The sequence below is a fragment of the Carassius carassius genome, chromosome 45, assembly GCF_963082965.1.
Source record: "Carassius carassius chromosome 45, fCarCar2.1, whole genome shotgun sequence".
Classification (NCBI taxonomy): domain Eukaryota; kingdom Metazoa; phylum Chordata; class Actinopteri; order Cypriniformes; family Cyprinidae; genus Carassius; species Carassius carassius.
Window position 1 is genome coordinate 4,588,010 of NC_081799.1, and position 144,179 is coordinate 4,732,188.

Below are 144,179 nucleotides of genomic sequence, written 5' to 3' on the forward strand. Positions count from 1 at the left end.
ACCAACCACTGTAACCAGGCTCCAAATGTTCATCGTTTGTCTCTGCAGCCCAGAACCTAGAGCACCTGTCAAAGTGTCTAAAGGTTTTGCGGTGTACTATGGGGACAGGGATGTTTCTGTGTGAGATGTACAGTACTCACACACACTAACAGACGGGCTTACACACTGGTCCCCTCCCCCTCCCTTTGGACTAAGAAGATTTGTGGTTCAGACAGCTGGGTCTGGCAGTTCATGGCCCAAACCAACCCTCCTCAGCATTCACCAGCAACCGCAGACGCGTCTCTGAGTAATTATCAGTTGATAGATTGGAGTAATATGCAAATATCTGCTCACATCCATGATGAATGAACTTTATATCTACATTTTGAAAATCTAATATGTATAATGCTGCAACAATTCTTGCACACTGCACACAGAATTTCAGTGTCTTTGCAACAAAATGCATATGTGTGTCATATATGATTATTCACAGCCACCGGTTCAAGGTAACACACTGAGTGCTGTCTACATCTATTATTAATTTCCAGCCTACACGTTATGATGGTTTTAATTAAAGACTAAATGTCTTTGTGGCTTTCTTTCAGAATAATAAAGCTCTGAATGACCCTGATGTCAAATGTGTGCCTGGCAGTTTTGGGGATTGTCACGTTGTCAAAATTCCACCGAGCCACACTAAATGTTATGCACATTCACGCTAGCAAAAATAAAATCAATGATTTTCAATGTCAACTCTTGAGAAGGTTGAAAATTCTGAATGCTTTGTACCAAAATATGGATATGAATACCTAAACAAAATCTAGTAATATAAGTAATTGCTCATTATTCGTTTAGTTTGCATTACTACAATAACTTTATAACTCCAACAACATCTATAACAGCATTACAACATCTATAAAATATTTGATTTTGAGAATAAAAGTAAGCATGAAAGTCCATATCTAAACCTAACTTTTAGTAGGGGTGAACATATCATACAAAAATGTACAAATGAGATCCTTTAAATTCCATTGTACTTATTCACCACCATTTCACAAAATGTAATATTGTTATGAATTGCCATGAGAGAGTGTTATTAGTAACGTAATATTTCATGTAAAAATATGGCAATAGAAGAGATCACGACAGACTTTGCAAATAAAACAAAGATTACTGAACTTCAAGAAAATACTATTTTATTTTGTAATCCATTGTCTTACAATTCAATTTAAATTTCAAGTTTATTTATCATATGTACAATGTCAGTGACACTTTGCACATTGAAATGCCTAGGTTGAGTTTCAAGCATTCTACATTAGTGCAATATAATAATAAAAAAAAACATTTATATTATATATATATATATATATATATATATATAAATTATAAATTCATACTCCAAGTAAACAGAAATCGAATTAAGGCATGTGGAGTATTCCTATTTTAGTCGCATTAAGCAGTATGATATGTACACACCTTAATCACACTGTCATCGTAATGTAGGACTTTTTGCTGCAAAGAAACGAGCATGGTTTCAACTACGCCGTCATCTGTTTATACATGTAGTATGACAAATAACTGCACCTGAAGCTTTCATAAAATAAAAAATGAAACACCCAGAACTGTATATGACATCACAACAAAGACAAACTATATGTTTATACATACAATTCTGGAATGGACGATCCAGTTTTTCATGCAACTGAACATTTTATGTGAGGACAAACGACTTATCCATGCATATTTTTTTCAAGGGGTTTGATGTTGACCAACAGAAAAATGCTTGGTTTGCGTCATATATATATTTCTGCACCATGTATGAATAGAAGACATCTAACAGCACAAATATGCAGTCCCGTGGTTTGACTAGTTTGATAGCATTGGTGTTTTAGAACGTCATTGGAAGATCTCAGCTGAACCTCACCATAGGGGGTTAAGCCTTTCACCCACAATCCCGACAGCAGTGGGATTTAGCAAATTGCATTTGATAGCAGAGCACCCTGTGCTTATTTGTTATGAAGAATCAAGTTCTTCAATTAAATAATAAAAGTATGCATTCAGAATTAGCATTTGAGATGTAAATAATGTCTTTGGTAGCGAGTGAATTGCAGCTGGCAGTGGTGTCATACAGAGACGCGCTGTAGCAGACGTCTGGTCTGTTTCTCCTCTGTAGCAGCTCGTATGCAGCTCACACACACACCATATGCTTGAGTTTCACAGTGTTACCTCAGGAGCCTCCAACATGCTCAAGGACCAGCTTAAAAACATGCTGCTATGGATTACTCTCAATATCTCTTTCAGTTTATATTGAGATGGATGCAAAGACTCGGTCATTGGCTGTATCTCAATTTAAAGCACTAAATATTTATTGTTGTAAGGAAATTCTCAGTAGATTTTTGCTATAAGGTTTATTGGCGATAAAGCAAGCATCAGTATTACTCAGGGATGTTTTCTCTAAGGAAAGACTCTTAAGCTCATTGTAAGGAGCAAGAACAAGAAAAATATGGGAAATAATGTACATACTAATATATATATATATTATATTATATATATATATATAGTATATATATATATATATATATATATATATATATATATATATATATATATATATATATATATATATATATATATATATTATAATTTCAAGGATATAAAAGGGGGACATGTTTACTCAAAAGTGGGAATTGTGAGATATAAACTCAAAATTGTGAGATATAAATTTGGAATTATGAAATGTAAACTTGTAAAAAATGCAAAATTGTGAGATGATTTAAACACATAATTGTAAGATCTAAACTTGAAATGTTAAGAAGGAAACTTGAAATTTTCAAATGTAAACTTGGATTTTTGAAAAATAAATTTAGAATTGTGAGATTTAAACTCAAAATTGTGAGATTAAACTCAACATTGTGAGACAAATCTGTACTCAAAGTTTTAAGACGTAAACAAGGCATTTTGAAATATACATTTGGATTTTTGAAATATAAACTAAGAATTGTGAGATTTAAACTTGGAAATGTAAGATTAAACTCAAAATTGTGAGATTTAAACTTGGAAATGTGAGATTAAACTCAAAATTGTGAGATTTAAACTTGGAAATGTGAGATTAAACTCAAAATTGTGAGATTAAACTCAAAATTGTGAGACAAATTTGGAAATGTGAGATTTAAAAGTAAAATTGAGAGATCTAAACTCAAAATTTTAAGACGTAAACCTGGCATTTTGAAATATACATTTGGATTTTTGAAATATAAACTAAGAATTGTGAGATTTAACCTTGGAAATGTGAGATTAAACTCAAAATTGTGAGATGTAAACTTGGAAATGTAAGATTAAACTCACAATTGTGAGGTAAATTTGGAAAACTGAGATGTAAACTTGGAATTGTGAGATTTTAACACGAAATTGTGAGAGATAAACTCAAAATTGTAAAATTTAAACTCGAAAATGTAAGATTAAACTCAAAATAGTGAGAACTAGTTTTCAGATACAATTACTCAATTATCTTTATTATTTATTTTATTTTTTCTTCAAATTCCATGGCAGTAGTGACCAGAAATACTTTAATAGTTTATTTCTAAGGTCTGTTTACATCAAGAAGGCTAATATATTTAAAATTATAAAGTTAGCATTTATGGTGTGCACAGGCCCTTCAGTCCAGTACACAATCCCTCAGCGATTCTTGCAACTGCATAGCAACATTCGAAAATCCCTCAGAACTCTATAGCAATGCCCTGGAAACGATGGCAGCGACTTTTAGATGGACAACCAACAATCTTGTTTCAGAGTGATCTCATGAAGCAATCCACTCACTTTCATTTAAAGACTAATTCACCTTTGGAAATGGAAGGTTTTTGAAAGCTTCCAAACTGCGTTTGTTTTCATTGTTAATGAAATCATGTGCAACAATGAGGTGATCAATCACTGCTATTCTTCACTGTCACACGGTCAAGCTCTTTGAATAGAAGGGAGAAAGACTCTGGCAGTGGCCAGTGACCAGTGACTCCGTGAGCTTCATGTTTGGACAATAGAGACACAATGGAAGTGAAATGCACAATTAGGAACTTTAGCGCCACTTGCCAAGTTTACAAAAGTGGGGAGTACATATAGTAATCAAAATATTATGGCATGTTACTCACAGTTGAGCAAATTCATAGTTTAAGAGTAGGTTAAGAGTTGACAAAACAAAATATATCCAAACAGGTTTCGATCAGGTTCAGCAGGTTCACAACACTTGCTAGAACCATTCTCTGCCAAAACCCATGCAGTGAAATATGGAGAGCATCGATTTGATTCGCTTGTCTTCTGAGAGATATAGTTAATTAATACTAAAACTAAAACCATAAAAAAACCTTATATTAAAAATACACTTTAAATAAAACAACAATAATAATAAACATATGCTTAAACGTTTTATTTAATTATCTTAATTTAATTTCAAGTACTAAAATAACTAAACTTACAGGTAGAATAAAAATGTATAAATACGTTAAAGACAGCTAAAGTTAAAACCACTAATAAAAATGACAGAATATGACAAAATAACCCTTTAATAAAACTGAAATGAAAACAGAAAATATCAAATTAATAAATAATAAATAATAAACCTGGAGAGACAAGACAATTTACTTCTCTGCTGAAGACTTAGAGATCATTATTGAAAATATCATGAATTGAAATTAATTCACAAGCAAGGAAAATATAACTGCTGTCACAAAAGTTTGATAAAGCAGCTAAAAAAAAGAGATAATATTCAACTATATTAATACAAGTGAATGAACATAAATACCAATAAATACAATAATGTATTAGTAGCAAAATTGGAGAATGTTTTCTCTAAAATGCTTTTCACTGTGAACTGCTTTAGTTTGGAGTGGCTTTATTTCTTCATATAAACGGTATGTCACTCTGCTCATGTTTCTCATCCAGAACAGTAAATTACCATTGTTATGATCACTGCTAAACACATAAATCTATCTTCTTAAAACCAAACACTAATTTCAAACTTACCTTGATAGCCACTGAACCTGGATTGTGCAAATAATTGTCATAAAATGTATGGGAAAAAAAAAGTGCGTGAAAACAAGCTTTTTCTGCCTTGTCTGACACGGTGAGCGTGATTTCACCAAGTACAACATGTTCCTGGATCAACATCCTCGTTGACCCTGGAACAACATTCCAATCAACCAATCAGAATTGAGATATAACTTTTTAGAAAATATCTGTTTTAGGCTTACAATCAGAGTTAGGTGCTTCTACACCCTTGATACTCAGCTATCATTTCCCACTGATTTTAGGAATAGGTTATGGGTAAGGGTAGGTTTAGGGGTAGGATTGGGTTAAATATATATCTTTGGACAATAATGTTGATCCAGGATCATCAGAAGATGTTAATCCAGGAACATGTCTTACTTGGCAAAATCACGGCGACCTATCTAACACTTCAATCCCAGTATAGTAATGTAAAATAAGGTAGAATCAGACAGTCATTGTTGCAAAATAAAACAGCCTGGTATGAAACGGAGGTAATTTTATCCTGCACATTTATGGCTACAGACCAAATGAATAGATATGAAATTTTGATTTGAGTCAAAATTGTTGTATGAGAGACGTGAAACTATCAGACATATTGTATGCACTGGACAAAAAACTACAACAATACTTGACTGCATAATGCAGTGATTGACCACTTAGCCAGCTGTAACAAGAATGTCCTCACAAAACGTTTTTAGTGTGTGAAATATTCTCGAACCATATTATAGTTTGTATTCTGTAAGTCATGACTATATACCCACTGGCTTCTGAGTCACCCTCTGCATCCTACAATGCATGCGTGCTTTTAGACGGCGCGCTGACTCTCAAATTGTTCCTCTTCCTGTACTTTTGTCCAAGTCCTCGCTCTCTTTAATGCCAGGACACGATTATCAGGAGCGACAGCTCAGCTGTGTCTGCCCAAACCAAGCCTCCCCTCTGAGTGCAGTGGCAAAGACCCTGCTGCTTCACTGTGGTCCTTGACAAGTCCAGTTCACTCTTTCATTTAGAAGTGGCAGCCTGTTCATTTGAAATTAGATTTAACTAGACCTGCATGAAATCTGTGCATGCAGTACTGCAAAAAAAGCTTTGTGCATTTCAATCGAAAACATAGCCTATCTATTTCCAACTAGTTTTTCGTCATTTGTGTTGCTTGCTAAAACAGGCCTCGCTGAAATTATTGAATATTTTCATGTCTTGGCGGATACATTCTAGCACCACAACAGATGCAATTAAACTTACACTAAAGGAAGGGTTTAATACTCTGAAGTGACTTTTGGCAGCTCATACAGCAACCATCGCCTATCAGTGACTCAGAGATGCAAAGGTGTGTTCAGAAATCCAGTGTGAACACCTTAAATTAGACAGATTGTCTTTAATACTTTAATCACACTTTTTTTAGAGGTTTGGGCCTCATTTTTATTGCGCTCTGCTCCTTATCTAGACATTTAGTATCAGATCCTGTCCATGATTTTGTGATGTCACATGCAGCCGAGACAATGGTGTTGTGTTATTGATAGGTTTGTATATGCCAACTCTTTCCTGACATCTGAAGAGAAAGCATTGACTGTTGTTCTTCAGCTTGTCGTTTTGAACTCAGGAGGAGCTGGGTCTGATGTCGGCTGCTGGATTTCTCCGAGTGTCTGGTGAATGAGGACAAGCGCTGAGGAGCGTGGGATGTGTCGGGAGGGCACGGCACGGGAATATGTATAATCATGCAGATGAAAGAGATTGAGCTGCAGTCATTGAGCCACATTTGTCTTGTGGGTGGAAGTGCTGCTTCGGCTTAAATTTGGATTTTAAGGATGCAGTGGAAAAATAGAGCTACATAGAGCTAGAAAAAGCCATGTGAGCTTAAATCACATTTGCTCTGTGAATACAGACCTGCTTTTGGAAACCTTCACATTTTTATGTTGTGAAATCTTGTTGTTTTAAGGAATAGTTAGAATTTAATGTACGTATGTCACATAGTGCAAAATACATCAGCTAAATTATCAGACATGCCTTGTCAATAAAAAATAAAAACATTTTAACAAGGTTTTTTTTTTTTTTTTTTTTTTTTTTTTACATTTTATGCAACGGCACAATAAATAGATATAGAAGTAATGCAATATTATTGTCACAAAATGTAAAAAAAATTATTTCAGCTGTTCACATTTTAGATAGATAGATAGATAGATAGATAGATAGATAGATAGATAGATAGATAGATAGATAGATAGATAGATAGATAGATAGATAGATAGATAGATAGTGTTTTGATATATTATGTGATTGAAATTAGTTGGAATTTATATATTTATAATGCATTATGATTTTTTGTTATGCAACTATATTTAGGTACAGGATATACTTACTGAGTCTATCGTCTTTACCTCAATACATTTTACATGGGATTATATCATATTATATAGCATACAGACTTAGAACGTGTTGCTTCATTACTCGCATTAAAGGGCAATTTCAGTGTAATATCAATCCAACACAATCAATATAATACACGACTGACACAATGTGCACATAGCTGTCATTTTTAGCATGATTCGTCTGACTTACACCTTCATTAGTCTGGATGAGTCTGGAGTCATGAGCAGTGCTTGATGTCTATTGGAGAGCTGTGGTCGTTTACTCCTCCTCCTCCTCTTCATGCTGTCGGCTGTGTGGGTGTCTGACAGCTCCGGGAGTCTCAAACCCGAGCGCTTCAACACTCACCGCTCTCCGCGCAAATGCGCTTTTACTCCCGCGTACCTACGTTCCGCGCGCCTCATGTCCTCCGTAACTCTCCAAGGATCGATGCGGTGCTGATGTGAGTCCAGTACTTTCATTCATTCGGCACGTTTCTTCAGTCAACGAGTATGCGTTCACGGTGGAGTTACATCGCCTGGATTTGCGTCTTCAGTCTCGGCGCGTTCAGGACTTTCTGCATCCCCGGTAATGAAGGTGAGTCGCGGGATCCGGGAACGGTGCTGTTTGCAGGGATTGATGGTTGACAATCACTGGATTGCGCTTGGAAAAGAAGGTTCAGCAAAGAACACTCTTCAGATCAGGAACCGTTTTTGGCTCCATGAGGTCTTGGGTTGCTATACGGTTGTTGGAGACTAAAAAAAAAAGTTTTTAATGTTAAATTAAAGACCCATTTGATCCGTGCGATGGATTCCGAGTTCGCTACATTATCACGATACTGTTTATTTATTTATTTTTATTTTTTTAAATGACCAGAAAACTATTTTAAGAAGTTGTTAGTAGAACTCAAGATTCTAAAATGGCATTAGACTGTGAAACTGTTTGGTTTTTAATGGAACCATTGTTTTTCATAGACGAGCAGAATTTACCAAGAACAAATACAGAACATTAGAGAAGAATAAATGCATCAAAAACCTGTCAGATCTTGTCCAGAACGTTTTATTAGGTAGTAGCCTGTTTTTGTGGCATATGACGTGGATGGTTCTCCAACAGAAATGTTCTCCATACAGCATGAAATATCATATGTGAAGCATAACGTAATATATTATCCACAAAGCCAACAATGATTTCACACCACGCTCTTAATGGAGCAGAAGATCCTGTGAAGATCAGTGATTCCAGTTCACCAAACTCCCAGCCAGGTGCTTTCTAAACCTCTCAATCCACTATAGCACATTCACTGAAAACATGAATTCATAAAGTATGTTGTGAATCGCTTCATTGCCTTTGAACATGTTCACTGGGTCCCTTTAAATATTTGATGATCTGTATTGTTCAGTAAGAACATCCATTCACAATCACAGCTCAGATCAGAATGAAAGCACTATTCACTGAAGCTCAACTGTCAAGCTTTACAAGAATCAATTCAGCGGTCTATTAAAGACCTGTTGTAGCATGATCTTTCAAGACACAGATATTGAACAATAGATGAAATGTAATGCCTATATAATATGATTTCTCAGCGCACACAGACATAAATATATGAGGAACTTTGTTAAGGTTTTAAATCAACCTTTCATTTACAAAAATATATGTTGCATTGGACCCCAATGGCACTTTTGGTAAAAATATGATGTCTTCTTTTTGTGAGAGCTGATGTGTACACGTGGGATGCTGCATTTGCATGAAAGGCGTAAAGACAAAGGAAGCACAGACACGGCTTCATCAAAGTTCCCTAAATTTGCTTTGTAGTGGTCAGAGTACAGCAGGCACCGACTACAAATCATATTTCATATTTTACAGCTTTATTTCCCAGGATACAAAACTGTATTCCTGTGAAACCCTTACTGGACGTTTTAACCAGCGTACATAAAAAAAAGATTTCACCCGGTTATACCATGGGAAATGTCAACAAATGATCTGCGAGGAAAATTGATGTGTTCCGATTTATCACTCGAGCTGAAGTGCGCAGACTATAGAATATGTAAATATTCTAATGAGCAGAAGTCAGCATATGGATAGTGCAGTGACAAGTGTGGGGATGAGTTGATTGATTGTACGCTGATGATGGCACAATAAAAAATGAGAGCAGGATGGGGGAGGGCGCTCGGGTGCCTACACAGACTGGCACAATGGCCCAGCAGACGACAGGGACAACGGCCACTCCAAAACCACAATAGGGGCGATAGTTTGCTAGAATTACAGCAAACCTGTCGATTCGGAGAGCTGCGACCCGCTGTAATCTGCATTTTCTAATGAACGTTAACAATATTTGCAGTTACAGTACGATTGGACTGTTTATCCTTGAGTATTCCAAAGCAGAAAGGCGACACATCAGAATATTTCCGTTAAATATTCTGCAACATACGAATCTTCCATACACTTCTTCTTCAGTGTTTCTCTTTTTTTCAGTTTAAAATGTATTACCCCCCTCCCGAAGTTAGATTTCCACATATCCGCACCTCTTTCAACATTTGTATTTGCCTAAGGATGGACATAACCTCTCTTTTATCTAGTTCAGAACTGCTTTTCTTCCTGCTAATTAGATTTATGCGACTCTCCCCAGGATATTTTTCCGTTTAAGTAGGACAATGTACGTGGATGTCTGTCATTCAAAAGAAACACATTTAGACCTCATTTAAATAGGACACAAGTGGATTCAATGTAAATGTGTTTTAGTGTTCTCACGAATCATTATCAAATTTGAGGTTACATAATATTTGAGATCAATAGCCATTATTCGCATTCAGCTGTTGGTCTTGTTTATCAGGGCATGAAGTGCAAAAATGATCCTAAATATGTACTTTAAATTTCAGAGGTTTTGATGAACAAATCTTTACCCTTCACATCTTCTTTTTTAGCTCCGTTATGACATTTGTGTTGGTGTTTTAATCATTAGCTTGTTGTTTTGATCCCCAAAATGATATTGCTATTGTGAGTCATCTCACACATGCTAAACAGTCTCGCCACATAACCTTTGATCAACACAAGGTCAAATTAAAATGCAGCCCTGATTGGATTGTGAATGTAAAGGTCATCTAATTAGCCGTGGCGGTACTCTTTCGTAAAAGGTTCCAGCAGATAAAAAAGAACCTGTGACCTACTCTGGGTATCAAATACTGGCACAATAATATAGAAAGACTGGCTTGATTAATAGACATCTCACATAGAATGTGCACTCAATTTAGCCAAGGTCAAAGATTATACAACAGATATTATTCCATGTTCTTTTATATTTTCTATAGGGTATTTTCAAATTATTTTTTGCTATGTTCTGAAACATTTCGATGAATATCGCAACAAGCCCATGTGATTTCATTTGTTTTAGCAGGCATCCAGATGTGAAGTGTCTGGATACATAATATTTTCTGTCTGGGACTTTATTATTTATTTCTGACCCAAGTCCTTATTAAATTAGGGACCTGTTACAATAAAACGCAATTGGCATAATCTTAAACATTTTACAGACATGCATCTTTATTTTAAGGGTTTTAGTCATTGCATTTATGTAATTGATATACTCATTTTATTTTACTTTGAATGACACAAATTAAATATGTTTAAAAAAATGTTCAATTTAAAATCTATTTGCATTATATCCATATGTGGTTTACTTATAAATGTCTATAAAACAAATAGACTGAGACTATATTGTTATTAAGGGATAAAAAAATGATTAAAAAAACGTGATTGAATGTGATTGAAGATAAAGTGTACAGTGTATTTACAGAAATACAGTTTGCACTTAATTTTAAGATGCCATTGTTACAATGTAATAACATGTTATATTTGTCAGTAACATGTACTTACTATACAGTTAGAGTTTGGTTTAGGGATAGTTGCAGTAATTATGTATTACAAAAGTAAGTGCATGTAACAACAGCACTGTGAAATAAAGTGCTACTGAAATCTATAAAAACCAACAAGATCTGAGTAAGACGATGTTGTAATAAAGAATATATCTAATGTGATATGTGGTCTGCATATAAATGCTCCTTCAATATTGCTTTTACAACTCCAGTTCATTGATTTGTCCCTGTTTCTCGTTCTCCCGCAGTGAACTTGCTGGACTCTCGCTCTGTCATTGGTGACCTGGGGTGGGTCGCCTACCCGAAGAATGGGGTGAGTTCCACACATCTTCCTGTCTCTCCGCACTTTGAGTTAAGAGTCGATTTAGGAGAACATCTCAAGGTCTCAGACTCCCTCAACAGCAGAAAAGACAGTTTCAAAGTGAAAAATAATAGAACATGGAGTGTGCAGCACGGAGAGAGAGAGAGAGAGAGAGAGAGAGAGAGAGAGAGGGACTATGAGAGGTCAGAGACAAACAGAGAAGAAGGGGAAGCCCTTTTTGTTCTAAAAGAGGCACAAAGACACACTTAACCCGCTGTTCTAATTTCTTTGTGACACTTAGAGTGTGATTCATTTCTGTTGAGCCAGCAAGCTGGTAAACCTACTGAACAATGTGTTGAATTTTAACGAGAAATGTCCAACTTTATATACATATCTGTTTTTGGAATCCCTATTTCCATTGAGAATGCCAAAGTGAAGAAAGCTGAAGGTACATGAAATGGTGTGTCAGGAGAAAAGGAACATGTGTTGAGTATCTCGGTTGTTTTTGACAAGCTGACAGGAATAAGCAGCTGCAAACTCGAACAGAACAAGAAAATATATATCCCAGTTTTGCTTCAGGTCTGTCAGTATCACAATGTTTTTACACCCCCCCCCCCCAAATAAAAAATATAAGCAACACCATCATGTGACCTTCTTATCATGACATCACCCAGTTTGCCGTTCCAAGAATAGTGCACCGACTAGGGCTGTGAAATACTCACAAATTTTTTCAATGTTTGTTGGGATTTTTTTTCAATAATTAAACAATATTGTGCTGATTTTTTTTTTCTGCTGGTACCGTGACTGGGCTATATGGAAGCCCAATTTCACCAAAAAAATAAAATAAAATAAAAATACCTCACTGTCTGACTTTTCTCAGAATTGTGAGATATTCATTCGCAATTGCTTGCTATTCAGAATTGCATTAAATCAAGTCGCAATTGCAATACATGGAGTAAAAATTGGGAGATATATAGTGAGTTTTAAAGTCCAATTCTGAGGGACAAAAAGTCTGTTTTCTTACGATTTTGAGTTTATATCTCTGATTTCTGACTTTATAACACATACTTTGTTATAAACACGTACTTTGTGAGTTAGTTCTGCTTTTGGACTGTGCAAACGTTGTGATTTCTCCATTCTCAATATCAGTTTGTTCATCCCAGCTGCTTTTTAGAGGCCTTTATTGTTATCCAGCCGTGGTCTGCATCCAGTGTTGACAGTGTGCAGTTATAGCTTAATTCAGTTTCCTGTTGTGATGGTAAAAAAAGAGAGCTTGCATTGTGCTTACCTGCACCTGCCCTCCAATGCAACAATACGGGCCGACAATAGATGCCAAAGTCTCCAGGCGCGCTATATAACACCTGTTAAAGGAGATGATTATCCCTCCTCTCAGATGGAAATGCAAACATCCTTGTGTGATATCCTGTATATGACGTGGAATCTGGAGAGCGATAAATCAATGTCAAATACGGCAGAGGGCTTTTCACATCCTCCTCAATGGCTATTGAGATTAAATGATTTTTGCTCTATTATTAGATGTTCAAATTACTCAAGGGTGACATGTGCCATCTGAGATTATGTCAGCAAGCCTGGGATGTTAAATAGTATTGCTATAATGCAATATGTGTCAAAGTTTGATCGAACAGTTGATTTTAATGACTGAGTGAATCGGTAGAGCTGTTAATATGTAAATTTTTCATAGATTTTTCAAGTCATTTCACCCCTAAAGTTTCTCCTATCATTTACTAACCCTCTCGTTGATCCAAATCTGCATGAATTTCCTATGGAACTCAACAGGGACCAGCGAATGTTTGTCTACACACAAATCTCTTCTTTTAGATCATTCTGGGATTGCCTTCTCGTGTTTTAGAAGAGATAGGAGCATAAAAGTGTTCCCTAAAATGCTGTCTGAATAGACAGCTCACTATATGGATTTTGGAACGGAGCTGTTAAATAACAACAGTTTCAATTCTTGTTTGCATGATTTATGTCGGTAACGCAATTGGGTCAAATGCTGGTTTTTGAAGACTCAAAGGCTTTTGGATCTACAATCAGCAATCTGTACTGGCAGGTACATCACAAAACGCCAGCGATTATCTTTTCTCCCCGGTTTGTTTGTTTTCAACCCTGGCTTCATGCTGCTTTAACCGCTGTCAGAGCGTCCCAGATTTGCCAAGTCAACGAAGCGGTTTACAGGAGCTCAGCTAAATCCGGGCTTTGTGCAGGCCTAGGGCACCTCTGGCTCACACCGCTGTCTCTTACCGAAGGGGAAAAATGCATTGACGTGATGCTCAACAGAAGAGCCTCTCCACCCACCCTGAAAAGTCACATTCACATGTCCCACCACTCTCTCACGCAAAGACATTCGGCCAGAATCATAGCAGGGAGCTGTTTTCAACCCAGCCTGTCAGTCATGTTTGGCTCCGCCCCCTGTGGACTCTGGGTGGCAATGACAGGGATGGCTGGGTAATGGTGATTGGTGGGTAATGATGGGTTATTTTTTGAAAGGCAGTGCATTGTACTTGCTCGTTCGCTGCGGTGCAGCACCAGTAATAAGCCGAGGAGGAAGTGCTCTGGGAGCTTGGGTTTATGGGTAAATGCATGCTTATAGCACACGCTAACTCACACTGGGAGAATTTAGGGTTTTAGGAGCAGAAAGCATTGGTAAATAAGTGTGCCGGTACAGCAGAGGGAAGGATTTAGACCGCAAGAATGAGAAAATTGAGAGGGTCTCAGTAGGGGACGGTATGAAAGAGAGTTTGAAAGATGATGGTTCACAGAAATTTGTGAAAGTGAACGAGAAAAGAGAAAAATAAATGATATGGTTATTTTTTATTTGTTTTTTTAGACTATTTCTGACACATAATAGTATATACTGGATATGGACACCACTGACTGCTGTTGTTGAGGGGATAGTCCACCCAAATATAAAAAGTATGCCATTAGTTACCCAAAGTCATGTCCTTCCAAATGCATAAGACATTTGTTCATCTTCTGGTATTTTTAAAAACAAGCTAATGAGATATTTTGTGCATGTCAATGAAGCGCCTTTGAATCTTTGTTTATCACATTTGATGTGCTCTTTGTTGATTAGTGTTTACACAGTATGTGGATAAATATTTAATTAAACCAGTTTATTAAAGTGTATAAAGTCTTTCCAGCTTAGGACCAGCACATGACCAGCTAAGGACCAGCTTAAACCAGCATCCCAACTTCAGAACCTACCTAACCAGTATGCTGTTCTTTTCCAACTGGGAATGAGTCTTCGTGTGAAGTTTGCTATTTGTATATTCCAAATCAGTCGCAAGGAATTAATTTTCAGATTCATTCTGCATGTAACAAACAATGGGTTATGGATCATCCGATTTTTAATAAATGGTCTACATTAGCATGCACTAGCATAGCCATTAGTATACCAAATATACCAGGCTGTTGTCCAGGTGTGCCATTTCAATCTTTGGCTTGATATGATTCATGTTATCACTACACAGATGTGACACCCATCCCCGTGCAATATCCCTTCTCAATGTGGTGTTTGTAATGAAAGCCTTTTTGAATTATCTATTCGTCTTCATCCATGTGTCAGAAATGTTTTCTTCCCAGAGTGCCTGGTGTTAGTAATGTATTTTCATATGGGAGGTTGAAACGAATATCCAAACGCCCTTGGATATCTTCATGATCCAAATTCGCACAGGCCCATTTTTATTTCAAGTGGCAGCTTTCCCTAAATTGCAGCTTTGCCAATGCAATTTACCAGATCGTGGCCACACTGACTCATATTGGAGAAATCTGTAACACACACTTTTCTGATTTATTCTGGTCCTAATGCATCACCATTTGGCCCTTTGCTGTATATGATCACCTAGAGTAAAATTCATATTGTAATATGGACGTTTGGCTGATTGGAATGAAATTAAAATGTTCTGTGAATGTCCTTTGATTGCTGAACGTTAGGAAGAGAAAAGGGAAGAGCGGTAATGGTACAGGGAAATGGATTTATGGTTCAGTTTTTCAAATGAGATGTGCCTAAGCTGTGACTTTGACATTAATGTTGAAATTTTATGAAATAAACAAAGGAGTGTACAGGTATATAAATAATTCCATGACAATATTATATGTTAGTGGGCACAATGAATAAATTAAGCAAACCATACGTTTCTTAGTTGCAGAATGTCTTTGAACCCATTTGAGAGAATTTATACCTAACTAAATGTTGAATGGTCAATAAAACCGATTAACTACTGAATGTGCTTTAAATAGACCATGCTTTGCATAGTACAGATACTTATTTCTTAGTTAAAATCTTGTAAAAATTTAGCAGTAACTGCTAAAGTGTGCTCTATGTATTTTAACAAATGGAGTAGATTATGGACTATAAATGCTTATGAAAACTCGTCACATTTTGACACTTGGGCAGGGCACTTTGGCGTCACTTTTTGACACACAGGGTACCCCTTCAGCATCATTTTACAATGTGCATGGGTCCTCCATTGCTTTAAATAAGAAACCCTTAACTTCAATATGCCAATGCAAAAGGCTTATCGTCATGATTAAATTATATATTGGGCAATACTATTGGTTTATGGTTGGCTTTTGCAATACATACCTGTGACTGTACTTTTATGTGCCTGTTACGTGTTTTATATTGTTCAGAAATGGGTAGGTTTAGCGTATAGGGGTGGGGTTACGTGCTCCAATGAAAGTATAAATTTATATAAAATTATTTATTTGTTTTTTATTTCAAATGCATGAAAACCATTAAATTAAGACAAACAACTGGAAAAATGCTTCGAAAAATGGCGCTAAAAGGGTAAATTGAGCATTACAAAGGTGTCCTGACCAAGCATCAATATATGACGAGTTGGAGTGAGACTGTGTTGTTAAAGCATATTTTAGTTTACCATAAATGCTTGTCAGTACATTCAGCAGTCCATCTTAACTATATTTCAACAGACAAAAGATGTCATTATAATTTTAAATTTGAATTGTACTTATGTTCTACTTAAGTGGATTTATTATAAATTTGAACTATAATGCATTCTTATTTAATTGCAATTCACATGCAGTTAAGTGCTTCAAACCATTACATTCAGTTCGCATTAAGTGTATACTTATAAAGTATATTATTTCCATAATACACAAATACTCTTTTTTTGAAAGTATACTGAAGTGAACATGTTTTTCAACTATGACTGAGCCACATGCACTAACAGGGCCCCGTATTTTTTTGTACATTTTGAAGCAGTTATGCCATTTCCATATTAACTAAAATTACTGCCTATGTAGCACTTCATAATTTGTACACCTTCTAACAACAAAGCCTTGCTCACACTAGATTTGAGCATACATTATTTCGTCAGACGCTGAAACGGTTGTGATATGACGTCACACTCTGCAGTCTCTCTTTAAAAAAAATAAACACATAACAGAAAATATTAAATCCAAAATTTACAAGCATACAGTCTCCTCCACTTTCCTGCAGCAAAGCAGTTCAACATTTATGTTCTTTTAATTATTACAACTATGAAGTCACGCTTTGGTGTTTCGATCTTTTGTTGGTCCAACAGTTTCAAAATGATACAAATTTGATCACACGTCAAAGTTCACCAGTCTTGAACTTTAGAGCTTAGCAAGATGCGAAACAACTTTGCATGAATTCGGGTTTCCGCTCTTCGCATGCATACGAATGACAGTCATTAGAATGAAAAGTGCAGGGTGATTACACCTTAAGTCATGCTAAGTATAGGCAATGCATTTTCTGTGTGTGAACTACAAGACTCAGACTGTTAGCACACACTGAATGATTCCCCGCGGTCCAGACTTCAGTTCTTCTAGTGTCCACATAGCTCACAATCGCTGACATTCAGAGAGCGTCAGCCAGAGGTAATATGAAGCCTTGGGAGGGTCTCTCTGGTCACTGACTGTGCGTTTGAAGAGTGCTGAAGGGCCGCTTGGGCCCTCTGTGTGCATTCTGAGGTCTTGCTTTGTTAACTGCCATGTTACAAGCCTCCTGACTGCATATATTATAGCTGGCAGATTGTTTTTCCAATCACTCTGCCACCTGATGTATTGTTATTGAGCATCTCTGTGGACAGCAAAGCATACAGGCATATTTTGTTAGATGTGGCAGTTGTGGTGTGTGAATGTGCCACAATCTGCTTTAAGGATTGCCGTACTATTATGTTACAGTACACATGCAGAACATTCCCCATCATATGTATTCATAGTGTTTAATGGAATTTTACTCACTGAATTTTTATGGTTGTATGTGTGTGTGTGTTCCTCTACCTTAACATGCCTTATATGTATAGATTTTATTTTTACACTTGACTTTTCCTGAAAAAAAGCATTTTCAAACATAAGTCTCTTATGCTCACCCATGCAGCCAGCAATTATTTGATAAAATTATGAACATTTTATTAGAAAATTACAATTATTTGAAATTGTGTTCCCCCTAAAGTAGTCTACTGTGTTTCAAAAAAGCATGCATGGGATGAATGAAACATGTTATGTGTGAGAAAAACTTCATGTGGTGTGTGATGCAGAGAATCAAGGTAAACCTAACTTGTGAATAAAATATGACATTGTAAATTCCAATAAAAGTGTATTTTTTACAATATGTGTGAAAATCTATTGAATATTGATGTATTTAATATACAAAACATTTTATACAAAAAAATGTTTGCACAAATGTCTCACCTTATAAAAAAAAAACCCTTAATAGATATTTCACCTTCCTTAGTTAATTTATCTCTCAGATAAATTCACAAATGAGGTTATAAAAGTTCATAGTTGAAGAAACATCCAGTTCCACTAATATTTCATCAGCCACTGAATATATTTTAATATATAATTCTCAGACTGTACTTGACCCAAATGACATGTCCATGAAGTCTACTGGACCGCAGGGTGTGGCATTTGTCATTTCTTGATTCAGATGGGTGAGTGCACTTTTAGCGGGCATAATAAAAGTATGCCCACACCCCTCTTCCAAGCACGCACTGTCTGACGGTCATTACTTCACCTAAATGTGGACCTGTATTTGGGACGGGGGCACTGTCCACTTCTATGGTGGTTCCCAACCCTGGTCCTGTATGGAGTACTCCCAGCAGTAGACATTTTGAATGTCATTTTTATCTAGTCTCAGCCTCAGACATCACACCCATAGACTGTTGGCTGAACGTCAGATGCATAAGGCACACAAAATTGGAAACACTGTGCCATGCCATGATGCCAAACCCCCTTATGGAAGAAGAAAGCCATTGTGTTTACACCGGTGACATTGAGCGCTTATCAGTATCAGCTAAGTCTGAAGATCTGGCTACGCGAAACTACTCTAATCTGATACACCCTTTTCAGGTCTCGGGGTGCAATTACATGAATGTGTACATGAATGTGATTGTACTAAAAATGGAAATGTTTTTCAGTTTTGTGTGTAGACAATACTGTAATATTCATGCCAGGCCAGTATGTGACAAACTCACTTTGTAAAGTAAATCTGCAAACCTTTAGAATGAACACATAATACTCATGTGCATGACGTCGCCGTTTTCACAAATTCATCTCTCTTTTTTTTTTTTTTTTTTTTTTTTTTTAGTTTACACAGAGACGACAATGCCATTATTTTCAAAAATTGCACTTTAAAACCAAAAGTTTGTATTCTCAGGCTCCAAAAAAAATAAAAATGGTGTAAAATGAATGGCCAAAAAGCTGAAAAAAATGTGCCTATACTAAAAACCTAATGAGTAGGTTCAGAAGAGTTTGAATTTGGGAAAAATGTTGGGGATACATCAGGTCTAGGACTGGAAACCACTCTTCTTCTACACAGAAGGTTCAGTCAGAAGTGTTTTTTTCAGAGCCATGGCCTCGTGGAAAGTATTTTGACATATAGTGGAACAGCACTTTAACTGACTACAGTTTGAGTCCCAACTTGTGATCCTCTTTTTGGCCCCATTTACAGTACATAATCATGTGGAGATAAATATGATATGAATAAAACTGGATGTGTGCATAAGTAACTGCCATGTAAACGGACAGATTGGATATTCCATAGAATGTGAATTGTATGTCATTGAAAAAGTGATGGTAGCAAATTATGTCAATGCAGTTGGGGCGTTTTTCTGGCCAAGTATGCAGTTTTCCCACAGAACTGGGCTACCTTTACACTGTTGCCATGGGTTAAAGTGATCTAACCCTTCTATTTCGATGTAGACGAGGGGCAACCACAAAAAATGCAATTGGGCTAATTTTGAACAGTAATTAGGCTGGTTTTATTTCCCAGACATCCACCCTGGGTTGTTTTGCCAATTGTATAGTGCAAATGCAGATATCGGATACAGGTCACTTTTAAAAGAAGATGTAAGATGCTCATCAGACCAATAAAATAAAAATAAAAACCACCAACAACAACATGTAATTAACAAATCAGAATTGGGCATCAAGAACTGCAGTGTGAACCGTCCTCTCAAACAAAAGCCCCTAAAAAGAATGAAAAATTTACTTTTTTTATCTGCTCTTTCTCTCCTTGTTTTTTTAGTGGGAAGAAATCGGAGAGGTGGACGAGAACTATGCGCCCATCCACACGTACCAGGTGTGTAAGGTGATGGAGCACAACCAGAACAATTGGTTGCAGACGGACCTCATCTTAAACCAAGGTGCTCCGAGAGTGTTCGTGGAGCTCAAGTTCACTCTACGGGACTGCAACAGTCTCCCTGGAGGTCTGGGCACTTGCAAAGAGACTTTCAACGTCTACTATTATGAAACCAACGACGAGGAGAGGAGAAATATTCGGGAAAGCCAATACACAAAGATTGATACCATCGCGGCCGATGAGAGTTTCACAGAGCTTGATCTCGGAGACAGAGTCTTGAAGTTGAACACGGAAGTTCGGGATCTGGGTCCGTTGACCAAAAAAGGCTTCTACCTGGCTTTCCAAGACCTGGGCGCATGTATCGCTCTCGTGTCTGTCAGAGTCTTCTACAAAAAGTGTCCTTTTGTTGTCAGGAATTTGGCCCTATTCCCGGATACTATAACCGGGGCAGATTCCTCCCAGCTTCTGGAGGTGTCAGGGACCTGTGTCAACAACTCGGAAGCTGATGAACTTCCCAGAATGCATTGCAGTGCAGAGGGGGAGTGGCTGGTGCCCATTGGGAGGTGCATGTGCCAGGCGGGCCATGAGGAAGTTAATGGCTCCTGTCAAGGTTGGTGAACATCTTCATTATTATGCAAATGCGAGCACTGCCGATGCCACACATGTGTGACGTATCCCCTTGAACCACTCTGAATGTCACACATGCTGATGAGAACCTGACCTCTTTGTTTGGCGTGGGCAGACTGTGACGTTCATTTCACAATCCAGTAATTTTACGCTTTGCATTTCTCATGTATTATGGCAGACAGAGTTTAAATTTGAGATGTTTGTAATGGTGGTGTGCATATTTAAGCTACTTGAGAGCACTCGGCAGGTTTTTAAGATACTTTCTCAAGATGGTTAGATGGATTTACGTGACTCAGTGCTGAGAGGCGGCTATAATCATGGAGGAAATGGTAGAAGTGGTTTGGTAGTGTAATAGCAGTCAGAAAGTATAAGAATGACAGGCAGATTAAACAATACAATGAATCTAACTGGATGGCAGCCCACTTTATGTCGGATATTGTAGAGTTTATTGTTTGAAATTACACCATTACTCTGCAACAAACTTGCATTCAGAGAGTCTAAAAGTCATGTGAATTGTGTGCAAAAATATTTGTGCCTCGCAAATATTAACTTCTGAAAGGAAATGTTTTCAAGGTTTGAAAGGAAAGTTTTGTTTTAGAGACTCTAGGTGGGCTCGGTTTGTTCTAGGAAACTCCACCAAAATCAAACCATAACAGTTCAGTTTGTATTTGTTTCTTAGTAAAAATTTATTTATATATATAAATTGTTGCCATTCTTTGTGTCTATGCAAAATTACTGTTTTCAGGCTGGAATGACAAAGAAAACTCAAATTTGACTGATATACTGCAATACATCAATGAAAGAGCTGCCTGCTTGAATGAATGAATGACAACATTAAATAAAAACAGGAGAATTTTGTAAATTTGAGTAAGTAAAAAAAAATATAATAATGAGTTACTGAAACACTAAAAAAAGTATTAATCATTCAAAGAGACATTATGGAAGAAATCAGCCTTGATTTGATTTGTTAAATTGTCAAATAAATACGTTATTGATTTGTTAAATTGTCAAATAAATACGTTATAGAGTTTTTTTTAGCCATTGTTATTAGTATACATTGTGGATGGGATTTTGAATGGCTGATGTCAGTATCTTTGCAATATCCATAATATGACTTCTGTAATGGCAGTACAAGTATGAAAATACAATCACAACAAGTAAAATGTACATAAAAGTAATGCAAACAGACAAAAAAATCACAAAATCTACTCAAAAATCAATCACACAGCTAACTGACTTAACGATTCGACACAATTAGCCTGTTTAGTAGCAGTTGTCTTGCATTGTTAAGATGCTGTGCAAACCAATGCTCCTGTTGCCTTCAAATATAGTGCTACTCCAAATACTTTATTATTTTTGTCTTTCCTCGGAAGCATCAGGTTAAGATGGTAGAACTATTTTGCATCCTAACTTTGGATTCTGTAGGCACCACAGTCTTTGATCGTCAGTTGTACACAATTTTTGATTTTCATTCCCTGTGAAATATGATTTTGCTTTCTGCACCATTCTTCCTGAAATGCTAACACATGGGTAGCTCATCTTACTTAGTGGTGTCTTGCTTCATCTCAGAAACTGAAAATTCATAGGGCAGTCATTCTTTAGTTCGGTTATGGCTAATCAGTTTTGGATTTATCTTTATTAGCAAATAACTTATATTTCAAGCTGTTCCTTTGATAAACCTATTATACACTTTTCAAGACTTGTAATATAATGCACTTTGCATGGATTAAAATACATTACTACTTTTTGTTGTTGTTGTTGAGCTTGCATGAGCACTAACTGTTATTATATGGAAATGAGCAACATAAGATTATTCTTGATTTTTAATGTTGGTGACTTAACAATGTGGGTAAATAGTAACAACATTTTAATTTTAAATTAGTTTACCTTTTAATCATTAACCTACCAGACGTTCATGTCTTAGTTTTGATGGCTTTACCCAACCCCCATCCAGACCACTGGAGCCCAGAGGATATGATGATGGTTTGGATAGAGGAGACAGGAAGTGATCGAGGGGTCCACGCTCCAGCGGTGGAGGAGGGTGGTGTGTCCTGTGAATGAAACATTGCCTTCCTCCTCCTCCTCCTCCTCCTCTCCTCAGATTGCTTCCTTTGTCTGCTGCCAGAGTTGGCACTTTGCGATAAGGACTCTTTTTGAGCTCAGTGTGATATTTCTGTGCGAATTAATTTCCATTGAGCTGTCCTGAGGGAATGTCCAGTGCGTCTGCAATGTAAGCTTTACAGGGAGTTGGTTTGTGCAGTTGGCAAGGTTTCCAAGCAGACCAGGCAACAAAGTGTCGGAAACGCTTTCAGGACTTTTGTCTAGAGGACGGGCTGTAATTCAGTGTGAAAAAAATGGTACAACGAGCAACGGAGCTGTGGGTGTGGAGTGCTGTTTCTATTCAAATGTTTCATGCAGACAATTATAACATGACTGTTAACATGAAAGTCACCTGAGATAAAGAGGAAAGGGCTGCCTGGATGCTCTTTAGGGAGACACACTGAATGCATTCAGTTTGTCAAATAAATAGGACATTTTATTAGAGTAGAATAGAAATAATGCAGATGCTGATGGCTTCGAGAGATTGCACCTCTTGCAATTAAAATAGAATAGATCTTATGAGTTAAACTATGACAGGTTGTGCTATTACCCAGCAGGAAATGCCTTAAGGCTCATTCACACCAAGAACGCTAACTGTAGTGATAACTACGTTAGCCTTCACATCAACGGACGATCCGAGAACGCTCTGAAAATGATTCCAGTTATATCATTCCTCTAAGCCATTATCTTTAATGTTGTGGTGTCTGCTCTTCTCTTAGGTTGCAGCCAGATTAGTGAAATTTAATGGACATAAAATGTTGATTGTCTGTTGTCAAAAGTGTTACGATCACTTCCAAACCTCCGAATTAAATGACTGGATTTTGCTTGCAGAAATATTATAATATAATATATAATATAATATTATAAATATTAATATAGTGTTATATGTGACTGCACCCTTACATTTAGAACATTTTTCACAGCTTTGTAGTTGTAGTTATTGTTCTTGGTGAGGAACATGCCTTTGTGCTCATAAATATAGGACACCTTTTGTCTCACGTTGCCAGATTTTGACTTTTGCCATGGAGCCTCATCTACATTGTGTCTTATTTTAGCCAAGATGTCTGACCAACATGTACAGTAAATGCCTGTTTTTTTCTTCTTCTTCTCCCGAATGAATCGCATTTTTGAGGGCTTTAACATGCTCAAAAAGTCATGAAACTTTGCACACGCGTCAAACCTGGTGCAAATTTACGTCAGATAAAAGATTCAGAAGAGGGTGTGGCAAAATGGCTCGACAGCGCCACCTATACTAAGAAAATCAACAGCCTTCCAGCTATGTTTCACGTACATGCACGAAAATTGGCACACACATGTAACACACCAATACCTACAAAAAAGACTCTTGAAGCAAAATTCTAAACCCAACAGGAATTCGGTTATTTTTAATATTACGAGCAAATTTTGTGTAATTTTTGTAATTTCCATGCATTGTATTTTAACGAACTCCTCCTAGAGATTTATTCAGATCAACATCAAACTTGGTCAGTTAAATCTAAAGGCCTTTGCGATGTTAAATTGGGAAGATCTTGAGGTTTCGTTAAAGGGCGTGTCCATGGCGGCCTGGCGAATTTCAATGATTCGCCATGAAAAAGGATGTTGCTGTAACTCAGACATACAATGTCCAATCTGCCCCAAACTTCACGTTAGATAAGACTTCTGCCCTTAACAGATCTACATGCCCATATTCAGTTATAGTCATAGCGCCACCTGCTGGCAACAGGAAGTGACATGTTTTATGCTGCGACAAACTACTCCTAGAAATGTTTTGACATAAATGTATTTTTTGTGGTCAGTCTAATCTAAAGGCCTGTGTAATGTTAAATTTTGGAGATCTTGAGTTTTTGTTAAAGGGCGTGTCCATGGCCCCATGACGAAATTTGATGTCGCGCCACAGCAGGAGAAGTTGTTGTAACTCAGGCATCAAATGTTCGATCTTCGCCAAACTTCACATGTTCGATAAGAATCCTGGCCTGAACACATCTGAATGCTAATATTCCATTATAATGATAGCGCCACCTGCTGGCAGCTGGAAGATTGGCACATATAAAGACTTTGACATATTCCACTTCAAATGCATATTTCTCACCATTCACCTTTTTACTAAATCCACTCGCTGTAGGTGAGCCCGGGTGCGAGGTCCCGTTCATCGCTGCTTGCAGCTTTAATTATTTTTATTTTTTATCATATTTAGGGGTTAAAGTTAATGTAAAAGAGAAAATAGATAACCAAAATTATAGACTGGCACAAAAAAATGATCTTTCTATAGTATATAGTATTTATATTTTTTGTTATAACATAGTTACAGTATAGTACAGTAAAGTCTTTAAATTATAGTTACAGAAAATATACTTATGAAAGTTGTGTTTTGAGCCAATCAGGGAAGCTCAGAACCATCATTAGCCAATTATGGTTGTAGGTTGCATCATTACCAACAAACTGTAAGTTGAACTATTTGGTCTTTCCTGAATCCATAGTTCCAATGAACATTTTTTAACTACTGTTCTAAGGCAGTTAGAAGTGGTTCAGTGTGTAATATGACGTGTACTTTAATACCAATATACCACGGGGAACCACAGAGCCAAGCTTAATAACAGAACAATGTTTACAGCAATAATCTGACCTAAATTTGGTCTTGAGCTGATTCATTAGCAGAAGTTATCACTCCACCACCTGCTTGACATCATTAACAACAGATTTAAATGACAGATGTGCGGCAAAGTTTCTGCATTTTCAGGAAACAGGATAGCTGCTAATTGTTTCTTCAACAATGCATATAGCCTTTGTATTTTGGCTCTCATAGACTATGAGCAGTTCATTTTATCTGACTGCAGTGTCTATACCACCTTTTTCTGATTAATGTCAAAATTTGACTCCTCTAGAATAATAAAATGCTGCATTTTAACTTAAATCAATGTTAATTTAATTCCAATAGATTCTGATAAATATATACCTAGATCTAAAGTGTTTAGATTAAATCCAGGGGGAAGCTGTGGCCTAATGGTTAGATAATCAAACTTGTAACCCGAAGGTCGCAGGTTTGAGTCTCAGTGCCTGCAGGAGTTGTAGATTGGGGAGAGTGAATAAACAGCATTGTCTTCCACCCTCGATACCCATGGTTGAAGTGCCCTTGAGCAAGGCACTGAACCCCTAGTTGCTCCCTGGGTGCTGTAAAAAAATACCTCCCCACTGCTCCGCGTGTGTGTTCATGGTGTGTGTGTATTCCCTACTCACTGCTGTGTGTGTGCACTTGGATGGGTTAAATGCAGAGCACCAATTCCAAGTATGGGTATTTGCCAAGTATTACCATACTTGCCTGCAGGAGTTGAATGAATCTGCTGTCTCCATGTAGCCATATCACACAGAACTGAGAATTTATATAATTTGCACCAAAATGAAACGCCAGAGCATGTTTCATACAAATTAACAGTAGTGGACATAAAAAATGAATTAGCAAAGACTGTCCTGCCAGGCCTGTGGAGGTTTGAGTGAAGTACAGGAGTGTGGATGGGACGGCGTTCGGCTCTCTGTGGGATTGAGCCGGCTCTCCGGGCCGGAAGCTTTCTGAAAGAGCTGGATCTCCACTGATCTCCCTCTATTTTCATTCCTGTCAGCTGTTACTGCTGCAGATGTCAAACTCGATTCGGTCACTCGCTACATACCAAAGGACTGAGCTACTGTGGAAATGTACCAAAGACAAAGATATTTTGGAGAGCACATCATGCTAACAGCATCGGGAGACCAGAACTGGCAGAGTTTCAGTGAGATGTGGAGGGTCTTATTTCCACTGTGTGATATTTACTCATCCACATATTGTATTATTGTATTGTACAGATTAAAATATTACTTTGTTGGAGGCACTCTTATCATAAAATAAAACAAAATAAAATATTTTACCTCTAATTAAATAATTTTCAACTTATTATAGGCCACATTCCTCCTGTTTATGACTTGCTCAATATGGCAATAAAATAAATATGATTTTGAAATGTATTGCATTTATTATAATTTTTTTACATAATAATATTAAATTATACAAAATACATATATTATAATAATACTACTTGAGAATTTAATAAAATGAATAATCAGTTTATAGTGCAACTTTAAAATGAAAATTATATTTACTTAATCACTTCATTTTCAAAAGTTTAACATTAATACAAATTTTAATAAAAAAAAATGAACGTTTAGTTTAACATGATGTCCATACGTTTAATTAAATCACAGTCTTTTGCGTTTTTTCTTTTGCAAATTTTATTATGTGTGAATGTTCTGTAGTGTGAATATTATTCAAAACGTATTCAGAGAGTATACGGAGAATGAGTAGACAAGGCCCTTTTTTATCATTTTATTTATCTATTTTTCATCCTTTTTGGAGCTTGGCAGCCTTAGGTCATTATGGTAAAGAGCAGCATGAACATTCTGCTAAACGTCTTTTGTGTTTTATGGAGGCAAGTAAGTGTTTTAAATGGCCTCCTGGCAAGTAAACCATAACAGAATTTTCCTTTTCGGATGAATTATTCTTCACATTTTCCATATCAGCTGACAATTTCACAATCATTCGTGGCATGTAATACCATAGAAGTATAGAAACCGAATTAGTGATTGATTTATTTCAACGCACTGTTCATAAACGGCTTGCTACTTCAGTAGGATGGTAATTTTATAGTGATTGACTACATTTTCCTGTGCCCTCAGTATGAGAATTTAATAGGATTTTTTATGGGCTCATTTGTAAGCCGCTCTACCTGTGATTTCACCCACTGCTGCAGACTGCAGTGCAGAGATGTCGCTCTGAAAGAAGTAAGTCGCCTCTTCTTGAGAGTCAGGAAATGACAGCTTCATCCAGAAAGTCTTCTCAACGCGTCTGTGGGCCCCGCTGGCGAAAGAAGCCCAGCTTCACACACACAAGTGAAAATGCCACAGCCTGAGCCATCCACACTCACTGCAGTGCGAGAAGCTGCCCAGGTCGTGTTTAATTCAGCAATTCCTCCTGCACACCACCATTGTACAGTTACTTCACAGTCTTGTTAGTCGACGCCGAGTTTGACGGTTGCAGGTTTTTCACAGGTCAGACGTGTCTAACATGTCCCTGGTTTGATTCGTATTATTTTTGAGATGGCAGTCGTGTGTGGGATTAACGTTTCTGATGTGATTATGTGTGGGTGAACGTTGATCTGAGCAGACTGAAGTGTGGTATGTAGGTTGTTCTTGAGCAAACTAGGTCTGCATTGACACTAAAGAAATGCAAGGTCTTTGGAGTTTATTGTGGAGTTGCAGTCAAATGCAAATCAAGAACATGTTTTGCCTTATTCAAGCTATTGCTGTTTACAAGACCGTACATGTTTCAATGTTTCAGTTTGTTAATATATGTATACATTTTTTAAGTATATTAACTTACTTTATGACTCAACCCAGTAGCAAATGTTTTTATTTTTTTATTCATTATACTTTTTAACCATTTATATGGCTACTTTTTATGCAATATGCAGAATCATAAACATGAAATGTACAATTTTTAACCCTCTACTGCACGGTGTTGCCATATGGCGACATACCCTTTTTTTGGACATTTCTTGAAATTTGAAAATAAACATGAGCTCTGATTGGTCTTAAATTCATGGTAGAACCGGGTGGTAACCAATGATATGCTTTGATGACATCACATGACACTACACACCCTTGCACTGTCATTCTTTTCACACACTTTTGATGACTCCAGTTGCTGAAAAAGTGCTCGTGAATATGTGAAGCATGTGTGCATTTTCTTTAATATCAAGTGACAAATTAATTTGTGCCAGTGCCAATGTCAATAATTCACTTAAATTAAATTATATATATATATATATATATATATATATATATATATATATATATATATATATATATATATATATATATAATACATTTCCCCTTCCCTTTGAAAAGTTGATAAGACTTTCCTCACTCAATAAGCTGCATGTTATTATTTGTATTTAGCAAAGTGTTTCTCTCTCTCCCTCTCTCTCTCTCTGCTGTCCTTGAGCAGAATAGATCAGTGACCTGTTTTTTCGGGGTGGCGAACCACCAGTTGAGAATATCTAAATTAGATTAAATGACAGAAATGTTGCAATTATGCATAATTATATCCAGTTTTTGTCCCTATCAAATTCCCTTTCAATACCTGCAGCACCTGCACACAATTCCTTTATTCCTTTTACAAGCAGCACTCTACAGTTTCTGAATGCTAATCACTGCTTTTGAATGTGTTTTGGGGGTGTTTTATAAAAACGAAGAATGAAAATATGAATCGTAAGCCGTTAAACCATCAAAATATTGGGGAAGCAGTTAGCTTAAACTGGAGATGTCAACATGCATGATCCTTATCCTGCGTTCCATTCAAGTCAGATGGAATATTTATCAGAAGATCACATATAAACAAACAGCAATGCTGGCATTTGTTTCAGAGGAAATCATTTACCGTGTTTTCTGCGCCTTTATCTGCAAACATCTGCTAAACTGGTTTTACTGCCATGTGAATGTGGGAACTTTGACTTAATAATGTATGTTATTTGCTTAAACAGTCAACTAAACGACAGGGAAGTGTAATTTAAACATCCGTTTTTGAGATTTTCATAATTCGGAGTTTCTAAACTGCAAGTATAAAGTTCAAACAATGTTCCCTTGTTGTCATATGTTAAGAAAGAAGCTGTCAATTCTGGATGTGTGCGTTTAATGGAATGCAACATTAACCCTCAGACTGATTGTTTTATGGTCTATCATTTGGTGGATTTTGGCAGGGCTTCGTTTGAACCAGTTTACACCAAAAATGGAGAGAATCTAATTATGTTTCCCCCATTTTTGTGCAGTAAATAGTGTAGCATTACATCCAATCTAAGTGCTTTTCATATCTCACAATGAATGACAAAACCCAACAATGGCATTTCTGATGCGTTTTCAGGCCTGCCTATAACGGGCATTAGCTAGAGATGACATGCTGTGAGTATTAGCAGGCGTCCAACTCAATGTCATTGACATAATGGAATTTAGATAGCAGATTTGCTATGCCATAAATCAGCTTCAGTCCGGCCCGCTATTCAAACACAGCATTGAGGAAAAATACACACGTTTGGCCTCCACAATAGCCGAGCACAAAGACCAACACTAGCCACTGCCAATCACATGTTTGCATACTGTGATTTGAATGTATTGGTTTATAGTGGCGTTTACTCACAGGACGTTAAACACAGGAAAAGGATGTTTACTGGCGACGCTCAATAGCCATCTGGGGTACCATTGTTACACTTTACTTCGCTGTCTGTTTCTGTTTTAAAATGCATTCTTGGAAATGCGAGTTTATGTTTTCAGACTGGTTTTTGTTTGACATATTGATGTTAGCATAGATTTCAGCTAGAGATGGAAAACTTTGAATAAAAATCTTGCCAGAATATATGCTAAAATTGTGAGGACATTTCCTTTTCAAGTCTGATTCTTGAGTATTTTTGACTGGAAATAGCTAGGTTATACTATCCAGTCATTCATCAGTTAGTTGTCAGTGGCTGGACTATATTTTGTTATTAAATGTAGGCTGATGAATAAAAAAAAGTATAATATATTAATGCTATAACATGAAAAAAAAATACTTAAAGAGAACTTTCCTGACTATATGTCTTATCACTTTTAAGTACACTTTTAAAAAGTCCACTTCACTATGTCAAATTGAAGGTTTTATTTTCAAGTAAATTTTAAATTGTTGATACACTTTTTTTGACATGTTGACTAACATACTAAAGCTAGCATGCTAAAGTATATCATTGAATACGATTTTCAATAAAACATTTCAATCTAGCTTGAGTTTATGCACTTTAATAAAGCACTCCTATTATAATCAGTGAAGCTATCTACACTGTATGATGAATAAATCTATAATAATATAATATAATATAATATAATATAATATAATATAATATAATATAATATAATATAATATAATCCATACCTCTGACTGTTGTCGATACACAATCTCCTATCGGCACAATCCCTAAAGTACAGTTAAACAACAGACTATCCTATACACTATTCACAATGTGCCCTTTATTAAATGTATGTCAAATACTCCCTTCCTGTTCTAATTAGCATCAAATCTATTATATGTCATTGCATTTATCAACCGCTTTCATCATAATGTTCTCCAACCAATTAGTTTTCATTAACCTGCTCTACCTCTTATAGCGAGCATCATGGTTTCAATTATTGGACATATCTGCTATCAAAGCTTGTTTGAAACACTTTTTTCCCCCTCTGGTAAATATAAAGGCTTTTTAATCAACAGTTCTTGTCTCAGAATGTCTCTCTATTAAAGGTGCACATATTGAGATCCTTGCAGCTCTTTAATTGCCAGGCCCACCACTGTTTGCTGCATATTAATTACCTATTAGCCTTGTGTGCAGCGCATTACGACTTTGGCTAGACTCCCTCCAGAGTGAGCAGTGATCATCCCTGAATCGTCAATGAGACGCTGCAGTCGAGCATGTCCAAATCACATCACATTCAGTAATTTCCACATTTCATGGCCAGCGTTTTGCTTGAAGGGACTGTGAGATAATATTTAACTTCTGTCATTGTTTGGTGGATTGTTGTTTGGGTTAGATGTGGTGTGTTGTTGTTTTGAAATGTAAATCAATAAATAAATAAGTTGATCGATAATCAATCAATCAATCAATGTGCATCAGATTAAATGTTCCTGCTTCACTTCGTTTCTTTTTTCTGTCAACTGTATCTAGTGGTGTGTAAAGTACCTGAAAGTCATACTCCAGTAAAAGTACGGATATCTTTCCAGAAAATGACTTTGGCAAAAGTTGAAGTCACTGTTTAGAATATTACTTGAGTAAAAGTCTTTAAGTACGTGATATTTATTTTTACTTATGTATGAAAAATATTTTTTTAAATCTTAAATGTACTTAAATTTTGAAAGTAAAAGTACAAGTAAATGGAAAATGGATAAGAAAAAAAAAAATATATATATATATATATATAGGGTACAGACCAAAAGTTTGGACACACCTTCTCATTCAAAGAGTTTTCTTTATTTTCATGACTATGAAAATTGTAGATTCACGCTAAAGGAATCAAAACTATGAATTAACACATGTGGAATTATATATGGAATTATATACATAACAAAAAAGTGTGAAACAACTGAAAATATGTCATATTGTAGGTTCTTCAAAGTAGCCACCTTTTGCTTTGATTACTGCTTTGCACACTCTTGGCATTCTCTTGATGAGCTTCAAGAGGTAGTCACCTGAAATGGTCTTCCAACAGTCTTGAAGGAGTTCCCCGAGAGATGCTTAGCACTTGTTGGCCCTTTTGCCTTCTGTCTGCGGTCCAGCTCACCCCTAAACCATCTCGATTGAGTTCAGGTCCGGTGACTGTGGAGGCCAGGTCATCTGGCGCAGCACCCCATCACTCTCCTTCTTGCTCAAATAGCCCTTGATGCCTTCAGTGTGACTCTACAATTTTCATAGTCATGAAAATAAAGAAAACTCTTTGAATGAGAAGGTGTGTCCAAACTTTTGGTCTGTACTGTATATATATATACACACAGCTTGACTAGTTTTAACTCTTTCTTCCATTTTGTATTTTTGGGTAAGAATAAGAAGCAATTCATCTGTACTTAGTGTCTTTAATTCCAACATGATAAAACATTGCTGGAATCTGCATCTGAAAAAGCATTTAGATGTATCTACACAGTTTATGTATCTCAGAGGGGACATGGATGCATTTAAACTGCAGATACAGGTGCATCAATAGGCCTCAAAACATTGAATACTGATATCTGAAATAATTTAAAACAGGAAAAAAATTTTTTGTCGAAATGTGAAATTAAAACTGCCAGTTAATGACAGCAAGTGACTGTTAATGAGAGTCATTGAGATTCAACCGATTCATTTAAATGCCTGATTCATTCAGAAACAATGAGTGAATTACTCAATTATTTATTCAAGCGATTCGCTCGAAAAGCTGATTCATTCAATAAGTCAACAGTGTCCATTGCTCAGAGATGCAAAACAGTGCCGTGATCTTTGTCTGGAACTTTTTTAGTTGCCAAAATTGAGCAAAAACAAGCAATAGTATGTCTAAAATCTAAGTCACTTATTGCTTTACTGAACTTGCAAGGCTATAAACTGATTATTACATGTGTTCATGGCATGCTGATATGTGCAGACAAACTGTACTCTTTGTGTGGTATAGATTAAGTTAACTATATTAAATTATTTAAATATAAAAAGCATACAGAAGCATTTTTGCCTTCTGCAATTTAGAATGCCTGGAATTTTGAGTATTAATAGACTAATAAATCAATGTGCGTGCCTACTTGATAATGTCTGATCGCACATCATTACAACAACACTTATCATATTATCGTAGACGATTCTGTTTCGCACACCCCAGCCTTGACTTGAGCGGAAAATGAATCTTCCGCAGTTGTGCGCGCATTTGTTTGCACATGAGCGTGAGTCTAACTTGCAGACGCCAGACCACTGATTCATCAAACTTGCTTTCCTGCAGTTCTTCTGACTTCAGACTATTTTGTAGTTGGTAAAGAATATGTTTCGGGGAAATGTATCAGAGTAAAAGTATACATTTTATTTAGGAAATGTAGTGGAGTAAAACTTGGCTAACATATAAAACTCAAATAAAGTACAGATACTTCCAAAAAATACTTAAGACAGTAACAAAGTATTATTAATTTATTACATTACACCACTGACTGTATATCAAGTACAGCTTATTAAAGCCTAAAAGCTATTTTATTTTAGCTAGTTGCCAGGGCAAGATTTCAAATTTTCAACCTAACCCTAACCCTAAAATTGTAATAATAATAATAATAATAATAATAATAATAATAATAATAATAATAATAATACAAAGTGTTTTATCAAATATGTTTTAATTTATTGTTATTGTGCCATATTCAGTGTTTAGACTATTTATGTGTTTATTTGTTTATTTATTTATGCATGGATGTCTGGAATTATTTATTTTTGAACGAAAAAAAAAGTAAAGTTGAATTTTCATTAAATGAATGAATAAACATGGTGGAAAGTTTGCTTTGCTGCTGGTTCATATAGAGCAGTCAATTTAATATATTAAATGTATTATTTATTTATTTTTTTTAGAGAAAGAACAAATAAATCACTGAATGACTGAGTGAATGAATGAATGAATGAATGAATGAATGAATGAATGAATGAATGAAAAGTAATTCCATTACAAATGCTGATATAGTGTTAAGATAATATGCTTAACTTGATTAAAATATTTAACTGATTGACAGCTGTATTGCAAATGAAATCTTCTCTGACTAGGGTGACCATATGCGCCCTTCATACGGGACACGTCCCAGCCAGGATTTTAATAATGCCTAAAACATCCAGCGCAGTTTGACCAATAACATGCAGTTATTGTACATAATCGACCAATCGTGGGGCTGCGTGTGAGAAGGTAAGATCTAGAGGGAACGATCAAAGCGATGCAAAATTGCAAATATGTGCACGTGTTTGTTCGTTCAATTGACTTGAAGCGTCGCTGTGCACAAATACAAAAAAAAAGACAAAGTGCGCCACAATGCTTCAAGTCAAACAAATGAAGAAACACGTGAAGGAGGCGTCTGCTGTGCTCTTTATAGCTCTCATCAATGTTACACAACGATCAACCTGCACAGTGCAAATTGCCAAAACCTGGATACTTTAGGCATTATTAAAATCGTGGCTGGGGCATGTCCCGTATGAACGGCGCATATGGCCACCCTACAAATAGCTTATGTTTTTGCTGTCATTGTCAACTGAGTTAATAAGTGAACGAATGACAACAGTGAAGTAATTCTTTTCTCGTTTCACAGGCAAAACACAGATTTGCTGTGACATCTTTGGCTCTCTTGTGTTGGAGGGACACAGAGGTGATGATTGAGTTACCACCCAGCTGAAGAGCGATAAGAGCACGTGTGTTTGTGTGTGTGCGTGTTCATCAGCACTGAAAGAGCCCGGTGACAGTGATGAATCGAGCTTGTGAGCAGGTCTCACAAAAGACTGAGCCATTGAGAGGTGATAAACAGAGCGGCAGGCTATCAGATGTGTGTGTGTGTTCGCAGGTGCTTGTTGGCTAACAATCTGTGTCAAGAATCTTTTCTTAAAGATATCTGGGTCATATCAGGAGAGCTCATCATAAAACAGACTCTCAGTGGCCATATACACTCACTGGCCACTTATTTTGCCTTCAGAACTGCCTTAATTCTTCGTGGCATCATAGAATCAACAAGGTGTTGGAGATTTTGGTCCATACTGACATGATAGCATCACACACTTGCTGCAGATGGGGAAGTCGTGGCCTAGTGGTTAGAGAGTTTGACTCCTAACCCTAGGGTTGTGGGTTTGAATCTCGGGCCGGCAATACCATGACTGAGGTGCCCTTGAGCAAGGCATCGAACCCCCAACTGCTCCACGGGCGCTGCAGCATAAATGGCTGCCCACTGCTCCGGGTGTGTGTTCACAGTGTGTGTGTGTGTGTTCACTTTGGATGGGTTAAATGCAGAGCATGTATTCGGAGTATGGGTCACCTTCACTTCACTTAAGATTTGTTGGCTGCACATCCATGATGTGATTCTCCCGTTCTACTACATCCCAAAGCTTCTCTGTTTGATTGAGATCTGGTGACTATGGAGGCCATTTGAGTAAAGTAAACTCATTGTCAAGTTCTAGAAACCAGTCTTAGATGATTAGAGCTTTGTGACATGATGCATTATCCTCCGGGAAGTAGCCATCAGAAGATGGGTTCACTGTAGTCATAAAGGGATGGACATGGTCAGCAACAATACTCAGGCAGGCTGTAGGGTTTAAACAATGCTCAGTTGGTACTAATTGGCCCAAAGTATGCCAAGAAAATATCCCCCACATCATTAAACCACCACCACCTACCTGAACCGTAGAGACAGGGCAGGATGGATCCATGCTTTCATGTTCTTTTCGCCAAATTCTGACCCTACCATCTGAATGTTGCAGCAGAAATCAAGACTCATCAGACGAGGCAATGTTTTTCTAATCTTCTATTGTCCAATTTTGGTGAGCCTGTGCAAATTGTAGCCTCCGTTTCCTGTTCTTAGTTGACAGGAGCATCACCCGGTGTATTCTTCTGCTGCTGTAGCCCATCTGCTCCAGGGTTCAATATGTTGTGTGTTCAGAGATGGGGTTCTGCATACCTTGATTGTAACGAGTGGTTATTTGAGTTACTGTTGCCTTTCTATAATCTCTAACCAGTCTGCCTATTCTCCTCTGAACTCTGACATCAACAAGGGATTTTCGTCCACACAACTGCCACTCACTGGATGTTTTCTCTTTTTAGGACCATTCTCTGTAAGTCCTAGAGATGGTTGTGCGTGAAAATCCGAGTAGATCAGTAGTTTTTGAAATACTCAGACCAGCCCATCTGACACCAACAACCATTCCACGTTTAGAGTCACATAAATCCCTTTTCTTCCCCATTCTGATGCTTGGTTTGTACTTCAGCAAGTCGTCTTCACCACATCTAGATGCTTAAATGCATTGAGTTGCTACCATGTGATTGGCTGATTAGCAATTTGTGTTATCCAAGCAATTGAACAGGTATACCTAGTAAAGTGTGCCAATGAGTGTATATCTGACAATCATAATTTAGGTTTTGCTATCTCTTTCAAGGCTGGTACATCGAATGCATTTAGAAAATACAGGCTTACACAATTTATTTTGTTTATTTATTTATTTAATTGATTTTTACCATGCTTTAACTACCAGTTTGTTTTGTTTTGTTGTTTCATCTTTAATTGAGTTAAATGATAATTGTCAGTTAGAATGGCAAGGCTCTGACAGCAATCATAGAGAAAAACACATCCATTAAAAAGTGATAACGTTATCAAAGCCTTACAATGCATTTTTCATATCTATTGATAAAATGGCGATGTTCATATAATGCCTGTGTATGACCCAGTTTCCTTCTTTTAATTATGATGTTATATAATCAATCGTATGATGTTTCTGTTATCCCGAGTTTCATCTGGGAATGTTTTAATTTTTGCTTTGCTATTTTCTCACCGTTGTTAACAGGCTTGTCAAAAAAAATGCAAAACAAAAAAATGAATCAATAAAGCCATGATTTACAAAAAAAACATGATTTTTTCAAAATGTTTTAGTGCTAAACATCTACAGTATGCTAAATCAATAAGTAGAATAAAATCCCCTTGGTCGTATGATGAAAGATTTTAGCATTGAGTTTCCTAGTCTAATGTTGCATGACGAGATTCAGTGACTGACTTAATAATAAATAAAGCCCAGTAAGGTTTGCAAAGGGAAAATGTCTTTGGAATATAAATAAATACGTAAAATAAGACTTCCAAATCTTCCATTCTTTTGGAGCTATTGGATTATAGCTTCAGGCACTTTTGTAAACAGAATGCATTTTTTTTTCTAATCTTCAAGGAGGCATCTGCACGGTTCATGAAACAATTTCATGAAAAATGCATTATTAGACATTTGTAAATATCCATTCTGCACTGGTTTGAGTCGAGCATGTCAGAACAGATATATACTTGTCTTGTGACTTCATTATGCAGATAAACTGTTGAATAATCTTGTCGCCTGAGCTGTTCATTTAATAAAGACGTGTGTCCGATCAAATGCACACCAGCTCTGTGTGTAATGCAATCAAAGGTTCCTTCAAGCTCCATTAGTGCAGCCCAGCACCAATGCTTTATTTAATCAAAACTCTTCTGGTTTCCATTAACATGGACTTTTAGATCATAATGCTGCGTGTCGTTTGCGGGGATTATGCTATAGTTGAGTGGAAAAATGTATTTTAGCATGTCGTGATCTGTATCTGTCAGCTTGCCATCACATCTAAATGGATCATGGTCAGATGACAGAATGTTTAAACCAAGTGTGTGTGTGTGCTCTTTTTTTTGTGTCATATCAGGACACAACTCTGTATAATGACATGGGTATGACACAGATATTACAAGGAGAGGGTGACTTATGAGGACATAACCCATGTCCCCATTTTTCAAAACACTTATAAATTATACAGAATGAGTTTTTTTGAGAAAGTAAAAATGCACAAAGTTTCCTGTGAGGGTTAGGTGTAGGGTTGGTGTAGGGCCATAGAATATACAGTCTGTACAGTATAAAAACCAGTACGCCTATGGGATGAACCCACTTTTCACAAAAACAAACATGTGTGTGTGTGTGTCTGTGTTTACATAAAATGTACTTACATTTTTAAATCCAATAAATTAATTTTAATGCATTTCTTTAATCAAATACAGTAAAAACAGTATAATTGGACATTTTTATTACAAATGAAATACAAATAAAATACATGTTTTCCATTGTATTACAACATGTAAGAAATTAATGAAATTATGAATAAAAAGTTTCAAAAGAACAGCATTTATTTGATCTTATCTTGACTGTGACTTCTGAAAATAAATAAAATAAAAATAAAAATAATTGTGTAAAGTTGTTATAATTTCAGATTAAATTCTGTTATCAAATATCAATTCTGCTATAATGATTCATTCATCGTCTTCTTTTCCCTACAGTGCTCAATGACCAAGTGTCACTCATACAGTATAGACATATTCAATTCAGTTCAATTCAAATTTATTTGCATAGTGCTTTTAGTTTCATACAAATGTCATATTTTATTTGAATGACATATAATCTCACTAAAACTCATGCTGTTGGAAAACTGTAAATGCTCTGTGTTTGCCCTTTCATGGCCATTTAGATAATAATAAGACTGTGAGCTTTAGAATGCTTTAGTGTTTTCCAGCAGGACGCAGGTTAATGCTAATTGCAAGGTCACTTAAAAATGTGTGTAATTTAGAGTCGATTGCTGTTAGCACTGCTCTAAAACAAAGGGAGGCCAAAGAGATTTTAAAGCGACAGTTACCTAAAAATGAAAATTCTGTCATTTTCACAAACTACAAACCTCTCTGCATATCTTTCTTCTGTGAAACGCAATTTTTCACCATACTAACCTAAAACAAGCAATCATGTGAGGATGGTCTCATCTAAACGCTGCCAATGGGGCAAAGATGATCTATTTTCAGCCTGAGACAGGCGGCTACAGCTGAGCAAATCTCGTCTGCAGGCCACGGCACTGCCTCTCTGAAAAAAGATGCATATGCTGCTCATGCAGAAGAGAAAGTCTTGAGAGAATTTCACCCTGCTTTAGTTCACGTGATTTGGCAACAAATTTATAGAGGATTGAGCCCAGAAATAATTGTAATGAAAACTATAAACTAAAGTTATAAAAATCAATGTAATTCCTGAGAATAGGGAAGTCCACATCAAATAACAACTATAACAATAACAAAACAGAGGAACCTAATGTTTATATATATATATATATAAAAAAAACACTGACAACCAATCAGAATCCACTCGACTTTAGACTTTTAAACAGCACGTTATTGTTTGTTGAGGATACTAATATAGTTTTGTAATAGTTGTCTTTATAGGGATCATTGTTGGTGTGAACAACCCATATGGTGATTGGCAATTTTTTTAAGGGAAAATTTTATAGAAATAATTTATTATTATTTTTTATATATTATTATATAATTTATATTATATTTTTATATATTATTATTTTATAACTAAAATAGGTTACCCATATACATACATGTTATCCTGTTTTATAATGTATATATATATACATGTGTGTGTGTGTGTGTGTGTGTGTGTGTGTCTTTGTGTATTATGTATATGTGTATATGTATATTAACTGTTTTAACATATAAATATTTTATTTGATTATTTTATTTTATACTTTTCGGTTGACGTCACCACCTGGCTCCATTCTGGTGTAACACTAATGTATATTAACGATACACACCAGAATGGAGCCAGGTGGTGACGTCAACCGAAAAGAAAAGAGGCAGAGCAGGTTATTACATTTTTCATTGAAAAACCATGAAGATAAACTTTTTTTTTTTTTTGAATAAAGTGATAAATCATTTTACAATGAGATGGAATGGGTATTAAAAAGTAAATAGGCTTACTTTTGATTTCATGTTGACTTTTAAGGGAAAGTAGTGAAACTACAACTGTTTTGCTGCACTAAAGTGGACTTCAGGGAAAAGCATAAAATACTGCAAAGGTGCTGAATATGGTCCATTAATAATAGTTAAATGCTGAATGATATTATATATCATTTTATTCTGCATTAGCCGCCTCTTTCAGCTCTGCTTGTTCTCGCCGTGGCTCAGAGTTGGGTTGAATTCACAGCGCACCTCTGCTGTCTACCTCTTAATGCACACCAGGGAGGCTTTAATTAATGTCTTTGTGTGCACTTTGGACTGCCGAGGCCATTGATAATCTATCTCTCTCTCTCTCCATGGCAATACATTATCTAAATGTATTTTGCGCTGACAGGGTGTCTGCTGTGCATAAGCACCTGTCCTGAATGGAGAAGCATTGCAAAAACCAAATGTACTGAATGCATTCGTCACACTTGTGGGTGTAACACTGTAAATTGTGGTTTTCATGCTTTCTGGGAATGTTGCTGTGTAAGAGGCTGGATGAGTGTGGTGTTTGATTGGTGAATATATGAAGACTTATACGTAACATTGTTTTTAAAGTAACAGTTCTCCTAAAAAATACAACTTATGTTATTCTTTACTTACCCTCATGCCATTATGAACCCTATGGGATTAGAATCCCATATGAACCCATATGGAGAAGTTTAGCAACATGTTCGGACTGTTTTTTAGCGGAAAAAAAAAGAAAGCTCTTAAAATGACAATGACAGTCTTTCTCACTCATATGCTGCATTAGTCTCTTTGATTGAGGAACATACTAACAATTAAGTAATTCTCTTTCACCATACAGTAACTCTCAAATCCTTTTCGTCTGACGCCAAACCTTTTATAATACATTTTTATGTGTCATATGGAAATGAGATATCAGAGATTAATCTCAGTGAGCAAGACTGCAGCAATATTGGCTTAAACTTTTATTTTATTTTGTTTTGTTTTGTTTTGTTTTGCATATTTAAAAAAAAGATACAAAAAAAATAAAATAAAATACAACAATTTCCCTATCAAAATGCACTTTCATTGCATGGACATTCTGCTAAACAACTCAGTCCATTAATATATACTACAGTTTAAAAGTTTGGGTCAATTTTAAATAAATTAATATTTTATTCAGGAAAGATGTGTTAAAGTAAATACATTCATGATATTACAAAAATTACTCATATGTAAGACTGAGATTGAAGTAATGATGCTGAAAAATTAGCTTTACATCACAGGAAAAATAATGCATTTTAAAATATATTTAAATAGAAAACAGTTATTTTAAATCATTATAATATTCCTCAATATTGCTTTTTTACTATATTTTATAAAATAAATCAAAACAATACAATTAAATATAAAAGAAACTAATATTATATATATATATATATATATATATATATATATATATATATATATATATATATATATATATATATATATATATATATATATATATATATATATAAATAAATGAATCTAACAAACCCTAAACTTTTAACAGTTATGTACACACATATTTCCTTTCTACCCCTTTGCTTAGCACATCAATAAGATTAACATTAAGAATAAACAGATGCTGATTATAAATAATTCAGTAACATCATACAAAGGAAATGTTTCCCATCTTTTATAAAACCAGTAAAAGACTCATTTTGAGTCGATAGCCAAGAACAGAAAGTACTCTATTCATTAAACCCTGTGTTCAAAGCATCAGCCCTCTATTGAAATAAGCACCTGCTCTTTTTTAATGAAGTTTTTGCATGTTTGACTTTAATGACTAAATTTTCTCATCAGCTCTAAACAAGTAGTACACAGGCACTTATCGATGGCATTACTAATGTAATCACTTCCCTATTGTGCTTGATATCTCTGCAGTGTGCAAGCCGGGCTTTTACCGATCAGCTCTTCAGACCAAAAGCTGCAGTAAATGTCCTCCCAGAAGTTTCACCCAAGTGGAGGCCTCCACCTCCTGTCAGTGTGAGCAGGGGTACTACCGGACTGAATCGGACCCCACCAACATGGCCTGCACAAGTAAGAGCTGCTTCCATTAAAGGGATAGTTCACCCATAAATTAAAATATGCTTTATTTTTCTCATTTTCAGACCATCCAAGATTATTATTATTATTATTTAAGTAGAACAATTTTTTAGCTGAAACTGTGGTCCTTGGTGATTCATAAAATGCAAGGCAATTGGTAATTTGAGTCTAAAACACAAAATGAATCCCTGTGGCTCCTGACAATATATTGAGATCTTATGAAGTGAAACGACTGGTCTGTGCAAGAAACTGAACATTATTTACATTATTTATTTACATTTTTATTACATGTAATCTAGAGCATCAGGCAATTGGTGTGGAATGATGACAAAGAAACGAATCGTTTGAACCAAATTCTTTTGAACCGGTTCTTTTGGTGAACTAGTTGAACCAGTTCACCAAATCGGACTGAGCCATTAAAACAGTTTGCAGCTCAAACAGCACAGATCTACAAGTTACTCAATCAAAACTCTCTTTCTGACGCCTGACACTATCCCTGACTCCAAATGAGCCAAAATACCAGTGTATATGATTCTATGATGAATGAACTGATTCAATGCTCCAGTTCCTCCAGCAGTCACTGAACTGAGGAAACAGTTAAACTGATAAGCTATGTCCAGTTTCATATCAAGATTGGGTGCTTTATTATAATTTTGTATGCATTGTCATTCTGTGATTAAGTAAACATATGGGTGAACCGGTTATTTGAACCAGTAATTGAAACAAACTGTCCGAAAGCACCAGTTCACGAAAAAATGATTGGATTTCCCCATAGCCTGATGTTGTATATAATGTTTAGTTTCTTGCACAGGCTGATCGTTTCGCTTCGTAAGACCTCAATCCATCATCAGGAGCCACAGATATTAATTGTGTGTTCCTTGATATACTTTTTTGGAAGTACTTGTAGCCATTGACTTGCATTCTATTAACCACCAAAGACTATGGTTTCAACTAAAAAAAACCCATCTTGGATGGGCTGGGGATGAGAAAATTAACAGATTTTTTATTTTTATTTTTTTGGCTGAACTGTCTTTTTAAGACATTAATGTCATTTTTTGGTATAATGTTCATCATTTTGCCTTGATATACTTTATTATCTTGCAGAGCCACCTTCGGCCCCACGTAATGCTATTTCCAACGTGAATGAGACCAGTGTCTTCTTGGAGTGGAGTGCTCCGGAGGAGACAGGCGGTCGGAAGGATGTACGATACAACATCGTGTGCAGCAAGATCAACACAGATTCAGGCCAGTACGAGCCATGTGGAAGTCATGCACGATATCTGCCTCAGCGGACGGGTCTGAAGAACAGCTCCATCATGGTCATGGATCTCCTGGCTCACACCAACTACACCTTTGAGGTGGAGGCTGTGAACGGGGTGTCGGAACTAACCGCCCCTTTGAGGCAGTACGTCTCACTCAATGTCACCACCAATCAGGCCGGTGAGTAGATTCGTCCCTCTGGAATTGTGCCTATTGCATGCTTAAGCTTAACATGACAAAGTTCACGGGGCTTCGTCTGATCTTTGGATTCGACTCGATCAGGAAAAGTGTCTATTTTAAACATAAAACTGTATTTGGAGACAGTCTTCTATGGTCCATAATTAGGCTTAATGCAGCTTTGCTCATGTTTTGTTTAATATTTCAAATTCCTTAGGTGAAAAATAAGAATGGGGCTCATATGATAATTTGGTGGCCCCTGTGAAAAGGAAGTGCATTTAATTGTATTGAACATTTGTAGTGTTCCTTTGTAGTGTACCTGTGAATTATAATAATACACTGGAATTGCAGATACTGTATAAAATAAAATAAAATACACTTAAGCTTACTTAAAGACAAACACTTTAACGATTCTTAGCACACTTAAGTGTACTTAAACAAAAGTGAACTTGGTAATAATATCAAATTAAAACTTTTACTTTAAAATCCACTTTTAATCCTTGTGTTTTGATATTTTTATGCTTATTTTATAGTACACTTATTTTGATGTGTTGACTAATATATTGTAACACATTTAAAGTACTTGATTATTACAATTTATGTAATTCATAATATAATGTTATTTATAATATAATATAATATGCAGCTTCGTCATAATTAATATGTAATTTCAAGTATATTTAAATAAAGACATACAAGTTTATTTCTTATATAATGATATTATTTCATATCTAAGTGTATTGCATTTTATTATACATGCTTGTCAGTACATTTAACAGTACACACTAACAATATATCAAAGACAATAGAATAAGTTATGGAAATATGTATAAGATGTATTTTAGTTGGATGTAATGAATAGTAAAACAACTGTTTAAGTGCCTGAAAACATTACAATTTCTTTACACTTATACTTACAATTATTCAAAATTAAGCTATTTCTGTTATATATGTATTTATTTAGTATGTACTTCTTTTTTGCAAGGAGTTGGGAGAATGTGATGGGAAATATTTGAGTTTATACTTTTTTGAAATGTATTACTTTACATGTAATGAATCTAGAATATATGAAAGTTTCACTTTTTTAAATAAGTTACAAAAATGTATAATAATAATTTGGGATGCACCTGTATATTCTTAAATTATTCTTAAATGTTCTTAAATTATACTAAGAAGCCTTGATCCTCTTTATTGAACCTTTCGTGGACTGGAAAAAGTTAATTGGAAGCCGATAAAAACAACCATTATTTTTGCAGAAAGAGTTGCGATATTAAACGATATTAAAAGTGATTTATCTTTTCATCAGTATTATATTGGTTAATGTTTTTTTTTCCCCACTCACATGGCCTTGTTCATATTATTAGAAAAGGAAACTAATTTCAGAGATGGTGGACGTAATTAGATTTCGGGAAAGCTCATGGAAATAAACATTTTAATTTAGAATAATATGCATAATAATACTGCAATTAAATAGGGAAAATTAGAATAAACAAAAATCATATTACATGTTGGCTTTAAAACAACAGTTAAACAATATATAAAATAATAATAATAATAATAATAATAATAATAAAAACTCTGACTAGTCAATTCATGTAATTCATTTGTGTGGTTGTCATGTGACTTCTTTGTCACATAAATAAAGAGGGGGTAAACTGGCACCTTTTTCTGACTGCTTTTGACCTTTCATTAAGCTAATGATGACCCTAATGGACACTGAAGCGTAATCTGCTTTATCTGAAAGAGGGTCTGTAATTGCTGGGGATTGGCCAGAGACGGGGGGTTGGGACTCCTCTGTGTGTGTGTGTGTGTGTGTGTGTGTGGATCATGGAAGTGTTAGTGTTGATAAGGCCTCTTTGAAATGAAGGGTTTTGTGTGAGGCAAGCGCAGGTTGCAGTCAATGCTGAGCACTCGCAGTTGGGATAATCCGTTTGTTCGATGTGTCGAGTAGCAGTCATGTTTTATGTGAACTGGATGGCTGGAGGCTAAGCGAGAGGTTTGGCTGGAGTTCTGAGACCAGACGTGCTCAAAAAGGTGCTCGACTGTCTGAAGGTGATGGGCTATTGAAATATTGAGGGGGGATACAGGCTTCCTCTGTGTCGACTGACTGAAAATCACTTTTCCATTATCTTGCTTTTGTCTTCCCTCGTTTGAAGCAATACTTCAAACCAGCATTTAAAACAGAAACGTTCTGGGTCATTCCTACCATGCAGTGCATTGCGTTCTTATCTTAATATACCAGTTAAAATATTACACTGACAACTTTGAATGAAGATGGAAATCATATTAGTTTTCTCTATAACAGTATCATAATTAATATTGTTTTGTTATCGGTCCAATTTAAAATTATTAAACGCTTTTGGTAACTGAAATAAAGGTGACATTTAATTGTATTTACCTAAAGCATTTTTGGTAACACTATTTTATGGTGTCCTTGTAACACATTACACGTACTTGCTATTATAATAACAATAAATTATGCATAATTGCATGCAAGTAACCTGAATCCTAGCCCTAACCATATAGTAAGTACGTGATGTTCATTAATATCACTCAGTACTTAAATGCAAAATTACACTGTAACAAGGACACCTTAAAAAAATTGTAACCCATATATATATATATATATATATATATATATATATATATATATATATATATATAATTGTAGATGAAAAAAAAAACTATTTACTTCATTTTAGATGAAAACTTAGAAACTAAAAACGTGGCCTTGGCAGCTACAAAAATAAATTAAATAAATAAAAATAAAATTCACATACCAAAATTACTTCTACTACTACTATTACTACAACTACTAAATACATAAATAAAATTAACATGACAATAACACATAAAATGACTTAAACTAAAAATTTAAACTATTAATACATATATAATATATATATGATTTAAGATTTTATTTCAAATATTACTAAATACTATATAGTATATAAATATATATTATGGTACATAAATCATACTAAAATATCACTGAATAAAATATGGATTGGTTGTTTAAAAACCTGCTGATTTATTTATTTATTTGTCTGTCTGTCAAGTATTTTACTTGATTTTTTTTTTTTTTTTGCAGGAATTGCATAATTTTTTAAAGAGAAAACTAACATCAACAACGAGTATTAGAAGCCCATTGGATGGATTTCGATACTTTTCATGCTAATAGCTGATTTGTATCACTCTATATAATGTTTGATATAAATACATAGATTGTTATTATAATAACATAGTCATTACATTGTAAAACTGCTGTTATAATAACCTATATGATGTTATCCTGCTCTTATTTTTATTTTTTTGCCATTATTTTATTAAGTTATGGAGATAAAGGTTCTGTATAAAATAAATTATCTACCTATAAAATGAAATGCTTCTGGTCAGTCAGTTTCTTATTTTTATTTATTTTCATGAACGTTGTGACAAGCAAATCAATGCTAAACAGCATGAAAACGTCAACCCGCTAGTGACCTATAAGTCAATATTAGAATAAAGCAGAGTCGCTCCAGCTTACAGACCCACAGCATTGCAACGCAATAAGAGACGCAGGTGCTGCAGGTGCCGTCAGGCTAACAACATTTATTTTCACTTTGAGTAATCCTTTATCCTAAACTCTCAGGCCTTTTTTTTCCCCCAAAACCTTTTCGCATGGCCGTTGCATTCTAATCTAGGGAGAAATATTTAACATAATATTTGTGCCTATTTCCATGCCGATGCATCTCTGTCACAAAAGCGCAGCAGATGTGGTTACGAGGCGTACAGAAACAGTCTTAGGGTGCTAATTTATTTCACTGGGCCTGTGAGGCTACAGTATTTTCCCCCTGAAGAGACGACTTCAACATCTGCTCAGCTCATTAAGTTACTCTCAAATCAACAGAGGAATTATGCTCTTTAAAACACTATTAATTATGACAAGCAAAATGATAATTTTTGCAGCACAAGGCGGGTCGCCACGCATAGTCAACAAAGCTTGTGTGCAGAACGCTAGCTCGCTAATGCGCATTTTTACAAAGACGTCGATGACATAAATTCTGTTTTTACTTCACAAGTGCTGGGATTTTTAGAACCGGGACCAGATTGTGCAGGTTGATCAAATGCACACTAATTTCTAGCGTTTTCAAGCAGGATTTCAAAACAAACTGGATAGTTTGCAGGTGCAAGTGATTAACGCATAGCATTGGCGTGCCTCTCAAGTGCTTTCCATGATAAATGTCGACAGACGCATGAGTGGAGGCATTTGTGGGGCTCTTTTTGCCGAATTATTTTGTGAGCTTTAACTATTTTCTCATTGACAGCTGAGTGCCTGACGTGTCGGTCTGAAAAAGAGTTTTGACACTAAGTATTCTCAAAGCCTCTCAGCAAAGCTCTTCTTGCACATGGCTGTGAGCACTTGTGCTGTACTAAACTCAGCACTTCCGGCACTGGATTGTTTCAGTCTCTGCAGATGGTGACCCAGTCGAGTTTAGAAAGTAACTAGCTAAAAGTACTGATGCAACTAACTTTCAATTGTGTGGCAGTCATTTTTAAACTAGTTTTCAGTGACATGTTTATGGCTACGTCCACACTGCAGGCTGAAACGACCCAATTCCGATTTTTTTGCCCCTATGCGACCTGTATCTGATCTTTTCGTGACAGTCTGAATGACACAGATCCGATATTTTCAAATGCGACCCAGGCCACTTGGGTATGTGGTCCTAAATCCGATACGTATCCGATCTTTTGAAATGCGACCTCCGTCTGAACGGCCAGGTCACATGTATCCAACCCGTACGTCATTAATACGCTACAAACGTTATAATTCTGCGTTGAAGTAGGCGGGAATGAGAAGATAAACAACAACCATGGCGGACGATGCTGCTTAAATAACTTTAATATTGCTAAACGAGCTCCGCTGTTGACTACACTGTTGCTGACATCCATGTTTAGCTACTTCCGCAAACAACGAGTGACGTCGTTGGCCGTTGAGTACTCTTGTGCATGCGGATCACTTCTGGGTCATTTCACGTTCACACAGGAGATCACAAAAGGTCGCATTTAATTGGAAATGTGAACGGCCTTGCAAAAAAAATCAAATTTTTTCAAAAAATTGGAATTGAGCATTAAGCCCTGCAGTGTGAACGTAGCCTATGTTACCAGTCAGTAGCATCACAACGGGGAAGTCGTGGCCTAGTGGTTAGAGAGTTTGACCCCTAACCCTAAGGTTGTGGGTTTGAGTCTCGGGCCAGCAATACCAAGACTGCGGTGCCCTTGAGCAAGGCACCGAACCCCCAACTGCTCCCTGAGTGCCGCAGCATAAATGGCTGCCCACTTCTCTGGGTGTGTGTTCACTGTGTGTGTGTGTGTGTTCACTGCTGTGTGGTGTGCACTTTGGATGGGTTAAATGCAGAGCACGAATTCTGAGTATGGGTCACCATACTTGGCTGTATGTCACTTCACATTTTTTTACACATACAACTTGATTATGCAAGCGAATTTGGCCATTAATTAAAATTAAAACTGTGTTTTGTGGGCCTGAAAAAATTATATTAAATTAAATTATAAATGTAAATTAAGTTATTTTTTCTGTGTAAACTACAAAAATGTGCAATCGTTTTATGTGTGTTTCTCTGGTTCTGTAGAAGAATGCTAATGTGCACTGCCATGAATGTGGCTTGGCATGAATAAAACAGCATTTTTAGTAATTTTCGTATATCTGTGTGAGTGTTTGACAATGTTGTTGTCACCTGTACACAAACTTTTCAAAAATGTGAAGGAAAAATGCTTTCAGTAAATCATTGTTGTATAAACGTACAATTAGAAATTCTTGTTCATGCTAATACATTGAATGGTTTGTCCAGATCATGCAAAGGAATCAATGCAAAAAACTGATTCAGCGCTTGGGTAGCTTCAGTGTTATTAGATATGTTTTGTTCATAGGCTGTAGCTACATGTCTAATTATGCTTTTTAAAAGAATATCTGGACTGCAGTTTGACTACTTTAAATTATAAGTAACTTGTAACTACAAACTACAGTTTCAAAGTACACTGTAAAAATATATATGAAGTTAAAAACATAAAAATAAAGATTATTAAAAATCTGTTTTTCAAGAAAATACAATGCTATTTCACGACCAGTTAATACATTTTTTCGAGGTGGGTAATTTGTACGATTTTGTACTATTTGTCAAGACACCAGTGACAGGTAGGTTTAGGGGCAGGGTTAAGTGTAAGTCATTCCTTCAAATTCATACGAATTGTGCAACTCGTAAAATAAATACGATTTAGCAAAAATCTTATGAATCTGTATGAGTGAGGTAATACAAATTCGTACAAATTAGCCACTGCGTTAAATATGTATGAATTGCCATGAGATCAGGCTGAGAAAATACATTTTAAGCTTGCAACTTTTAAATGTTATGTTATATTTGTTGTGTTACTTATCTCAGTTAATTTACTAGTAAAAACTGCTTCTACGTTATTTTTTTTGTTTTAAATTCAAAAGTCAGAAATTAATAGTTTATATTATATAATAATATATATATATATATATATATATATATATATATATATATATATATATATATATACATCAAATTTGCATTAAATTGATCAAAAGTGACAGTAAAGACATTTATAATGTTATGAAATATTTCATTATTTTTTCACAAAAATATGCAGCACAGATGTTTTCAGCATTGGAAATAACAACCCAGGCTCATTCGAAATACGTGTCTCTAAATACATTTCTTCAGCACCATTATTATGTACCTTACTGCACATTTGTGAAACGTCCAGTGAGTGACACTAAAATGCTATTGTATTGCAGTGGTTCACAATTCAAATATCCAAGGAGTGTCACTAAAAGTTAATGCTGTATCATGTTGGAAATATCCCCAACACCAAACCTACCTGATAGTGTTAGCAAATAGAAAAGTCATATAAAAACACATTTGTTGATCCAGCCGTGCCATTTTGACTTCCTTATGTGGATTTGAGTTGTTTTGATCGTACCAGGTCTTCGTCTATCAAATGCACCACCAAAACGCGTGTAAATTTACTGGGTTAGAAAACTCCGCATGAGTTATGAAGCAATATATGTGATGAAATGTTAAAAAGTATCAGTTTATCATATCATAATATTGTCTCGTAATATTCCTCAAGTAATTATGCGAAAATGATGCTTTATATGCACTTATTTGCAATGAGCCTATGTTGGATAATAATCAGAAATGTTTCTTGAGCAGCAAATCAGCATATTAGAATGATTCATGAAGGATCATGTGACCCTAAAGACTGGAATAATGAACAGAAATAAAAACATTTTAAAATATCTGAAAATAGAAAACCGCTATTTTAAATAGCAATACTAATATCACCATTTAACTGTAATTTTGATCAAATAAAATCAGCCTTGCTGAACAATATTTCAAAAACCCAAACCTTTGAAAGGACTACAATAGTGCTGGTTAAGAAAAGATGTTGGCATTGTCTTAAAATCTGTCTAGCCAGATGCTATGCATCAGGGCAGATACTTTTGGCAAATAGTTAAGATTGTGTTTGGTAGCTCATAGTTCTCAGGCCAGGCCTCTGGCTGGCACAGGCATCTGTTGGCAGGAGTTATGTCTCAGGCCTAGATTTGGCCGATGGGCCGCTCAGCTCTGCCAGTGGTTTTTCATCTTGCTTCTCGGCAGGGCTCCCCAAACAACACTTGTTTACAAACACACGGCCTGTTGAGATCCTGGAGCTGGCAGTCATTCAGGGCCGGAGCAGAGGAGATGACCTTTCTTACCCAGATGAAAACCGCGGCCCGGCATGCTAACTTCAATTAAATCACATGCAAATATTTGCTTGGAAGATTCCGCCTACACAAAACTCAATACTGCCTGCAGTCAGTGTTGAAGGTTTTTTTTTTTTTTTTTTTTTTTGGTTTTTGATGCTGCTCATGCTAAGCTGGATTCTTCTTGACAGCTGCGATTAACTAAGCTAAAGTGGCTCGGGTTGTGTGAAAAAAAAAAAAAAAAATAGTTCGCTACATGAGTTCTTGTGGAAGTAGTGACATTTCATGCTGTTTCTTTGGCTGGCGCAGATATCAAGCCTTTGCGAGATTCTCACACTAGATAAAGGCAACACTTCCCATTTGGAGGCATTAATCAGAGTGCAATCATCACACTTCCTCTGACACGCTTCCCAGAGAAGGCTGCCGATCCATCTGTTAATGAACTGAGAGGCGGCACTTTGGCGGGACCTTTGCGCTGTGACCTGTCACTGGTGATGAGACTGTCCAGGACTTTATTACCTTTGGCTTTCATAGCCGACTGTGTTTCGTTTCGCAACTCAGAGTGTTTTGATTTACTGACTGTGGGTTTTGGAAATGGAAAGATGCAGTTCAAGCTGTTAAATACACAGTATCTGGTTTTATCACATTTATTAGACGGTCCACAATGTATTCTGCAATGAATGCTACTGTAGATGAAAATTCCTCACTGAACTAAAAATAGGACTGTGAAAATTCACACAGAGAAAGGTTTCACTGCTTTTGTGCTGTCATATAGGTCTACACCAACCCTGCACACATTTTTACATTTGCTGCGTTGGGTTTAAGGGAATATCTGTGGAACTAGATGCTAAATGGATTTCTGTATGGTGAAATGGGGTTTACACTTACTGTACATGTAACAAAGTATGATCAAATAAATTGAAAATACTAAATGGTAAAACATTTCATGTCATTTTACAGTAAAATATATATATATTTTTTTTAATTGGAAAATACGTTGTGTAACCAGAATGGTGTTTAAGCATAGCTAATGTTAATACCAATACTAATGCATTTTGAAAATCTAATTTTTAATATTATCTTCAATTTTATTTATTTATTGTAAAGTTCTGGCAACCACAGGTTTTTTATTTAAACTTTAAACAGACACATACTGTACATAACATGCAATGCATGCATTTAGATTCTGTGTAAATAAGCAGGGCAAAGATTTTGCGTGGGCCTAACCTATATTTATGCGTTTGGATATATATTCTCACTCTCTGTCAAACAGCACATGTATTTTGTTTGATGGATCCCCTGCTGATGTTTTTGTTTCTTGCCATCACCAATATAGATCAAAATTCCCTTGGCTGACCTTAAGGATTATTGAGAATCAATAACTCAAAGGGCCGTGTCTCCCGGCTGACTGAAAGTCAAACATTTAACAGGCTGCCAGAAGGTTTAAGTGGCCCATCTACCCTCCACAAGACCTCTCTTTTCCTGCAGGCCTGAAGATCAGGTTGCCAAGTATACCGTTTCAGGCTTTTAAGATAGGAATGATTACAGTTTTGTCTGAGCATAAAGGATACAGTTACTCTTTGTTTGGGAAAGAGAGGATGGGTAAAAGAAGACTTTTCTTTGCTTTCCTATCATAGGCTTCTATTGAGCTGTTGGATCAGCGCCTGAGGGATCGTCCGGAGAATTCAAACGTGATTTATCTCATGGACACAGTCCGACACTTCTGTTGAGGAATATAAAGCCGGGTTTGATTTCAGCTCTCCATGTATAGACTGATAGGGGCTTTTTTATGTGTGTTCTCATATGAGTGACACCAAACACAACCATGTGGGAGGAAAACTGAGAAGCAGAAGACAAAAAATTAGTAAAGTTTTTGCTTTGCAATACGTGTTTATTCTACACAGGATGTGAGTTGAATTGGCTTTTAATTCCTACAGTGCAATATAACTAGAAACTGTATAAAGTCTGTCTCAGATTTATATAATGTAATATCCCAAACAGTTTTAGCACTTTAGCCAGATGTGTGTAGAGAAGAATCACATTTGTTCTTTTAGATGGACTATTATGAATCAAGTTGATTCATATAACCAGTCTGAATGGTTCATATGTACTATTTGTACTGATCTGGTTCTTGAGTGAGTCATTTATCTAGTAAATTTGCTCATTAAAATGTAAAAATTAAAAAATATACATTTTGGCATCCGAGAACTTGGTATATAGTGCATTCATTGTATGGATTTTCTTTATGATATAGTTCTGATAGTAATATAGTATATTGGTTTTCTGTCCTTTTCTCAAGTTTACATAATTTTAGCTGTCAGATTTTGTCTCAGTTCTTTTTAAAACATCCTACAATTACAGTACAGACCAAAAGTTTGGACACACCTTCTCATTCAAAGAGTTTTCTTTATTTTCATGACTATGAAAATTGTAGATTCACACTGAAGGCAACAAAACTATGAATTAACACATGTGGAATTATATGTCAGGATGGGTGATGGAGGGATGAACTCAATTGCAGACAGTTGTCACAGCAACACAGTTTAATGAACAAATAACAGTAAAAACAAAACCCACGAGGGGGAAAAACAAGGGCTAGACAGACGAAGGATGACTAAACTAGACTAACACTTGACAAACTAGACTACAACAGAAACAGGAACGAACTACTACTTTGACAAGACTCTCAACAGGCTCAAGGTTAGACAATGTACCGACACAGGACAGAGAACATGAGGAGATTAAATGGGGAGCAAACTAATCAGGAACAGGTGACACAGGTGAAAGCAACAATCAAATGATTACGAGATGATGACAAGGGGGCGGGGTAAGGTGACAAGACAACGCAAGCACATGGCCCAAACAAATGGCCACGTGCTTGCACATAAAACATGGGCCTGTCATGATCCTGCCCCAAGACCAGGAAAATCAGGACACGAAGGCAGAATCATGACATTATATACATAACAAAAAAGTGTGAAACAACTGAAAATATGTCATATTCTAAGGTTCTTCAAAGTAGCCACCTTTTGCTTTGATTACTGCTTTGCACACTCTTGGCATTCTCTTGATGAGCTTCAAGAGGTAGTCACCTGAAATGGTCTTACAACAGTCTTGAAGGAGTTCCCCGAGAGATGCTTAGCACTTGTTGGCCCTTTTGCCTTCTGTCTGCGGTCCAGCTCACCCCTAAACCATCTCGATTGGGTTCAGGTCCGGTGACTGTGGAGGCCAGGTCATCTGGCGCAGCACCCCATCACTCTCCTTCTTGGTCAAATAGCCCTTGATGCCTTCAGTGTGACTCTACAATTTTCATAGTCATGAAAATAAAGAAATCTCTTTGAATGAGAAGGTGTGTCCAAACTTTTTGTCTGTACTGTATATAATTGCTTAATGTAATATAATGTAACACTTCAGGTTATACATTATAGATATTTTAAGGTACAAACATGCAGCTTAGCCAGTGCAATCTGTGTAATGCTTTATTTAGCAATTCAGTAAATCAATTAATTCAATTATTCATTCAGTATTTCAAAACCACACTTGCAACTCTTGCAACTTTAAATTCCACCATAATATAATATTGTGAATATTTAACAAAGTTATTCTAAGTAGTATCATTCATACTCTTTTATGGACAAATGATATAAACTCTAAAACAGTTGCATACTTGTTGAGAGTGATGTCATGTGTGGGAGTTTATGGGAAGGAGGTAAATCAGGACAGATTTCACCATGCATTTTTCATCTGCGATAATTAGGTTGTACAAACATTAAAGCATGTCATTGCCTGAATCCACGTTCAAAGTGTTTTCTCAAAGCGATCGAATAGTTAAGATGAAAGGCATTCCCTCTGATTGTCTCTGCCACTGATGTGTGCACTATTTCATATTTCTGAATTGCTTTTTCTCTGAACTTTATGAAACTCATTCAAGTAATTAGAACAATGTGATATCTTCATTTAATTAGGAATTGCTGAGGGGTTGGACTTATCAAATATAAGTCTCAAGTATATAGACTTGGAAACCTTCAAATGACAATTACAGCACATTGCATCAGGGCTTCACTGCATCATGCAAGAAAATACATTTCCTGCTTGATTTGAGCTGAAAAGTAAGGTGAGATGTAACTGTTTTGTTCCCAGCTCCGTCTCCTATAACCGTGGTGAAAAAAGGCAAGACGGCGAAGAATAGCATCGCAGTGTCCTGGCAGGAACCCGACCGACCCAACGGCATCATCCTGGAGTATGAGATCAAGTATTTTGAGAAGGTAAATACTGCATGCTGTAAACATTCCCAGGTTACATTACACCCCAAAATCAAAAGAAACAAAGAAAGAAAATTCTAGAATACTTAAAAGATGTGCTACAGATCAAATGTCACTTCTGCTCACCAGGACTGCTTTTATATGTGATAAAAATAATAAATACAAATATTTAATTTTGAAATATTATTACAATTTAAAATAACTGTTTGTAATATGTTAAAATGTAATTCATTCCTGTGATCAAAGCTGTATTTTCAGCATCATCACTCCAGTCTTCAGTGTCACATGACCCTTCAGAAATCATTTGAATATGCTGGTTTGCTGCTCAAGAAATATTTCTCATTATCATCATTGTTGAAAACTGCTGTACTTCTTAATGTTTTTGAGAAAACATGATATATCACCATTTTAAGGTTTTGGTAAGATTTATTTTAATATGCATTTTTGCAGGATAAAAGTTACATTTAATGTATTTACACACACAAAAAAAACAATAACAATAATTGAATGTGCATTTTTTTAAGGTAAGTGGTTGCATTCAATGTATTTTAGCTACATTTAAATAAACTAATTTAGCTGACTGAATTTTAACTTTTTTATTATTATTATTTAAATGTATCTAAAATAAATTGTTTGCAACCACTTACCTTAAAAATGCACATTCAATTATTATATATTTTTTGTGAATAAAAAAAAAATCTGTGTATGTGATGCTACATTTATATTTTTAAATAAATACTGTTATTTCGAGTTTTCTATTACTCAAATAATCCTGAAAAACCATAACATTTCATGTTCTGTATAAATTTCATAAAAACAATAAAAAAATAAATGTTTATTAGGGAAAAAAAGGATTTTTGGTAACACTTTACATAGAGGTTCCATTTGTTGACTATATTTAATGCATTAACAAATATTACAGTGAGCAACGGATTGTTATAATATTTATTCATCTTTATTAAGATTAATTAATAAAATACAACTGTTCCATGTGCGTATATATTAGCTCACTTTTATTATTACATGCAACTTTTTGATTTTAATAATGTATTAGTAAATGTTGGAATCAATATTAAATAAGATTATAAATGCTAAAATGCTTTAGAAGTATTTTTTAACTAATGAAGTTTATTTTAGTTTTTTCTCCATAAAAACTTAAAAAAAAATGTATAAAATGCTTTGGGCGATCATACTCTAATAATGTACTTTTTTTTCATTGCAGCTACAATAATTGGAAACTGGAGCTTTTAGGCTTCAAAAAAGATGCAAAAATGCTAGACAAGTATCTAAAATATGCATACAAAATGATATAATATCTAAAGAAAACAATTATTTAATTTTGATATGTATGAAATTTACAGAAAAAAAAACTGAATGTTTATTTCTTGTTCTCACAGCAGACCTGTTTCCCTAAAAGGGCAACTCATACAAATGCATATGTAATAAGGTCAGCCATAAAAATAACCATGTGCACACTTTATAATCCCTAAAGTTTCACTACATTTATTTAGTAAATCATGAAAGTAGTTTTAACACCAAACAAGGATTAGTGCTGTTGAATGCTGTTAGTAAATCTGGGCACGGTTCCCCGATAAAGCTCACTCTTAGCGCGCTAAGAAGACGTCGAAAGATATATCTTACCAAAGTTGTTTATGTTCCTAAGTGTGTCCCTTAGGAAGCTTCTTAGCCCGCTTCCTCTTACGTCCGACGTTACAAGAGCGCTGTCCAAAGTGAGGGTGCTGAATTAGTTGGCATCGATTGCTCAGGAATCGATTTTCCACTTCACGCGAAGGTGCAATACAGCGTTAAGAAAGACAACACGTTCTATGCAAATGAAACATTCCTCAAATTATTACAGTAACATTTATTTTAACATAGTTTAAGCTATCAGTAGAATATAGACTGTAAATTAAATTATCAAATGGTCAGTAATATGTTCACACGATATGTTGTGACGGTTAGACGAACCGGGTATCCCTCGCTAATCATCCACCCTCCTTATCCCGCTGTGCCACTTGTGTCGCTTCTTGACATGGGTTTAACGACTTGTAAAAATTATATAATACACTTTTATATTAATGGTAAGGTACTTTACAATCAGAATTGATTGGCAAGCAGAAGCAGTTACTTCTGTTTAATGCGGTATTGATTGCCATTGGTTAATGTTTTCAATAAAAAGCAACCTATCTAAAATGAACAGAGAGAGAGAGTTAGATACAGAATATGCTGGGGAAGCAACGTAAAAAAGGGCACCAAGCTTCTCGTCAGAGGAACTTGAAGTTTTGCTGGACCTTGCCACCAGGTCAGAGATCACACCCCTATGGTCAACTAAAACCTGCACGTTTATAGCCGTGTATCCCTTTCGCGATATGTATGCCTGATCAATCACTGATGGATTGGCGATAGGGATGAGTGTGCCATCCACCAGGATGTAATCCCCGGCATGGCGCAGAAGGGCGTTGGTGACAGTGTGGACGCACCTGCACACCGAGGTCTTGATTAGGCCGTAGCCCTCTCCCACGACCTCGATGAAGCTCTCTGTAGCAAAAAAAAAAAAAAAAAACGTAGCGCTGGGCTTCAGGGCTTAAAGCAGAATTCCGCCGCATTAGTCTGGCCAGCGCAGGTCTGGGAAGGTCCAGCTGCTCCATAATGAGTTGTCTTGGGAGGCGAATTTTTCTTAATATAGCCATGTCAGGCAAAAAGTCAAAAGGGCTTACGTTTTGGCGAATAAAAAAATTGACATGGACTAAACGGCTCCGCGTCCGGCTCCGTCTTTGATTCAATACAAGGACACGTTGGATCGCTGCCATAGTTGGACGTTTACTGGACACCACCATGCTTACCCATTTATAGATCTTAGCCATTTAGAGCCAAATTGTTTGCCAGATTTTGATTATCAAAAGGGACTGCCAATTCGCTTTAATTACATTATGAAAAAGCCCTGGCCTTTTACAAGCTTGATGTCTCTAGTCCACAGTTATTCTCAATGCATGGAAAACAGCGACCAGTAAACTATTCAAAATTCCTCCAGGAGACATCTGTGCAACATGAGCTTGAGTAGATGATGACAGGCTTCATCCTTTATAGAAGCAGGGCTGTTGTTGGGCGTCTCAGTCGACCACCCCGCTGGCGACAATCCTCACAAAGCCCGAAACAAAATCCCCTCTCCGATCGCGTCTCTGATTGCTGCTCACCTTGCAGCATTTGATGGTTGCTTTGTTGAGCCATTTAAAGACAGAATACGTCTGTAAACGAGCCTCAGCTCCTCATGACCTCAGTGTTTTGGAGCGTTCTGTGAAACAATGATACGATGCACTTAAAAAACGAAATAGCTATAAAGACCCGATGCCACTCGTATGAAAGCTAATGGACAGAGCACTTAACACAGGGCTTTAAAACAAAACCAATGAAGACCGTGAAACCGATCCTCACTACTGGCCACAGCACACACACTTTGCCATTCTCTCATGGGACAGAAGGCCTTTATCCCTCGTTCTCTCCCTCTCTGACCGTTTTTGTCTTCTGGTGGCTCTGTAGGATCAGGAAACCAGCTACACCATCATCAAGTCAAAGGAGACGGATGTTTTGGTGGATGGCCTTAAACCTTCCTCAGTGTACATCTTTCAAATCAGAGCACGCACCTCTGCGGGCTACGGAGGCTTCAGCCGTCGCTTTGAGTTTGAAACAAGCCCTTACTGTAAGTGAAACATATTTACATATACAATACAGATATTTCTGCATTATTAGTCATAAAATCTCATCTGATCTTCATCAAAGTGACAAGTTAAGACAAAAGCAATGTGCTTAAACTAACAGCACACAAACAGGTATAATCTTTTTTGTCTCTATTAAACACATTCCATTAAACACTTATAGTGTTGTGGGAAATGTAGGTGAACTTTACATCGTTGTGATTGCCTGCATTCTATTTTCTGCATATTTATGCACATTTCTGAGCATCAGTGAATGTTTTCAAAAGTTGTTATAGTTGTGTATGAGCCTATCATTTGTCCTCAGAGTGAATAAATAGATCTCAAAATCATATAATTACTAATGTGTATGATATATTTGATAAAGTTCAGATGGCATACCAATTAACACAAAAAACAATTGATTCCAATGGGTTTACATACTTTCTATTATCACTATATATTAATTAATTGGACATTTATGTATAGGTTATAGGATATAATAGGATTATATGTTAATTGAACGATGCTATTTTTTTGTTTTCTGAAGGCCCAATTGTCTTATAAAGGAAAGATATATGTGACCCTGGACCACAACACCTTAAGACCAAAAGTCTTAAGCATTAATTTTTCAAAATTGAGATTTATACATCATATGAAAGCTGATTAAATAAACTTTCCATTGATGTATGGTTTGTAAGGAGATACAAATATTTGAAAATCTGGAATCGGAAAGTTGTTCAAATGAAGTTTTTAGCAATGCCTATTACTAATCAAAAATTAAGTTTTGATATATTTATGGTAGAAAATGGTACAAAATATCTTTCCTTAATATCCTAATTATTTTGGCATAAAAGAAAAAATCTATAATTTTGACCCATACAATGTTTTTTTGGCTAATGCTAAAAAATATACCCCAGCGACCTGAGACTTGTTTTGTGCTCTAGGGTCACATATGAGATGTTTGGATAGGCTTCAAAGCTTGAGACACAAACTTTGAGAATGCTGATGCATATAAAAAAAACAAATAATAAAAAAAATACGAATGTCGGCAAAAATTGAAACATTAATGCAATAACAGTAAGAGCATAATGAATTAATATATTGCAATTCATGCTGGGAACTCACAAACCCATTTCAGCAACATTGATAAGTTGGGACATCATAGAGAATTATGCGTCTCTAACATGGATTTTTATTTAGTTTAATGTAATTCTTTGCATTTGTGACTCAAAAGATCCCATAAACTGGAACATTTTTAAAACTTTTTTGTAAAAATTAAAAAAAATATATATATAGTGAACCATCTGCGACCGCACATCAACTAAATTTTGTCATTATCATGCAACACACAGTGGTGTTGGGTGCGTATAAAATTGAATGTCACACTGTACACTTACAGTAATTCCTTATGAATTTAGCAAGAAACAAGGTAGTGATTGTGATGAACTCTCAAACCCTGCTCTTGTGATTCTCTGGTGTCTGTTCCAGCAGTAGCGGCCTCGAGTGATCAGGGTCAGGTGCCCATCATCGCTGTCGCTGTTACTGTGACCATCATCCTCATCGCATTGGTCACAGGTTTCCTGATGAGTGGCAGGTAAGAACACGTCATGACAAAATCCAAGTGGCTTTTGTTTGAAAGCTCCATTCCAAAACAATCCATAACAAACTATTTCACAACTGTTTGCTATAAATGGTTCCATTCGTTTTTTTTTTCTTTTTTCATAGCAAGCAGGGATGCAACAACTAGTCAAATTAATAATGAAAATAATCAACACTGGTCATCAGTTAATCACATTTGTGCACTGTGCACAGAAAATCCATCAGTCTGTCATGTGACTTTACATTAGTGAATAAGCATTTCTATACAGTTCAAGCTACTTAGCTACTTTATATCAAGCGCTTCAAACAAACATATAATTATTTAGCACGACTGGCCTATCAGTTGCTTTAACAGATAAGTGTGATGTTAGAAGCATGTGAGACATGATTTCCTCAGAAAATAACTTATGTTAAGTATTACAGTATCTTTCACCCTTGTGGACAACATTGGATAAGTGTAAATATATAAATAAAGCTTTTTGAAAATAATAATAATAATCTTAAGTAATAGCTCTAATCACAAGTTATATACATTTATATATATATATATATATTTTTTTTTCTTTTTTTTTATTATTATTAAAAAAATAGATAAGACAAAAGTGATAAAAACATAAATTCACATCATATACAGATTTTTTTCTTATGAAGTTCACAAAATGAGAAACACAGGAGGGAAAAGGGAATTACATAATTATCTCTATTAATGTTACATTATTATTAATTATCTGTAAATAATTAAGTTAGTTAAAGACCTCACATATGTATCTACATCTCTGATCACTGACCTCATTTCTACAGTAAGTAAGTGCCTATTCACGTCTTAATGTAAACAGCGTTTTTTTTTTTTTTTTTGCACGATCACAAAACACAATGGCAGAACAAGATGAGGAGCCAACAACAATATCCTGTTTCATACATGCTGTCCTATTTAGCATTTCAGGCACAACATTTTAAAATGAGACTGTAATGCATGCTATTGTCCTGGCTGACTAGAGGAAACAAAATGAGACGCGTTCTGTCTATCTATAATAAACAGTCAGCAATTTACTGGAATTACGCTGGAAGTGCAGTAGGTGCAGATATAAACGTGTGTTCATGTTTGTTTGCGCTTATGAAATGCTAACTTTATTCAAAATAGATTAAATATTGAGTTTGAAATTAAAAGAGTAATTGTCGGGAAAAATAATTTCCTGCTTCCAAGGAATACATGAACTTAAGCTGTAAATGTTTGATTTAATGGCAAAACATCTCTATTCTCCCTCTGAAGTACATTTATTTATTCATTCATTCATTCATTCATTCACCCATTCATTCATTCATCCATTCATTCATTCATTCATTCATTCGTTTGTTTGTTTCAAACCTGTAAAGGTTTCATTGACCAGCAATTTTTCAATGTTCAACATTCAGTGTTAGCATTAACATTAGTATTAAAATCCATTAGCTGTAACGCGTCTCTGGCAGATCAAACTCATGGAGAGCAGGGAATACAAAAGATAAGTATTTAATATAAATCCATTCAGAAAACAGGCAGGATAACTCAGGAATCATGTAAGCAAACATGTAACATAGGTAATAACTGGAAATTGAACTGGGGAGAACTCAGGACTTAACAACACAGGGACTAATGGGATAATTAATGACACAGGTCATAGGTGGGAACAATGAACTGATGAAGACACAGGCAAAACTAAGTCAGAAACTCAGAACACATAGACAAGTTACATAAGCACTTGTTGTTTGTTTGTTTTTTTCAAATGGAAGTACACGACTTAACATTTTATTTAATCAGAATTCATGGCTATTTCTGTTGTGGAAAAGAAGTACACTTTAGCAAATTTGGGCAAGGCAAGGAAAATTACTGAAAAATTATATATATATATATATATATATATATATATATATATATATATATATATATATATATATATATATACAGGCACTGAAACCAACTTAACATAGACTGAGAACAGACAAAGACTAAGGGACAACTGAGAACCAAACCAAGAGAACAAATGGGATGATTAACAGACAACAGGTGAACTGAATGACATAATCAGGCAACTCCAGAAAACTAGGTCACAACGGAAAGAATAGAAAAAAGACATACATTTAACAGTTCACCCTCTCCAGGAATAGCTCATCCCTGCGCCGTAACAAAGTCCAACTGAGTAGTGAGGGTGGGGGATCTGGAGGAGCATGTGGAGCATGAGAAAGGCAGAAACAAAAATAGTCCAAAGTTCAAGGGGGAGCGGAGGGTGGGAGGAGCCAAGGGAAAGCCTAGAGCAAGAGGAGCCAGAGACCAGCCAGGACGAAGCCCCAAGGCAGAGTCGAAGGAGGGAGGAGCCATGATGGAGAAGGCTTTGACGACAACCTGCGGACAAACAATGGAGACGGAGCCACTGGAGATGGAGACCCAGATGTAGCCAAGTAGATGGAGAGCCAGGGCAACACTGAGGATCCGGAAGGCCAAGGCGAAGGCGACTGAAGACGAATGTGAAGCCAGAGGGAAGGAGGAGGCAGACAGAGGCAGAGTGATGGACTGATGAGGTGAATCTGGAGGAGTGGAGTTCCGAGGTAGCGTATGGTCGACGACTGACCAAGTGGAGCCGGAGGGATGACGGAGCCTAGCGGAGCCACTGGGATGTCTGGTCACGGCGGAGACAAGGGAGCTAGGAGCCAAGGCGGAGCCGATGTGTCCAGGTGAAATCCAGGACTAGGAGGCTGGAGGCAGAGACAGGTGATCCTCAAGCCTAGGTGGAGCTGGAGGCTGGAAGTCCTGAGGAGGATCAGAGCGCCTAGATGGCGCTGACTGAGGGAGAGCTGAGGGACTGACAGGCACCAGCAGAGAGAGGTGGCAGAAGAAGAAAGCTGGGTGGGAGCTTAAAAGTCAAAATAAACTTAGGAGACACAGGAGAGCTGGACGGAACTAGAGGAGAAACAGGAGACAAAGGAGATTCTTGAGGTTAATGGGAACTAAGAACAACCTCTCCAAACCAGTTTATTAATTCCACTTGAAGGAGAAATACAGTCCATTATCCTCCAGCACCCACTCCACAACTGCACCAAAATTGTCTCTGGGACCGTCTGCTGGAGTGCGTGCCATTTACCATTCGCTCAGGCTGGCATGGTAAAAAACAGAGTGAGTGATCAGGGTAATGAGGCACGTGAGATGTAAAATGTCCCATGTGTGGTCTTCCAGCAGATGGTCACCCTACTCCAGGCCTAACAGGGCAACCGCAGGAATGTTCATGGTGACAGATGAGTGGGGGGAAAAAACAAAACCTGTAGTGGGCCCATTCTTCTGTCACGCCTTGGTGATACAAACTGCACAAGTATGAAGGAGATCAGCAAAAAGCCTTTTAGAAAGGCCTGGAGAACAGGCATGGAAACCAAACATATACAGAGAACGGACAAAGACTAAGGGAGAACTGAGGGCTAATAAGCATGAACCAACAATGGGAACTAATGAGATGATTAACAGACAACAGAAAACTACATCATAACAGAAAGAACAGAAAACAATGCATACATGTTACAACATCGATACAATTAAGCAAACGTTTTCAAGGGTTTGAATGTCTGTCAGTAGAGAACTTAATAATGCTAACCTCAAACAATATTTGTCTCTCCTAACCAGTGTTTGGAATAACGGCGTTTAAAAGAATGGCGTTAGGTAACGACGTTATTTTTTCAGTAACGGGGTAATCTAACTAATTACTTTTTCCGTCGTTACAACGCCGTTAACTTTACTGAACGTTAAATGCGGTGCGTTACTATACATTGATTTAATATGCAATCCGAACGCACCCCTGGCTCACACAGCGAGTGAGCAGGTGGGTTAATAACGAGATAAGCGATTATGATTGGCTAAGGCAGAGTCATGTGTTTCATGGTAGCCAATCAGAGCCAGTGTTTTTACACACACGCGCCAGCGGCGCCAAACACACACAGTCACACACACGCAACAGCTACACAGAGATTCGCAGCAGCAGCAGAAATGGCGAGTCAGGAGCGATCCGATGAAAAGTTGACTCAAGGTGGAGATATAAGCACTACTTCAAATTCATTGTAGTCAAAGGCAAGAACGTGCAAGTAATGTGTACATGTAATGTGTGACACACGCATCTACAAAGCTAGTCCCAAAAACACTTTTCTTACAAAGAGTGCAGGATACAGGGCCACAGCCTTGACACTTCTGTCACCTTTTATGTCACAGATGGGTTTGAAGCGCGCTCTCTCCTGCAGGAAGCAATCAGGGTTGTTAATAGCCTCTTTGGCCTTACTAGGTCAAGACATATTCATGAATGAGCTACAGGGCTCTGTCAGAAGGCCATTACAGCAGACTATCTGGAGAACAAGCTCCTTTTGGACAGGGCTGTTAGTAAAACTGTCAGAATACCATTCACGCAGACATTTTTTAAGGTGATACTGTGAGGACTTTGGGTTGAGTCAAGGACAATGGCTGAGAATGTACACAAATTCACACTTTATTATTTTTCCTAAATTTATTTTACCAAAAATACCAGGAATATTATTAGCAGACACTTTTATACAAAGCGACTTACAAATGAGGACAACGGAAGCAATCAAATTCAACAAAAGAACAATGATATGCAAGTAGGGTGACCACCCGTCCCGCGTAGCGCGTGCACGCACAACGTTTCAAGCCCAATTCATGCGTCCCACAATTTGAGACTGTGTCACGCATAATCCATGTTTGTTAAAAAAAAGTTCCTTGAGCCCCAGGCAGCCAAACGAACATTACTTGACAGTTCAGCACGCTACTGTTGCCACACCCACCCCTCAGTTGAACTGCTGACTAGGTTGTTGTCAACTTTTTTGTTGTTGTCATGACAGTGCACGCACGTGCATACCAGACACACTGGGAAGGAACTTTTAGATACACTCTTTCCAATTCGAAAAATGGAGAAAGTGAGGCACCGCCATCATCAATTAAAAAAAGAGAAGGTGTGTCCTGTTTCAAACAGTTTTTTTTTTCATGCGCCTGCCTTTACTAACATGCAAGTTCACCATCCTTTCTCCCCCTTCTCATTCCATGAACCTCTTGAGTTGTGAGTTTAGACTTTTTTTAACTTTTCCTGTGGTGTTGAGCAACTACAATTCATTTTAATCTTATAATTTTATATTATAATTTATTTAAAGTGAATAAATTGTAATGAAAAATAAATAAAATTAAATAGCTAAAGTAAATCGTAAGTGGAAGTGCATCGGTCAATTCTGTCATGAGCATACATCAGCAATTACTCATGTTTAGGGGGAATAGGGCATTATTAATATACCATGTAACGTGGTATGTGCTAGAAATGGGTATACCACTATCAGTGAGTCTGCCCATGGGGTGGGAGCACCGCCGCGCAAGGCAGTGTCCCACATTGTCCCTCAGAAACATACCTCTTGTCCCCCCTTGGGCTTATTAGCAGGTGGTCACCCTATATGCAAGTGCTATAACAAGTCTCAGTTAACTTAATGCAGTACACATAGCAAAGTTTAAAAAAAAAATACAACAACAAAAAATATATAGAATAGGAAAAGAAAAGAGCAAGTTATTGTTAGAGGCGATTTTTTGCTTTTGTTAATTGTATAATAAATAAAAAGAAAACAAGTCGATAGAATAAATAAAAAAATCAGAGAAGCTAGTGTTGGTTTCTTTTTTAAAGAAAACAAATCATTAGTAAATAGAGTGCAAGTCTAAACAGGTATTTCATTTTTTTTTATAGAATCAGAATATAGAGTGTTAGAGTAAGTTTAGAGGGTAAAAAAGGAAGATGGAATAAAGATGGAAGAAATGTGTTTTTAGCTGATTCTTGAAGATGGCTAAGGACTCAGCTGCTCGGATTGAGTTGGGCATGTCATTCCACCAGGAGGGAACATTTAATTTAAAAGTCCATGACGCCTCTTTGGGATAGCACAATAAAGTGAAGTTCACTTTCAGGATACAAGCTTCTATAGGACACATAAATCTGAAGTAATAAATTTAGGTTAAGGGGTGCATAGCTAGTAGAGGTTTTGTAGGCAAGCATCAATGCCTTGCTATTGGTAGCCAGTGCAAATCAATAAACAGATGTGTGACATGCATTCTTTTTGGCTCATTAAAAATGTATCTTGCTGCCGCATTCTGGATTAATTTTAAAAGTTTGATAGAACTGGCCAGAGGACCTGCCAAGAGAGCACTGCAATAGTCCAGCCTGTACAGAACAAGAGCTTAAACAAGGAGTGGTGCAGCATGTTCCAAAAGAAAGGGGCTGATCTTTTTGATGTTGAATAAAGCAAATCTGTAGGACTGGGCAGTTTAAGCTATGTGGCCTGAGAACGTCAGCTGATCATTTATAACTCCAAGGTTTCTGGCTGTTTTTGAAGGAGTTGTGGTTGATGTGCCTAACTGGATGGTGAAATTGTGATGAAACGATGGGTTTGATGGAACCGTAAGCAGTTCTGTCTTAGCTTTCATCCAGCAACAGATGTCTGTTAGACAAGCTGAGATGCGAGTAGCTACCATAGGATCATCAGGATGGAATGAGAGGTAGAGATGAGTGTCATCAGCATAGCAGTGATATGAAAAGCCATGTTTCTGAATGACAGAACCTAGTAATGCCATATAGACAGAGAAGAGAAGTGGTCCAAGAACAGAGCCCTGAGGCACCCCAGTAGTTAGATGTTGCGACTTGGACACCACACCTCTCCAAGATACTTTGAAGGACCTATCTGGGAGGTAAGGCTCAAACCACTGGAGTGTGGTTCCCGAGATGCCCTTTGCCAATATGTATGACAGGAGGATCTGGTGGTTAACCATTTCAAAAGCAACGGACAGATCCAGGAAGATAAGTATTGAAGATTTGGAATCTGCTCTTGCCAGTCATAGGGCTTCAACAACTGAGAGCAAGGCAATCTCGGTTGAATGTCCACTTCTAAAACCAGACTGGTTGCTGTTAAGGAGGTTGTTATGTGTGAGAAAGGTAGAGACTTGGTTGAACACAGCCACAATTATATTATTATAATTTAAAATAACAGTTTTCTAATTTAATATATTGTGAAAAGTGATGTATTTATGTAATGCAAAGCTGAATTTCAGCTTCATTATCCGAGTGTAACGATTGATCACAGGAAACGAGAGATCCAATAGCAGTGTGTTTTAATGGGTAATCCAAAAATCACAATCCAAAACAAGCAGGGGGTCAAAAACCATGAAAGCAGTCCAAAAAACAAAGAACAAGAAAAACACAAGAAACCAGAAAACACAGGGGAACGCGAGGAATCCGGGTGACGGAAAACAAAGACTCCATGAAACAGAATGAAAACAGACCGGTATATATGGACAGGTGATGACGATGAAAGTGAAGACAGCTGAGTGCAATTAACAGGTGTGCAATTAACCGTGATGAAGGGTCAGGGCTTTGTGGGAAATGTAGTGTCTGCAGTGGGGTGCCTATGGGGAAGTGAGACCACTAGTGGACACCCGGGGAAACACAGACCAGACACTGTGACATTACCCCCTCCTCTAAAGAGCAGCTACCAGATGCTCCACCTGAACACAAGAACAAACCAAGGAACACAGAGTCCAGGAGGGAAGTGGACCGGCGGAGGACAAGGGGGAGGGACGGAGGACCAGGTCCATAGAGGGAAACAGAGAGAAAAATAAAAAATAAAAACAACAACAAAACAGAAGGCCAAATCAATAAAAACAGATGTGTGAGATGCATTCTTTTTGGCTCATTAAAAATGTATCTTGCTGCAGCATTCTGGATTAATTTTAAAAGTTTGATAGAACTGGCCAGACGACCTGCCAAGAGAGCACTGCAATAGTCCAGCCTGTACAAAACAAGAGCTTAAACAAGGAGTGGTGAAGCATGTTCCAAAAGAAAGGGGCTGATCTTTTTGATGTTGAATAAAGCAAATCTGTAGGACTGGGCAGTTTAAGCTATGTGGCCTGAGAACATCAGCTGATCATTTATAACGCCAAGGTTTCTGGCTGTTTTTGAAGGAGTTGTGGTTGATGTGCCTAACTGGATGGTGAAATTGTGATGAAACGATGGGTTTGATGGAACCGTAAGCAGTTCTGTCTTAGCTTTCATCCAGCAACAGATGTCTGTTAGACAAGCTGAGATGCGAGTAGCTACCATAGGATCATCAGGATGGAATGAGAGGTAGAGATGAGTGTCATCAGCATAGCAGTGATATGAAAAGCCATGTTTCTGAATGTCAGAACCTAGTAATGCCATATAGACAGAGAAGAGAAGTGGTCCAAGAACAGAGCCCTGAGGCACCCCAGTAGTTAGATGTTGCGACTTGGACACCACACCTCTCCAAGATACTTTGAAGGACCTATCTGGAAGGTAAGGCTCAAACCACTGGAGTGTGGTTCCCGAGATGCCCTTTGCCAATATGGATGACAGGAGGATCTGGTGGTTAACCATTTCAAAAGCAACGGACAGATCCAGGAAGATAAGTATTGAAGATTTGGAATCTGCTCTTGCCAGTCATAGGGCTTCAACAACTGAGAGCAAGGCAATCTCGGTTGAATGTCCACTTCTAAAACCAGACTGGTTGCTGTTAAGGAGGTTGTTATGTGTGAGAAAGGAAGAGACTTGGTTGAACACAGCCACAATTATATTATTATAATTTAAAATAACAGTTTTCTAATTTAATATATTGTGAAAAGTGATGTATTTATGTAATGCAAAGCTGAATTTCAGCTTCATTATCTGAGTGTAACGATTGATCACAGGAAACGAGAGATCCAATAGCAGTGTGTTTTAATGGGTAATCCAAAAATCACAATCCAAAACAAGCAGGGGTCAAAAACCATGAAAGCAGTCCAAAAAACGAAGAACAAGAAAAACACAAGAAACCAGAAAACACAGGGGAACGCGAGGAATCCGGGTGACGGAAAACAAGGACTCCATGAAACAGAATGAAAACAGACCGGTATATATGGACAGGTGATGACGATGAAAGTGAAGACAGCTGAGTGCAATTAACAGGTGTGCAATTAACCGTGATGAAGGGTCAAGGCTTTGTGGGAAATGTAGTGTCTGCAGTTGGGTGCCTATGGGGAAGTGAGACCACTAGTGGACACCCAGGGAAACACAGACCAGACACTGTGACATTACCCCCTCCTCTAAAGAGCAGCTACCAGATGCTCCACCTGAACACAAGAACAAACCAAGGAACACAGAGTCCAGGAGGGAAGTGGACCGGCGGAGGACAAGGGGGAGGGACGGAGGACCAGGTCCATAGAGAGAAACAGAGAGAAAAATAAAAAATAAAAATAACAACAACAAAACAGAAGGCCAGGAGGGAACAGAAAGTTTTGGGGCCCAGGGCCGAGCCGACAGGGCAGGAATCCAGGGTGTATCAGGTGGAACTGGAGCCGTGCGGTCGAGACAGAAGCCCTCCAGGGTGGCACAGAAGACCACCACAGCCGTGCGGTCGAGACAGAATCCCACCAGGGTGGCGCAGAAGACCACCAAAGCCGTGCAAAAACAGGTTAAGGGTGGCCTCCGTGGCCCTGAGGAGATGGTAGATGGTCTCCATGGCCATGACAGGGCAGGCGGTGAGTTCCTGGATGGCCTCCATGGCCACGACAGGATAAATCAAGCGCTCAGGGAGTTCGGCTGAGACGTGACGAGGCTCTGGAAGTTCCGCAGAGACGTGGAGAGGCTCTGGTAGATCCGTGGTGTTTTGACTCGATTCAGGAAGATCAACTGAGACTTGACTTCGTTCATGAAGATCAACGGTGACTTGACTCTGCTCATGAAGATCAGTGGTGATTTGACTCTGCTCATGAAGATCATTGGTGACTTGCCCTTGCTCATGAAGATCAACGGTGACTTGCCGTTGCTCATGAAGATCATCGGTGACTTGACTTTGCCCATGAAGAACACTGGGGACTTGATTTTGCCCATGAAGATCAACGGTGACTTGACTTGACTTGACTCCTGAGGTCTAACTGTGGTAATGCTTAACTCATGAGTGTTAATGGTGACTTGACCTGACTCAACTCTGGAGGGTCAACAGGAACCTGGCTTGACTCTGGAGGGTCAACGGAAACCTGACTCGGCTCTGGAGGATCAACGGGAACCTGACTCGACTCTGGAGGGTCACCTGTGGCTGTCATCTTGTGCAGAGGCACTGGGCCGGCGGCCATCTTGTGCAATGGCTCTGGGCTGGCGGCCATCCTGCGCAGTGGCTTTGGGCTGGCAGCCATCTTGTGCAGGAGTGCTGGGATGGCGGCCACCTTGTGCTGTGGCGCTGGGATGGCGGCCATCTTGCACAGTGGCGCTGGGCTGGCGGCCACCTTGTGCTGTGGTGCTGGGCTGGCGGCCATATTGTGCAGTGGTGCTGGGCTGGCGGCCATCTTGTGCAGTGGTGCTGGGCTGGCGACCACCTTGTGCAGTGGTGCTGGGCTGGCGACCACCTTGTGATGTGGCGCTGGGCTAGCGGCCATATTGTGCAGTGACGCTGGGCTGGCGGTCCTCCTGTCTGAAGACACCAGTTTAGAATCGGCCATCACACCTGGAGAGACAGGTGTGGCTGGGGTATCCCACTGAGACCTATGTTGCAGGTACATGATGAACCCTCAAAAATCCAAGATCTCCAGCTCATTCATTTCCCTCTCCGGCACAGGGTTGTCCAGACAAGCGTTGAAAAAGTCTTTCAACACCTGGATCAAAGTCTGGATCTGGGTTAGATGGAGTCCTTCTGTAACGATTGATCACAGGAAACGAGAGATCCAATAGCAGTGTTTTAATGGGTAATCCAAAATCACAATCCAAAACAAGCAGGGGGTCAAAAACCATGAAAGCAGTCCAAAAAAACAAGAAAAACACAAGAAACCAGAAAACGTGGGGAACACGAGGAAACCGGGTGATGGAAAACAAGGACTCCATGAAACAGAATGAAAACAGACCGATATATATGGACAGGTGATGACGATTAAAGTGAAGACAGCTGAGTGCAATTAACAGGTCTGCAATTAACCGTGATGAAGGGACAAGGCTTTGTGGGAAATGTAGTGCCTGCTGTGGGGTGCCTATGGGGAAGTGAGACCACTAGTGGACACCCAGGGAAACACAGACCAGACACTGTGACACCCAGTCTTCAGTTTTACATGATCTTTCAAAAATCATTCTAATATGATTTGCTGCTAAAATAAATAAATAAATCTAGAAAATTAAATAAACAAACAAACTAATAAATAAATATGATCGCAGTTAATATCACAGTTGATATTTCATATTTGCATATCATTACATATTCTGATGCTTTTATATATGTTTGTTTAATGTAAAGACAGTACACAAATAACTTTTTTTTGCATTATATTAATATATAATATATTTACTGACACTTTTTTGATCAATTTAACATGTCCCTTGATTACTGGTCCATAAAAAAATAAAAAAAAATAAAAAAAATAATTAAAGCTTATTTTATGCTTACTAAGTTTGTAAGAGCAGTAATATGTTGAAAAAGTATTACAATTTAAAATAGCTGTTTTCTATTTGAATATATTTTAAGTGCAATTTGTCCCTGTGATGCAAAGCTGAATTTTCGGCAGCATTTTTATAATGTATTTTAATTAAATACATGCAGCCTTATTAACAAATAAAGCTTATACTACTCTGAAGAGTAGCTTTTCTTCCAGTTAGGATTTTGGTTTAGTAGCTCAGATTGATATGTAAGATTGAGTAACAGCACAGATGTCCAATCAAATTCATCAGAAGAAAGTAGAGCAAAGGAAGTGGCTGGGCTTCAGGGTTGGCATGCTGGTCAAACTCATCAGCTCTGCATGTATATCTCCCCTGAGGCTGCAGACATAAAGCCAAATCCCACAGGACACACGCAGACAAAAAACACACACACACAAGAACAATTGGTTACAATATACTACTAAACAGAGCAGGGTTGGCCTGAAAGGGAAATGGCTTGTTTGGAATTGTACAAAACTGGGCCATAAACTGACATTCATAGTAAGCATCCGGTAAATGCTATTTTATAAACTGTATAGAGAACTTATAATTAAATACTAGTGTACTGCATTATATATAATTTTAGCTGACAAGGCAATATGCATATACACTATATTTGGCAAATACTGTACACAATCACATATATTTTTGCATATTGAGTAGTTTTCCTGGCAGCATGCACAGTTCACATGCATTCATGCATTACAGGCAGAAAGTAGTGTGATAGTATGCAATTCAATCTCTAGAATAATATTTGAAACTATTATTATTAATTATATTATTAATAATTCACACTGACATTTGCTTAGAAAAGTTTTAATATCAGTATATCACTGAATATCAAATTTTAGTATTAGTGTTTTATCAGTTTTTATCATATAAAGTTTTATCTTTATAAATTTAGTTTATTATATTATTATATGTAAGTTTATTAATAAAGTTCATTCATCCATTCATTCATTTTCCATTTTAAATCTAGTTTAAAATTGTGATCAAATTAATTATATTACATTCTAATGAATTAAATTTAATTACAGTTAATTACATTTATCATATAACTTTGTCAATGCTTTTTTTTTTTTTTTTTGCGAAATACAAGATAATATACAGTGATCATCAACAGGTAGTCAAGTAATTTTACCCTGATGTCTGTATCTCAGATCTGAAGCGGATATCACCTTGTTTCTGCAGTTCCTTGTGTGTGAATGTCCACTTGCTCATTTTACACATACAAACACTCCACTGGCAGATAAAGCTGTGATGCATTGGGTTCGCTTAAGACTGCTGTCATACTGCAAGTGTGCATGTTTGGATAGTCCTCTCTGGAGGATTATGGTGCTGAAAGCAGATAAAACCATTACAATCCCGTATTCTTTCTGTTTACTACCCTTTCTCTCTCTTCCAGACTGTTCAATGAAGGAAATGAGTGCAGGGAAATGGCTTTTAGAGAAAGGCAAACCGTGCTGGATCATGAGTAAAATAGCTCTTCTTTTTCACAGACGTTGTGGCTACAGTAAAGCCAAGCAAGATCCGGACGAGGAGAAGATGCACTTCCACAATGGACACAGTAAGTCTAACTGAAACAGACAGACACGTCTGGGTTCAAACAGAGTTCAGTGGGCTAGTCTCATCTTATCATAAGCTTAAAAATGACGTCAGGACTGCTGGCCATGAATTATTTTAATTTTAACATTTATTATTATTATTATTATTATTATTGCTGTTATACGATGCATAAAATATTATTTATATTTTAAATATATTATGCATATATAATACATAAATATTAACATGCAAACAGAAAACATATAGAGAATATAAATAATTTTCCTGCCAAGTATTAATGATAATAATAATAATAATTATTATAATTATTATTCACTGATTAGTGATAGAATGACTGATGGAAAAATCCCATAGACTTTCTTTGTTTAGAAATATAAATTCTTTGTTTAGTATCATTGCAGTCACCGGGACACCCATTTGTAACCCGAAAACCTCACTGGCCCATTAGGCTACAACCACACTAAACACGTACGCAATAATACATTGACACACAGACCTGTGACATATTTTAGTGGATTCTTATTATGTAGTCCTAAAGCAATCCATCAACATGTTGTGCTTGGCGCAGCAGGGAAGAACAAACAGGGTCTCTAGAGATGAAACCTCAAGCAGCAAACTCTGCGCATTCTCTCGCATTACATCACATAACCCAACCCCAGGGCTGTGAGGGGCCGGGATTCAACATTTCCTCCCCTCTCTCTTCATCGCAGTCAAATTCCCAGCGGTCCGCACGTATATCGATCCTCACACCTACGAAGATCCCAACCAGGCCGTCCACGAGTTTGCCAAGGAGATTGATGTGTCCTGTATCACCATCGAGCGGGTTATTGGAGCCGGTGAGTGAGTTATGAGCAACTAAAACAAAACAGGCCTCGGGACCAGAAGTACAATTAGCTTACATGAGAAGCATTCGCTGCTGAGAAGGAGAATGTGAGATGGTTTGGTTTTCAAATCTCATCTTTAGGCCTGACTGTGCAGTGTTTGTATGAGATCAAATTGAGAAGCTGTCTTGACAGACTCTTTATTTTAGTTCATTATTCTCTTTCTTCTTTTCCAGTAAAAAAATAAAAAAATAAAAGAGGCTTGGGCTAAACATTCAGTTTAAAATCGTGCTCTGAAAGTGTTGTATTATATATACAGGCATTCACTGCCAGACCTTATTCATTCAGAAGGAAGCGAGTTCATTCCTCAGTAGATTTGCACTTTGTGGCTTCGCAAGGGAAATCTGCCCAAGCACAATGAGGCATTTCATTGTCTGGCTCTTTGCTGCCGCGGTTCACTGATGGCTCTGCTTGCGGTTGCAGGTGAGTTTGGTGAGGTGTGCAGCGGTTTGCTGCGGCTGCCAGGGAAGAGAGAGATCCCAGTGGCCATTAAAACTCTGAAAGCCGGTTACACCGAGAAGCAGAGGAGGGACTTCCTGGGCGAAGCCAGCATCATGGGCCAGTTTGAGCATCCCAACATCATCCACCTCAAGGGGGTCGTCACCAAGAGTGAGTGCCGGGATGCTTTTGATTATGATTGCTTTTGAAAATTAATGTTTCATTATTACACTGTAAAAAGCGTTAACCTACAACTGTTATCTTAAAGAGCTGTTTATTCTAGTGCTGTCAAACGATTAATCATGATTAATCGCATCCAAAATAAGAGATTTTGTTTACAGAATATATTTGTGTGTACTATGTATATATATATTATGTATATATAAAAAACACACACATGCATATAGATAGATAGATAGATAGATAGATAGATAGATAGATAGAAAAATTTTCTTTATATATTTATATAATATAAATTATATGAATATAAATATGTACAAGTAAATACATGTAAATATTTTCAAAATATATACTGTATTTGTGCGTTTTTATATATGCATAAACATATACAAACAGTTCACACATATATATTCTCTAAACAAAAACTTTTATTTTTATTCTACCCTTCAGTTTAGTTTTGTTGTTTTAGTTGATTCAGTAATGTTAAATAATGTTTTAGATTTAAATGAAAGCAGTTAACACATTTTGTATGTTACCAGGTTAATGTAGGCATTGGCACATAATATTAACCCAACAATGACCTTGAAGCTGAAATCTGTGTGATTTATTTCTGTAAGGTAAACCAGTAATGATAATAACAGAATATATGGAGAATGGATCCCTGGACACCTTTTTGAAGGTACATTTTCTGCTTTATGGAAGTACTATAAATACTCATTCTGTGAATCTGTGAAGTGTTGTTATTAAAGTCTTGCTAATGTGTTTTATGAATAAGAAAATCCATACATATTTATTATTATTATTATTATTTTTTTTTTTAAAGGTCATACTCAGGTTTCTTTTATGTGTGTTTTGCTCCTCATGTGCCTTCCTGTGTTATTTATTATAAATATATTACTTATTTATAATTATTTTTGATATTATATTAGCCGATATAATTGAAATTATAATACCAGATTTTTGTGTGCACTTCATCAAATGCAGACACAAAGTGCTCTACGTGTACTCATGTAATGACTCAGTTTGTACAGTTATTCATTCTTTCTGAAGTAAACATTCAGTTTTATGTATTATGCACATATTCATGTATAATATACTGTATGTCTTTACTGCTCCAACAGAAGAATGACGGTCAGTTCACTGTCATCCAGTTGGTCGGCATGCTGCGTGGCATTGCTTCTGGCATGCGCTACCTCTCTGAGATGGGCTATGTGCACCGTGACCTGGCTGCCCGCAACATCCTGGTCAACAGCAACCTGGTGTGTAAGGTGTCCGACTTCGGCTTGTCCAGAGTGCTGGAGGACGACCCAGAGGCGGCCTACACAACCCGCGTACGTGCTACAGAGGATAAACGATGAGTCATGCTAACAGCTAACCTAGTACACCTCCCATCTATTAGCTACCTTGCAGCAGGGTTTTGTTTTAAGCCTGTATTCAAACCCAGTGCTACTAGCACTTTGCAATACTGTTGTCTTCCTGCTCTCTTGCAGTAACATATTAAGCTGGACGCTTCTGTCGCAGAGTGTATTTAGGGATATTTTACCCTACAAATCATGTGCTGCATCCTCAAACAACTTAGAACTATGAATGAACCCTGAACTGCCGATGCTTATTTCCGCCATAGAATTGTCAGAATTAAATTTATATTTTGCACATTAGCAAGTAAATTTGTAAAGTTTACATCTCACAACTCTTACTTTTTTGCTTGCAACTGTACAATACTTTTTTCTCTTTGTCTTTTTCTCACAGTTGGAATCTGCATCTCACAGTTATGGCTTATATTCTAGCAATTGCGTTTATATTACTATTCTGTCTTTTCTTCTTGCAAAAAAATATTCTTTCATACTGAATTGACCTGCAAAGTCAAAATTGCATGTCTTGGATAGCAATTCACTGATTTATAGAACTATTTTACTGAAGGGTGCTAAAATAATTCCAGGGGCCAGATTGAAAATAAAATAAAATAAAATAAAATAAAATAAAATAAAATAAAATAAAATAAAATAAAATAAAATAAAATAAAATAAAATAAAATAAAATAAAATAAAATAAAATAAAATAAAATAAAATAAAATAAAATAAAATAAAATAAAATAAAAATGTTTTTTTAGAAGTACAATTCTTAAATTATGATTTGGTGTTATCTGATTGTTTGGAAGATTTTGTCACTTGCTCATAAATCTAATGAAAAATAACTCAAAGACTGTTTTTGCACAGCCCACAAATAAATGTAATAATCATAACAAGCACACATTATTTTCTTTGTGAATGGCTTGGCAGGAGTTTAATACTCATTCTTAAATGTTCGATAGAATGTTACTAAGTTCTTTGTTTTATTTAATTTTTTATAATTCTCAAGAACTGTCTTAACATGACATGCTGTGGTGATGTTTATAGTGTTGTTGCCAAAGACTCAGTTAGCTCAATGGAAATTACCTCAAAGTCCATGTTTTTGCACAGCATGCAGATTAATGTAATAAACATAAGTCTGAAACTCCTAAAAAAATCTTGTTTTTAGAAGCATCTTTTTTCTTCAGAAAATATTTTTTAAATGTATTAATTTCCACTGTTTTTCTTGCTCTGCCTCTAGAAAGAAAGAGTCATGTATGCAAGTCTTGTAAATAGAAGCAAATAGAAAGTAGCAGTTAAAATGTATTTTATTTTTAAGAATGTTTTGTGAATCCAGCCCCAGATAGCATGTGCTAATAACACTGCCAGTGGCCATAATTTATTCCTGTTAAATCTATTGCCTATAATATGACACTTATATGTTGCTAATACAGACAGAATGTGGTTTTTTTAGCCTCAAAACAAGTGAAATTTGGTCACAGCAAGAAGAAATGTATTCCACAGTGAGAACTAATTATTACTGAGCCCTGAAAACCGAGCTGCCTTGTTCTGAAAGAGGATAATTAGAGGTTTGATGGTGGCTCTCATAATTAGCATAGCATAGTGCTCTTTGTCGTATGTTTCTTGTTTTGGTGTGTCAAAGTAACACAGAGGGATGCATTTTATGGCTGTATGAACTGTCGACAAAGTAAATTAAGACATGTCTCCTCAGTGCCCTCAGAGACCGAGAGTACTAACACTGGGACAGTCAATTAGCGATTAGCATGCAGCAGCCATCCACAGACCTAATGCTTCCTGTCACATTTCACAGCCTGACACCATTCTTTCCCAGCAATAATCACCCGTTAAGATGCTCTGACAAGACACGTTTCTGATGTGAGACAATGTGAGATTTCAGCAAGCTGTTTTGTCTTGCAGGGAGGAAAGATTCCCATCAGGTGGACGGCTCCTGAGGCCATTGCCTACAGGAAGTTCACCTCAGCCAGTGACGTGTGGAGCTACGGCATTGTGATGTGGGAAGTGATGTCATATGGAGAGAGACCATACTGGGAGATGAGCAATCAAGACGTAAGTTGAAATGAGCCCAAAATTCTATTCAACTGCAGTTCATAAATGGTCTTATTTGTTCAATTTCGCAAAATAAAATAGTTCCAGTCAGTTGTCCACTTGTCATTTAGAGCAACACACTGCAGTGTTTTGTTACCGAATGAATCAAAAAATTTTATCGAGTGGTGAATGATTCAATGACTCATTCATAAAGACAGTCGCTTTGTTTCTGAATGAATTGGCTGTTTGAACAAATTGAGTGAGTGAATAATTCAGTGACTCATTCATAAAGACAGTCATTTTCTTTGTTTATGAACGAATCAGCTGAATGGATGTCTGAATTACCTGTTTATTAAGACTGTGACTAGGTGCCACCTACTGGTGGTTTTTGTTTAATATTGAGTATTGTTTTATTAAAAAAATAATTCCATATTTACACACTTAAATATAATTGCCTATTCAGTGTTTTTCTAATTTAACACAATTACGTTAAGTGATCTTTTGGAGGGTAATTTCTTAGCCACAATTAAAGCGCAATTACTTTGAAATTTAGTCACTTGACACAAGTTATTTTTTGGAAATATAGCAATATGGTATATCCAGTGATGATATAGCATACATTTATAAAACGATTCAGTCTCTGGGCAGTGGTGAAGCCAAAGTGCAGTTTTCCCCTGCAGTCTTTTAACACTGCACCACCATAATTGCTTCCCATGGCCGATTTAAGCGCTCGCATGTTCTCTCGTATTTGCCTTAGGGGAAATGGCAGCCATAGAATGCTGATGTCTATAAATAGATCAGAAAGTCAGGGTAAAATCTGAGCTGAACTGACATATCGAACACCATCAGCGGGGGAGATCCATGCAGATTTTGGGGTTGGGTTGGGGCTGGATAAACTCTTTCTCCCACCGCGGTACATCTGCCTGTGGTCCAGTCAAAGGTCACCTGCTCAACAGCAGAATAGGAACACACAGGATGCTGGGTAATGGATATTTGGGTTGAAAATGGGAGTTTCAGGTTTTGGCCACAAGAATTTTACTCTTGGCTTTTCTGCACAGAAAGAGCATCAGCTCTCTGTAGACAGAAATCTGCCAGCATAATGGAGTTCGACTCAGGCATAGAGTTTCTTTAAAAGACATTAGGTATAGTAGCATTTACCAGAAGCTAACATCATCTATTGTTGTCTTGTCTCGGTCTAAATAAAAACATGATCTCACTGGATAGACACAAAATCATACAGCAAATAATAACATATTAACAGCTTAGAAAAGTGTTTACCAGGGATATTAAACTATAAATAAAAAAAACTGAAATAACTTAAATTTAAATAAATATATATTTTTTAAAGCAAAATATTTATATAAATATTAACAAATTAGTATTCAATATTTTCTTAAGTAAATATGGTTTTCATAATTCAAATAAAAAGTCAAAAATATGCTTTTTTTTCCCACCAAGCCTGCATTTATTTAATACAAAATACAATAAAACAGTAATAATTTGAAATATTACTACAACATAACATTTTTATTTTCTGTACTTGAACATTTAACATAACACTTACCAAAGCATTTATCCAAAGCTACTTACGAATGAGGAGAATAGAAGCAATCAGACGAGCAAAAGAGCAACATGATACATGTGCTATGAGTCTCAGTTAGTCCAGCACAGTACACATTGCAGTCCTGGAAAAGGTCTGTGATAGTGATTTTGTAGTATAGAAATAGAAAAGTATAGAAAAGTTGTGATGAAGTGCTTGGTTAGCAGAGACTACGAGCAGTTCTGTCTTAGTAAGGTTGAGTTGAAGGTGATGGCCCCTCATCGAACTAGAAATGTCTCTCAGATAGGCTGCAATGCGTACACCTACTGTCGGATCATCTGGTTGGAATGAGAAGTAGAGTTGAGTGTCATCAGCATTGCAGTGATAAGAAAACCCATGCTTTTGAATGACAGATCTTAATGACGACATGTAGATGGAGAAGAGAATAGGTCCAAGCACCGAGCCTTGAGGAAACCCAGTAGCAAGAAGTTGTGACTTAGAAATCTCACCCCTCCAAGACACCCTGAAAGACCTACCTGAGAGGTAAGACTTGAACCATTGGAGTGCAATTCCTGAGATGCCCATCTTCATGAGGGTGGACAGGAGGATCTGGTGGGGGTTGTATGTGCTGGTCTTGATGAAAAGGGGAAAACGTTATTAAGCAAGATGTTAGATTGGATAGTGTCAGTAGCACTATTTGTGTCCAGTCCTGGAAACTGAGAGGGTGAAGGAAGTGAAGATGAAACCAGAGAGGATAGGCGAGAGGAAGAGAGTGAGTGTAGGTTATGCCGAAAGGTGATGTGTGGAGGAGTGTGTGCTATGTCAGGAGTTAGTGTGGGGTTAGAAGTGATGAGGAAGTGGTCTGAGATGTGTAATGGAGTAACTAAAGTGTTGTCAGTGGAGGAATAGTGTGTGTAGATGAGGTCCAGTTGGTTAGCTGATTTGTGAGTAGCTGTAGTAGACACTCGTTTGAGATAAAATGAGGCGAGCAGATTGTTGAAGTCAGCGGCCTGGGGTTTTTCTAGGTGGATGTTGAAGTCACTGAGCAGTACCAGAGGAGCACCATCCTCAGGAAAGTTTGATAGTTACACATATAACTCTTCCAAGAATTTACCCAGTTTACCTGGGGAACGATAAACAACTACAAAGTGGATTTTAACAGGGTAGGTAATAGTAATTGCATGTGATTCAAATTAACTGTTGCCAGTAATAGATAGTAGAAGATCAAATTTCCATTCATTTGAGATAAGTAGACCAGTATCTCCACCCCTCCCAATCCCGCAAGGGGTTTGGGAAATAGTGAAATTAGTGGAGAGGGCTGCAGGAGAGGAAGTGTCCTCAGGTTTGATCCAAGTCTCAGTTAGGGCCATGAGGTTGGGACCGGAATGAGTAGCAATAGAATTAATAAATTCTACTTTGTTTACAGCAGAATGCCAGTTCCAGAGACCAAATGGAATAGAGAGTAAAGTAGTAGAGGACTAAGGGACAGGCTGCATCCGACATAGTGTTTGCTTTCTGAGTGTTAGTAAAAAAAAAAGAGATTTTTTCAAAAAGAGATTTGAAAGAACATAGTGAGTACAATTGCCTAAACTATATGAGAACAAGTTGTACAAAAAGTAAAGAAAGGGGAGAAAAGCAATACTCAAGTGCCTTGAGTATGATGTCACGCAGGTAGATTTGATGGTTTTTACACTTGTTGGTCTTCACACGAGGGCTGCCGCGATGAACTAACCGATTTTATACTCACCTGATTACTCGTTATTGAATTCAGCTGGCCATGCCTTACTACTTAGCAAACAGAAATTGGAAAGTCACATGATATTCACAAGAACAAACGTGACTAGAGCACGCGTTTACCACGGTAAACTCAGTAATCAAAACAGTGTTTTCTAGCAACAACAACCACGCTAAGATCTAATGAGAACAGAAAACAAAACACTTACAAACTTCTGTCCTCTTCTGGCTTGACTGCTTCTTCTGAACAAATTTTAAAATGAAACTAATTCCTGTGATCATATCCGAATTTTCAGCATCATTACTCCAGTCTTCAGTGTCACATGATCTTTCAGAAATCAGAGTAATATGCTTATCTGATGCTCAGGAAACATTCCTGATTATTATCAGTGTTAAAAAAAGTTTTGCTGCTCCATATCTTTGTTGGATTTCTTTAATTTATTTATTTATTTTAGGATTGATCGATTAACAAAAAAAAGATTGAAAAAAGTAATATATATATATATATATATATATATATATACTTGTATATGGCATATTATGTATCAGTGTCTATCCGAATAAACCCAATCATACTCCTAAATTTTAAATACAAATTGCCATAAATGTTAATGCAGCAAAGGCAATACAAATCACAAGCATCTTATTATTTAACTATTATTAAACCACCGCAGCCTCAGATATTAAACAAAAAAAACCACACAGTACACGGCAAACAGCCGCCTCTCTGTCTTTTGTTATGTAGATGTGCATGTCATATGTCAGCGTATAAGATGACAAGTATATTTGCAGGCAGAGATGAAACACAAGGCGATGCCTAAGTTTTTCCAGCATGTCCCAGAAGGAGGTGCACATAGCAGTCACGGTTTTATCAAGCACAACTGACCTTTTTTCCTCCTTTTCAGTTGCCAGTGATGGCTTCATCTGCGCCTTACATCTCATTCTGTGCTCCATCATTAATCTGTTTCAGACACGCTTGGGAAGGGAGAGCTATTTGATGTTTTATTTAGCGGTTTCTTGAGGGTTCCCCCTTTAGATCTCGGCTTCATCTGCTCAGCAAGATGCTGGTGTGTTTCTCTGGCTGTGTCTGTCTGTCAGTTGGTCTCTTTCTCTGTCTGTGTTTTCTCTCTCTCAGTGTTTTCCGCGAGGGATAGCCTTCTGAGCTGCTGCTGCTTTTTGTGATGTGGGAGCGAGAGGCATTTTAGTGAGAAGATGCTCTTTGTTGATTCATGGCTCTGATTTCTGTTGCCAGTTTCTGAAACGCAGAAAAAATAAAACTGATCTAATAGACATATTGTATTTATCCTGTAAGGCAAACAAGACATCTTCGTTATTTATATATAATATCTGTCAACTGGTACACTACCAAAAACACATTCTATATACCATTCAAAACATGATTCCTAGGCTCACCAGTGTCGCATATATTTAATCAAGAAGGCAGTAAAAACAGTAATATTGTAAAACGTTAATTGTGAAATCATAATATGCTGATTTGCTGTAACATTTCTGATTATCAATGTTGAAAACTGTTCAGCTGATTAATATTTACATAGCTATATATATTGACACACTGTTTTCCTAATGAATGTTGTTCAGTTGCTTTGACGCAATGTATTTTGTTTAAAGCGCTATATAAATAAAGGTGACTTGACTTGACTTGATGGTGTAGGCCTCCGGAGCTGACCGAGATCACACAGCTCTTCCGCGTGCGCAGAGTTTAAAGCTGCACTCGGTAACTTTTGACGCTCTAGTGGTTAATAAACAGAACTGCTTGCGTCTTGCGGAAGAACATTGTAGCCGGAACTACTTCTCTGTTTATGTCTATGAAGAATCACAAAGGTACTGGGTTACTCCGCCGCGGTACCCCCGAAGCAATCTAAAATAGTCCGAATATAAACACTTATTATAGGTGTACCCTAGTGATTCACGACAGGCTAAAAACAGGGTTTGGAAAATGGATTCATGGTGTACTCGCTTATTATATACATTTTGTAAATTTTGAACAAAATAAAAGTTACGGACCGCAGCTTTGATTGGTTTTTTCTTAATGGGAGCGGTGTTTTTCTGCAAATGGCAATAGGACCACTGGGAGGAGCCAGAGGAGCTTGATTTTTCAACAGATTATCTGTCTCATACTCTACTGTCAGGACATAATGACAGGTTTAACAAATATGTAAAAAATACTTTTTTTTACAAAAGTTACCTACTGCAGCTTTAACTAAAAAAATGTGGTTCTGCCGACATTGAGCAGAAACTCACGACTCAATGTACGTTTTAAAGACAGGTAGATGCAATAAATACGTACAAAAACACTGCGACTCACAAGAAAAAAACACGAAAACGCCGTTCTGTGATGCGGTGTGGACGCACCACCATCTAGTAGCTTTTTAATCTAACATTAAAATGTTTATAATATGTTTATATATATATATATATATATATATATATATATATATATATATATATATATATATATATATAGTTAACTAAGAATGACTGACTTATTTTTTTATAATATAGGCCTTTATCGTTTACTTATATACTATATACAAATATACATAAATATTGTCACGTGTATGTTCCTGTTTTTTTTTTTTTTTCCTTATTTGGGTATTCCTGTCCCCGTTATGTGTTTAATTAATTTGTTCTTTTGATTCCAGGTGTGTCTCATCTTTTTCCTGATTTAGTGGTGTACTTAAAGCGTGTTTTGTTCAGAGTTCTTTATTCTGCATCTATGTTCATACCCTGTGTTTCCGAAATGTATTTCCTTGGCTATTTATTAAAATAAGTTTTTTTTAGGAAGATTCTCTCCTTGTTTCCCTCCTATGATCCGTAACACACTGTAATGTAATGTAACGTGCAACAAGGGCACCTTAAAATACAGTGTTACCATGTTTATTATATTAATATTAATAATGCCGTAATAGTACTCTAAATAGTATCACATTACATCTAAACACGTCTGTTTATTTATAGCAGCCAGTAGATGCCGAGGTCATTGTGTAAATTCACCAGCTGCTCTCAGCAACAATTCATGAAGCAGAACAATCCGTGTTCGGACACTGAAGGCACATCATATATTTATTGTGGAACATGATGTAAAATGCCTGCAATCTCTTCTGTTGTCTCAGGTGATAAAGGCGGTGGAGGAGAACTACAGGCTGCCAGGCCCCATGGACTGTCCGACCGCCCTCTATCATCTCATGATGGACTGCTGGCAGAAAGACAGGAACAGCAGGCCCAAATTTGAGGAGATTGTCAGCTTACTGGACAAACTCATCCGCAATCCCAGCAGTCTGAAGGGTCTAGTTAACCCATCAAAAAGGTAGACGACAAGCCATTATTGGTTTATTCGTGTTCCATTGTTCTCGTTCTTTACTGTTCCAATCAGAGTGTATATGTTAATTGAACTGTTATTTACAGCATGTGATTAACATCGACTGTGAGATCACAAATGATGTGATGTCTGTGAAGCATTGATAACCGAGGGTTAACCACCCTGCTACACGGCTGTCACAGGAAATCAAGCTTTAATGATACTGGTAACAACATTTCGTGATTTAATGTTGCGTTAAACAGAAGTGACAGTGTGCAAATGACTTCCAATTACTGCGATTATACGTATCGAATACATTTCTGGTCCGTATTCTTACATGTTGGAATCATCCATTATCTGTAATTGTTTTATGCAGTTATGTCCAGGTTTAATATGAAATTGATTTGGAGTCTGGGAATGTTTGGGGAGCTGCGTTATTGCACCATAATTTTCTTTATTTGCCTTGGATGATAATATTAGCAAGTGTGGCCGAGAGATCACTGATTATATTAATATGTATAGTCGTAATGTGATTTAATTTTAACATGCATATAAAAACACAATTATAAGCTCATACATATATTTGTTCTGAATATTATGTGTGCGTGCAAAGTCTGAGTCTCCAGTTAAATATATTATATTATATATATATGTATATATATATTTTTTTTTTTTGCAAATTCCATTGAAAAGGATTATTAAGTCAATAAGTAATTTGAGTTTAATCATAAAATGTTGTTTATTTCAAGAACTGTGTGAATAAATCTAATATTTCTAGTTTGGTATCAAACTTTTGTATAATAGCATAGTATAGCATTATAATGACAGTTATTACAGTATAATAACATAGTTATTACAGTGTAATAACAGTTAATATCATATTACATGTTTTGAGGGACGAACTTGCATCATAATTGTTGGATATACTTAAGAAGCTTGTAAGATTGTGTATTGTTCTTTGAATCAGCTCAGATTTGTAAACTATATTATTATTATTATCCAGCCTTCACCTAGAACTGAAATGTAAGCTCTATACATCAATTTGTTCACCACTATACCTGTCTCTTCCACAGAGTGTCCAATTTATTAGTGGAGCATGGGAGCCCTGAGGGCTGTGTATTCAGATCAGTGGAGGAATGGTTAGAGGCCATAAAAATGGGTCGATACACTGAGCTTTTCATGGAAAGTGGATACACTTCTCTGGAAGTCATCACTCAAATGACCTTGGAGTAAGTCATCTGTTGTGGAGGTCATTGAGCCTCTTGAGAAATGTGTGTATTGTATTGACAAGTGTATTGAGAATATTTTGATCCTGGGAAATTTAGATGCTCTTTCTGTTAATTGCTACAGTTTACAATGCTAAAGAGTTGCCAGAATGATGAACTGTAATTTAGGCGAATTGTTTCCACAATCAAAATGTATCTTTATGTTCTTTCAGAATAGAATGCACTAAAAAAAGACATAATTAAGGGTAGAGTTTAACACTAATTTAAGTTTTTAGAGATAATAGTCTTTTGCATACAAAATAAATGAATGGAAACCGGGTAGGGTGACCTTCATTTGTGAGAAAAAGACCAACTTTTATCAGGATTATGTCAAATTTTGCTCTAATTCTAATCTGGGATGTCAACATGCCACAGCAGGTTTGATGTCGAATGAAATGTTTCAGTCAAAAGTTAAAGCAATGTAAATGTTGTTTCTTTTATTCACCCATTCATTTTTGTTGTATGGAAATGAGCAGTTTATAATTTCTGCAAAATATCTGTGTTTGTGTTCCATGAAAGAAAGAAAGTCATGTGGCATTTGGAACATACGAGTTGTCATTGTTATTTTAGTATTATTTATGTAGTACTGTAGTGATTAATATTATTTTCATTCATTTATTTATTTGCTTTTGTCATTTTATTCTTTTTTATATATTTCTGTTCAGCTTTATTTAATTAAATCTAATCCTTATTCTTTTCAGTTAGTTGATATTTATTTGTTTATTTATATATATTATATATATTTATTATCATATATGTGTTTGTTTGTTTGTTTTATACAACACGAATTCCGGAAAAGTTGGGACGTTTTTTAAATTTTAATAAAATGAAAACTAAAGGAATTTCAAATCACATGAGCCAATATTTTAATCACAATAGAACATAGATAACATAGCAAATGTTTAAACTGAGAAATTTTACACTTTTATCCACTTAATTAGCTCATTTAAAATTTAATGCCTGCTACAGGTCTCAAAAAAGTTGGCACGGGGGCAACAAATGGCTAAAAAAGCAAGCAGTTTTGAAAAGATTCAGCTGGGAGAACATCTAGTGATTAATTAAGTTAATTGATATCAGGTCTGTAACATGATTAGCTATAAAAGCTTTGTCTTAGAGAAGCAGAGTCTCTCAGAAGTAAAGATGGGCAGAGGCTCTCCAATCTGTGAAAGACTGCGTAAAAAAATTGTGGAAAACTTAAAAAACAATGTTCCTCAACGTCAAATTGCAAAGGCTTTGCAAATCTCATCATCTACAGTGCATAACATCATCAAAAGATTCAGAGAAACTGGAGAAATCTCTGTGCATAAGGGACAAGGCCGGAGACCTTTATTGGATGCCCGTGGTCTTCGGGCTCTCAGACGACACTGCATCACTCATCGGCATGATTGTGTCAATGACATTACTAAATGGGCCCAGGAATACTTTCAGAAACCACTGTCGGTAAACACAATCCGCCGTGCCATCAGCAGATGCCAACTAAAGCTCTATCATGCAAAAAGGAAGCCATATGTGAACATGGTCCAGAAGCGCCGTCGTGTCCTGTGGGCCAAGGCTCATTTAAAATGGACTATTTCAAAGTGGAATAGTGTTTTATGGTCAGACGAGTCCAAATTTGACATTCTTGTTGGAAATCACGGACGCCGTGTCCTCTGGGCTAAAGAGGAGGGAGACCTTCCAGCATGTTATCAGCGTTCAGTTCAAAAGCCAGCATCTCTGATGGTATGGGGGTGCATAAGTGCATACGGTATGGGCAGCTTGCATGTTTTGGAAGGCTCTGTGAATGCTGAAAGGTATATAAAGGTTTTAGAGCAACATATGCTTCCCTCCAAACAACGTCTATTTCAGGGAAGGCCTTGTTTATTTCAGCAGGACAATGCAAAACCACATACTGCAGCTATAACAACAGCATGGCTTCGTCGTAGAAGAGTCCGGGTGCTAACCTGGCTTGCCTGCAGTCCAGATCTTTCACCTATAGAGAACATTTGGCGCATCATTAAACGAAAAATACGTCAAAGACAACCACGAACTCTTCAGCAGCTGGAAATCTATATAAGGCAAGAATGGGACCAAATTCCAACAGCAAAACTCCAGCAACTCATAGCCTCAATGCCCAGACGTCTTCAAACTGTTTTGAAAAGAAAAGGAGATGCTACACCATGGTAAACATGCCCCGTCCCAACTATTTTGAGACCTGTAGCAGAAATCAAAATTGAAATGAGCTCATTTTGTGCATAAAATTGTAAACTTTCTCAGTTTAAACATTTGCTATGTTATCTATGTTCTATTGTGAATAAAATATTGGCTCATGTGATTTGAAAGTCTTTTAGTTTTCATTTTATTAAAATTTAAAAACGTCCCAACTTTTCCGGAATTCGGGTTGTAAATTACATTTAATATTTTCTGCTTTAGTTTTAGTTAACAATAACTTGTTCAAACCACATGCTGTTTAATTTTGATTAGAAACAAAAGTAGTTGTAAAAGTAGCTTTTACAGACAAAAACAGAATTAAAACAAATTACTTTCATTATCTGAAGTGACTCTAAGTCCCTAAAGTTTGGTCCAGTCCAAGTAGATAAATCTTTATTTACCTCTGACTCCAGGTTTTTTAATCATTGCATTATAGTAATATGTATTAAAGCTCAAAATCACTGATTTGTTGTTCTTTTGCAGAGATCTTAGGAGGGTTGGAGTCACTTTAGCCGGTCATCAGAAAAAGATCCTCAACAGCATTCAGGAGATGCGAGTCCAAATGATGAACGCCACTATGCCCATCTGAGAGCGGCCTCAGAGGAACCTCCAGCAGTAGTCTAGCACTTTCTACAGACACTTATTTATTGAACGGAACTATTTAATGAAAAAATTGACACTGATGAAAAAAAAAGTCAAATAAAATGGCTGGATAGATGGACAAACGGTCACTGTTTCGTTTGCGCAAAGCCTCCAAACTAAAGTAAAAGGAGGAACGTGACTGAAATGTTGAGTGGTTGTTTGGAAAAGTGTGGCACATCTCCAGGTAGGACTACTGACTTGGGATCAGGTGTCTCTGGGCTGAATGTATACCATTTTTCCATTTTTCATGACCTCATTCAACAATATTATTACCTCCGGAAGAGACTGCAGTCGGTTTAAGCTTGGAAGGTTTTTTTTTATGTTTTTCACTCAACAAGTTCACCAGAGGCAACATCAGACAGGAAGACTGAAGTCATATCACGAGCTGAGGTAATGTATGGCAGTGTTAAACAAAGCAATAGTAGATTTCAAGCTTGACGTTGATTTTACTTCTTTCTAAATCGTTGCTTCCGTGTTTCAATAAGAAGACAAAGCAATGGACAGGATCGTTTTCCTTTTGCACAATATCTGTGTAGCGAAGGCGGAAGAAATGTACTTGTTTTTTAAAAATGTGACACGTTTCAAAACCACAAATTCATTTTAGTTCCACAGAAGTGTTGGTGTTTTATGTGTAAATAGTGTACAGTTGCGTAGTTGAAGTGGAGCTCAAATGCATCCATCCATTTTCATGTGAGGTTGATATACTTTAGTGCACAGGTGGGCTAACATACTATGTATATTCAGTCCGGTCAATAAATGTTTATATTGCCTCTCAGTGCTTCTTTAGATAGAAAATGAACAATTGTTTTACTTTTGATGTGTGATCTCTACTGTATTTTGCTACCCATATTATAGACTTGCTCAGTTTTCACAGCTAGGTGGATATTAAAGTCAACATGAAAGCACATGGACACTATTTTTCTTTCCTAATTTTGGGTTTTATTGTGCACAAATTATAATTGTTTTCTGTCAAATCTTCAACTTGGTCCATACGAAGGAACTTTCTTTTTCGGCTGATATTAGCTAGGCTGCAAAAATATCTATATAGGCAACAAAAGCAGATAACAATACATTCGGATAGAGTGAAATATGACACATTATTGAAGTAAAACTGGTTGTGAATATAATTTCATGTTGGCTTTAAGTTGGTTCAGTATGTCAGACATTAGCAAAATCAGTGAAAATAAGTTAAAATTCTATCTGTCGATTACTGTAGACATTAATTTCGACTCGTCCCTCAGTGTACAGACAAGCACTATATTGTGTATATTTACAGTAAATAGACAAATAGTCCAGGAATATAACAGGAGTATATAAACCTAAAAATGAAAATTTCTACAATATTTACTCCCCTTCAGGCCATAAAATTTGCAGATGAGCTTGTTTCGTCATCAGATTTTTAGAAATGAATAATTACAACACTTGATCACTAATGGATCCTCTGTAGAGAATGGGTGCCATCAGAATGAGAGTCCAAACAGCTCATAAAAATAAAAACAAATCACAATATACACAGGTAATTCACACCACTCCAGTCCATCGGTTAACATCTTGTGAAGCCAAAAGCTGCATGTTTGTAAAAAAAAACAAAAAAAAACAAATCCATCACTAAGACAGATTATTGCTTTTCTGCTGTATCAGGAGAAAAATCTGCACGGATCAAGCACCGTTTACAACTGAAAATAGTCCAAAACAACTCTAAACACTCTCAATGTGAGAGACAACAGAGATGGACTGTTTCCACTAGAGGACGTATTATTTTGGATTATAGACTCATATTTCCATTAGAAGTAACAGTTCACAAGCCATTAATTATTATTGTGATGTTTTTAGCAGCTGTTGGGACGGCACCCATTCACTGCAGAGGAGCCATTGTTGAGCAAGTGATGTGATGCTACATTTCTGTTAAATCTGTTAAAGAAACAAACTCATTTTTTATGTTGAATTATTCCTTTACAAGCTCTTATTATTGTAAAGAACACCTCTGGTTGGACAGCTCATCAACATAATGACTCATTTTATAGAGCATCAGCAAAAGCATTGTCGCACATAGTAGATGACGATAATGTAGTAGCCTAGCATGCTAATGTTTTCAGTTGTCTGTTCAGTTGTTCTTTTCCAACTTCTCAAATACCAGATGTAGTAGTGTTTATTGTCTTCTAATCACATTGTCTTTCATTTTATATGTGCACTGAGGTACAAGTTGAAATGGCTGTCTGTGGTAATCAAAACATGTCACACATGCATTATAGATACTACTTTATACGTTTAATAAAAAAATAAAATGTTGAATGTTAAGAATCATAGTCAGAAACGAATCATTCAAAACCAAATTTCAGACACTAGGTAATTTCTACCCATATTTTAGGTCCATGATTATTACAAGACATTATTATGCTATTAAAACTACTGAAAGGCCACAAGATTGTATTAATAAGTGCTCAAGTATGTCACGTATTTTCTTAAAACCTCATAAAATTGCTTAAAAAATTGCATAAAATTCCACTCTGCTAGATTTTTCTTTTTTTTCTACATTTTTATATCTTGAAATTTGATCTTAGCAAGATAATGCTCCTTAATTAGTCAACTGAAAAGTACTCAGGTGCCTGTGATTACGTGAGTACATTAAGAAATTCTGAAGATATCATTGAGGAGCTAATTGAAGGTTCGTTGATCAGAATTAATAATAGTCAAAAATCATGTGTATTGACAGATAGTTACAAATGTTCAATTAACCTGAATCAGCGTTGATGTTTTCTTTATTTTTCTTTTCTTTAATGAGTAATGAGTATTTGATATTTGTTGCGATGAATGTTACTCTAATATACTTAGAACTTTTACACAATGCAGTTACCCTTCATTTGGTATTTTGCACTGAAATTCACTTTGTAAAAAAAAATGGGTTTAAGTTTGAATTTATACATGTGTTTTAACCCCATTTTATTTTCAAAATAATACTGTAGACTGAAAAACATTAATCTGACCAACCCACACACCATGCTTTAATATTGCAAAATCCTTGAGCGTTTTCAGATTTGTGGCTGTTGTTTATTGTAGTGATATTTGCTCATAACCACTGACCATATCTGCCAGAATGAAGAGCCAGATTGATTATGTTTTACAAGCATGTTTGCTCTATAATCAGGCTGTTTTCTCAGAATATGTACATCTGGATGACTTTAAGTTATAGTCCTAAACATAAAAGAGTTATGCCTTTCGTTTGACATTTATGATTGTGGTTACACAAAATACATCTATTTCATACACGTAAATGTCAAATGTAACTACAATTAAGAACCTTTCTGGTTAGTACAGTGGTTTGTAAAACAGCAAGCACAAGGTAACACAATTTATCCTTATATAGCATACCACCCTGCAAAAACACACCTAAAAACATTATGCTGATTACATTGATTTTTGCACAAAACACTGATATTGAGTGCATCAAATTATTTCCAAACTTTTTTTAATAGTACAAAATGATATGCATGGTGTTGGTAAGCTGCGTATTACAAATGCATTTTATCAACATAATGGCTATGTTTCTTGAATCGTTTATCATATTTGATCTAACGAAGAGCAGGGAAAGAAAGAAAAGCACAAAAAAGAAAAAAAAAGTAGTTTCTATGTAATGATTGTTCGTCTATTACCTTCTGCTGTGTGTTTTGTTGTGTAAATGTCTTTTGTAGTGTAATATATTACATTTTATATTTTTTTGGAATAAACTGGAGAGAAACCCAATATTGCTGAGTTCTTTATGCAATGGAACATTGCGATACTAAATGAACCAGAACCGAAGAACCCTGGCATAATTGTTATCTATGGCTGAATTTCTTTTGTAGGTTGACCACTGCCATGGTGGAGCGACAGTTTGGATCTTGCTGAGCGACTTAGTCACAGTTTGCTAAACTGTAGACAAGCTTATATGGCTGCTGAATAATAACACATTCAGTTTAATAGCACATTTGAAAGCAACTCTATCGCCCCCTTGAGTGTCGAGATTCTTTGAATAGCATAAACAATATGGCTGCATGTTTGCAATGCAATGCATTTGCGTTTGTGGCCTTGTGAAAAGTGCAGTTAATTGCACTGAATTCATGACTTTTTTTTTCTTTTTTATTATTATTATTATTTTCTTTTACACACTAAGTAGACTTTTAAAAAGTACACATTCTAATAATAATGTCAAATTAAACACTTTAAAGTACATTTTAAACATATATAAACATATATATATATATATATATATATATATATTTATCATGCTTTTAAGAAGAACACTTATGTTGATGTTTTGATTAACATACTTAAGCACATGTATGGTACTTAATCATAATTTTAACTGTAGTGTATTATTACTACATTAAAAATTATATATCTTTAGAAAATAAGTTATTTTATTCAGTAATGACTTATTCCAGTAAAGACATGTATAATAGCATTTATTAAAAATAAATAAATAAATAAAACATTTATTATTGTAATAAATACTTTTCTGTTGATAGACAGACAAACATACAGACAGACATATTTTAAATTGCAATATTTCACATTATTATTATTATTAGTTTTTTTATATATATATATATATATATATATAGTTAAACTTTGGTAAGCATAACAGTATTCATCTAAAATTGATTCATTTGTTTGTTTCCTCTCAAACAATGACATTTTAACCTTCAAAAGTCCAAAGATGCTTAAAAATGATTAAACCAAGTAAACTGAAGAGTTAGTGGGAGGTATTATTGGTGTTTTGCTGCAGGAAAGTCACCCCGACTGCTACACCATTTTTTGATGATCGATTACAGTCATTAGTGGTGCCACTGTAGAACAGTGCAAATACAAAGTGTGATGAAAGGTTAACCTTCTAGTTCTGGCCACTACTGAGCCCAAAGTTCATTTCTCACAGTGAAGTGACTCAAGGTGAATTACACTGTGATGCACTGATAGGACCACAGCTGGCGACCACTTCCCATGACATCATTCATTACATGTTACTGCTTTCATGTCATTTCAAAAGCATGCCATGAAATATTTTTAGATTTAGGAAACATTTAAGATAAGTTAAATGGTTTGCATTCACTTCACTGCCCTTCTTTTAAGCAAGGCATATTTTGGTTGACTCCAGACTGGAAACCACTGAAGAACCAAATCCATCTTCACAGACACGCTTAGACGTTTATCATCCGAGTGTCACATCATTCGATAAGGAAAGTACTCCATCATTAGATATTTGGAGTTAAAGTCTTCCATCATGGAGGTCACAGTTCTTCAGTGTCACATGATCCTTCCCAAATCAAGCTAATATCATTAATTATTATTGGTGCTCAAATATTAGTAATAGTTCATATTAATTATGCTGAAAACTGGTTTGTATTTATTTATTTATTCTGTAGAAACTGATTATTTCATTCTTTGATGAGAAGGTAAAAAATAGCATTTATTTGAAACAAATATTTTGTAACTATTTATTTATTGATTGTTTGTTTGTTTGTCGATACTGGAATTCTTTCTTTGATGAATATAAAGAACAATATAATATGATATATATATATATATATATATATATATGTGTGTGTGTGTGTGTGTGTGTGTGTGTCTGTGTTTTGTTTTTGTTTTTGTTTGTTTGTATTTAGAAAAGGTTATTAGTTTATTCTTTGATAAATAGAGAGTTCCAAAACATAGGATTTATTTGAAATAAATATTAGGTAACTATTTTGTTTGTTTGTTTTTTGATACTGTGATTATTGATTTCTTTGATGAATAAACATCAAATAAATTAATAAACAAACTAAAAAAAAGTTATTTAAAAAATAAATATTTATAAAAATATGTTTATTTATTTTCTTGCCCCAAACTTTTAAACAAATGCCTTCTTTTAATTTAGCATTAGAAAATAAAGAAATAAAATAAAGAAATAAAAATAAAATTATTAAGCAATATGTAAAAATACATATAAAATATCAACTGTTTGGCATTGATGATAATAAGGAATATTTCTGTATTTCTTAAGCAGCAAGTCAGTGGGTTGTATATATATATAAGATGAGCAAGACCTTTGCATCCTTGTTGCCAATTCCAGCAAAATAATACTATAACACAGTAAATTGAGCAATCAAAGTTCCCAAAAGACAATGTAATCCTCCACTACTACTCTGAAATATGAGTCTTTTTTAACAGCATTTTAAAGCATAACTGTGAGTCCATGCAGATGAATCACACGGCGTCCCTGATTGCTCTTGAAAGTGCTCCCATCTGGAGTTCGCTGACAGATGATGGAGCGTCCTGGACCACTCTGGCTCTGAAAACTCCCCTCGCTCATCAGTATAATGAGGACGATCATTTGTGAACTCATGCTGTGGCTTATGGCTGCCACCGGTGCTCTCAAGTGATTTCTGCTACAAGAACGTCCACACAGCTCATTACTTTGAATATGTCTGCATACCGCAACCAAGCCTGAGTGTCTTTGGGTAGTGAGGCAGAATAAGTAGGCTGCAATCACATTTGCTGCACTGCAGGGAAAGTGCTGTGTCATTCAGCAAAAACGGCTTTATAAGCATTTAGATGCCTGTGTTCAAGAGAGTTTAATTCAATAGCAAGAACATTGGGTTATGGGACAGTTGTTATGGTGGATTAAAGGAACAGTTCACTAGAGAATGAAAATTCGGTCATTATTTACTCACCCTCATGTGGCTCTAAACCCTTTTCCCAATGAGACAGCACTTTTCCTCATAAAAAAAACAAAAAAAAAACGCAGCAGTTAAAGTGGTCCAAAACCTGGGCAATAAGAAATTAACACTTTTATTCAGCAAGGATGCATACAATTGATCAAAAGTGACAGCAAAAACCTTTAAATATTAATTTCAAATGTATGCTGCTTAATGCTCTGTGTTTCACAAAAAAAAATCCTAATCATCAGAAAAGGATGAAAAAAATGCTCATTTATGAGTGAACTATTCCTGAAAGTTTACATAGTCGCACATAATGGCTTCAGCACGTTAGCAATCCTTTATGGTCTGCCGAAAAGAAGCTTAGAAAAAGAGTGAAAATCTAAAGGGAAGAGCTCAGGGAGTAGATAGCAGAGCTCAATGACAGTGCTCATTAGAAAGAAATAATGGTGCTCCTTACATGCATTGGCCATTATTAATGTGCCTTAGCTCGGGGATGTCACAGGTTAACTACTATTTCATTTCACCTTGGACGACCTCCAGCGAAACATACCTAATAACACTGTCAGCTCCCCTGCTGACAATAGCAATTTAGCACACCCACACTTACTACAGGGATAGCACACTTTTAAAACACGGGAGACCTTGAGAGTTCTGCTGAAGTGACAAACACAATGACCCTCATCACACACTCGTGCGGTCTGTCGTCGCACACCTTTCAGAGTCTCCTGGGCCTGTGCCTGCGGGCGCTCACAACACCACAGAGGCTGGCTAGCGCAGGCTAGTGACAAAGGCTGGAATTATTAAGATCACACATCGCGGCCGAGATCAATACGAGGGCATTGGCAGGTAAATAAGAGGGAAATAACGCTAGAGCCCGGAGCAAAGGAGCATCTAATTGCACTGGCTGTTTATGGCAGGAGGGATCTTAGCCACACAGGCAGATTAGCATGCACTAGACAAAAAAGGTTACTGGGTAATTGGTTGCGAGATAAGATGAATCACAAAGGTTATTGGTGCTCGGTGGATAAATGGTACATTTAGGTGGAGTCTTAGAGAAGTGTTGCTAAATAGCTTCCTTTTAAAGCTTAGCGCTAAGCTAATATTAGAGCTAAGTGGATTTCTGTTTTGTGATTTAAGGGTTTGGTGTGGAATTTTTTGCAAATTTGCTATTAAAACACATTTTTTTATGAACAATATGTTTGTTAATCACGTTTTTGGGTGAACCATAATAACTTGTAATGTAATTAAATATTTAGCAACATTCATGAACGCATTTTTTTTTACTTTATTTTCTTTTTCTTATTACATTGCATGATTACTTAGTTCTTATGATAAAAAAATAAAATAAAAATAATAACATTAGACACTAAGCTCTAAAGCTGAACTAAACAATCAACCATGCCACTAGCTGCGTTTCCATTACCCTTCATATTTCGCAAATTGGAATTGCAAATTGAAAATATGCCTTCTTGATTGGCCTATTGGTAAGCCCCGTCCCCCTTAGTTACTGTTGCTCCCTCGGACAAACAAACAGAGTTGCTTGTCTCACAATGACAGCTGTCAGTGTGAAAACCCAAAATGTCCCAAAATGTTTTTGCACTATTTGGGACACAGACGAGGCCACCATTCAAGTGGCAATTAAATATTCCATGAAAGGAAGTATAACATTTTTTAAAATAACTATAATGGGTGACTCGAAGCGAGGGTTTACAGATACCAATGCAAGCAGGAGAAGTCTTATATCATGGTCATCAGGATTGCGGATGACAGCACGCAGGATCAACAATGTTCATGTATAGCATACTATGATAAATTAATGTACATTTAACCAGTTTGATATGGCACTGAAATGTAGAGCTTCATTTATCTGTTTTTGACGTACAGTGTACATGATGTTAAAAAAGTTCGCTATTTAAGTTTGTAATAGCATCGACTCATTAACTTTAATGTTAGCTGGTTTTAGCCAGAGAGACCTTGCTGAAACACAAAATGATCAACGATCTGCTTGAGCACATTAACATTTTAATTTAATCAGAGTATGACAACCAGAAAATGAATGTTTTTGTCTGCATTGGGATTGGGGTTGGATGCTTAGATATATTTTGCTCTGTTTTGTTGGGCTTTAGGAAATGTAATAATATATATTTATATATATATATATATATATATATATATATATATATATATATATATATATATATATATATATATATAACATTACGATATAACATTTCTGTAATATATATAGCCTACTAGTCAACAGTTTTTTAACAGTAAGATTTTTAATGTTTTGAAAGAAGTCTCTCTGCCCACGAAGCCTGCCTTTATTTGATCCAAAGAACAGCAAAAGCAGTAATATTGTGAAATATTTATACTATTTAAAAGAACTGTTTTCTATTTGAATATATTTTAAATGCAATGTATCCCTGTGATCAAAGGTGAATTTTCAGTGTCACATTAATCAGAAATCATTCTAATATGCTGATTATCAATATTTAAAACAGATGAGTAAATTTTTTTCAGCATTCTTTGATGAATAGAAGGATCCACAGATCAGCATTTATGTGAAATAAAAAGCTTTTGCAACATTATACACTATATCAGTCAAAAGGTTAGTCAGTATAATTTTTTTTGTTTTGTTTTGTTAAATAAATGAAATTAATGAATACTAGTATTTAGCAAGGATTCTTTAAATTGATCAAAAGTGATGATAAAGACATCATTTTACAAGAGATTTCTATTTCAGATAATTCTATTCAGATTTCAGATAAAACTTTCTATTCATCAAAGAAACCTGAAAGAATTATACTCAGCTGTTTTCAACATTATCATAATACAAGTTTTTGTTTGTTTGTTTTTAGCAACAAATCAGAATTATTTCTGAAATTTTCACTAATTTCTAGCTTTTAATTGGTTTAGAAATCTATAAATGCTGGACAACAACAAAGAATAATGATTTGTTTATATACTAAAAACATTTTTTATCACATAATAAGGCAAAATAGTTTATATACTGTAATAAATGCTATGTCAATTAGCACTGCATTGTTCATATACTTTATTAATCACCTGCTGGAGATTTTTTTGGACTTGAAAAAAAAAAAAACAGCAAATAACTGTTTTCATACAGCATAGCTGGACGCTGTTGTTGTCCATATTAGGAGTTTCCTGATATGACTTTCTGCATGAGAGCACCCTCCGGTTTCGAGTATGAATGAAACACAAACACACACACTGCAGGAGAGATTAGCGCTCTGTTATGTTCATCTCGCCTTTTCGGTCCGAAAAAATATCAGGTCATGCGCAAACTATCCTTTCTCTTTGAGTTTAAATCTATATTTATTCACACCAGCTCTTGAAAACTTCTATACGAACACATTTGCCCGAAAAAGTGCGGGGGACGAATTTCCGTGATGATCTACGCCCCTGATCTACACCCTTATTTCACTGGACTCACATGCAAACACTTAGCATTGCAAGCATACCAGGTGTGCTACGGAGCAAGTTTACTACATCAGAAAAGCAATATATATGGAGCTGATTATATGATGCAAATGTTAAAATGTATTAGTTTGCAAAACATGCAAGGTGGTGGAAGGCCATAAGATGACTATTGTGCAAAGAAGCACACATTAATCAATAACTAATCATTTTTAATCGATAATGTGTGAAAACTTGCCCTAGTGTTACTGCTGTGTATATATTTAAAGGTATGTTTCTGGAAATGTTTAAGTTTTGCAAACATCAAGCACTTTTTTTCCAATGAGCCTATACTAAAAGAAAATGCTTCATAGAGCAGACCCATTGATACAAAGAGTGTTAAAATACGCTTTTAGTAAAAACATGCCATATAAACCCCCTTATCTGCCAGGAGTAGAGACACTCTGATGAAGGTCATTCATTATGATTAAAATCCAAATGATTCCTAAATGACCCAAGGGATTGTGAGTCTAGTGGCACCTCTATACATGAAAATTGCATTACCAGTCAAAGACACTGTCCAGGGACTCGCACCTCCAACATTAGCACAAACAGCCCGCGCCGCGAGCAATGAGCCATCAAGGAACAATCAAATATGACGTGAGGCAAGGCAGCACTAGCAGATGAATGGTGCGGAGGGGTTTCTTGTATTGCTGATATGGAATCTTTGGCCATTTCGATATTTGATATATGACGCTGCCCTTGAGGATGAGAAACATAGATTGATAATTAACACCCAAGGCGATGTTTAGCAATGTGATTTCCCAAAGGAACGTAATGGTTAGATTAGATTTTGTGTCATAACAAACATCTGGATTTGTGTGAAATACAAAAGAGGTAATATTAACATATATAGTAGCCAACATTTATTGGATGTTTAAGGTACTGTAGTGAGTGTTGAAGAGGACTAGTGAAGCACTTGATGGAATGTAGTTCCAGGATTATTCAACAAAATTTGTGGCTTTTGTTTCCCCTTTTAACATGTGTGTAAATAATGACTTGAATAATAAAGAGTGGCATTCCAGAATGCACAGTTTACTATTAAAATGACTGGATTTCAGCAAAATGTTTTCCCAACAATTTGCAGTACTCGTTGGTCTATATATACAGTTTTTCAGCATGTTGTACCGTAAACTCCTTAGTTTTTTTTTTTTTTTCTTGTATGTAGTGTATGTAGTGTGTATATACAAACAACAGTTTGGTCTGGTCCTCAAATCTGATTGGCCATGAGTATTGGCAATATATCTTAATATCTTCACTGAAATTGTCATAATTAAGTCTACATTTATTCTATGACAGAACTTTCAATTTTGAGAAAACTATCCTTTTAATATAGTAATCATGGGAAATAAGCTGTGCATCTTTCAAATCTAAACATATTGGTCATGTTTTAGATTAATTGAAAGAAGTGGAGCATGTAATACCCAGATTTGCCAGAATGAAGCTTTACAACAGCCGTATGCACATTATTTATAAAGCAATGTTGTAATTATACACACTCAGAGAATTTTAATTAAGTGATTCAAATGCATTTGCAGCAATGGGGTCAAGACAGTCTTGTTAATTCCAGTTGTTCCTACACAGCTAAAAGTAAAACAAGCCACAGCTCTCAAACACCAGACTCAAAAGACAATCAAAAAATAGTCCAGACTATTGTCTCATGTTGAAAAGAACTTTAAATCCATATTAAACTGAACCCTGATGTGGTAACCTCACCAATCAAGAGTCCTTCTAAAATGTGTACAAATACACTGTATTAAACTCTTAGCATCAATCCAAACATATGCCATACATACATGAAACAAAAAGGAAACATCAGCAATATGCACATTTAAATAGCAAATGATTTCCCAACCAGGACACAAACACAATGTTTTCAGCAGGTAAGCCCTGCTGGCTACTGCTGCTTGATATTGCTAACTCTCTCTACAAACTAACTTTTTAAGTAAGCCCGTCTGCAATTTTTGCTACATATTTTTAAATGTGAAAAAGTCGATCGACAAAAAGTTAATGCATTCTAAAAATCTATTAATTATAAATTAATATTATAATTTATACTTTTGACTCTTCCCTTTTCTCATTTGCGAAGTATGGTAACCCATACTCAGAATTAGTGCTCTACATTCAACCCATCCAAGTGCACACACACAGCAGTGAGAAGTGAACACACACCCGGAGCAGTGGGCAGCTATATCCAGCACCCAGGGTGCAACTGGGGGTTCAGTGCCTCGCTCAAGGGCACTTCAGTCATGAGTATTGAGGGTGGAAGAGAGTGGTGTTCATTCACTCCCTCCACCTACAGCACCAGAACCAGCACTAAGACTCGAACCTGCAACCTTCGGATTACAAGTCCAACTCTCTAAGCATTAGGCCACATTCCTTCCCTAATGTGTGTGTGAAATTAAAATTTAATTTAAAACATACGTTTGTTCTTCACAAAAATCCACGTTTAAATATACATATACATCATTTATTTATGGACTTCTTTTTTTAACAGTTGATTCAAAGAGGGCGAAGCAATCTTTCCTCCCTTTGACTTGCTTCCTGGTGCCAACTTTCTTCTCTTTCTCTGTCCTCATCATGTCGTCTCTCCTCCCGCTCTTGCCTGTCTCGTTCTCATCTCTCGTCTTTCTCCTCCATTTCTCTCCATCTTTTCTCCTTTCTTTTGACTGCTTCCTGCTCTCTTGCAAATTCCCTCTCCTCCATCACCCTGTGTCTGGGGCTGGGCTCACTGAGGATGTAGAGGCCACAGGAACATCCAGGCCAGATGAGGCACTAAGGGCAGGTGGAACGTGTAGTGGCCCCATACTACTTCCAAGATGCTTCTGTGGACTCTCCATCCTCAGTGGTCACACCAGTTGCCGGACATTTGAGGTCCTACAAAAATGCACAAACAAAACAAAAGCAGTCATTTTAACAACACAATGTCAACTGATTTTATTATTTATTTATTTATTTTTTTTTTTTACAAAGGGCGTCATCTTGTCTTGCAGGCCCAACCCGATCTCATGGCAATTCGTGCATATTTTACGAGGTGGCTTATTCGTACGAATTCATACGACCACACTCGTACAAATTCATATGATTTTTGCCACATCGTACCTATTTTACGAGTGGCACAATTCGTATGAATTTGTACGAATGATCTACACCTAACCGTCACTGGGGTTTAGACAAATCGTATAAAATCGTACGAGTGAGGTTGTACAAATTTGTACGAATTAGCCACCTTGTAAAATACGTACGAATTGGTTGTGAGATAGCGTTGGCAGGCCCTACAGTTCTCCACACAAATCAAGAATCACAAAAGTGCTGTAATATCTGTTTGAAATGACATTAGTTAACAGCATAGGACATGCGTTTTTATTGGTTTCAGCAGTATACTCACTCAAAGCCTTTGATGGCTACATTTTGTTTTCCGGTGAAGAGGGCCTCATTAGCCATTCTCCACTGGATAAGCATGTGTGTGATCATCTGTCCCTGTTACATTCAAACAAGATTGTTACAAGTTATTTATGTGATTTATGTTTTCAACACTACACACATGAAACAAGTTCTTCAGTGGTTCTTTGGTTTGGCTCAGGTGCTATATAGCGCTAAAATGGTTTCCTTTATGATTATAAGCCAGCGAACCACTTTTTGTAGTTCAGACTATCCCAATCACACTTTGGTGTACGGAGTTAGTGTAATTAGCCTCTGTCAACAAGGGGGCTATTAGCACTTTGTTTAAATAGACACTCTGATTACATAATATGAGGAATTTTTCAACAGGGTTTTTTAACCATGTTGCAGTAACAAATTTAGAGTGTGCATTTTCAACATACTGTGGTCTGAAAATGACATACAGAAATTACCCTAAAAAACTTGCATCCCCTTTGAACGTCCGTGTTTAATTTGCACAGTGCCTGTAAGGTAAGTGCCCAATTTGAGCTTTATAGGCACAATCATCCTGTTGCTTATAGCATCGTGTCAGTATAATAACGTAATGCTCCATACAATATTGTAGAAGCTTGTTGTCATTCTGAGCTCATTTATGCAATCGTGAACATCTTGCAGTCTAACTAGATGCTTTGGACCTTAAAACAGTAGCTTAGTGAATTGTTTATTGCATTTTCTCGATGATGCACACTTGAAACCCTCCTATAATGTGGCATGCCTATTAATGTGCGGGATGTAATGGAATCTGGGGAAAGGTAGAGCCGAACACAAAACGCCTGTGATAGGGATTCTATTATCTAGGTCTTGCTTCTGGCACCTCATGAAACATGGATGAGTTTTTACCCATAAAAGACTCAATTTCCCTTTGATTTATACAAGAAATAAATTCTGAAAAGGTGAAAAGTCCAAAGAATGCATATTTTATGTGCCTTCCACGGGCTAATGCATTTTAAATAAGCATCCCTAAAATAGAAAAATAAGTGTTATAAAAAAGGGCTAGACATTCACACGAACTCTTTCTTTGATCAGTGATTTGTTTGGGGTTTTTGTAGTCGCCTTTTGCAAGTACAACTCAACAGACACTTAAACGTGTAGAATGAAGAGTCATTCATCGACCCATTAAGTGTCATGACCTCGGTCTGATCAGCAGGGTTTTGTTGTGTTTGACAGTTCACCATGTGCTCATTGTCTTTGCCACTCCCTCCCCATCGTTATCCTTATTTCTACCTCAGCTGCTGTCACACCTGTGACTTGTTTATTCCTTAACCCTCCCTCCTTTTTAAGCTCCCCTCGTGTGTAGTCTGGTGTCTGACCGTTGTGGTGTAATGAGCTATACTCTGTGACCTATAGTTAGTCTTGTTGTGTCTTTCTGTGTTTTCTTAGGCTCCAGGTTCAGTCCAGTGATTTCTGTTCACATTCTCTGCTGCTTGCTCTCAGCCTCCTGTTTCAGCGGGCTTCTGTTCTCTAGTTCCTGCCCTGATATCGCCAGAATACTCGGTGTCCTACAAGAGACTCTCAGCTCTGATGTTGTGTCAGTACCGATGCTTGAACCCTTAGTGCTGTACTCCATCTGACATTGCGTCGGCTCTGACGCTGGCACTGTGTGCCCTGGTCCTCATCAATTACCTTGCCTGGTGGAGGGGCTGGAGGCTCATGTGACTGTACCCCTTATCCTTCCCCTAATCTCGGCCTCAGCTGAGGGGTGCTTGAGACTTTAAATATATTTGAGTTGTACCTGCAAATTGAATCCGTGTGTTTCCCTGACATTAAGGCTCATACCACAAATGATATAACTATATATCTATACCTATTTTACTCTTTATGTGTATTTCTACTGTAACATCACTTGTTTTGTTTTTGTACTGCTGATTATTCTCTCCTAATTTAAATTTATTTATTACTAGTTTGAGAAAAACCTCCTCGGAGAAAGAGTTTAATCCCTTTAACGTTTTTACCATTCCTCTGACAGGAGAGCTTCCTGTGCTACGGCTCAGTGTAGCTCTTTTCTTTTCACACTCTTACAGTGGGAATTCTCACTGTCGAGTTCACACTCAAGTGGCCTTTGTGATTATCTGCCTCCTTCCTCTTAACAAATGTCCTCCCTTTCTCCTTGCCAGTTCTGCTGTGCTCTGCTCCCCCAAAGGATGCTGGGTAGGACAGTGAGGCAGCAGGGTTTGGAACTAATGACCTGATGAAGAGGAGGAGAGTGGATGAGGATTCACGTCCTCCTGGGGAAGGTGTAGTGATACTGCCATGGCTCTCGCTAACAGTGGACTCCATGTGATGAGTTACTTCTCAATCGTCTGACAAGGGAAGAAATTCCTAAAGAGATTTCAGTACTCGTTGTCAGGCAGGTAACAGCTCTATTACCAATCGAAGTGGGTTGCTCCCATATGCCTAAACCCTGTAAAACACACAAATACATACACTTTTATGACAATTTGTTATGACACCCAAGCCTGAAGAGACCTAATAAACAGGTTTTAGTCTGGGTTCATGTGACTTTTCTAGAGTGTAGACGAAGACAGTATTATAGAGTAGTTTCAATTGTAAAAGATGAGAAATAATGTATATTATTATAATATAGTGCATATTTTATTAAATATATTAAAGGAATAGTTCACTCAAAAACAAAACAAAAAAAAACACATTTTGAACATTTGCTGTAAATGTACTCACTTCTAGGTCATCCATAATGTAGATGAGTTTGTTTCTTCATCAGATTTGCAGAAATGCAGCTTTCCTTCACTTGCTCATTAATGGATGCTCTGCAGTGAATGGGTGCCGTCAGAATGAGTCACAACAGCTGATAAAAAAACATCAATAATCCACATCACTCCAGTCCATCAGTTCACATCTCAAATTACAGTATTTGAGCATTTCTCAGAATTGTGCATATAAACTTTTGAAATTGAGTTTTAAAGTCGAATTCTGAGGTGAAAAAAGACTGATTTTCTTAAAATTGCAAGTTTATATCTCTTTGTTTCTTTATAATTTGGAATTTATCACTCACAATTGTGATTTAATATCATTTAATTCTGAGGGGGACAATCAGAATTTCAATTTCAATAAAAGACAGAATTAACTTAAATGTTTTCATTCGGTGGCAAAAAATGGGCTTCCAAAGGTTTTGGCTTCACAAGAAGTTAATTGATGAACTGGAGTGGTGTGGATTATTGTGATGTTTTCATCAGCTGTTTGGAGTCTCATTCTGATGGCACCTATTCACTACAGAGGATCCATTTGTGAGCAAGTGATGTAATGCTACTTTTTCTACAAATCTGATGAAGAAACAAACTCCTCTACATCACATACTGTATGTTATGTGAGTTTTTTTTTTTTTTTTTTTGAGTGAACTATTTCTTTAATAGTAAATATTTGAAATCTTTACTGTCAATCCCTGAATAAAGTTTTACATATCTATCAACAAAACAAATTGCCCACATTTTTGAACATACCATTCTAACCTCTTTTAAACCAAAAATTATAACTAGGCTATATGAACAAGCTCCAATGCAGTTGATCGACTTTAACATCACCACCATTAAGCTTACAAGAATTGTTTCACAATTTTTCCTGAAAGTTTGAATAAGAATAGTTTGCAGGAGCTTGATTATAAACACAAAGATGCTGTGAAAGTGAATTAGTGTTTACCTGTTCAGCTATCACCTAGATACATCGTCCTTGCAGTACTTTATAGATGTGTGCTGTCCAAAATGTAGTTCCATCATAACAACTCTAGGAGTGATTTGCATGGTTATGAACATGACAGTGTTAATGTACAGTACAGTATGTGATCTTGGCAGAATAGAGCTACAGTAGCGCAAGTACAGAGACTAGCTACTGCCAATACATCCAACACATGCTGCTGTGAGCATGTAAAAAATACTGCTGCTGCACATATAACATATATGATATAATCCCCATAGCATACAAGAATCACCCTGTAGCAGATATATACAGGTGGAGCTGGGGAAGGTGGAGAGTTTCTAAAGTGCACTGCACATGGGGAAGTTGGGGCCTATTGGTTAGAGAGTTTGACTCCTAACCTTAAGGTTGTGGGTTTGAGGTTTGGGCCGGAACTACCACGACTGAGTTGCACTTGAGCAAGGCATCGAACCACCAACTGCTCCCCGGGTGCCGCAGCATAAATAGCTGTGTGTGTGTGTTCACGGTGTGTGTGTGCACTTTGGATGGGTTAAATGCAGAGCATGAATGTCTGGCTCTATGTCACTTTCACTTTCAAACTGCTACCATGCATTGGCCAAGTATTGGAATGTTGAGCAGTGACCTCACTGGCTATTGATACAGGAGAGAACCAATCAGCTGTGTCATATGATAATGATGTCATAACTGAGCTAGATCTAATTGAATTAGCTCCATCATGCCAGAACTGTCACAGTGTCTGGGTTGTGTCCCTGGGTTTCCACTAGATGTCCTCCTTTCCCACGGTGTCTGTCACCTTATTAACTGTCTGTTCCCTTATTTGGTCACCTTCCTCCTTGTTTGAGTTAATTGATTATTCCCCACCTGTCTCCAGTTCCCTCATTCACATTCTGTGTATTTATACCCGGTCTGTCTGTGTATGTGTCACGGAGTTTTTGTTTAATGTTGAAAGTTTATTCATGTCCGTCGCCTTGCCTTGCCTTGCCTTGCCTTGTCTTGTCTTTGTGTCTTGTTTATGTTCGGATTTGGATATTCTGGTTTTGACCCTGCCTGGACTGTTTACCCCTTTTGGATTATCCTTTAATAAATGACTTACCTGCGATTGGTTCCTTCTCCTGTGTTTTCTGTAACACCGATCGTGACAGAAGGACTCCGTCACACAGGGAACCAGCGGTATGTCGTTTTCCGTTCCCCAGCCAAGATGGCGGAGCGGCGAACCAAGTACATTCGGTTGATCGCCCTCCGCCAAGAGGGCAATGAAGTGGGGGCCCTGGCTCAGGTGTTCTGGTCCCTGGCCGAGGGCATGGGCTACAACGATGCGGCCCTCAAGGACTATTTTAATGGCGGGCTGGATGATCCAGTGTCTCAGGAGGAGATGGCGCAGTTAGAGACACTGGAATTCTGGGAATTTGTGCGCTACCTGCAGCATCGGCTTCGGTGGGATGCCCCAGCCACTTCTGTCTCTTGCGGCGGGGTGGTCGTCAGCCCAGCACCACTGCCCAGGATGGCAACCAGCCAAGCGCCACAACCCAAGATGGCCGCAAGTCCAGCACCACTGCCCAGGATGGCTACCAGCCAAGCGCCACAGCACAAGATGGCCGCTAACCCAGCGCCAATGCCCAAATTGGCCACCGTTCCAGCGCCACAGCCCAAGATGGCCGCCAACCCAGCGCCAATGCCCAAATTGGCCACCAGTCCAGCGCCACAGTACAAGATGGCCGCCAGTCCAGCACCACAACCCCAGATGGCCGCCAGCCCAGCACCACAGTACAAGATGGCCGCAAGCCCAGCACCACAGTACAAGATGGCCGCCTGTCCAGAGTCATGGCCCAAGATGGCTGCTTGCCCAGCGCCGCTGCACAGGATGAGAGTCTCAGCTGACCCTCCGGAGTCGAGTCAGGTGCCAGTGGACCCTCCAGAGTCGAGTCAGGTGCCAGTGGACCCTCCAGTGGACCCTCCAGAGTCAGGTGCCAGTGGACCCTCCAGAGTCGAGTCAGGTGCCAGTGGACCCTCGAGAGTCGAGTCAGGTACCAGTGGACCCTCGAGAGTCGAGTCAGGTGCCAGTGGCCCCTCGAGAGTCGAGTCAGGTGCCAGTGGCCCCTCGAGAGTCGAGTCAGGTGCCAGTGGCCCCTCGAGAGTCGAGTCAGGTGCCAGTGGCCCCTCGAGAGTCTAGTCAGGTGCCAGTGGCCCCTCGAGAGTCGAGTCAGGTGCCAGTGGACCCTCCAGAGTATAGTCAGGTGCCAGTGGCCCCTCCAGAGTCGAGTCAGGTGCCAGTGAACCCTCCAGAGTCGAGTCAGGTGCCAGTGAACTCTCCTGAGTCGAGTCAGGTGCCAGTGAAGCCTCCTGAGTCGAGTCAGGTGCCAGTGAACTCTCCTGAGTCGAGTCAGGTGCCAGTCACCGCTGATCCTCCAGAGTCAGGGCTAGTCACTGCTGATCCTCCAGAGTCAGGGCTAGTCACCGCTGATCCTCCAGAGTCAGGGCTAGTCACCGCTGATCCTCCAGAGTCAGGGCTAGTCCCCGGTGATCCTCCAGAGTCAGGGCTAGTCCCCGGTGATCTTCAAGGACTGAGTCAAGTCACCGGTGATCTTCAAGGACTGAGTCAAGTCACCGATGATCTTCAAGGACTGAGTCAAGTCACCGGTGATCTTCAAGGACTGAGTCAAGTCACCGGTGATCTTCAAGAACAAAGGCAAGTCACCTCTGATCTTCATGAACAAAGGCAAGTCACCATTGATCTTCATGAGCAAATGCAAGTCACCAATGATCTTCATGAGCAGTGTCAGGCCAGCACCAATCTTCTGGAGTCCAGTAAGGACACCAGGGAATTACCAGAGTTTCGTCATCCCGTTGGTCCAGCCGCACGGAGGTCTGCTCCGCCTTGGGGGGCTCTGGTCCTGACCACATGGCTGTGGTGGTCTTCTGCTCCGCCCTGGGGGCCTTCCGCCCTGACCACACGGCTGTGGGGGTCTTCCGCTCCGCCCTGGATGACTCTGGCTTTGTCCACAAGGACGTGGTGGTCTTCTGCTCCGCCTTGGGAGGCTTCCGTCCTGACCACACGATTGTGGTGGTCTTCTGCTCCGCCCTGGGGGGCTTCCGTCCTGACCACACGGTTGTGGTGGTCTTTTGCTCCGCCCTGGGGGGCTTCCGCCCTGACCACACGGTTGTGGTGGTCCTCTGCTCCGCCCTGGGGGACTCCAGTCTCCACCACACGGACATGGTGGTCTTCTGCCCCGCCCTGGAGGGGCTTCATGTTGTTTTTGTGTTCACTCCTGTCCCTGTTCCTCTCTGTCAGTCTGGCCCTCCGTCCCTCCCCCTGAACCTCCTCTGGTCCTCCTCCCTCCTGGTCTCCCTGTTTGGTGTTCACACTTCTGGTGTCTGTTCCCCATGTTTTTCTTTTCTGGCCCTCCGTCCCTCCCCCTGAGCCTCCACCTGTCCGCCTCCCTCCTGGTCTCTGTTTTGTGTCTGTCGTGGAGCATCTGGGAGCCGCTCCGTAGAGGGGGGGTACTGTCACAGTGTCTGGGTTGTGTCCCTGGGTTTCCACTAGATGTCCTCCTTTCCCACGGTGTCTGTCACCTTATTAACTGTCTGTTCCCTTATTTGGTCACCTTCCTCCTTGTTTGAGTTAATTGATTATTCCCCACCTGTCTCCAGTTCCCTCATTCACCTTCTGTGTATTTATACCCGGTCTGTCTGTGTATGTGTCACGGAGTCCTTGTTTAATGTTGAAAGTTTATTCATGTCCGTCATCTTGCCTTGCCTTGCCTTGTCTTTTCTTTGTGTCTTGTTTATGTTCGGATTTGGATATTCTGGTTTTGACCCTGCCTGGACTGTTTACCCCTTTTGGATTACCCTTTAATAAATGACTTACCTGCGATTGGTTCCTTCTCCTGTGTTTTCTGTAACACCGATCGTGACAAGAACTTTGTATTTATTTTATCAGAAAAATTGTATTTGTCAATTCAGGTTCTTCAGTGTATGGAGCTCATATAGATTGTTGGAAATATTTTGTATTCTCAATTAATTAATCATTATTAATCAAAATGAATTCTTGTAATAAATATTTGACATGACAGAGCACATTTCGTTGACATTGAGTTTCAGCGAGGGAAAAACATACAATTGGAAAAAACTGGAAGACGTCAAATGTCGATCAAAATGTACTTGAATACTTCTTAACATTCTGTGTTATTCAATCTAAATAATTCCTGTTTCAAACGTTATTGTTTTAGTTTTGTGTCCTGTTTTGTCCTAGTATTCAAGAATCAGTGATTTTCATTCTTGGCAAGTCAGTGCTCGTCTAAAACCCTGCATGTTTGCTTTTGTATTCAGCGCACTGGCTGAAGCGTAACTCATGTCAGCACTTCCCTGGACTCGTAACATTAGCATGAGCAGAAAGACTTGCTCTGCCTGCGTTGGTTTGTCCAAGAAGTTGTGTACTTCTTGTTGCAGTGCATTTATCATCTTTAAGCTAAATAAAATTTACAGATTTGTCCTCTCCATAACCCATCTCCGACCTTCACAGTAGCACGATTTCAAAAATGCCCCTGTCTACAGTCAGTAAGGATGTATAATGTCAATGATGGCATCAGCAGAGCCAGTAAATGAAGTAGACAAGGCATTGACATTGGAGACAACACCGTTGGTGAAACATTGGGGAATACTGAGTGCAGATAGAGTCATAGCATACCTGCTTAAAAAATCATCTCCGGTCCAGCTGCCCTTCCATTGGAACATATGGATGAGAATCATGGCTAATAACAGCCATTGCTACACAAAGGAAGCCATCTGCCTGCCTCACAAGTGGATCAAACACGCGCCTCCAGCCAGGGCAAAATCAGTGCCTGTGCAGGCCAGCACCTGGGGTTTGGACACAGTGTCTGCCGGTGAGCACACAAACTCGCTCGGTAATGGCGCTATGTGCAGTAGTGAACCAGATAGTCAGCTAAATGATGACTTGTGATTTACATAATAGTGCTTATAATGCTGGAATGTTCCAGGGAGGATACACATTTCAATCTATATTTTGAACTATTCAGATTGTATTATTTATTTATTTATTTATTTATTTATTTATTTGTTTGTTGTTTTTAATTATGTAATTAATTAATTGGTTTGTCCGTTTTTATTAATTTGTTTTCAATTGACCTGTTTTATTTTCACACGGTTTGCAATGTGTTTTGTATTATTTATATAATATTATATGTTTGTATTATTTTATATCATGATATAATTTTTATATAAATATTTACTTAAAATGTAAACATTAGCTCTTAATTTTTTAGATTTTCAGTTCAAATTTTAGTTAAAAGTTTAATAATTTTGTTATGTGCTTTTGTCAATTTTATATTTATTTTTTAGCTGCATTTTTATTTTCTTTAGTTTCAATAATTTTGATTAAAATTTCTAGTCGTTAAAACTTAAAAATGTGTAAGTTTGAATAATTTTACTTCAACTTAAACTCAAATGTTCTTTTTTTTCACAACATTTTTTTTGGTCTGTTTTACTCTTACTCTACTGCACTCTCTCATTACTAGTGTAATTTCAGTGCTTCCTTACCAGAGTGTGTTTCAAGAAAAATAAAGCACTCATCTGAAGCATTTATAGATGCAGGCATGTTGTGTGTGTGTGTGTGTGTGTGTGTGTGTGTGTGTGTGTGTGTGTGTGTGTGTGTGTGTGTGTGTGTGTGTGTGTGTGTCATTGGCATGCATAGCAGTGCTCTGCTCAGCTGTCACCGGTTGGCTGAGCAGGTGGGGAATGACCATCTGTAAATGAGCTGTTTCGCACACAACAATGAAAAGATTGATGCAATTAATTTTTCATTATATGCCTTCGCCACGGATCCTAATCATTTCAAATAGTGCATGTGAGGAGCAGAGAAGTGGCCTTTGTAACATTGCATTCAGACAGCTCCAGTGGGAACTTCTGAAAGGCTTTATTATTTGTTCATTAAACAGCCATTTTGCTTTCATCTGGGCTCTACATTCGATCAAAAGCTACTGGTGCAACCAGTGTGTTTTTAATAATAATAAAAATTAAATACTTTTGGGTGGGAATAACATTATTCATATTCTTCTCTGGCTGATTCCTTGAAAAAAAAGGCAGCATGTACAAGAAGTAAAGTAGTCAGACCTTTCCCAAAGGAGCAGCAAGTCTGTAGAATCTTTTTTTTTTTTTTTTGCAAACAGAAAAGGTCAAAATAAGTTCATTGCATCAGCTTAAACTTTTGACAAACAGAATAAGCAATCTGCCAGACAGAGTTCTGGAGGATAGTATATGATATTCATTTGCAGAAGTGCCCTATAGGGGGCCCTCTAGAGACAGTACTTTGGTAGAAATGCCTGAGGAAATATAAGTAGAAGAAATACGGCAAAAGTCTGTAGAAAACATCTTCATTATTTCTTGCCTGTTTACACCAGTTACTGTAACAAATGATGACATTTTACTTTTTACAGGAATAGTTTGCGCCAAAAAATAAATAAATAAAAGGTAATATTTTACTCACTCTGATGTCGATCCAAACCCAAATGACTTCCTTTCTTCTGTGACACATAAAAGGAGAAGTTAGGCTAAATGTTTGGCTTCTGTTTTCCATAGGAAAAAAATGGAACAGATCCTGTTCGGCTCTGGAAAAAATGCACCTTAAAAGAAAATTAAAGGGATAGTTCACCCCAAAATTTTAATTACCCCATGGTTTATTCAACCTCAAGGCATCCTAAGTGTATATGAATTTCGTCTTTCAGACAAATCCAATGGGAGTTTTATTTAAAAACGTCCTGGTTCCAAGCAAATCAATGCATTTTTGTAAGAAAAATATCCATATTTGATATTTTATTAACAGTAATAGCTTGCTCCTGCTGAATGACATATGCGTATTTTGTTCTCTCCTCTGCACTTCCACGTTTGTCACTTTTTACCGGAACTTACACTATGACGACACCCTACATCATCTGTCTAGAATGGCATTTAAAAATCTATTGTAAAAGTGTGTACAACAGCTAGCGGAAGCTATACATTTCTGTTTATAAAGTTTTAAATAAGGATATTTTTCTTACAAAAATGCATGGAGTTGGTACAGGAGGACTTTATTCACCCTCTAGCCATGTGAGGCACTTTTTGTGGATGGGGGCTCTTTATTTGAATTAGTTTGTACTATTGAAAAATAACACCATCCCACTGCCATTATAAAGTTTCTAAGAGCCAGGGAGCTTTAAATATAACTCAGATTGGATTTGTCTGAATGAAGAAAGTCCTATACACGCACACAAGTATATATATTGTGTCGAGAGGAGCAAACGACAGACACAGTGGGCGTGGAGTCAGGCCTCGGAGAGGCTTTTATTAATTATAAATTAATTTTATGAACATTAACATTAACAAATGGTCGGAGTGGGCGTGGCGGGTATTCGTCTCCGGGCAGTTCTCCCTCTCGACAGCACTGGAACAGGGACAGAGAAACCGGGTTTTAGTCGACAGCCTCAACCAACCACAGGGTAAAATGACAACAAAAGAGAAGTCACTTATCCCTTTTTTGGCTGGGAGCCCGTCTCCATCGTTTCTCCATCCCAGTCTAGGTTTTCGTGAACTTTTGCGAGCAAGAGGGAGTGACGTCTCCAGGTGTTTTCCAACTGCGCTGTCTAGGCTCCGCCTTGCCCACATTCTCCACCAGTGTGGCAGGAGGAGCAAACGACAGACACAGTGGGCATGGCTTCAGGCCTCGGAGAGGCTTTTATTAACAGAAAATAAACCAAAAGAGGGAATAGAAGTGTCCAAAGGGGGGAGAGTGTCCAAAACAATAGGGAATCTGGTGTCCTCGTCGTGCTGCAGGGTTCGTGTGGGTCAGGCAGTGTTCTGGAGGGAAGGGTCCAGGTAAGGGGTGGCAGCTTCTTCAAGCGGCTTCATCTTCCTCACTGGAGTGTATAGACGGCCTGACCTCCTGGCCTGATGGCCATGTAAACTAGTGCAGTTCTCGTCCGGCAGCTCACATCTCTGGTGGCACAGTTGTCCCTCAACACATCCTTCCTGGACCCACGAGGACACCAGTGTGCATTCACAGGGATTTAGAGTAGAGTAGAGGCACGTTGGGCTTTTCAACAGCGGTGATGATGAGGCTCCATTTACATAAGGTGTGCCCCATCACACACCGCCATCCCTAGCTCATCCAGCGCCCATCCTCTTTCACACACCCACTCCTGTCGGGAGCCTGGTGAGGGCAGCGATTTAGGACGGAGTGCCAATGATAATTAGGGAGGAGGAAGCTAACTCGTCACATTATATACTGTATAATGTTCAATGAAAGGTTATTTCAGGAAGTCAAAATGTTTCTTCAATGGCTTCACAAACCTTTCAAAACCTTATTGTGTAACTTTTATTTTTGAGAGAGCACATTCTAAGGGTTTACTCACACTAGGCACAGTTGCCTTGAACCGAACCTGAGTGCAATGATCACAATAGTCAAATGATTCAGGCTTTGGGGGGAAAATTTCAAAACACCTATTTGAGTACACCCAGTGTCTTCTGAAACCATAGCATAGTTTTGTGTAAGGAATTTTCAGTATCCAAACTAATGGTGCCATTTTTGAGTTTAGAAAAGAATTTGAAAGCCACAATGGAGTTCAACAGTATCAATGAATTACTGCACACAAGTCTACAGACTACTTTTATGGTGCGCTTTTGTGTTTTTTTTTTTTCTTTTCTTTTTTTGAGCTAGTCAGTACACCATCCAGATTGCTTGTGCTTGTGAGCTATTTTAAAAAAATGGGATCAAAATGATGTTGTAATGTAGAGCATAATGACAAGGGTCTTCGATGTCAGGTATCTTCGCTCAACTTCTTGCTCACTGCTATAACATACTTTAAAAACTGAGGAGGAGGGCAGAGAATGTAGGCTATCCAATTTTACATGGATGTGGTCTTCTCTGAATTGTGGGTAATAAGATACAGTACAGATGCCCTAGAGCGACAGATCAGCAGCATGTCTAAATCCACAGTCATTTGCATTTTGAGTGCTGCCAGACGTTTACACTATGGTGTGGTCTTAACTCATGAATACAGAGCAAGTGTAAAAATGCTTGTTTGCATCAATTAGACTGCTGACATTATGAATTTGGACCATAGCTCATGAGGAGTTGAAGAAAAAAAATACACAGAGAGACAAGGGCTAATTAGAAGAAAGCAGTACAAGATTAATACAAAGTAAATGAACACAATAAATTAACTTCCCATTTTAGACATTTTAAACATAAGTTTACTTTTTAAAATAATAATAATAATAATAACAAATGAAAATATTGGTTGCCATCTAAAGCTCAATAGTAAAAGTAAAAAGAGAAAAAAGAGAAGAGGTCCCAACAGAGCCTTGTGGAACACCCTCAGATTTGAACTGACGTCTCCATTATGGGAGGTGGTTATGTTAACAAGGACATTAAAGACTGCTAAAGATTGCATTGCTAGTGCACCTCTTGAGGTACGGGGAGTGCGGTTTACTCTTGCAACTCTTCCTGGCCTCTGTTGCACATATGCAGGTATAAATGGTAAAGTGCATCCAAAGACGAAGAGACCCAATTCTGTATCTAAGTGTTGTTCCAAGCCGTTTGACTTGCTTTCTTTTTGAAATACAAAAGGGGGAATTGTACTGATTGCTCTTTTCCATGCAATTAGTCTCCATGGGGACTGACGTTTTCAAGCTTCAAAAAGAATGCCAAAGGACCGTAAATATATCTTATAATAGCCATAATGTTTGTTGAAATTATAATAACTATACTTACTATTATTGTAAACAGCAGCAGTTATTGCATTATATGATATTGCAGTCATTATAATTTTTTTTTTTTATTTACTTTTTTTATCTGTATCCATTATGATTATATTAGTGCATGCTATTTAGAGAAGATGAGCGATACTAATAGTGTTTTTGACCTGCAACTTGCTGTCAGATTTTTCTGTTAGACCACAAATATATGATTATTGCTTTACAAAGGTGTCCTTTCCCGGATTGCACGATGATGGTCATTACAATAGCTGAGCTGATGTTATCCATCACATCGCATTCATCCTCATTTAATGATAAGCGTGCATGTGACTCTTCAGTGTTGAGCTATTGTGGCATGAGAGCTGCTAACCTGACATTTTAACAGTCCCTCTTCTGGGTGGTCTCTCAGCCTCCATTATATCCACTGGATAATATGTATCCATTAAACATAAAAAAGCTGCAGATTGGAGGAAACATAAAACTCCCTTTTTTTGCCGGCAAGGGGCTACTTTGTAGGTGTAACCGTACAGCAGTGGATCAATACTAATGGGAGCATGGTGTAGCTTACCCATTTAATTACACCTCCATCTCACTGCTATAAACAAACATGATAGTGCCCCCTAGAAGCGCTTAGTCTCCTGCACGAAGATCCCCAATACACACACACACACACACACACACACACACACACAAAAGACATCTGCCTGTCTCTTGTCTCTGGAGGCCTCAGCTGTCTGATACAATACTGGTGCAGCACTGCTGGAGTTCTTGACAATTGCCTGGCAAACTGTTAAAAGTCTTTTAAAGTAAATTTAATAATGATGTGAGAACTTACCCCAACCTGACATTTAGTACTTCAATAATGTTGGTAGATTATTTTTAACCCTTATCCCACCTCAGTAGCAGAAAAAGTGTTTTGCAATATAATATGAACACAGTAAGTACATTGTACTTATTTTTTGATGTAAGAACACAGCAGTTAAGGCCACCTAGTATAAAGTGGGACACATATTTGGATTGAAAAACACAATATATGGTCAGTGTGTCTGGAATGTTCAAAATGCTGAGTAGTGAATCAGTTGAACATTGCTAAACAACTGAGCATTGTTTGTTCACCGCAAGTGAATGCTAATGCTTGTATTGCCATATAATTCCCTAATCAGAGTACAGAGTTTAGTAGAGCAGAGTTAGAAGTTGTAAGTTCATGGTGTGAAAAACTATCTCAAAGCCTTGCTTGAGAGTAGGTATATTCTGAATCGTTGCATTTGGTGTCAAACAAATATGAAACATTTAGGATTTGCTTTGGATCTCTTGCATAAAGCACTTCTTAGCCATTCTGTTTGACCCAGAAAAGCTGATGATGTGTTCGGCTTCATGGTCCCAGCTGACTTAATTAGAGAGCATCAACTCCTGGTCGAACTCCGTAACCTTCAAATCATCGTTTGCTCTCCCAAGTGCTGTCTTCTCCCTCTTCCATGCCAGAGATTCTCTCATCCACCGTGAGATACCACATTTCTCATGCTTCTTAAGGAGCGACATCTTAATCTTGTTGGTCTAGTCTTACACAAGGTGAATGGCGCACTAGAATTAAACTAAGCTGAAATGGAGCGACCAATTAACAGGTGCTGGGTCGATTCTGGGGGGAATAACCACAAAATAAACTGCTGGCTGTAGTGTCAGCATTCTGTGATTTTGAAGTTATGCGAGAAAACAAAAAAAAAACATAGATTTCAGAGTTTTCTGGGTTTACACTGCAATCTAAAGCGGAGCTTGATGTTCCATCTTTCACACTTCTGGGAGTTCACCATAAGGTGAGATATTTGAAGTGAAGTATGTCACAATATTTTCAATGGAGCTTGGTTATTTTGAGATCTGCAGGCTGCAGAGAGAAATATTCATTGCTGCTTGAGGTAACGTTGTGCCAGAAGCTACATAGCATCCATGGATTTCACTCGAAATGTCGGGATTCATTCTCTTGAAGTACCAGACACCATATGGCAGATAAGTTTAAAGGGATACTCCACCCCAAAATGAAGATTTTGTCATTAATCACTTATCCCCATGTTGTTCCAAAACTGAAAAAGCTTTGTTCATCTTCGGAACACGATTTAAGATGTTTTGGATGAAAACTGAGAGGCTTATGCATCCTTGTGGCCCGGCTGATACATAAGAGCATGTGCAGCATACAGTGATGTGGAGAGACACAGAGGAGACAGTTGACAAAGGAATTGTTGAACAAAGTCGCTATTTTTGTTATTTGCGTACAAAAAGCTTTCTTGTCGCTTCATACCGTTACGGTTGAACCACTGATGGCAGATGGACTATTTTGACGATGCTTTTCATACTTTTCTGTATCATGACAGTGCTATTTACTTGGCTTTCTATGGGACAGTCTCAAGCCTCCCAGTTTTCATCCAAAATATCTTAAATTGTGCTCCGAAGACAAACAAAGCTTTTACCAGTTTGGAACAACATGGGGGTTAATTATTAATGACAACATTTTCATTTTGGGGTAGAGTATCCCTTTAATTAATAACCTAGTAAATATTCAGCAAAAATGCTGGATTGCATACACAGTAAGCCCACCTTAGTATTCCCAAAGGTCTGAAAAATTCCAGATTGCAGTTCCTCGGAGTTAAACAATATGTGTTGTCCAAAATTAAATAAATCAAATAGCTTTACACTTTAAAATGTCAGACTCTCAGAGCTTTATATTTTGACCTTGACAGAAATTGCCAAGCTCTCTGTGATGTGAAAGTCAGTGAGTTTTCAATATGGTGCACCAGCATATGGTATTCAGCTTATTTGAGTCCAGTGGGATGTTGGATCCCAGCTGCTCCTGAGGTGTTTCCTGCATCACGTCCTCAACCATGATCTCCAGCTGACCCTAAACTCCTTAATATGATGATGTGCTCCTTAATTTACAACTGATATATTCATTGACATGTAAGCTTTTAGGAGAAACTTTTCTCCTAAGCGACCTACAAAAGAGCAACAGAAGCAGATTATATGGCTAGATTCTGGATATAAACATCTGGTACAGCTTTCCAGAGATGTCCACACTATATTAAGCATGAATATTATTAGCATTATTATGCTTTGAGTAATGATGTAAGTAGCAGTGTTATGCTAAATTAAATATATTATGGAATATGTCTCTAAATTTGTATGCAAGCAGTACAGAGAAAATGGACCAATCACAGTTGTGTCTCCCCTGTTTGATCCACTAGATGGGGCACAAAAGCAGGAAGTGTGTCATGTGCCTGTGCGTGCAAGTCGGCCCTAACTGCACTGGAGGATTATTACACAAAACCTGCAAAAAATAAAAAAACAACCCTAAAAACACTAAACAAAATCACCAATCTTGACTCACTATTATTAAATGTGTTTCTATGATGTAAGAAGCCTATTATAAAAGACTCCTGACGTTATCTACATGCCTACAAGATCCTATAAAACCTATGTGCATGCTTATGCAACATATGAAATGGTTCCAGATAATTGCACAACATAAAAAAATAAAAATAAAAAAAGCATCTTTCCTTTTGCTCCATGTCCTAGTTTTATGAGCTGTCGTGATCTCTCAGGCTGATCGGGTCACTGAAATGGCGTTTTACGGATAGAGCGGCTGTATAAATACAGCCACCCCAGGGAACTCCCAGGCTGCCTTTTTGCAACTCCCAGGCTGGGCTAAATGATTCTGCAGGGTGTGAGGCAGCTATGCAGGATGCCAGAAGGTCTCTGTGTTTCAGTTTACGCCGCTTGCCTTTGTTTCAGACCCTGCTTACAGCAGGAACATCTGAATTGGTTATTCTCTGAGGCATGTGAAAATTAAAAGGTCACGTCCTTAGTAATACAAAAAAACAGTGAATATCACGTCAACACAGTCTGGAGTAGCTGTCCATAAACAAACCTGAATTATTTACTGTAGCGGCCAAGCCAAGTGTAACTACATGTTAGTTTAAATGCTCTAATGATGCATAAAGTTTGTTGTATATGAAGAACCCTCTGGTGACCTTGGGAGGCAAATTGTACTGTTGTTTTCCTGATTTCTTGTTAAATGACACCTCTGCTGTCCATAAAATGGCGATGAATACTCCTAAATATATTCAATAATCTTTTCGAAGACAACTATATTTGTAGAATAAAATCACTTGTTAATTATATTTTTTGACAGCAGTGACATTAAAATGAGAGCAAATTGAGGCTTTTACTGCAGTCTATTCTTTCCCTGAATTTCTTTTGTAAGATTATTTCAATAATTTTATTTTATTTTATTTTATTTTATTTTATTTTATTTTATTTTATTTTATTTTATTTTATTTTATTTTATTTTATTTTATTTAAATATTGCTTTATTTATTTATTTTGTAAATTGATGATTTCATTCAGCAAGGATGCATTCATGAAAAGTAAAAAACAAGTAGCTTATATAAATGCTAATCCTGGAGGAGGGGATAAAAAAAGGAATAGCAAAGCAGCATATTATAATGATTTCTGAAGAATCGTGTTACACTGAACACTAGAGTAATGATGCTAATTCAGCTTTGATAACATGAATAAATTACACTTTAACATATATTCACATAATGTATATCTATCTCAACAATCTCATGTTTATTTACTTTTTGTCTGCTAAAGCTCTCATAGTAATAATTTGTCACGGTGTCTGGTCTCTGCTTCCCTGGGTCTCCACTAGTGGTCTCACTTCCCCATAGGCACCTCACCGCAGGCATTACAATTCCCACAAAGCCTTGTCCCTTCATCACAGTAATTGCACTCCTGTTAATTGCACTCAGGTGTCTTCACTTGATAGTCATTACCCTGCCTATATTAACCGGTCTGTTTCTGTTTGTTTTCAAGGAGTCCTTTCTTTCCGTCACCCAGTTTCCTCGCCTTCCGAGTTTCTGATTCCTACCTACAACATCGGCCTCTGTGGGATACCCCAGCCACAACTGTCTCTCCCGGTGGGATGGCCGATTCTAGACCGTGGTCTACAAACAGGAGGACCGCCACCCCAGCGCCACAGCACAAGTTGGCCGCCAGCCCAGCGCCACAGCACAAGGTGGTCGCAAGCCCAACTCCACGGTGCAAGATGGCCGCCAGCCCAGCGCCACAGCACAAGGTGGTTGCCAGTCCAGCGCCACAGCACAAGATGGCCGCCAGCCCAGCACCACAGCACAAGTTGGACGCCAGCCCAGCGCCACTTGCACAAGATGGCCGCCAGCCCAGCGCCAGAGCACAAGGTGGCCGCCGGCCCAGCGCCACTGCCCAAGATGGCTGCCGGTCCAGAGTCAGGTTCCCGTTAACCCTCCAGAGTCAGGTCAGGTTCCCGTTAACCCTCCAGAGTCAGGTCAGGTTCCCGTTAACCCTCCAGAGTCAGGTCAGGTCACCGTTGACCCTCCAGAGTCAGGTAAGGTCACCGTTGACACTCATGAGTTAAGCACTACCACAGTTCCACATCTCTGCTGAACTACCACAGCCTCTCCACGTCTCTGCTCAACTACCAGAGCCTCTCCACGTCTCGGCTGAACTACCAGAACCTCTCCACGTCTCGGCTGAACTACCAGAGCCTCTCCATGTCTCAGCCGAACTCTCTGAGCGCTTGACTGATCCTGTTGTGGCCACGGAGGCCACCCTTAACTTGTTCATGTTCTCTGTTTCAGACTTGCCTAACCAGACTTGCTCTCCTTTGTCATCCATCCCACTGTGGTGGTCTTCTGCGCCGCCCTGGTGGGCTTCTGTCTCGACCGCACGGATGTGGTGGTCTTCGGCGCCGTCCTGTTGGGCTTCTGTCTCGACCGCACGGTTGTGATGGTCTTCTGCGCTTCTCTGGTGGGCTTCTGTCTCAACCGCATGGATGTGGTGGTCTTCTGCGCCGCCCTGGTGGGCTTCTGTCTCGACCGCACGGATGTGGTGGTCTTCTGCGCCGCCCTGGTGGGCTTCTGTCTCGACCGCATGGCTCCAATTGCACCTTGCTACACCCTGGATTCCTGCCCTGTCGGTTCGGCCCTGGGTCGGTGAACTTTCTGTTCTCTCATGGACTTGTGTTTTGTTGTTGTTTTGTTTGAGTTTTTTTTTTGTTTCTCTCTGTTTCCCTCTATGGACCTGGCCCTCCGTCCCTCCCCCTGATCCTCCGCCGGTCCACCTCCCTCCTGGTCTCTTGTTTTTGTTTTTTGCACTTCTTGTCTCTGTTTTCCTATATTACCTGGCCCTCCGTCCCTCCCCCTGGTCCTCCTCCGGTCCACCTCCCTCCTGGTCTCCTTGTCTTTGATTTTTGCACTTCTTGTCTCTGTTTCCCTATATTACCTGACCCTCCGTCCCTCCCCCTGGTCCTCCGCTTCTCCACCTCCCTCCTGGTCTCTGTGTCCTTGGTCTGTTCTTGTGTTCGGGTGGAGCATCTGGTAGCTGCTCCGTGGAGGAGGGGGTATTGTCACGGTGTCTTCCCCACTTCCCCGTAGGCACCTCACCGCAGACACTACAAATCCCACAAAGCCTTGTCCCTTCATCACAGTAATTGCACTCCTGTTAATTGCACTCAGGTGTCTTCACTTGATAGTCATTACCCTGCCTATATTAACCGGTCTGTTTCTGTTTGTTTTCATGGAGTCCTTTCTTTCTGTCACCCAGTTTCCTCGCCTTCCGAGTTTCTGATTCCTGTTCCTTTCCCTGTTTGTTTGTTTGTTTGTTTTGGATAGATTTTTGGTTTTGACCCTCTGCTTGTTGGATTCTGAATTTGGATTACCCATTAAACTCACACTGCGTTTGGATCTCTCGCCTCCTGTGTTTCCCTGGGTTCCTGAGCGTAACAATAACTCCATAACTGCAATATTATGTCACCCGAATTATGAAAGATCTGAAAAAACAAAAACAAAAAATGACAAAAAAAGAATGTACAAGTATAAATGTTTTGATGCAAAAAGATCATTATAAAGCTTGTGGAAAAGACAGCACAATACACTGTCATAATGGGTGGTGGTGTAAACATCTTGTTCCAAAACACAGACTCCCTCAGGCTGGCTGTCTTCAGGACCACACTTAAAAACATGTATACATTTTTTTTTTGTTGAAACATAGAGATTGTCATTTGAATTTGAGCCAAGTGCATCCAAAGTGCAAATGTGGCCCAAATAGAGGTCTATTTTAAAACAAGTTTTTAACAGGCCCTTGGTGGGTCTGTTCTAGTTGATCTGGTTTGAATTTGGAGTCAGTTTTGGAATCAAGATTCACACCATGTATGCTTTCTCTAAAGATGAACTATTAAGTGACAGAAGTTTTCTGAAGTACTCCTGAGCCCATGTGGCTATATTTAACACCGCAGCATGACGGTTTCTCATGCAATGCCATCTGAGGCCTCAAAGGTCAAGCACAACCAAGTGAGGTTTCCTGCCTTGACCTACATGTACTGTGATTTCTCTGGATTCCCTGAATCTCTTCACAATGTTATGTTTGGTAGTTGGTGAAAGACCTAAATTAAATTGTAAAATGTGATTTTTGGTTTGTTTGACACTTTTCTCATGAAATTTGGCCACTCAAAAAGGGATGAGCCATGATCCAGCTTTGCTTGTAAAGACTGAGATGCTCCTTTTATACCCAAACATGATACCTTGACCTATCACCAGTTCAACTGCTTACTGTTTCAAAAGTTTAAAGTGGATTTGCTATAAACCTTTCACTTTTATTTAGTCTCTGTCCCAACTTTATTGGAATGTACTGAATTTGTTGAACATAAAAATACATTTATGTTGGTCATTATAGAACTTTGGATATATTTTCTATGTACTTCTGTCAATTAAATAAAATTTAAAGAGAAAAAACAAATCACAGATTCTTGTGGATTTAAAAAAAAAAAAAAAACTTCTCTTGAGGTGGGGTTGTAAAAACCATACAGTTTATTCAATGAAAATTCAGTCATCAATTACTCATCCTCGTCACTCAAAACCCATATGACTTTTTTTTAGTTTTGTTTTTATGTTTTCTGCTCACCACAAAAAAAAATGTTTTTGTCAATACACTGAAAGTCAGTGTCCAAAACAACACTCCACTGACTTTCATTGTTATATTCTTTAGGGGGCTGAATTACGTTTTTAACTAAATTCTCTACAATAGAATAGTTGTTGGGCAGTATCAGCAAATTTGGGGTTGATTTTACGAGATTTTAAGATTTTAAAAGATTTGAAGAGATCTAGTATTTTTCCTTATTTGTTTGTTGACCTACATTGTCATTGGACTAAACAGTTTTGCTGTAGATGGCCATTGTTTAAAAAGTGCATTATAGGTTAAACTCATCTTATGGTATCCTAAATGACAAAAAGATTGGGTAACAAGCACAACGAATCCAATATTGTGTTCCCATCGAGAAATACAGGAGTCCATTTGTCAGAGGATGTGCAGTTGTTTCCAGAATTACATGGACAGACAATACTCCCTTATTCTATGGGCATACAGCACATTCTTTGACTGAGTATCCGTTGCGTGGGGAAAGTCATGCTCAGCTCTGTGAATTCGGAGACAGCAGGTGTACGGCAATGGTGAATTACTCCTCTATTTGACACCGCTCACATATTTCATCTTTGTAAGTTCCTGCCAAGCTTTTTGACTTTGAGGCTTGAACTCTGGCAGGTCAGCTGGCCTCCCAGGCTAACTTCACCTCCATTTTACTGAGTTTGACTCAGGTTGGGGAAATCTACTTTATGTGTCTGCGGTCTTGTTTAGCCAGACTTTTGACCTAGTCATATGAATATGATCCTCATTGCACTTTACTCTGCGCAATCACACAGTGACATTTACAGTTGCATAAAATCCTTTAATTTCAACATGAATCTAATCATCTGTTTTGAGTGAATGTGAAGGATTTCCACACACAGATTTCACTCATGTTCAAATTTGTTTTGTGAAAATGCCACGTTTACCAACGTTTTTGTTAAGTTGTCTTTGAATTTGAGCTCACTTTGTGGTATGATTTCTCATCTGAAGAGTGATCGTATAATTTTGATCAAGGCAGGTTTTTAATTAGTGCAAATTTTTTGTGGTGTGGTGTGACATTTATTGGCGAACTAAACTAAGACTTCCATAAAAACACCAATGATTTTCTGTCTGAAATACTGTACTTTAAGAGAGAGTGAAGAATGAACTGGAGTGATGTCATTTCAAACTTAATCAGACTAAAACAAGCTCCGTTCATGAGTTTGCCAAGCAGACTTTCTGGAAATGTTTGAACTGGGATTCACTTCCCAAAAGCATCGTTAGTCAACTATGGTTGCAAGTTTCACTGTTACCAACACAGTTCTACAATTTGGCTTTTCCCAAATCCATGTATATATATAAACACATACACACATACACACATTTTATTTTATATATTTCTGCATGTCCTTTTCATAAATGCACAAGGGGAACCCCAGAGTATGATGAACCCCCCAGAAAATAAAAACATCTAATCAAACATCTAACAGCGAAAAAAAAAAAAAGTGAAGTAGTCATCAAGTGCCATGTTTGTTACAGCAGCATCTCGAAGATCTCAGACTGATGAATTACCTAGTTATTACTCCACCATATTTACATGATGTCATTAAAACAGTTCTATATTGTTGACTCAACATGGTTCAAATAGATATTAGATATTATACATTACATTTATTCACTTAGCTGACGCTTTTATCCAAAGCGACTTACAATTGCCACATATGTCAGAGGTCATACACCTCTGGAGCAACTAGGGGTTAAGTGTCTTGCTCAGGGACACATTGGTGTCTCACAGTGGATTCGAACCCGGGTCTCTCACACCAAAGACATGTGTCTTATCCACTGCGCTAGCACCACCCCATATTAGTCATGAATGGCTAATTAGTTAGTATGCAGCGTGCTATGGTGGTTAAGCAATGAGTTACATTGTTATACAGAAAAATGCATTATCCAGGCTCTTGGGAAATATTTGCTTCTACCTATATATTTGCAAAAACAATAATATAATAATAATAATAATTATAATAATAATACATAATAAAACATACTTATATGTTTGAATCAATGTTTTCAGTTAAATTAATACAACTCTGAGGATTTTTAATGCTATTCACACAAATTATGATTTACAGGGACAGTGGAAAATAAAACAATCACACCATTCCTTGCACATTATTACTTTATGGTCTCAAAACAATTTTAACATGCTGCAAGATTTGAAAACTGATACTTTTGAACATTAGCATCACATACCTGTACCATATGCTATATATGTATGGAATTTCTAATGCAGTAGATTTGTTTGTTAGCTCACACGATACGACCATGAAACAAAACAGCTCAAACCCACGTATAAGGAGGTTAAAATAACACAGTTGCATCAGCGAATATTTTTTTGCTTTCGTTAACACTATCGGGTAGGTTTTTTATTTTACGAAACAATAAAGCATTAACCTTTTAGCATTAATCATTTGAATTTTGAACCACCGCAATACAATGTGATAAAAAATGTTCCACAGTCACGTATTGAACACGTGTTTTAGCACCACTCACGGAAAATTTCACTTTGAAACTGTCGCGAAACATTCATTAAGTTATGTGACTGGACTGAACTGGAGGACCAAATAGCTACCAGAACCAGATTTGATCAATTGTGACATGTTCCTGGATCAACTCATTTGTTGACCCTGGAACAACATTATTAACCAATCAGATTTTAAGAACCAGTTTATAGCTTTTTTTTTTTTTTTTTTTCGTTTTTGAAATTTAGGCTTTGGTTTGGTGCTTGAACATTAGTGTCATTCATCTATAATTTCCTCTGATTTTAAATCAGGTAAATTTCAGGATTCAAATGTTGTTCCAGGGTCAACGAAACATGCTGACCTAGGAACACATCTAACTCAACAAAATCAGGACATGCCGAATAGCAGAGCTGCTGCCAATATCCTCGCCATAATCATATGCTTTCTTAACTGCTGTTCTCTCACCGCTTTCATTTTAGTTGTTTTTATTAGGCAGTGGCTATTTTCACTAAGTGTAAATAGTGATAAAGGCTATTTACACTAAGTGCAAATAACAATCGATTATATATTTACACTTTGTTAAAGGTGTAACATGACTATGACATGAAAATTTCACTTTCTGAGGTTTTTTAACATTAATATGAGTTCCCCTTGCCTGTATATGGTCCCCAAGTTTCTAAAAATTTTAATCGGTGTAAATCGAGATTTTACTATCTTTCTCTGCCTTTGAGAAAATGGAAGCTCAAACGGGCTGATCTGGAATCTCCTCTTTGTGACGTTGTAAGGAGAATTGTTACCTCCCCTTTCTCTGCTTTGCCCGCCCAAATATTTACATATAATTCAGTCGCAATGTCAGCACAGGCGTTACAAACAGACTTTTATGATATGGATTCGACAGCACCGGCACAAACAGTGAGTAACAGTGTTTATTAATGCCTGATCTGTGATCAGTGATTTCTGATGTGTAGTTAATCATTCAAGTTCACACAAACTTTCTTTCTAAATCGTTTAATACTGTTTATACATCACACTGTAAACCCTAATAAGTTGAGACTACTCAAATGATTTGAGGAAAGTGGTTGCGTAAGTAAAATTGAGTAATGGCAAAATTGACAACTCAATTCAATTGAGTTGACCTAATGTTGGTCCCGTCATTGAATTAACTTAAATGTTCAAGTACAGATAACTTAAAAAGGCAAATAGACTTAACTTAAATTTTCGAGTTTTATATGGTTTACTTGTTTTAATGATTTAATACAAATATTGTTTTTCCATTAACAGCTTTATTTGGTTTATACATTGACATTAATTTAAGAAACATTACTAATATCAAGCTCATATTTTTAAGTCACATTAAGACACTTGAAAAGCACTTAACACTTAAGCTCACATTTTTAGAAAACAGTAGCTCATTTTTAACAGAAAGCTGCATTTTTAAGTCACATTAAAACATTAAGCTCATGTTTAACAGTAAGCTTACATTTTTACAAAACATTACACTCACATTAATAAAAAAACATTAAGCTCATATTTTTAAGTCTCATTTTCAGAAGACCATGTTTAATGTAAATGTGTTGCTATTAAAAGTGCGCCAAGCAAAAAACAGCTGGTTTGCCAACGATTTTGTTTTAGGCTGCAGTTCTTTCTGCCCCAAGGAAAGTAGAATCCGCTGAATGAAGTCAAATGTGTATCCCAGCGACTTTGGGTAACTCAGGTGCAATGCATATATTAGTCCGAACAGAAGGCACATTGCTTCAGGAAGATCATGTAGATTGTCCATCTCTAATTTTCCCTTGATTACGATTCCAATCGAAGAGGGAGACCCATCTTGTAACATCTTGAACTATCACAATCCCCACTGGCACATAAAGAATTGAGCTGTGATCATCAGACATCTAGTGAAAAAACATTAACAAATTAAAATTAATTCACATACATGCCACCTCATTTACATTTCAAAAAGGTGCCACCTAAAGGGTTAGTTCACCAAAAAATTAAAATTCTGTCAGTAATTACTCACCCTCATGTTGTTCCAACCCAGTAATACATCATCGGAACACAAATTAAAATATTTTTGATGATCCGAGTTGTCTCACTCCTCCATAGGCTTCTCTGTAATTTAAACTTGCCAGCCCAGAAAGTTTGTAAAGACATGTTAAAATAGTCCAAGTGACCACAGTGGCTCAACATGTAGTTTATCAAGCGTAGCGTTACATTGTGTAACAGCGCAGCGCCTCTGGGTTGTACATCAGAACGGAGGCTCACGCTGGTCATGTGTGTGATGCTGGCCAATAGTGAGCCTATGTTCTGACGTGCAACCCAGAAGTGCTGAACTGTTACACTACTTGAACTCACTCAGAGAAACAAAGAGGAAAATTAATAGTTGAATAAAGACGTTATTTTTTTTATTTTTTTTTTTGCACACAAAAAGTATTCTCATCGCTTGATAAACTTTAGGTTTAGGCACTGTAGTCACTTTGACTATTTTAATGTTTTTAACTTTCTGGGCCGGCAAGATACAATTACAATAGAAACCTATGGAGGAGTGAGACAGCTCTCAGATTTCATCAAAAATATCTTAATTTGTGTTCCGAAGATGAACGAAAGTATTACAGTTTTGGAACAACATGAGGGTGAGTAATTACTGGCAGAATCTTCATTTTTTATTACACATTCACACGATCTCTCACAAACACTGCATCAATATCAATCTAAAAGGGTTGGTTCACCCAAAATTAAAAATTCTGTCATTAATTACTGACCCTTGTGTCGTTGCACATCTGAAAGACCTACGTTCATCTTCGGAACATAATTTAAAATATTTTTAATGAAACCCATGAGGTTTCAGTCACTCCATACTAGAGATCCAATGCAATTACCACTTCCAAGGTCCAAAAAGGTATGAAAGACATCATTAAAGTAATCCATGTGATTCCAGTGGTTTAACCTCAATTTCATGAAGCTACACAAGTAATCTGTTTGTGCAAAAAAAAAAAAAAAAAAGTACAACTTTACAAAATATAATCTCCAATGCACGTTCACGCAATTACGTCTGCTCTCGCATGAATACAAAACTCAAACGTTTTGGTGCTATATGAGATACTCTCTTGAACGGGCGTTGCAGATAAACATTTTCAAAATTACACTGGTAAATTATGTTTTTTTTTGCACAAACATAGAACTCGTTTTGCTTCATAAAATTGAGGTTAAACCACTGGAGTACAGTAGTACAGAGTACTGTAACAAAGTCTTTCCTATCGTCCTTGAAAGTGTAGTTGTGTTGGATGTCAATGGAGGGACAGAAAGTTACAGAATATCATTTAAAAAAAATGTATTGTGTCTTGAAGATGGAATGACACAAGGGTGAGTCAATGAATTACAGAATTTTCATTTTTGAGTGAATTAACCCTTTAGATTGATACAGTGTGTGTAAATGACAGAGATTGTGAATGTGTATAGAGGGTGAGAGGGTGTCTTTTGGACATTTTCTCCTTGGAACACTTACCAAACACGTCTTAAAGAAAGCAGGAGAGTCATCTCCAAACCAAAGGGGTAGTCCTTGAAGCACCAAAGTTCAGTTGGCTCTGATAGCTTGTGTGGAAAAAATAAAATTTTATTAAATCCAACCACTTGATAATAATACTTTATAACAGCCTTTAAACATTTAATCAGAGATCAACTATGAAGTCTATATTGCAGTTTATACAGTTTTCAAATCGATCTACTATCTTCTAAGATATATCTAGGATAAATTATTGGGACTTCTAACTAACCTTTGTTGCTTCAGAAGGTTCATCAAGAGCTGACCAGCAACTCCCTTTCTGGCTCTGAAAATGTCCAAGAGGCATGTACTATGTTGGTCAAGGGTCTCGTAAAATTCCCTTTTCAAGTTCTTACCAGCAATCCTATTCAACTCCACGTAGACCTGAAAAAATTAGGAAGGGGAAAGTAACGACATGCATGCATGGTGTGCTTGATTATTTTTTAAGATATCATCAAGTTCATTCCAGTCAAAGGTACAAAAATGTGTTGACCTAAAAAAGAAAAGGTTAATTATTTATTTACTTACATTTAAAAGGATTTTTCATTCATGAATAAAAATTTGCTGTCAATTTACTCACACTCAGGCCATCCAAGATGTGGGCGACTTTATTTAGCAGAACATTAAAGAAGATTTTTAGCTGAAACTGTTGTCTTTGGCTATTCATATAATAAAAGTCAACTGTAACCAACCCTTTGATTGTCAAAAAACGTGTACAAGCAAAACAAAATCAATAATTGTGGTTCCTGATGATATATTTGTGTCTTATGAAATGAAACGATAGGTCTATGCAAGCATTTATTGTTATTGTTATATGTTAAGCAAACATTATTTATAACATTATTACCTTTAACTTGTACAACCAGCCCTGAGTGTATTTTCTACAGTCTGGTGTGAGTGTAAAGAAACACTGAGTAATCCATTTGCACACTGAAATATTTTCAATAAACTGTACTGTCCATTGCACTAGTGTAAATTATGTTCATAGTTCTGCCTATAGTATACATACACTTTTACATAATCCATCTGTATAGTATGTTCATAGTACACCTACCTATATATCATGCTTATAGTATTTAAAATCTGTAAATTATGTCCATAATACTTATCTGTATAGTTATTGTACATATTATAGACCTTGTATATTCTGTACTTACTGCTTATTGCACTTCTGGTTAGATGCTAACTGCATTTCGTTGCCTTGTACCTTACATGTGCAGTGACAAAGTTGAATCTAATCTAATCTAAAGATATATCAAACTTTGGGAATATGTGAAAACTCAATCTTCCCAATTTGAGATCACGAATGTGAACAATTTTACTTTTTTTATACAGGTTGCAGCATCAAGGATAGTAGCAAGTACCATTTTGCACATCCTGCTAGTTGTAAAAAAAAACACACATCAGGGCGCTTGCGCTCCAGGCTGTCAGGAGGAGATGGGTCTGTTGTGTTGTTCATCAAAATGATACTTGCTGCTATCATTGATGCTGCCACCTGTTTAAAAAAGTAAAATAACATTCACATGCGTGATCTCAAATCGGGAAGATTGACAGATTCCCAAAATTTTATATAAGTTACATCTTTACGCTTGTGTTCCAGACTGTAGTAAACAAATACAGCTTTGTTTGCAGAGGCTGTGGATTAAAGGTAATGATGTTTAGTTTCTTGCATAAACCTATCATTTCATATAATTTAATTCCACATAACTATTAATTAATAATATCTCTGTAAATGTGTCGCAGGCGGGGAAAGGTCTGCGGTTTTTAGTGAACATACCGGCCAAAGAAATTCTTAAAACGATTAACGTTAGGCATAAGTCAGTATTCATGCGGCAGCCCAACTTTACACCAAATAAAAGAAACGTCCTTTCACAAATTACACAAAGAGACATTTCAGTGTCTGGAAATAGATTTTTCTCGAAGTTCCAGCCGCAATATCACGCTTAGGCCTATTGTAAACAACAGCGCTAGTCTGTAAAACATTGGCTATGTTTGGAAGTTAGGGGATTTTAACTTAAACTCATTTATACCTTGTCCATTTGTATAAAAAAATAAAACCTTTAACAGACAATAAAGCAAAATTTACCAGCATAACGTTACTCCTGTGGCCTCGACTCTTCGCCCTCCTTGTCTGCTTCATAACCACCTGCCTGCTAACGTTACTGTCCCTGCGGGAGGAAAACGGGAAATTCAGATGTTCTTACACAAACGTGTTTAGAACTCAAAAATACTCAAAGGCAACTAAGCAAAATGTAAATATATATTTTACCATTATTCTACCTACCAGCGTACTCTGGGTCTTTCACGACGACTCTCTTCCCGCCTGCTTTAACGCCTGTCTTGGCTGCTTGTGCAGCTGCCAGCTGGCCCGCTGCCAGAGTAAAACGGTAAAGTATTTTCACCATGCAAATAACATGACAATAAAACGTATAAGGAAATAAAAAACAATGTGTGTATATTTATGCGTTGCGTTTAAATCTTTACTTACCTATTTAACTCTAAACTTTATTATTTATTTCTTCTTTCAGGTTGTCCTTCAAATGAATGTGACCTGCAGTCAGTGCTGCGTCTTCAGCAAATTCGACAAAAAATTCCCGCCTTGTGTTATATTGGCCAATCGGCGGTGTTGTCAAGGCAGAATTTCAAGCGCAACCAATCATTTTTAAACAGAGACGTAGCGAATAATTTAAATAAATGGAAATTCTGAGTTTATAACACTTAAAATCTTAATTCAAAAGATGTTTACTGCCAATGAGTAATTTAAACACACCTGTTTAAGTTTTGATGGCAAAACTTGGTGTTATAAGTAATGTGAAGTTATGTTAACTTGATTTCTTTATTAATTCCAACATTAGGGTTTACAGTGCAGTGAATCAAGCCAGTGACTAAACGATCAACTTCACGTTGTTTCTCTTAGTAGCATGAAACAAATCTGTTATTTAAATTGTGATTTAACTACAGAGAGCGATCAAAGAACGCTCCCTTTTTTTCGGAGCTGTCACACATCGCGAGTACATCTGCACACTTGCCTAAACTGCCGTTACAATGAATGACGCTGTTATGCTGCACAACAAAGCCCTTACTGTATTCATGTGTTTGCTGTTAGTTGTGGTGAAAGCATTTTGTGAGAGAAAACGTGTTGCAATAATAACGAGATCACTGCATTCACGCGATAAACAGACTCTGTCTACTCAATGCTTCCCACGACTTCCACGATTCGTTAATCTCGACAGCTGTAATAGTAAATATATATATATATATATATATATATATATATATATATATATATATATATATATATATATTTGAGAGTGGTTCCACATGTAATACGCATTTCAAATGCAAAGATGTCAGCCAATCACAACAGTTGTCGTTTCCTCGGAGTCTCACAGCAGACACGCCCCTTCAAACAGAGCATTCAAGCCAGAGGGCTAATATCAGGATATAAAAATGCTTTTTATTTCTAAATTTTAAACGGAAAAATCATACTAACAATATAGGTACACCTAAGGAAACACTAAAAATCATTTAAAGAAAAGGAAATAGTCCATGTCATGGGACCTTTAAATAGCAGGATTTTCTGCTATTTATACTACTTAATGCAAATAGTGGAAATTATCTGCACCTCAGTACTGTAGTACAGTGTGCAATAATACTGTATTAAGTGTGAATTGTATTATTATTAAATTATTAAATGAATGCCACCTTATCGTGGCAATGAAGCCCTCCCTACACCCTAACCCTGCCCAATACTCTATTTTAAACTTTTCGATTATTTCCTTCATTTGTATTGAAAATTATTGTCTTTCTGGTGTGATATGACATTTAAAAAGTTTGCATCAAAAATACTGCAATACAATTTTTTTTTTCATCTGGAGCTGATGTTTGACAGCCATCTTTTGTTTTTATTGACTAGCCCAATCCCAGGTTGTTGGACGAAGTTAGTGTAAATAGCATGTGCCAACATGATGGGCTATTTGCACTAAGTGCAAATAGACACTCCATTTTTATTAGTAGCAGTATTTGTAGTACCATTAAGAGGAAAGTGTGAGTAATATATTTGCATATTCATCTAAACATTGCTTACAGCAGAGAGAGCAGCATTTGGGGTGTTTGTCAACAGTAAAGTTTTCTCAAACTTCTTTATTCCCCTAAGCAAATAACAACAACAATAAAATCATCTTTATGAATATGAACTGGATTCATGCTTGGTGATTTTGGGATTTGGCATCCAATATTTGCTTGTACAAACTGGTATTATTATCTGGTTGGTGTTGTTTGTCATAGAGCAGAATCTTAGCCAAAGTGTTTTACTATATTGATTTGAAGGACATTTCCTATGGGGCATCCTGGGGTGCTTAAGGGAGGGACTGTAGGACTGTGATGCTTGTTTGTACAATTTCTGAGGCACTCCTAACGGTCTGAATCATTTTTGTCAGAGGCCCAGATCCTTCATGGATAGTCTACCACTGTACTTTGTGAAGTGGTGTTGTGTGAGGTAAGGGCTGTTAACTTCCCACTTTCTTCACACATGCCAAACTTTCTTCAGCTGCAAATGGGAGCTCCATGGGAAAGTAGCTTGCTGTGTTAAAACAACTGAACCAAAATGTTGGCATATGTTAGGTAATGAAAAGAACCACAGGAGAGGATGATGCCCTGTCAAAGCTTGCCAGCTCATTGTTGGATCTGTCAGTCTGTTTGTTGAACTAGAGATGTCTTGCTAGTATTGCGTGCTTTAGCATCCTAGTTCAAATACCATCAATTGTTTGCAAATATGACAAACAAGACGCTATCAACTGGTGGGTTGTGAAGCAAAAATAATTATACAACTGCATGATGCATGAGAGCAAATAAATATTCAGTATTTAAAACTTTTATCTAGTTTTAGCAAAATATTTAATATTAAAGAAAAAAAAACTCTTGTAAAAAAAAAGAAATACAAAAAAACTTAAAAGTATAAATTAAAAAAAAATACTTGCAGAAAATATAATATTAGTGAAAAAAAAAAACCTTACTAATCACTAATAATTAGGGATGGTAAGCAATTAAAATTGTTAATCTAATTAATCTAATTGCATGATGTGATTAATTAATCAAATTAATCACACATCAAATTTGTAGAAATTACTCCAAAAAGATCATTTAAAGTCATTATTGTGTAAAGCTTCAAACAGGCATTACAAAAAGTAGGTTCAGCAAGAAATATTTTGTTTGATAAAATTTATTACATATACTCTTTTGGACCATGTGAGTAAATGATGACAGAATTATCATTTTTGGTTGGATGAACTATAACTTTAATAATTTATTTTCTTAATTTTATTATTATTACTATAAAAATATTAAATTATTTCTTTAATGAAATGATACCCTAAATAATAAACTAAAACTGCCAGTAGGTGGTGGTAAATGTCTTAATGATTAAGCCATAGAGTCATTTATTCATACGTTTGATTCGTTCAAATGGCTGATTCATACAGTAGTGAAGTAAATAGGCTTTTTTAAGATGCGCCTTGCCTCGCCTGAAATGTAGGCGAGTGTAGGCGGCTTCAGTAAGGGGAGGGATCAAAAAAGACCTTTAAAGTCGGACATTTTCTGAATCTCACTGTTTTGTCGCCTGCAAATGTCAGCAATGGAGGAGATCGCGTTCACATTTTTTTTTTTCACAGATGAAGTGGATGTAATCGAAATACCTCTGTTTTGTCATCATGTGCATCAATTCCTTTGTTCTGCTGAACACAAAGGAGGGAATTTAGAAGAATGTTTGCAAACAAGCAGGTTTCTGCCACCATTTCACGTCCATAGTATTTTTCCATAGGCTACTATGCAAGTCTAAGCTGTTTTGTAGCAAACATTCTTCAGAAATTCTTCCCTTGTTTTAAGCCAGACCCTGAAACTTCTCATATGAAACCACACAAAGATGAGGCATAATGGCTAAACAGTCCATTTAGATATGTATCTGTGCATGCATATTTTTAATTGATTGATTTATTAATTCACACAAACATACAATAAAATTTCCCATCATGCTTTTGATCAGCGCAGTCGGTGGAGAGCAACTGCGCTCGACTGCTCAATCCGACACAGCTGCCTCGCCAGTTTTTTGGCACACGTCAGCATGACATCAGAGCAAGGCGGACGTACTGTAACTCGGACACTTTTCTAACTGGCATGCATCTCGCGGTGATCAGCGGTGATCGGTTCTGTGCAGATTTTGTTCATCTCAAACAAGCCTAATGGTTCTTTATGAATGGTTCATTGAATCATTAGGCTTGTTCGACTTGAAGTGGATCATCACCATCAGACCGATTGGTGTGTGACATCAAAGAACTGCAAGAGCTTTAGAGAGCATATGGCTACTTGTGCTTTTGAATTGCTCTCGCGGTACTTTGAAGTTATACACTGATCGGCCTGAGCAGTGCCACTTCAAAGCCAACGCACATGCCAAATGGTTAAACAAATTCGTTCAAAACGTGGATTAAGAAATGAAATGCCTGTGGGTTGCTCGGAGATTCTCGCTTTGTCTTTATCTTCCCGTTCTGCTTTGTCTTTAATTTCTGGTTGGCAAAATTGAGCAAAACAGACAACATAGTGTCTAAAATAACACAATATTAACTTCTTAATGAACTGTTGTATAAGATGAGTATAACATTTGCACAAGTGTGATATTGCACTTAGCCTACTACTTGTGTGATATTTCTTAACGATGTGATGTAAATATGAGACACAATCTCAAGTGGCCGTTTTGCCCCGTATCTTGAATTTAAGGGACATTTTCTAGGCTCCATCACACAGTTAAGTTGTTGTTCTGCCTCATATTAGTCTTCAATCGACTGTATGAAATGGAAGATGATCCACACAGGTCTGGGACGGGGCAAGTGCGTCAAATGCGTTAATAATTTTTATCGCGTTATTTTTTTAATTAATTAATCTAATTAGCACGTTAAATTACCAGCCCTAATAATTATTTACTAATGTTTCTTAACACGCATAAGTGCAATTAAAAAAAAAAAAAGTTTTCCTACAAACTAAACTAACACACATATATTCACCACACTTTATGGACTTATAGATATCTTACATGAGTAATAATGATGTGTTAATAAGGAGTTTAAACCCCCAAGTTAGAAAACTGCAGTATTTTGGCACAGATTAGTCTAAAATTCATCCCAGTTTAAATTAAATATGGGTTAATAGAAGTTAAGCAAAACCATTTGAAAACCACTGCTATAAAACATGTTCCCTTTCGAGAGTACTCTCGTACTGCGTAAGCTAGCTTACGCTATGGGAAAAGGTCCCCTTTTCTCGAGAATATGAAGCCAAAAATTATCCTTAATTTTTAAATAATGTAAAACGCAGTGCCGCAGCACAGCAGACCTAAGCGAAGCGGCTCGCGCGCTTATTGGATGTGCTGTGGCAACTGCAGCAACCTATGGTGAGGCGGCGGAGAGGAACGAACCAATGGGGGCGCTTCGCGCCCATTGGACGTCAGAGCGCGCCAAAATAGGCGTGGCTGGAGCTATATAGCCACCGCTTCGCCATAGGGATCAGATTTCATCTCCTTCAGCGATCTCACCTGAACTTCGCTGTCTTCTCCGGAGAAGCCTCTACACGCCGTCGAAAAGCCTCTCAGCGGGATAGCACTGCAACGCAGATCTGAGGACGTCGGCTCGTGCTTCATCTCGACGCCGCCTTCAGCACTCGCTTCCTGCTGCGCCATCCGGCGTGACTATATCCTTTATAAAGCTAGTGTGTTTGCCGCTGCATCACACTTTTTTCTCCAAAATTCGAGGCGTTGTTTCAAATGCCTCGGGCCTGCGCTTCCTGCCGAGGCCCTCTGCCCAGCGAGGACCGCCACATCCTCTGTGTCTCCTGCCTGGGCCGCGAGCATGCTGAGAACGCACTCTCCAAGGGCGGCTGCCCTGAGTGCGACAACATGGCTATATCGACCCTGCGGGCTCGATTAGCTCAAACCGGCCACGATGCTCCACCCGCTCCGCCTCTTCTCTCTCAAGTGCCGCGTAAGAAACGCCGCGATCAGAGAATGCCTGAGCACACTGCTACACGTGAGCTCACGCCGGAACACTCCCCGCGTGCCTCGCCCGCTCTCTCTCCTTCGCCTGTCCTCTTCGTGGACGAGCAGCGCCAGTCTCTGCTCACCAGCGCCCCCTTCTCCTTCGGAGCGCCTGAGGCGGAAGAGGACAGACACGACAGCCTTTCTCTCGCCGCGTCCAGTAGTGAGGAATGGTCGGGCTCCATTGCGGACCCCCCCCCCTCTACAGCCCCCAGCTGCACCGGACAACGCGCTGATATCGACGCGGAGCTTACTCGCGTGCTTACAAGGGCTGTCAGCGACCTTCAGCTTGACTGGTCTCCTCCAGACGAGCCCGCTAAAAGCAGGCTGGATGAATGGTTCTTGCAGGGGCGCCCTTCGGCCCCTCTGCAAAGAAACGCCCCCTTCTTCCCGGAAGTTCACGATGAACTCACGAAGTCGTGGAAAGCCCCATTCTCTGCACGCTTGAAAACTTCTGTCTCGTCAGCGCTCTCCTCTGTCGACGGCGCCCGAGACCATGGTTACGAGAGCCTCCCCCCTCTCGAGGAGGCAATTGCTGCACACCTCTGCCCGCCCTCAGCCGCAGGATGGCGGTCGAAGCCTGTGCATCCATCCAAACCCTGCCGCACCACCTCAGCTCTCGCTGGCCGAGCATACACCTCCGCTGGTCAAGCTGCTTCGGCTCTACACACCATGGCTGTGCTGCAGGTTTTTCAGGCCAGACTTCTCCGTAACCTGGACAAGTCTGCCCCAGATACCTATGACTTTAAAGATCTCTGCAGCGCTACTGATCTAGCCCTGCGTGCGACAAAGACCACAGCACAAGCGATCGGCCGAAGCATGGCAAGCCTCGCTGTTTTAGAGCGACACCTCTGGCTCAAGCTCACGGAGATGAAAGACGCCGACAAATCCGCCTTTCTTGACTCTCCTATCTTGCCTTCCGGCCTCTTTGGCCAGTCGGTTAAGGGTTTCGCTGAACGCTTCACTGAGGCTCAGAAGACGTCACAAGCAATGAGACACTTCCTGCCGAAACGCTCTAGCTCTGCTGCGGGACGCCGTAGAAATGCGCCGCCCCCTCAGACCTCGAAGCCATCGCAGCCAGACTTACAGTCTCGCCCAGCGACCAAAACCCAGCACCGCTCTCGCTCTACGAGCCGCAAACCGCCAGAGAGACGGGGACCTCGGCCCAGGATTGTGGTGAACCCCGAGCCTCCGAAGCCCTCCTGACCTTCGTGCTGAAAAGACCGTGGTTAAGTCCCGCTGCGGCCGGACCACCACACAAGAAACCTCACATACTTCCTCCAATCCCCTCACTAAAGGCGGTTGGAGATGTCTATACTGCAGTAAACGAGCCTGTTACAATGCACGCACGCCTGCACACAAACGCTGTTTTCACGGCGACCTCAATAAAGCACAAAAAGAGCTTTTTCTATGTAGGCAGTGTGCCCACTACACAGTACGCACCCCTACATATATACACACTCCCCCAAGTGTCACAAAAACACACTCGGGTCCCCTTTCATGCCCACCTTCCCGCTCGCGCCGGAGGTGCTCTAAATGTAGCACACGTGCCCACTTCTCAGTGCGCAACCCTACAAATAAGCACTGTCACCACAGTGTCCCAAGCACAGCATACTCGAGCTACTGGTCCCCTCATAACAGGCGGCCAGTGCCCGAAGCACATTCAACCCATAGCTGCACGAGCCGCTGCATGGCAGGCCATCCCCGGCATATCAAATTGGGTTTTGAATATAATAAAATGAGGTTACTCGCTCCAGTTCGCTCGCAGACCGCCGCGCTTTCGCGCCGTGGTCGAAACGAAAGTGAAAAGCGAAATGACACACGTCCTTCGCGCCGAACTGATAAACCTTCTTGCAAAAGGGGCGATAGAAACTGTCCCCCCTGCGCAGCGCGAGTCAGGCTTTTACAGCCGCTGCTTCCTCGTACCAAAAAAGGATGGCAGTCTCAGACCCATCCTAGATCTCAGACGTTTGAACAAAGCGCTTATGGCGCGATCGTTCAAAATGTTAACTACCAAACAAATACTCGCGCAAATTCGCCAGAGGGATTGGTTTTTCTCAGTGGATCTGAAAGACGCTTACTTTCACATTCAAACAGATCCCCGTCTACGCTCAAAGTGTATGTGGCAGCCATTGCAGCTTCTCATGCTCCGGTGGCCGGCCTATCACTGGGAAAAAACGAACTGGTCATTCGTTTCCTTAAGGGAGCTCGTCGGATGAACCCTCCCCGACCCCCTTCAATCCCTTCCTGGGACCTGTCTACGGTCCTAGAGGCCTTAAAGGGCCCCCCTTTTGAACCGCTTCAGTCTGTCGATATGAAGCTTCCTTCGTTCAAAACCGCTTTTCTACTGGCTGTGGCCTCAGTCAAGCGAGTGGGGGATTTACATGCGCTATCTGTAAGCGCTGACTGTCTCGAGTTTGGGCCTAATGACTCCAGAGTCATTCTCAGACCAAGACACGGCTATGTCCCCAAGGTGCTCTCAACACTGTTCAGAGCACAGGTCATCTCGCTGTCAGCCCTTTCCTCGCAAAGCGACGAAAGCAACGCGAGCTTCATCTGCCCCGTCAGGGCTCTCAAAACCTATATTGCGCGCTCCGCCTCATTCAGGAGGTCGGACCAGCTCTTCATATGCTTTGGTGGGCGCACCCGAGGTCTCGCCACCACGAAGCAGAGCCTATCGCGATGGATAGTAGACACTATCTCGCTGGCTTACAAATCTAAAGGCCTTCACTGCCCGTTCGGCATCAGAGCCCATTCCACCCGAGGTATGGCCTCGTCATGGGCGTGGTCCTGCGGGATACCACTGGATGATATCTGTGCGGCGGCAGGCTGGGCCTCTCCGTCCACATTTATTAGATTCTATAATCTGCAAGTCCCTGCCCTGCAGGCCAGGGTACTTTATATATAGACGTGCTAAGCCTTATCACGTCCCCCTTTTTTCGTTCCCTATATAAAGCTCACTAAGGTTGGCTGTTGGGACTGGGATTTCTCCTGCTATAAAGCCCTGGGCTCTCGCCTCGGGCTGTGACAGGTCGAAGTTCCCGAGCACGCACGGCGCTTTACATTGTGTTCCCATAGCGTAAGCTAGCTTACGCAGTACGAGAGTACTCTCGAAAGGGAACGTACTCGGTTACTAACGTGTTGATGAGGGAACGAGTACTGCGTAACCTGCCGTGCTATGTGCTCGGACCGGGTGATCGCTTCAGTCGATTTAAAACCTGATCCCTATGGCGAAGCGGTGGCTTATATAGTTCCAGCCACGCCTATTTTGGCGCGCTCTGACGTCCAATGGGCGCGAAGCACCCCCATTGGTTCGTTCCTCTCCGCCGCCTCACCATAGGTTGCTGCAGTTGCCACAGCACAGCCAATAAGCGCGCGAGCCGCTTCACTTAGGTCTGCTGTGCTGCGGCACTGCGTTTTACATTATTTAAAAATTAAGGATAATTTTTGGCTTCATATTCTCGAGAAAAGGGGACCTTTTCCCATAGCGTAAGCTAGCTTACGCAGTACTCGTTCCCTCATCTCAGGGAACCGAGGTTACGTTAGTAACCGAGTACGTTTCGTCTGATTATCGGGTATCAGTATCATTATATAAACAGCTGCGATCAGATTAATGCATTTGCAAAAGAACACAGTCGTAAGCGTGATTAGTTTCACCAGCTCGCCGCACACATCAGATACTGAAACCAGTTATTTCTGTGACGTTTCAGATTGAAAGGCCACTGTTTAACTTAATTGTGTATTACCCCTCAAGTATTAACCATAACCTTTTTCTTGGAAAGGTTTGATCAGACAAGCAGTCACACAGCTCACTTTGTGAATAGATTTTTTTTCAAGTTTCCTTTGAAATTCAAAGGTCTTCTTATTTTAACAGATGTGGGCAGCCCTGTAGCAGATCATTCCCAAGTGACCCTAATGTGCACTTCCTGTCCAGTAAGCTAACACCCAGGAATGGAACAATCCCACTTTGTACCTACAAGTTCAGTACTAGAATGAAGGGCTTTTAGTCCCTTTTAACATATCTCACTCTTGCTTGAATAAGGGCAGAAAGCCCTTATTTAAACCAGTAATTTTTTAAGTTAGCCTTAATCCAAATCCATGGAAAAATCCAAATCCATGGAAAAATCCAAATCCTGGAAAATCCATTTAAAGCTGGTAGCTGTGTTTAAAAATGGATGCTAGTTATTAGCAGGAATTAAAGTCTATTTATACGTCATGAATTTGTGTAAATATAACATCAGTTAATTAAGTCTAAATTTGAAATAAATACTAAAATGCATTTCAGAAAATATTAAAAAAGCACGTACCCTGGTTTTATGTGCAGGATTTGTGTGGAATTTCTGAGGTTGTGGTTGTGGTGAAATGGTACATGTGGCATTACCACAAAATGAAAACCCTTTCCACTATAACCAGTTGTTTGCATTTATTTCAAACATGTCAAATGCCCATTTGCCACCCTGTGGTGAACATTGTTGAATAATTTTGGCATGTCTGTATTTCTAATCTCCAACAGCCTTCAAGGTCAAAGTGAATGCCATATGTAACCCATATTACTTACAGTATGTTCCATTTATGAGTAAAAACAAATAATATTGGGCTTGATTTTGTCCTTTAGGAACTGATTGCAACATTTAAAAAAAAAATGGATGGAAACGGTTGGAAAATAAGATTTTGGAGACTAATGGAGTATAGAATAAATAGTAATAAGTATCTATAGTAATAAGTAAGTGTCTATACTGTACTTTGAAAACAGATTCCCAGAGGTCAGTATTAGTGCTACTTAGAAGACGTCACAAGCAATGAGACACTTCCTGCCGAAACGCTCTAGCTCTGCTGCGGGACGCCGTAGAAATGCGCCGCCCCCTCAGACCTCGAAGCCATCGCAGCCAGACTTACAGTCTCGCCCAGCGACCAAAACCCAGCACCGCTCTCGCTCTACGAGCCGCAAACCGCCAGAGAGACGGGGACCTCGGCCCAGGATTGTGGTGAACCCCGAGCCTCCGAAGCCCTCCTGACCTTCGTGCTGAAAAGACCGTGGTTAAGTCCCGCTGCGGCCGGACCACCACACAAGAAACCTCACATACTTCCTCCAATCCCCTCACTAAAGGCGGTTGGAGATGTCTATACTGCAGTAAACGAGCCTGTTACAATGCACGCACGCCTGCACACAAACGCTGTTTTCACGGCGACCTCAATAAAGCACAAAAAGAGCTTTTTCTATGTAGGCAGTGTGCCCACTACACAGTACGCACCCCTACATATATACACACTCCCCCAAGTGTCACAAAAACACACTCGGGTCCCCTTTCATGCCCACCTTCCCGCTCGCGCCGGAGGTGCTCTAAATGTAGCACACGTGCCCACTTCTCAGTGCGCAACCCTACAAATAAGCACTGTCACCACAGTGTCCCAAGCACAGCATACTCGAGCTACTGGTCCCCTCATAACAGGCGGCCAGTGCCCGAAGCACATTCAACCCATAGCTGCACGAGCCGCTGCATGGCAGGCCATCCCCGGCATATCAAATTGGGTTTTGAATATAATAAAATGAGGTTACTCGCTCCAGTTCGCTCGCAGACCGCCGCGCTTTCGCGCCGTGGTCGAAACGAAAGTGAAAAGCGAAATGACACACGTCCTTCGCGCCGAACTGATAAACCTTCTTGCAAAAGGGGCGATAGAAACTGTCCCCCCTGCGC

The 144,179-nt window shown here is 37.9% G+C and overlaps 1 protein-coding gene and 1 long non-coding RNA gene across 4 annotated transcripts; one reads left to right on the top strand and one right to left on the bottom strand.

The window, feature by feature from the left end:
• The first annotated feature begins 7,656 nt into the window (after window positions 1-7,656).
• Window positions 7,657-94,739, top strand: LOC132127052 (ephrin type-A receptor 5). 3 transcript variants are annotated; one of them, XR_009427480.1, is made up of 18 exons: window positions 7,657-7,950; window positions 11,471-11,535; window positions 20,060-20,723; window positions 41,814-41,969; window positions 43,080-43,415; window positions 55,321-55,445; window positions 58,980-59,139; window positions 60,623-60,728; window positions 73,728-73,795; window positions 74,505-74,630; window positions 75,099-75,284; window positions 75,911-75,972; window positions 76,415-76,624; window positions 78,561-78,710; window positions 85,098-85,291; window positions 86,356-86,511; window positions 89,218-89,766; window positions 94,483-94,739. XR_009427480.1 is itself a non-coding variant. In XM_059538669.1 (17 exons), the coding sequence occupies exons 1-17, from the start codon at window positions 7,866-7,868 to the stop codon at window positions 89,321-89,323; spliced, it is 2,955 nt and encodes a 984-aa protein (XP_059394652.1). In that variant the 5' UTR covers window positions 7,657-7,865; the 3' UTR covers window positions 89,324-90,873. The 3 variants fall into 3 exon arrangements, 2 of the variants coding, with proteins under 2 accessions (XP_059394652.1, XP_059394653.1); XM_059538669.1 differs by lacking the exon at window positions 94,483-94,739 and having other exon boundaries at window positions 89,218-90,873; XM_059538670.1 differs by lacking the exon at window positions 94,483-94,739 and having other exon boundaries at window positions 60,626-60,728; window positions 89,218-90,873.
• A 33,735-nt stretch (window positions 94,740-128,474) lies between these two features.
• LOC132127157 (uncharacterized) lies at window positions 128,475-132,840 on the bottom strand. Its single transcript, XR_009427491.1, has 5 exons — window positions 132,694-132,840; window positions 132,496-132,577; window positions 130,642-130,793; window positions 130,374-130,459; window positions 128,475-128,763 (listed from the first exon to the last, which is right to left on the bottom strand). It is a non-coding gene; the product is annotated as an uncharacterized LOC132127157 (long non-coding RNA).
• Window positions 132,841-144,179: the final 11,339 nt, after the last annotated feature.

What these genes read in the sequence shown, in the direction of transcription:
- LOC132127052 (XM_059538669.1), top strand. Translation starts at nt 7,866, where the DNA reads ATGCGTTCACGGTGGAGTTACATCGCCTGGATTTGCGTCTTCAGTCTC. An exon ending in CACCAACATGGCCTGCACAA is followed by an intron (nt 41,970 to 43,079) that starts GTAAGAGCTGCT and finishes ATTATCTTGCAG; the next exon opens with AGCCACCTTCGGCCCCACGT. An exon ending in CCCTGGACACCTTTTTGAAG is followed by an intron (nt 75,973 to 76,414) that starts GTACATTTTCTG and finishes CTGCTCCAACAG; the next exon opens with AAGAATGACGGTCAGTTCAC.